The sequence below is a fragment of the Malaya genurostris genome, chromosome 1 (assembly GCF_030247185.1).
Source record: "Malaya genurostris strain Urasoe2022 chromosome 1, Malgen_1.1, whole genome shotgun sequence".
Taxonomy (NCBI): domain Eukaryota; kingdom Metazoa; phylum Arthropoda; class Insecta; order Diptera; family Culicidae; genus Malaya; species Malaya genurostris.
The window spans coordinates 67,285,668-67,429,846 of record NC_080570.1 but is presented as its reverse complement, the minus strand read 5'-3'; the positions used below and the strand labels follow the sequence as shown (position 1 = coordinate 67,429,846).

General features: G+C 36.5%; 2 protein-coding genes across 4 annotated transcripts in view; one reads left to right on the top strand and one right to left on the bottom strand.

Annotated features, from left to right (window-relative positions):
* The first annotated feature begins 28,625 nt into the window (after positions 1-28,625).
* Positions 28,626-131,168, top strand: LOC131440358 (beta-alanyl-bioamine nonribosomal peptide synthetase ebony). Of its 3 annotated transcripts, none has more exons than XM_058611608.1 (7): positions 28,626-29,187; positions 110,274-110,501; positions 128,011-128,472; positions 128,635-129,693; positions 129,753-130,146; positions 130,214-130,477; positions 130,545-131,168. In XM_058611608.1, the coding sequence occupies exons 2-7, from the start codon at positions 110,372-110,374 to the stop codon at positions 130,876-130,878; spliced, it is 2,643 nt and encodes an 880-aa protein (XP_058467591.1). In that variant the 5' UTR covers positions 28,626-29,187; positions 110,274-110,371; the 3' UTR covers positions 130,879-131,168. The 3 variants fall into 3 exon arrangements, with proteins under 3 accessions (XP_058467591.1, XP_058467589.1, XP_058467590.1); XM_058611606.1 differs by having other exon boundaries at positions 110,271-110,501; XM_058611607.1 differs by lacking the exon at positions 28,626-29,187 and adding an exon at positions 36,048-36,405 and having other exon boundaries at positions 110,271-110,501.
* A 10,866-nt stretch (positions 131,169-142,034) lies between these two features.
* LOC131440357 (negative elongation factor A) overlaps positions 142,035-144,179 on the bottom strand; it is an 11,761-nt gene continuing 9,616 nt past the window's right edge. The window contains exons 3-5 of the mRNA XM_058611605.1: positions 143,300-143,472; positions 143,075-143,230; positions 142,035-142,983 (exon numbers count right to left, since the gene is read on the bottom strand). Coding sequence (XP_058467588.1) covers positions 142,780-142,983; positions 143,075-143,230; positions 143,300-143,472 — 533 coding nt within the window. The 3' untranslated portion in view covers positions 142,035-142,779. The remainder of the gene's footprint in view (positions 142,984-143,074; positions 143,231-143,299; positions 143,473-144,179) is intronic.

Sequence of the window (144,179 nt, the reverse complement as noted above, 5' to 3'; positions counted from 1 at the left end):
TGTGTGAATATGTTTAGAGCTGAAACATGAAGACAAATCGTTTGCATAATACAAAGCATCACTCGAACAACATTTTGTAATTTTTTCGTGGAAAAATATTGAGAAATAAACCGGTGAAGGAGTATTTTTGAAGACGCTCCAAAGAAATCATGATTTGCGGTGTCCACTGTATCTCAGCGCAGACTAATCAGAAATCAACAAATCAAAGCAAAATAGCTGTAGTAGATTTTTCTACACCCCAACGTTTTTGTTTGTTTTTTTTTGTGGTTGTTTAAAGTCAAAGCTACGATTTTCACGAAAAAATCCGCCATTTTGTCGCTGTAAAACCGCCCCAAAGTAACAAAAAACGAAAAGGAAACGTTGTGTAAAATTAAAAAAAAAAACATGATGAAGTAGTTTTCGAATGACGGATTGGACACGGACTTTCAAATCCTGCTTTCGAGAAAAAAAAGCTTCGCGTTTAAAGTTTATTGTCTATAAAATCGAAAGAAACAAATTATTTTTCTGGGAAGCGGGAAAGGTCACGCGCGTGAGCACTTTCAAAAAATTACTCTTTTTCTTTGTAATTTGTTATAATGAAACATTTCAAAAATGTTTTGTCAAATTTTCTAATCAATCGAAGCAGAACTGTTGGACCTATGAACCGAGCTTTTGCTTCTTCGCAGTATGAGATAAGCAAAGATGGAGGCCCATAACTTCCAGAGTTTGGTTCCGATAGGCTTAAAAATTTCACAGAATATTCTTGAAATATTTTACTATAAGAACATTTAAATAAAAATAATAACTATTCTTCAAACTTGTTAGACTACCCGCCCCAAGGAGTCGGAATTATAATCAAAAATCATAAGTTTTTCAGCTTCACAAAGCCTGAGCACACATCCCCGTTGAAACTATTCGAAAACTAGTCCATTTCATGTCAAACCGTTTGAGGACATGCGTTGAAGCTCGAGGAAGTCATACAAAATATTGAAATTTCATTTATTTTTCATATTAACAGCTTCATAATTTCTGATTTTTTAAAGATTAACGAACAACAAAAGAAGTTCACATTTGCATATGGTTATAATAAAGTATCACCCTCTAATTTGAATCGTTGAATTACATATTCCTGCATTAACATTAGGAAGAAATACCTTCAAATTCGATGGTGTATGAAGGCTGGTTTAAGTCACTGCACACAGATATAAAATCACTAACTTAGAACTTAGGCCAATGTAAAAAAACGATTAATAAGGCTGGTATCGTCTCTAACACACTAATGAACAAAACGGGCCTAATACTGGTACCTACTTCTAATCAAGCGATCGTAGTCATCTCTCTGGTAGCAAGTGACCAATCATCACACAAGTATCATCACTGTCGAAAACAATAATATAATTGAGGAAGCAACTTATTTTGTACTTTACCTAAAACATTTTCTAGAATTATATTGAATTGATAATTGAAACTGAAGACAATTTTGTACTTATTATGTATAGTACGAATCTTAAAGTGAGAGTGTATTACTAGCTTCAAAAAGATGATAAACGACTTAAGATTTAAAAGAGAAATCAACATATTCCAAACAAAGTCGAATTAAAATAACATACAAAGAGTGCTAAATAATTGGTCCACATTTCAATTTGTTCAAATTTGTCGACATTATTCTTAATGGTTAGTGCTGACACGTTTTGTTCCCATAGATCTACTCAATAAATGAACTGAATTATTTAGCAGATGTATTCCAGTTCCTGTATTTATAACACGCAAAGAAATGGATAATATTTAAAATAACACTGTTAGTATATTTGTTAAACTTAATTTCTGATGATTTTCAACGTTGAATTTCTTCAACATCAACAGTGTTCTCTGTTTGATTTGAATCAAAATTTGGCAGATTTTATTGTTGAAATAAACTAACTGAACTTAATGTCTGTCAACCAAAGTGGAGTTAATGTTTTCGGCAATGTCTATGTTGATTTAATCCTGTTAAACCTTCACATCAAGAAAAAAATAGATTTTGACCGACCTGATGAAGCACTAAATCATCGGATACATGGGGTGGGTAATGTCAGAGACATAACTGGATGTCGTGAATACGAAAACAACTGACGTGTTCCTTAACACTTCCGAATATCAATTAGTTGATCAATTGTATGAAATTATATGTAGAATTTGAATCGATGCACCTAAACTAAACTACAGATTAGTTACATTTAACATTCTGAAACACAAATATTATGAAATAACCAGTATAGTTCTTTATAATAAAATAATGATGGCTCTGAAAAGAACCTTTTATGAAAGCGTTTGTAATGAGTTGAATTCGAATTCCGATGGATGCCGCTGACTTCCGTCATCTAATTCCAGGCTGAACTGTTGTACGTGGGTGCGATACTGATATGGTTTATGTAGGTGTAGCGTTTACAACCGATTATAATCTTCCAATAAAGAAAACATTAATTCGCTGGGTTGATTTATTAAACGAAACTATCAATATGCTATATCGATTCGTTTCTAGCATTCAGAAGGGTGAAATTGCGTAATTCTCTAGAACATTAAACTCTGGAACATTTTTCGCAAAAACAAATAAGGCTTCACTTGATCTCGATTACTGTGAATTTCACACAGCGAAAAGTGCACAAATCTAACCAAACTGTTCTAGATTTGCACTAAACTGGGGATATTTACCTTCGATTTGCGAACAACAAATCCTAACAGTTCTTTAGAAAAATTTAGAGCCATTAGAACGGCTGATTTTGTGTAATGCTCTCCACCATTGTTTTTTCACCAGGTCAAATGACTGGCAGCTGTCACGTCGGAAGCGAAACTAGCTTTGCAAACGACACAAAATACATCTGCTCGCAGTGGCGATAGAATCCAAACTGATCCAAATTTTGTTAAGAGCTTTCTTTTTACGTAATTTCGTTTGTAGCTTTTTCACTAATGGGCGGTCCTAACGGCTATAAAAATAGCCGCATACAGAATTTTAATGTCGTTTATTTCATTTCGGATTTGCATAATTTATTGAAAGAAACTATCAATATGCTGTAGGGATTCGTATCTAGCATTCAGAAGGACCAAATTGAGGAACTCACTACGATATTCAACACTTTTCGGAACATTTTTCTCGAACGATTTGTTGTACAGCAGCAGATATTTTGTTCTCTTCCTCAGAACGCGTTCTGATTGGCTGATGACATGGGTCAAATGAGACAGGTTTTGCAATAGTGTACTATTGAAATACTTCAATGCTTTTGCTATACACGTTAAGGTTGAAAAATTTCGATTCCATTGGTAGTTAGATTATATAAATCCTTTCACAGATCACTGAGCTATGAGCTTTAAAAATACGAGCAAGGCAAACGCACCTTATGGATTATCCCCTTTGATACTCGTTTATACCAAACATTCTAGAAAAGTTTTGAATTATTTAAGATTATGTCACACAACTGAAAATTTTATCATAAAATTGTGATCATATTTCCGATGGCGTGTAGCAAAAATTATGCTGATTCGTTAGATACAACAAGAGATATTCACGATCAAAAACTTATCTCTCTCTCAGAGGGTAAATTTTGAAAAGGCACCCTATAGTAAAGTAAGTCGTATTCACGACAAAAAACTAAGACAGATGCTTTTAATAAATTTCGCATGGACGGTATTTTTTTACGGAACATTAGTCAAGGTGGATGAAACATGCTTGTAGGCGTAGTTGGTTCATTGTTTTGCCATCACGTTTGGAGTTCGATTGATAGATATCTGCTGACTCGTGGGTTACTATGAATGATGCTGCATGGGTAGTTCCATCAGTGCGAGTGAAGGTAAACATATGTAAAATCTTCAGGTCTTCACAATGATATGTGACTAATTCAATCGTCTCGCATTAAATATCTGATTTTTTGAGCTTGAATACGAATATGAGTGTGTAGCTACTGAATGTTTAATCCTAATGTTAACAGCCCCATCTAATCTATGCAAGTGGGGGACCATAAAAACTACTGCCGGTAAAATATTTTCTGCATTCTCATAGTTACGGTAAATCATCAGTTTTATTGGCCACTGTTAGTTCGAAAACAATAAACACAATTCTTCCTTCAACCTGCAGGAAGTATTCGATATTTCTTATACCGTTATTTTACCTTGAGCTCCACTACCGCCTGATATTACTTAATTGATACGTTATGATGAGCAAAAAACCATCATAATTTTTTCATAGCAATCTGCGTGCAAATCCCCTACCAGTTTATTCATTTTCAAGAGTTGGCTTTGAGCGAATCGCTAGGTCATGCAATCAATCGGTGAACCAAACTATCCATCTGAGATTTGGAATGAGATGAACAGATAGATCTGGGATTTGGAATCAGATGATCAGATAGTAGTAGTAGAATTTTGTTTTTAATGATAGTTAAAATGTCTCCTAGAGCTGCCATCACTTTAAATAATTTAAATGATCGAAATGAAAGCAGGTAAAAATACTGATAAAGTTCTGTCCAGTTAGAACCTGGAATCAGTGATTGTGTTGCAGCGGTAAGGAAAGTGACTGCTGCAAAAATTCCTTAACGGCGGTTTGTTTACCTTTGCGCTTTTCCTTTCTGTGTTATAAATTTCACGGTGTGTCGTGCAGTGAATGAAAAGTTATTCCAGAAGGAAGCCGAGAAGAGAGAAAAAATTCTGCACACTAACTTTGATAATCCAACGTGGTCCACAAAAAAATCGACCAATCGACCGTGTATGATGTGCTCAAACGTTTCAGGGAGAGCAGGGATCGAATGCCTCAAGGTAAGCATCGTAGTAGGACATATGACCGCAAGCTGAACCAGAAGGTGCTAAGAAACGTCAGAGCAAACCCTGGATTATCCGATAATGAAATTGCATGAAAACACGCTGCTGCTCGCAATACCGTACTAAGAATTCGTTTGCGAGCAGGGTAGCGTTCTTATCGAGCCAGCAAGCAACCAAAAACAAAACGTTGAAGGAAAGTTTCGTCACCAAAACTCGAGCTCGGAAATTGTACCAGCAAGTTTGGATGAAGTACCAAGGATGCCTGCTCATATACGATTAAACCTTGCGAAGTTTTATTTTGCTTTTATGGACAAATTTGCCAAAAAAAACTGATGATATATGCCTTGCCAGATATGCAGCTGCGCGGCAAAGACCAAAATGTTCGTGACGAATAAGACGATGGACTAGAAGATGTACAAAGAATAATGCCTGAAAATCCGCGTACTACCTTTCATCAAAGCCCATAAAGGTCCTGTGAAGTTTTGGCTAGATTTGACGAATTGCCACTACAGTCGAGAAGTCATCCAGTGGTACCGCGATAATAACCCGATGACTCGAGATTATTTTGGCAGTAATGAAGCGGAAGCTTGAGAAAAGTGGTAAAACGGCTCGGGACGCGACTCAGATAATCAAAATGTTTCAAGGAAGTTAACTCCGAAGGCGTGCATTGTTTGGAATGGATGAATGGACATAACTTCATATTAATAGAAAAGACCACCACCTTGACATTTGGTTTTGGTAGACTGGAACTAAAAATCTAACTTTTTAATTTGAATAAATACGGTTTTTGTGTGACAATGTTTTAGATAAATCCGAATCTAATAACTTTGCTTTATACCCCTTGCAGTGAGATGGTACCTTTTTTATCGATCCAGACGTTTTCTGCATCAATATTCGTTTGTCTCTCAAACATTGTGACTAGAAAGACTGGTAATTGATTGCTTTATTGAAATAAACAGGATAATTTTAATGAATATACAATTTTTTTTTAATATTTGAGTGATATGAAAATTTCGAAATTCGGATTAGTGTATTCATAGATACAGCAGAATTTCTAATATAATCCCAAGTAGCACGTTAAGTCGCTGTCCTGTATTTTTCTACAGATAGTGCAATTTATCAAGTTAGTTTCTATCACTATTGTAGTAACTGTTGTGTTATGGAAAAAGCGCAATTTTTCTGTGTTGTGCAACATATCTTTAAGTTCTTCCGTTGTCACGAACATTTATTCACAATTATTGTGCGACTGATACAAAAACTCATGTATCGACCCCATTGCAAATGCAGGAATTAAATCAGCGAAAAAATACTACTACGTAATGTAAACAAGAATTTAATTAATTTCTATCGAATAAGTTTCACATTTGATTTTCAATACAACTGCTCGTAACACAAACATTTAAAAATATTCTGCACATAAATTAGTGATAATACTACATATTGCAGAATTGATTTTTTATGTTTCAGTTAATAGAAAATCGACAACGAACTGCATTTTTATGGTGAAACATGTCTTCGTACGCCTGAAATTTTCAAGCGCCTTTGAATGTACGTGTTTTGATGATTACACATAAATTTCTATGAAAATAGCAATCTATTCTTTTCAATGACTATGATCGAGTTGGCGTTTGAAATATGTATAAGAAGGCTATCAAACATTTATACACCTTTTCAGACGATTTTAATCATATTGATGTTTGTTTTTTTCTTGAAATGAATTTTTCTTCAATATTTTCCAATATGGCATCGAGGGTAACAGTGTGTTGAAAAGCAGTGTGTTGTTCACCCATTGTAATGATTTATTTTACCTAAATAAAAGGAAATAGAAACATGGTTATATTGAAAAGATAAGTTTTTGTTTTTATTTTTATCAATATAGTTGTTTTGATTTTAATCAAACAGGTTGACTCAAACAACAATACAATTTAGTCATTCATCTTAGTGAACCCGACATTTGTGATATGCACTGTAGGTATTATTTTGGTGAGGCCATGTGCTGTTGTTGCAATAACAAGTTACTCAAGCGGTGATATATAACTATGAGAGTAACTATGATGAACTTAACTTTTCGTTCAATATCTTTGAAAAGTGATGCCAGGTCTGATCATTTTTTTCACGAGATGAAAACCGAATACAAATTATCTGATTTTTGTTTTCATTGCGTATGTAATGCTGTATTTCTGAAACTTTTATGATAATATTCACATGTCGGCAAGTTTTGCGTTCATTATAAGCAGATAAATCTGGTACAACTTATTTGTAAGTTCCGAATTGTTTTTCTAAAAATGAAGAAAACTGCACACACTGACCGAAAATTTCATGAGGCAGCCAAGACTATGCGGACTAGGCAGCAAAATAGTTTTCACTGCGAGGTTTTCCACTCGGCTTATCATTTTTTGATTTGCGGAGAGCATAATTTCACTATTTTTTTTTTCACAAGAGATATACAGCCATTTTGGCATATATTGAATCCGTTACAAATATGACAGCCATTTGGAAAATTGTTGATAAGTTGAACTATTGTTTTAGTTACTTCGTTTTTACATGACGATGTGGAAATTTTTGCAGAACTTCTATAACAACTAGTGTAACGTGGGCAAGTTAATGATTTGCTGCACAATTGATTTAGATGTACTTAAAATTGTTCTTTAGTGATTTTTTCGGTAATATTGTAAAACTTAACAGTGCTAAGTTGCACAACTGATTTTAATATATTTAAAAAATTTTCTAAACAAACGCAAACAATTCTAAAACAATTGTAGAACCTCTTGAAATTTAAATAAGTTACATTTGCTACTTGGGAAGGTTTGACCCGTTACAGTCGAACAACTACGTTGCCCAAAAGGTACCGCGCTAAAAACAAATCCAGCCAAAATACTATGCCGAAGAGTAGTTCCTTCAATCTTTCAATCACTCAGACACAATTGTAATAAGAATTGTGTTTGATTGGTTTTACGATAAGGTATCTAAATTTGAAACCATATCTAGTTTTTGACATAAAAGTTGGTATAACTCAGAAAGTAATCATCAGATCCCAAAAAAAACAATAGCGTACATACTTCCAGGAAGATCTTTCATTTTAACTAGTTTGGCCAAAATCAGTCCAGCCATCTCTGAGATCGATCACTCTTTATTTTGCAAACACATACTGTTATTTGCTTAGTTCATCGAGTTGAATCGATTGGTATTTGTACGTTCGGACTAACCAAACAAAATTATTCTGGGTGCTCCATCTTTTAGGTTGATATGAAAATATTGAAAAAAACGATTGGAAAAACGATCGATTTCTATAAGTGATGTGTTTTTATTCAGTTTAGTTCCTTTCAATTTTTTTGGACCAGTTTTTCAAAAGAATATCAATAAAGTGGTCAATTAGCAATTCAGAATGACTTCTTTTTTATGCGTTTGCATTACCTCGTTTTCGTAGTAAAACGAGTAATGGCTCTGCTAAAGGCTCTAAAACAATCAATCTTATGCATTCGCTGAATTACTCTCCCAGTGCTTCATTGTAATTATTTAGTCCGAGTCTTATCATGACTGCCTCAAGGTGGCTAAAATTTTCACTGTGCTTAAATCTGGCGAGCGATGTGATTATATCAATGATCGTCCTATATCTACTTTGTTCGTCTTCAACAAAATATTTGGAAAATTTTCTAGTCGCTAAACTTATCGAATTCTTCTATAAATTCCAGTTGGTACCTTATTTGTAGACCATAAAAAAGCTTTTAACATATTAGATCACAGCATACTTTTGTACAAACTCGATGGGAGCGGGTCATTTCGTCGAATGCCATTTTGCCGAAAGTCGTTTCACCGAATCGGTCATTTCACTGAAAGTTGTTTCGACGAAAGGGTCATTCCACCGAAAGGATCAGTTCGACGAAAGGGTCATTTTGCCGAAAGGATCATTTTGCCGAAAGGGACATTTTGCCGAAAGGATAATTTCGAATACATCACATTACACTGTGCTACAATACTGTTTTGGCGCCATATTGTTGGCACAGCTTACTAAAATTGTTTGATTTGGGACACGTATCGTTGTTATCTAATCTATTCTGAATAAAACTAGACAAATTTCATTTAAAAATAATAAAAATTATCAACGTAACAACGCTTTTCCCAAAAACAAACGACTGTTGGAGCTTAGCTTCCGGTTCGCTGGCGCCTCGACAACCCCGGGTTGGTCTACGTCACGAACTACTCGGCTAATCCCCGGTGATGGATTTAGCCTACACCGACGGAAAAGTTCCCAGACAATGGAAGTTTCCCCGGGACCGACGATCCATACCGGAGTTACGTCGCAATCTACTTATCTAATCCCCGTCGATGGATCTAGACTACACCGACGGAGAGCTCCCCGACGAAAGAGTTTCTCGTGTTTTGCCACACGGGACACTCGAATGAGTGCCGAAGTCGATGCTGTGATTTCGGTTGGAGCGTGGCCTCCGGTTCACTGGTGCTCCGACGACTCGACTTCGGTGCTGTGGCTTCTACTCGGCTAGTCCCCGACGAAGGATCTAGCCTACACCGGCGAAGAATTCCCCGGCGATGGAAGTTCTCCCGTAACCGTCGCTTCCGATACCTGTGAACGGATCGATCGGCAGGATACCTGGGTCGCTCCAATGATTCCTGTTGGAGGATAGCTTCTGGTACACTGGCGCCCGACGATCCATATCGGAGCTACGTCGCAATCTAATCGTCTAATCCCCGGCGAAGGATTTAGACTACTCAGACCGAAAGTTCCCCGACAATGGAAAAACTCCCGAACCGACGCTTGTTCGCTGGTCCCTCTTTAGCGGCCGGCGATTGCGACTGCCTGTTGTTCTGCGCTCCAATTCCGCTTCAAGATGCCCGCGATCTAGGAGGTCGCGGTCGACACTGCGTTCCAGTTCTCCTCACTGTGGCACATCCTCTGGACTAGGTTCTCTGGTGTAGTTTCTCGCCCACATACATCAAGTAGACCATTCCTTTGTGTCGCAAAGCGGAGACAGGCAAACAGGACGTGTTCTGCCGTCTCAAGCTCGTTTGGGCAGCCAGTACAAGCAGGAGATGCCGCGTGGCCGAAGCTGTGGAGGTACCAACTAAAACAACCGTAACCTGTGAGGAAATGCGTCAGGCCAAAGTTTACTTCGCCGTGGGGTTTGTCGATCCATACGGAGACTCTTGGAATGAGCCGATGTGGGTTGTGTATGTATGTGTGTGCAAGGATGGCTTTTATCGTATCAAAGAATGCTCACTCGCAACTCTTCCACGATTAAATCAGTGCCATCAAAGAGAATCGGAAATCATCGCAACAACAAAAAAACCGGCATGGTACATTTAACATAGAATAGACACTAGTGCGAGAGCGAATTTCTCTCGGTGAACCTTCTGAGAATCAACGGCTAGCACGCTGCTGTGGGGATTCTCTCTGAAGCAACAAACGGTCGCTTATTCTCGTTTCGCGATCCGATTCTGTATGGGCAGTGGATAATTGCGATAGAATCATTTTACTATTGCCGCTTATTCTAACTATGTGCTAATAGCCTTTGTATAATTTGTGTCTATGAAAATGTATGTGAATGCTCCACACAAGGATTTTTAAATATTGCAACCTAGTATGAGAATCATCAAGTCGAATCATCGATTCGATTTTCTGCGATAATTGTCAACTTGCGATTCTCTCTTGGTAAATTCTACACAGCGGCGATCATTATCAGACTGAAATTTTCTTTAAGGGCCATGAAATACTCAGAGTATGAAGTGGAGCGAAGAAATGTAGAAAAATTCTCTCGAGGTTCATGCATTGAGAGACTCGAATTCTTGTAGCATCTTCTACCGGATTGAAAATGTTGTATACAATATAGATAAAAATCGAGCAGCTTCTGTCAAATTTTCAGCAATCACCAACACTGTGTGTGTGTATGTATGTACACCATTTATCGATTTTTTCACGCGCAGTTGTCGTTTGAAAGCTCCTGTTTTGCCATTGATCAAATTCGAAGATCAAATGGCTGTGACTTCTGGTTCCGGAGATATGATGGTATAAGTGACGTAACCGACAAAACACGTTGTTTTTTACCGCTCTAATATGTATAAGGGTGCCAATATTTTGGGATCACCTTCGTAAAGAGATAGTGCTCAAGCACCTCGAAAAATGTCCCCATGAAAAATTCGAGCTAAATCGGATATGGCTAAAAATCACCACAGAGGAGTAAATCAAATTTCCGAAATAAAAAAAAAATAAATGCCGAATGTCTTAGAATTACATGAAAGGTTGAGATTTTATGTCATCTCGGAAATTTTTTTTAAATCGGCTTTCTGGGACATAAAAAAATCGAGATTTCCGGAATCGAAAAAAAGAAAAGTGATTTAAGAATTATAGATCAATATTTTAATGCGAATTGGAGAAAGAGTGGATGAAAGTGTGTAAGAAGGATGACGCAAGTGTTGCACAGGATTGCATGGGTAGCGTCAAGTCCAAGGTGCGAACATTTAGTTTTGAAGATGCGGTTACTTTGCAAAAACATAGTTTATATGTGTTTATTTATTCCCTAAGAGTATCGGAGTATTGTTTATGCCTATTGCATTTCTTTCGAGTACAATATCTAGTCAACAGAGAACGGTCGTATTTCGGGCTGCCTGATTGTGTGTGATTTTCAACCGTTTTAAATTAAGAATTCAAACTCCCTTAAATCTTAAATATTAGGCGGATAACCCATTACATGAAGATAATTAAAATTGAAAAATATTTAAGAAGCTTCAGAATGTCCCCCACGGTGCCATGCATAGCCCTTCACCTTATAAGGGTTCGATTCATAAATGATCCAAGATGAAAATTAGCATTAGCATTAGAGACCGCCCGTGTGTTGCTACTCCGTTATTGATCTGGACCAATTGAGATTGCAAAATGATTTTTTGAAGTAACATGTTTGGGAATAACACATTGTTTCACACTGTGCAAACTGTATTGAACCATGCATGCTGATTAACACCGACGCCGGCCACGTCCGAATGCAGATCTACTTGGGAGGGAAAGGATTGTTAGTTCGATGCATGTTGCTACTAGGAACCGAGGAATCCTCTGCATTCCCACATGCATCACAGGAGAGGATACTTTGTTAGTAAATGTTTTAATAATGTTATCATGTGTTTATTGCTCTGGGTAGCCGGCTACCAATAATGTTTTAAAGTATTATGGTTTATGTGTTACTTTGTGCTGGCAATATAATGCACGAAACAGTCAATCTCCGAAATTGACAAAACTCCGGACAGCCGGCTGTCGAGTATGCAGTCACTCGTTTATGCATCTACCTTTCGCGGTTTTTTTAGTCATACAAAAACACACATGCGGATTGATAAAAAAAAAGTATCATCTCACGGCTAGGTGGATTAAGCACGTTTTTATAAATGAAACTACGTGATACTAAATAAACGAGCGAATAGGATTTAGACAAAAAAGTTGATTCATTGCATTGAAATATTCTAAACATTCATAAAATCATTTTAAATCACCAAACAAAGGTCAACAGATTTCACACGCGTCTTGGTTCTTTATTATTTCCGCTTTATTATTTTAATTATTTATTAAAATTATTAATTGATTATATTAGTTGATCTGGGCAGCCGGCTACCGAGAAAAATATTAATTTACTGTTTGAAATATTAATATTAAGTGTTTTTTACTATGTATTCAATATACCGATATATGTTATCTCTGTTATAACCTTTGTAATATAAACGGATTTGCGCAATGGTTTTTTATTCATTCGTTTTATAATCCTGAAAGACAATCAATAACATGGAAGAAGAAATCATTCCTAATAAAACTTTTCTCCGAAGCTAGACGGAAATTGATAGGTTGAATAAAGAGATGATTTAGTAAAATAGAGTAATCAGAAGTAAAACATTGAAAATATCTGATAACTGAAAGGAAAAAGAAACTCCTGCAATTGTCGCCTTTTACGACATGGAAGCAGGAACCCAGTGGATCTATTCTTGGTTTCTTTTTTTCCGCCGAATTCCACACGGCATCTAGGCTGGTACAGTCCGGAGAGAGCTAATAGGTACTATCAATCTCCTAGTGGACCCCAGCCCCTATAAATGATCCAAGATGAAAATGTCCACAATGTCAAAATCTCTATAATCGGAACAGATTATGACTTACGATAAAGCTGCTCACAGTACTTCACAGAATTCGAGATATGAGTTTTCTAATTTCAGACAGACAGACGTCAGTCTTAGATATAAATTGATAGGTTTTGGTTCGTGAGATCATCGACTTAGCTCTCAACTCGTTGAAGCAGAAAATTATAATGCCAATTTATTAATTTATTAAAGTGCTACGGATGAATATACTGTATATTAAGTACAGCACTGCCACAGAACACGCTCTGCAAATTAGAACGTTCTAATCGTAATAAATTCGTTTCATAACATTAGATCGAACAGCATTCAAACAATACAAAAATTGCCGAAAATATAAACACAATCGTAACAATCACAGACCGTACATTCCTGATACTTCACCGACAATAATTACCACGGTAATTTTGACGGTAGAGCACAGGAACCAACAAAACAAAGAACGAACCGATCCTCAACTTCGCCTACCGTGACGGATCCATAATATTGAATGCTTTTCCTATTCAAGCCTCGAATAGAACGCGCACAACTTATTCCTAGCGATTCACGATTAGCTGCATTTTTTATCCACCCAAGTAACCATCCAATGAGATTCGCAAAGTTCACTGATTGCCGCGCGTGGCCCAGCCAGGCTCGTTATGAATCGCAATATAATATGTGCTCAGCCATCTCGGCACAACCAAAAGCTACTTGTATTTACCATCTTACACCAAGTGTGTGAAACGAAGCCTCAAGAATAGTACGTGTCTTGTAGTTGTCAGGACTAGTTCCCTTACCGGTCTTCACTAGCTCTCGGATATGCACAGATTGCACCTCGTCTCTTGATCCGATTGATGAACGATGATTGAATTTGTATAGAGTCTTGTTTCGTTTTTCATTCTGTTAACCAATTTACTCAAGCACGAAAATGATGCCAACGGACGGCCTCTCTTGAGCAGTCGAGAGGTTGTTGCTCATTGTTTCAACTATTCTCATCTGCTGACTTAACCCGAGTTGTTGGAGGTACTAGCTACACAGTCTATTAGCATAATTTTTTCGCCTTCTGTATTTCTCACATCGAAAAATTAATACAAAATTTGAGTCTGTTTTTTTATTCCCAAATATTATTTTAATGTTTGAGCTCGGCAGCAGGTTAGCGTACATGAGCTGTGTTATCAGGACGGAATGTATGATCATGTGTTGTGGGTGTTGACTCGTCTATGATTTTATCCACCGTTGATTTGAGCTTCAGCAGGTAAACCCATTTTCGTGTTACCGGTTGTATATTTGAGAGATTTTGGAAATGCACATCATATTAATGTTTTTAGACAACTATGTGGGATAATTTGAGGAAACTGTAAATGGGGGAAAAATATTGGAGTGTCAAAAGTTGCGAGTGCGTCTCGGATTTGCATATTAAGAAATCTTTGCTGGGTGAAGATTGTTCAATTTATCTCAAAGGGCACTTTCGGTATATCCTATACGAGAATGATGAGCATTGCAGGTATAGTGATTTGCCATTGCTATCTTGCTTAACCCGTGGCTTAAGGTGAAATGTAACGGAATGCGCGAATCGCGGTTTTGATCAATTATTGAAAAACTAGACCGATTTTCAAAAAATCAAAACACTTAAATTTTCGAAATCAAATTTATCACAACTAAGTATTCTTAGAATTTTGAAATGTTTTGCCGTAGATGGTTTTTGAAATGTATAAACGGTTACTGTTGCGTTCCACGGGGATGGTTTTAGAACTGAAAAGTAGTGTTTGAAGCAGAATTTCACAAAGAATCTGAAAATGTAACTCAAAATCATAAAATTTAAGCCAAAACAACCGAAATTTGAAAAAGTTTACATGAACTTTTCCACATTTCACCGCATTTTTTTATTGCTTGTGCGCTGCTGTTTCGCATTGAGGTGGTGTGAGAAATGCACGGTGGACTCAGTGGCATTATATCGTGAGCAAAAATTACATATCAAATAATGACGCGAATTTATACAGCATTAGGGTTTGTGTTGAAATGAAAACAAGTTGAATGCAATAAAATGGGCATTGTAAGAAATCATTTATTTTCTAAGTAACTGTCATTTATAACGCTAAAAATGTCTAACTCTGTTGAGCTCAATGCATTGATGTTGCTGAAGCAATAATGCTTGGCTGTATAATATCTTATAATAGGTATTATTTTAGATTGTAGCAATTTTTATAGCAAAACTAAAACTTAAATCTTGACAGGCTACTGAATGAAATGAATACAAACCAAGTATTATCATTCATGTAGAATATTTGAAAATATAACTTTCATATAATCTGTGATACAAACAATGTTGCCTGGAAAACTACCGGCAAAGATGTCGAAAATAATGCTCTCTAGACTTCAATCGTTCTTTTGAAGAAGAATCCATGCTTGCTACTAAACTTAAGCATATACATCGTTGGCAAATTAGTTAATACATATACATATAACCTCATGTTAGTTATTCATAATTACTCATGATTCATAGCTCTAGTGTAGGAGTAATCACTAACAATAACGATTGAATTAGCATGTCCAATCTTTTTCACAAGCCAACATAACAAGAGGTAAGCCCACTGCGCTTAATCACTGAAAGAAGTTCTGGTTTCTATGTGTCGGTTTTTCTTGTTATGCTTTGTGCGACGGTTCGTTCAACTGAAGCGGATAAAATTTTGAGCGCATTTTATGACTCTTTGTCCATCTTAAGGAGTGTATCGAAAAGTAGTTAGCAACATTGATTATTGAATAAAAAAGCGAAAAAAAAACATATTTTGACATCAGTTTTCGATATATTGTAGAAAAATTACATTTTTGAACATTTCACTGATTATATTGAAGAAAATCCTAGTTTCTGTGAAACGCTCGCACTTTGGACTTGACATTCTTCATTAAATTTTGCACAGTTACTTTTGTGATTTTCCTGGTGGCAGCCGTCCAGTTTTTTTTAACTCCTGCATGTTTTGGGACACTGTACCTTCCTTTCGAAAATGCCGCTTGACAATTGCCCAATACCTTTCAATTGGCCGAAGATCCGGGCAGTTCGGTGGGTTGATGTCCTTTTCCACGAATTGTACATTTTTTTAAACACTGTAGAACGGAGTTGGCGTAGTGGGCTGAAGCCAAATCCGGCCAGAAGAGAGGAGGAGCCTTATGCTTTCTGTACAGTGGCTGCATTCTCTTCTTCAAACATTATTCCTCGTACACCTTGGCGTTAATTGTGCCCTTCGTGAAGAAAATCGACGACCGCAAACCACAGGTACAAATTGCTTGCCAGACCAACACCTTCTGCCCAAACTTTTCCATCGCCACCGTGGTATCAGCGTCGTCCAGGTCCTGGTACACCGATTTCGTATAATATTGCGGTCCGGGCAGCGCTCGAGAGTCTTCCTTGGTGTAGGTTTCGTCGTCGACCAGGATGCATTCGTCTTTATTCTGTAGAATCCGGTTACACAGTTTTCGCGCTCTTGTTTTGGCCTGAACTTGCTGTACCAGGGACTTTTGATGTGGAACACATCTTTATTAGGGGTGCAAATCACAAACTACACGTAGAAATGTGGTCAGGTTTTAAACACTTATAGCTCAGTCTGTTTTGTATCAATTATTAATATTATTTCATCATTTGATAGGAAATATTTCTACGTATTGATTTGAATGTTCATAGCCATGTATTTTGAATTGTATATCATTGAAATGTTGATTAATAGCTAGCAGTGTCCTATTTTGTCTGCAAAAAATCTCCAGCATACCGGATTTCCCTGCCATAGTCGACGGCTTTGAAGGAGTAAGCGATGTATCAAAGAGAGAGCATCGCTCTGATTGGTCAATCGATGCAAAAGCGAAGCTGTTGGAAGCACGCGAATCTATAAATAGAAGCGAAATTAAAGCTAACGTTTCAGTTCTATTCCTAGCATGCTAGAGGTAGGTTGTTGCTAGACAGCAAGACAAAAACGTGCCATAAAACGATTTGAAGCTTTAGGGGCTGATGCCAGTTGTTAGCGTAAAACCGTGTCGCTCGCTGTGCGTATTACATTTCTCTTCATGCTCTCTCGTAAATGTGTAAAATGACTCTCGATGTGACCGAATGGCCAAGAAAGTTTTGATATTTTCGGTTACAAGTTTGACTACATCACATAAAATCCAATAAAGCTACCGCTTGTTTGGCAGCCTTGATGAGCCGATTTTATTTCTCTCTCATATTTCGTTACGTTACCAGGGAACTAAAATGACGCCGACATAGAAATCGACTTACCTCCACAAAAATAACTTTCACTTAATTTTCATCGCGACAACATATATGTTTTTATGCACTAATCGCATCTAAACTAAATTATCTAGATATTGTCAGGATAGATTTTTGATCCATGCTTTTGAAGGCGAGATTTTCAATGAACAAGTTGAAAGTTGCCGTTTTCAGCTATGCAACTCTTCCTTTAGAAAAAAGACTTTCCCGACCGCTAAAGTCAAACAATCATTCTGAAATTTTCACAGAATAATCTAAACTAAATCTTTTAGAGATTGTCTGTTGGGTTTTTTGATATTCGTCACCGTTTCTGAGAAAATCAGATTTGAAGCGTGAAAATAGCCCTTTAAAACGTCCTAAAACACACTGGCCTCAGCCCTTAATTGGTATGCTCTGATCTTATGTCATACAAGCTCGGAATTCCATGTTATGTCGTTTCCCCATGAGAAATTGACAACTACCCCTGGATAAATTTTGAGTGCTTAAGATTAATTTCTAATTTATATAAGATGAACTCGATTGATAATGAGAAATAGTTTATCGCTTCAACCGAAATCGCAGAATGGTAGAGAAACTTAACGCTAAAAAACTGCTTGCATAAAAAACTTGAACACAAGTTTGGCGAAGAGAAACTTAATTATCGAAATCGCAAGTATGTACAAAGATATAATTGCATGCATTTGGGATAATGGTGTAATTTCGTCGGTCATAAAACAAATGCAAATCAAGACAAATGATGTTTGGTATTGGTTCGGATTGATTGAACTTTTTGATTGTAGATCATTAGAAATGTTGGTTGCCTTGTTCCACATCAACGGCTCGAAGAACCCCATGGGGCTGATCCTTGTAGTTTTTCGGCACCTTCTGTTTCTTGTACGTTTTCAGGGAGTTCCGAACTTTGATCCGTTGAATCATCCCGATGCTGGTGTTGAACTGCATGGCCAAATCCCGCGTCGACGCCGATGGGTTTTTCCTGATGTATTCAACCACTTTTAAGTTCCGGCCGGGCTGACTGGGACCCGTTTTCCTACCGGATCGGGGCAAATCCTTCATGAAAAGGGTCTTACCGAACGTCTCGATGATATTTGTGACACTGGTGTGGTGCACTTTCACCTGTTTCGCAATTTCGTTGTACGTGACACCACTTTCTGAGCACCAAGTGTGCAGAATTTTCTTTCGCGTTTCCGGATCAATTCGACTCATCATTGAAACGATAAACCGTACCGAAACCAATCGATTGCGCAGCTGTTATTGACATGTAAACAAACATGTGACCGCAAAACACGCTGCAAAAATAAAACCATTTCAGAATAATAACTGTTTGAATGTTGCTAACTACTTATCGATACACTTCTTAGTTGCCATGCGGCTGAAACTTTTTCTCGAGGAATATTAAGGTATATTCTATGCCACCCTTTTTAGCGAGTTTATCGGCTTCTTCCTTTCCCCGGTATTGAACAATGTGCAAGTACCCACACAAATGTCATAATATTGATATTATACTTGAACGCAGGTGATCAGGAATATGTTGAACGATTTTTCTCATAGATAAATCAAAAGTTATGTTGGGATAACTTTTCTTTACGTTTCGTCTTAGACTCGTCAGTGCAGAGCAGTTCAAATTGATCTGCTTAGTACCAACATAAACAGTTCAACTTGAATCGCTAAGCAGACGTAAAGTTAATGCTACACTTTTCAACTTGGCACCGAAGTGTCATGTCTTTCCTGATGGTATGTTGGGGTTGTTTAGATAGTTCGATCTGTTTTCACCTACTTCTTGTGTTGTCAGAGTTGATAAAGCTAAGTATTCATGGTGGCATGCTTTTGGAATGTACTTCTAAATTCCGCAATGTTTTGTGTTTGTCGATTATTAGAGGATTCACGATTTCACTTCGAATAAGTAAACGAATGCAAGCTCGTAGAACCGTTCAGAGATAGGAAGCACTCTTGCTAATATTTCTAGACTCTAAAACAAACTACAATACGAGAGAAACACCAAAACGCGTGCTCTTACTCGAAACCTCGACTGCTTCTGAAAATTTGAAGTCTTTAACGCATCGAATTTCGATTTGTCGAATACAAAACGCCGGAGAGAACCGTGGCAACCCTGATAATTTTGTCGAACCGTATCTGTTCGATCATCGGCCTGATTATCGGACCGATTGAGCACGATATGGGACCAATCCTAGTGCTTCGATCGAGCCGTCATCGAACAATTCTGCGCCATTTGCATCAATCGTGTCAATCTAAGAGCAATCGAAACGTATCGACGCATCGGACCGACGTGAGCCCGATGTAGGACTATATAACTTCGGGTAATCATCGTGTTACTTTTTTTAAGTTTCCTGTTTGTTTTTCAAGAGTTTCTTTAGTATATTAAAACAAAGATACAAGAAATAATATATTCCTCTTTTTGTTTCGATTATTATTACTTTCTGACCCTATGGTAGGGGATCGAACCCATGCGGGCTGCGTGAAAAGCATCGACTTACCAATCACGATACGCATCGATACGTGCTGGTATGGAAGAAGAAAACACCACCGCCTAGCATACAGCTTGCTTTGTTCAATTTTGTATAGCGTGCGTTATTGCCACATTTCAATCTATATTAACTTGACATAACTGTTTACAAATTGAAAAAGTTATGGCTATCTTGACAAAATCTTCTAGTAATGTTTTTGAAAATATAAGTAATATGAGAAAGACATCATTAAACCACTGAGTTGATAAAAAAAGGTTTTTTTTACAAAGAATAGTTATCTTGTCGGTGAGTTTTCATTCATTTGACTTCTCAATCTGTTTTACCTTTTTTTATATGTATAAAAAATAGGTATAGAATTCGCTCAAACTTTAGAAAAATTTTCCGAGGCCCGGAAGGCCGAATGTCATATACCAATCGATTCAGGTCGACGAACTGAGCAAATGTCCATGTGTTTGTGTGTATGTGTGTGTATGTGTGTATGTGTGTATGTGTGTGTGTGTCTGCATGTGTGTTGTCAACTAAGAGGTCGAGATCTCAGAGATGGCTGGACCGATTTTGATCAAACTAGTTGCATATGAAAGGTCTCCCCGTCACCCCGTCACGTTATTGAATGGTTTTGAGATCGAATGTTCACTTTTTGAGTTATGCGAAGTTTTATGTCAAAATTTTCAGTTTTTTGACAGTATCTGTCACAGTTGATCTTGAAAACAGAATATGTTTCCAGACTTAGATTTCGCACGGTAATAGCTATCCAACAAGCCATAGATTGTCAAAATCTGTCCATTTTCAACGCAGATATCGACATTTTTGTGTAAGCGACTTTTCCCCCTATTCCAGCAGTAGGAGTTTTGTGCATTGTATGACAAAGCAATGCTTGGGAGCAACGTGAAGCACGATTTTTATACTGTTTCATACAATTGTTTCTAAGTACCAAAAAGACTGTCTACAGTATCCCTTTTCATGACATGCCTCGAACCGATTTCAGCACGGTTCGTTTTTGGCAACACAATCGTTCGAATATGACATATGTAAACCAGAATTTTCGAGTTGAAAGCAACTCCATAATTATATTGATTTAAACTACCTACAGCAATAAATGCTGGAAGCACATAACACCCATATACCATTCGAATCAGTTCGTCGAGATCAGCAAATGCGTGTGTGACAAATAATTTCACTTCATAGTTTCGAAAATGACTCAACCGTTTTCTACAAACTCAGATTCATATGAAAAGTCGTATGCTCCCAAAGCAGGTTTCTGAATTATGTTTGGATCCGACTTCTGGTTCCGGAACTACAGGATGATATGTGAAACGAAATTAAAATAGTGTAACTCATTTTTCTCGTAGATGGTTGAACCGATCTAAGATTCAAATGAAATTTAAGAATCATCTAAGATTCAAATGAAAAGTTTTAAGATCCTATAAAACATCTTGCTTTTCAGTCAAATCCAGTTTTCGGTTTCGGGGATACAGTCGATAACCAAATAAACTTATTTCAGTTTTAGTGGTATTCAGTTCGGAAGGTACACAACAGTTTAATTTGCACTACTATTTCTCAAAAATGTCTACACTGATTTTCAAACATTTTGAATCGAATGTGAACTATACAGCTCCTCAGGTAAATTTACCTGACTTCGGTTAAACCAACTTTCGAATTCCGGTTCCAGTATCGAATCGTTTCCCAAAGCTCAATCGTTTGCTTAAAAGAATGCCAAATCAAATTTCAAAAACGAAAATTCAAATGAAAAGATTTATGGTCCCATACAAAATTAATGAATTTTATCCGATTCTGACTTCCGATTCTGGAATTAAAGGGTGATGAGTTTTTAAAATTCAAACCGATATAAAAGATGACAATCCCGAAAAGCTTTAAAACTGGACTCCAAACTATTGCAATTTATTCGTCATATTAACGTATGGTCATACGAATCGGTTTGTGTTATGCTGGTTCCTGGCTCTGGAAGTACCGTAAATAATGACGAAAAACTCTAAGGTGGAATTTATTTCGACATCTCATGGAATGTTCATTCGATTGTCACACGTTTAGATTCAAATTTGTTCCGATTTGCAAGTTTCGACACTACAGGGTAATGAGTGATAAAAATCTCAAATTGCCGCTTGAAAGACGGTCACTAAAATAATATCATGAGAACTAAGACACAGAAGAATATTCATGCAAAAAACATGCGGATTGATTAAAAAAAAAGGTATCATCTTACTGCTAGGTGGATTACGCACGTTTTTCGTTCAGTCGTTGCTATTTGATATTTTTTATTCATCGATATAAAATCATTTCTACGTCTTCTGGTTGAATAGAAGGGCATGGGTTTGCAATCTAACCGGAAGGGTTAAAACTCGTTAAGAATGATGAAAATTCGGATGCCTCAAATTACCGTGGGAAAGCCGCACTAAGCATCGTACTCACCAATAACGCATTGAACCGACCCAGAAACAATTTCTCTTATATGCACTTTGTAAATTAAACTGGACAGTAATTCCTCTACCATCATATGAATCACGTTGAATGCACTTAACACTAATATACAAACACTTAAAGAACGTCGTAATCTTTCAATGCTTTTTTCATTAATGATATTATTTCTCAATGCGTACAATCATCTTTACTACTATCGCAATTTGATTTTCATGTACCTGTCCGCCAATTACGAACAAGGAAATTATTTTTAGAGAGACACAATAGAACAAATCAGGCAAAAAAATCAAATAATGCGTCATCTTGACCTGACTATGTCAAAAAATCAAATCAAAACCCAACTTTATCGAAAAAATAATGCGTAGTATAAGTAAACATTGTAAATATTTGTATGTAGTCTACATTTGCTTGGCAAAATAAATATATAAGTAAATAAATATTCAAATTACTCGAGCTCATAGTTTTGGAAGAATTACATCCCTGAAACTCAACACGGATTTATCGATAATCAAATTCAAGGGATCTTACTGTTTTACACGTCTTCATTATCTCATTATTATAAGAACGCATACATGGTGACGCTATCTATGCTGATTGCTCCGCACCCTTCATTGCAAAAAAAACATCAAATAACAGTTACTAGGTTACTACAGTTGTTAATAACAAGAGACTGCCCTACAACATTTTCTGCTTTAGAGTCCATCAAGGTTGTCACTTAGGGTCAAATATAGTTTTACTCTACCTCAACGATCTCCAAATTTGACCAAAATGCCCTAAACTATCTACCGCGAATGATTTCAAGCTATGTTATCAAGTTAAAACTCGAGAAGACAAGTGAAAACTCTAGAAGACACATTTTCACAAACTCAGTGAACTGGTATCATGACAATAGGATGGTTTTAAATACTTCAGTGTTTCATTTCGCCGTTTGCTAGAAAAATCTCGCTTATTGACTACGACTATAATATTTTGCGAAATTTATTAAAACATGAGTCTTCCGTGAAGAATCTGTTCGATTCGTTTTACACAATCTAACATGTAGGGATCCAGCTAATCTTGCTAGTAACAAAGAACGCTGTTAGCATATAGATCCGAGTCTGCTATCTGTTTGTAACAGTATCCTTAAAGTTGTGCTAACGTTGATTTATTTCAAATACCTATTGATTATGTTCGATCTCTATATGTAATAATTCCATTTGTTTGATAATGAAATATTATCTGTATTTATTTGAATATAAGATATTCGCATTATTTAGAAGTGGACTATATGTTGGTAAAAAATCGAGGAGGCTATATGTCTGGTGAACATAGAGATCAGATCAGTTTCGCCATCAGTGGGCTTATTCGTGCTCCAAAGGAAATATAAAAATGATAAATGTTTGTGATGTCAGACTGTATCAAATCTGGATTTTGGGTTTGTTTGCTGTGTAGAGAAGCATCGGACAAAAAGTACATGAACGGCATTTCGTTCAAGCGAACTATATTCCTAGATGTTTTCCGCACATTTTCAGATTAAATTTAATGACTGTTAAACGAAACGGAGAAGTTTTTTGAATTCACGAGTCCAGTACTAAAAGATTTCAAGATACAGTTTGATCATGTTATGATGAGCTGAGCTGAGCTGAAGTAGATCGCCCGTAGTTGCACTTCGTGATTGACCGAATGAGTGAAAATGTACAATGAACCAAGAAAATGAAGCTTGGGAGAAGCAAAGCATTTCCATTGTACATACCCACTCACTTCTAACATTTTATTAAATGATCAATAACGACACTGGCTACGACCAAAAGCTCTGCTACTGAGAGAAATTATGTTAGTCCGATACTCGTTGTTTCTAGAGACCGCGGGTACCACTGTATCTCCACGGGATAGGAGATTTGTTAGTAGGGAGGGAAAGAGATCCGTATATGTTTTGGTAAACAATGTGATCTCAAAAAACCCTGATTTTCGATACTCAGAAGAAATGAGTAAAAATTTCTGAAGTGAAGCCCCCCCATTTTTCACGAGGTAACCGGTTTTACAATAAGTGTTATTGTTTTGTAGTATTAGTATCTACGAACATGTTCGTGAAATATTTCGTCGATATTCGAATTTTTTATACTATTTTTAGTTACATTTACTTTTATATACCTTTTCATTGTAATGCTTCCTGAAACTCAAGTTCTCTTCCGAATTATACGAAACTTTGCAAATCATAGAACTTTTACACCTTCCATAGAAACCCGACAACACCGACAATGACATGCAGACGGCGCTTCGATCGGCTAACAGGTTAACATCGTAGAATTTTGGGGCGGTAAATTCTCAGTTTCCGCCGCTTGAGCATCTTTAGATTCGCGGATCAACATTATTCAAGAAAATAGTACTCTCACTACTAAACACACACTTGACACACCTGCACTATCACTAAAATAACTGTTTCAACCAAATTTTTAACTATACGTATAAAACAACACATTGCAGCACCAGGACACTGCATCGCACTCTCAGTGATGCCAACTCTCCTCCCAGTTTGATCATGTTAGTATGGTGGGAGACAAACTGACAAAATGTAAATAAATGAAATTTTAGAAGTAGAAACAAGCAAAAAACGTGCTTTATCCACCTAGTAGTGAGATGATACCTTTTTTTTATCAATCCACATGTGTTTTTTGCATGAATATTTTTCGGTGTTTCAGTTTTCATGACATTATTCTAATGTCCGTCGTTTTAAGTGCCCAGATTAAGATTTTTATCACTCATTACTCTGTAATGTCGAAACTGCAAATCGGATCGAATTTAAATCTAAAAATGTAACAATCGATTACACATTACTTGATATGTCGAAGTAATTTCCACTTTAGAGTTTAGGGTAATTTAAGGTACTTCCAGATCCGGTATTCAGGAACCAGCATAACCCAAACCGATTCGTATGGCCATATGACGAATAAATTGCAATATGTTTGAGTCCAGCTTTAAAGCTTTTCGGGATTGTCATCTTCTATATCGTTTTGAATTTTAAAAATTCATCATCCTACAATTCCAGAATCGGTAGTCAGAATTGGATTTATTTTAATTTGAAGTTTTGCTTCAGAAATTCGATTTGGCTTTTTTTAAGAAAACGATTGAGCTTTGAGAAACGATTCGATACTGGAACCGGAATTCGAAATTCGGTGTAGCCGAAGTCAGACAAATGCACCTGAGTAGCTGTATAGTTTACATTTGTTTCAAAATGTTTGAAAATCAATGTAGACATCTTTGAGGAATCGTAGTGCGAATTAAATTTTTGGGTGCCTTCCGAAACCTGATTAATTTATGTGAAATAGACATTTTTATCATTTTATCACCCTGTATCTCCGAAACCGGAAGTTAGATATGAATGAATATCAAGATGTTTTATATAATCTTAAAACTTTTCAATTGAATCTTAGATGATTCTTAGATTTCATTTGAATCTTAGATCGGTTCAGCCATCTACGAGAAAAATGAGTTACACAGTTTTAATTTCGTTTCACATATCATTCTGTAGTTCCGGAATCAGAGGTCAGAATCAAACATAATTCAGGAACCTTGTTTGGGAAGTATACGACTTTTCATATGAATCTGAAAAAAATCGAGTGAAATTATTTGTCACACACGCATTTGCTGATCTCGAGGAACTGATTTGAATGGTATATGGCTGTTATGTTCTTCCAGCATTTATTGCTGTAAGTAGTTTAAATCAATATGATTATGGAATTGCTTTCAATTCGAAAACGCTGCCATCATCTGGTTTACATATGGCATATTCGAAAGATTATGTTGCCAAAAACGAATCGTGCTAAAATAGGTCCGAGGCAAAATATCATGCTGTACACAGTCTTTTGGGTACTTAGAAACAAATGTATATAACAGTATAAAAAATTGTGTTTTATGTTGCTCACAAGCATTTCTTTGCCAGACATCTTCTAACATACTACTGGAATAGGGAAAAAAGTCGCTAACACAAAAACTTCGATATCTCCGTTAAAAATGGACGGATTTTAACAATCTATGGCTTGTTGGAAAGATATTACCATGCGGAATCTAAGTCTGAAAATTAATCTGTTTTCAAGGTCAATTGAGACAGATACTGTTTTTTTGACATAAAATTTTGACATAAAACTTCGTATAACTCAAAAAGTAAACATCAGATCTCAAAACCATTCAATAGCGTTGAGGGTGACGGGGAGACCTTTCATTTGCGACTAGTTTGATCAAAACCGGTCCAGCCATCTCTGAGATCTCGACCTCTTAGTTGACAACACACATACAGACACACACACATACATACACACACACGGACATTTGCTCAGTTCGTCGAGCTGAATCGATTGGTATATGATATTCGGCCCTCCGGGCCTCGGAAAATTTTTCTAAAGTTTAAGCGAATTCTATATCTATTTTTTATATTTATATAAAAAAGGTAAAACCATTTTTAATCCACCTGATGCTTTTCTCATATTAGTTATAATTTTGTCAAGTTTCTTTTTTGAAACTTGAATAAATTCAAAACTTTCTTCGGTATAATCTACCTTTTCAATTTGTAAACAGTTATGTCAAGTTATTAAAGATTCAAATGTGGCAACCCTGCACGCTATACAAAATTGAACAAAGCACGCTGTATGCTAGGCGGGTGCGTTTTCCTGTTCTTCCGTAGCAGCACGTATGTACCGATTTTTCATCATTTTGTATGACAGCTTGAAAGTTTTGATACTCATTGCCCTATAATTTCGGAACCGGAAGTTGGATCTGAATGAAATTGAAATTGCACAGTATCTTTTAAGACAATAAGAGCTTTAATTTGAATCATGATTTGTGAAATCGTTTTAACCGTTGCAGATAAATCAAAGTGAGTTCCGTTTTTCGAGCTTTTCTTCACTATTACCGGTGCGTTTGGAAGCGAAAACTGGGCACTGGTATTCCCAAAGTAGATTTATATATCCACCAAATAACAAGGTCTGCCAACTAGATGAATTTACCAGTAAATTTTTTATAAACGTGCATTTCGTTTAGCCTTCGCTCATGAATTTGAAAATTTTTACTAATCGCACTGTAATACCGGAATCGGAAGTCGGATCTGGATCAATTTTTCGAAGACTTTTTGAACAATCCCAAGACCTTTCATTTACATCTTAGTTTGTAAAAATCCATTGAGAAATTTCCGAGAAAATCGAATGCGCTTTTTCTCATAGTTTTGCACATATTGCCTTGTAATTCCGGAATCGGATGTCGGATCGGAATAAAATTCAATAGCGATCTATGGGACCATAAGACCTTTCGTTTGAATCTAAGTTTGTGAAAATCGGTCACGCTGTTATCTGTCCGTCGCGATGTCAGCAAGGCTACTTTTGTGGCTGATCTCCTCCAGTCAAGAATAGACTGCTCCGAGCTCTTACAGCATTTACAAATTGATATCCATCGCCGTAATCTTAGAAACTATTCTTTTCTTAGGATCCCCTATGCTAGAACTAATTATGGGTATAACGAGCCTTTGCATGTGCCGAACCACTTCAACCACTGTTCCAATTCATTCGACTTTAATCTTTCACGAAACGTTGCCAAGAAATTGTTCCTAGGGTTACTATCTAATTAGTTTTAGTTTTAGTTAGTTTGAAAATACTGTGTTTAAGTGAATTGTATCATTTGGATGATTGTAATCTGTTGATGCAAAAGATGAGGAGGTTTTATGCCTGTTGGAGAGCAAGTTTGACAGAAACTAACTCCACCGGGCTTTTCCCTCCTCCAAATAAACAAATAAACAAATAAACGCCATCTCTGAGAAAAGTGAGTGACTTTTATTTTCATTATTTTAGTGCATATCATCCTGTAATTCTGTAACCGGAAGTCGGATCGAGATAAAATTCAATAGTGATCTATGGGACCATGAGACTTTTCATTTGAATCTGAGTTTGTGAAAATCGGTTCACCCATCTCTGAGAAAATCGAGTGACATTATTTGTCACATACATACACACACATACATACAACGACAGTTCGTCGAGCTAAGTCGAATGGTATATGACATTCGACCCTCCGAGCCTCGGTTCAAAAGTCGGTTTGTATAGCCTTTCTATATGAGATAGGCAGAAACACATCCACGTTTTGCCTTTCTCTATAGAAAGATATTAGAATTGCTGCAAAACCGACTTTTGAACGGAGCCTCGGAGACCCATAGTGTTATATTCCATTCGACTCAGTTCGACGAGATCGGAAAATGTATGTGTGTGCACTTTTCGAAGAATTTTTTTTAACTTGTTTCTACTTCCAAAATTTTATTTATCTACATTTTGTCAGTTTGTCTCCCTCATAACAGGATCAAACTGTCTGTTGAAGCCTTTTAGTAAAAAATCATCCATACACAATTTTCGTATTGAATTCCATCTCGTACTCTACTCGGGAGGTTGACGCGATCGGTTTCCTATGCAGACAGAATAAATATTCCTCTCTGTGTGAAGTGCAGTTCTAGCATCACCTGCACGAGTCAATGGCTAGCTGCAATATACTCACTCTCCGCAAAGCCACCGCAACCGAGACAGAGATGTTTGACCGAACGTGGTTTGGCTTAGAAGGAAAACACACCTCCTCGCTGGACGCGTGCCACCGCGTTGCTCCCGCGCATTGATAATTCACCGTAGCTGCGGTTCGGGCAGCTCTAGTGAAGCTAGTCCAATATAAAAGCAAAAGAACATCGTTCCACCTCAATTAGTTTGTTTTTCCGATTCCGCTGAGAAGCACGCGTTTCTAGTCTTACGCCTCCGCCCATTTGGCTCAAAACAACAAACACCACCCAATAGACGGTGACTTGCAACGTTCAACGTGATTGGAGTGTTGTTCACAATCGAGGCCCCCGCTGTCGATTGGTTAGCGTTATCCCTGGAAGTGAATCCCAGTCGAAGAGCTGTAGTGCGAAGTGTGTGTAAACATTCCAGCTAACAGAGAAAAGGCGTGATCTGTGGATTGAGTGAAAATATTCTGTTACCTTTTTTTGTGTGAAAAAAGTTAAAAAGTTTAAGTGAAAAAAAATCATTATAAAGTAATAAAAACAAGATTGCTCCTGAACAACGCTTTCCTATACCAGCTGAAAACATTGTGGATAGTGACAACTTGTGCGAGTTTCTCCCGGTGCTCAGCGCGGAGACAGCAAAAGTAAGCTTTTTTATTAGTTCTAATCTGATTAATTCAAGTGACAATACATGATGTGATTGTTGATGTGGGTATAATTTTTACGAGTAGTAATGAAACGCGAATGTACTTTGAACTGGTAAAAAATGTTAAGTAGTTTCTAATGATTCTCATCAGCAACACTTGATAGCAGAAAATGCTTCACAGTCCGAGGGCACGTATGAATCAGTCATATAAAGATAGACACATTAAAAGGACGCGCCGAAACAGCCTTGCGAAACAAAAGTTGCTTGCGGCGAAATATGTGAACGAGCCAAGCGTGGAACGAAGATTGTTTACTTGCGTCTATCGGAGTAGTTTTTGTTCAATCAGAAAACCATGGCATGAAGTCGTTATTCGTTTTTTGTTGGCTCAAGGTCTGATATATTTGGGTGTACAAGTAGAATTTGGCAGAGACAATCTGAAACCGTTTACTAATTCAAACGAGTGGCGATTCGAAGACATGAATGTATGACTGGTTTTACGCTAATACTATGAGCAATAAAACAAGTACTAAATAAAGAATTTCATTCTAACAATACCTACCCGAAGTTTTACAATTTGCATACCTACACAGATGAGCTTATGTCGAATCAGCTTTTTATTTGGACTTCTATTTCTTCAACTACCGAATAAATACAGAAATTTCGTTAATTCGTTTAACTAAAACAACTGTACGAAAACAACCGTTATAGTTTGAAACACTTGAATATCAATGAATTCATTCGAACATTTGAATGCTAATATACCTAACAATGCGATCAGATCTTCGTTGGACTTCATAATGGGTAGGAAACACTTGTGGAACATTCGTCCATTGTACATTATGGTGCTAAATGTGAAAAAGACTAACTCATTCTATCACATCGATAAATCATATTGGAGAATTTTGACTGTTCCTTCTTTCAAATGGTAGCAAAATTGTTCGTGCCTAATAACGAAATATAACGAAGGCTTCACGATCTTCCCAATAAGTCATCTTTTTCAACGAACTCTGTAAACTTCCCTACTGAACTAAGTAGTGTTTCTGTTAACCGAAATCTGTAATCACATTCACCGAAACTACTGTACTTTTTCTCGAAATCAGTTGTCAGTAAAATAATTGGTCACGGTTTAAACTAATGATTCGAAATGTACAAATATTTTCCTTCGACATAAATGGAATAACTCAGAACATGGAGGATCATGCTGAGCACCAAGTTAATTTGAATGAACATTTTCAAAGCGTAGACGCAGACTAGTAATTTATATTCTCTTAAAAGACACATTCTAGTAAAGTATTCTCTTGTACGTCATTTTTATCCTTTAGTCGATCATGTGAAACAACGCTTTTCTTCTTTAAACGTTACATCGGAAAAATAATATTGTATTGTATCTATCGCTCAGGATCCAGAAACAATTTTTGTGCAATGTAGTGGAATGCGCGCGTCAGGTTTTTGATCAATTATTCAGATACTAGACAGAATTTCGAAAAACTAAAAACGCTTAAGTTTTCGCAACTAAATTTATCACAACTGAGTATTCTAGAATTTTGAAATTATGTGATTGGTTTTTAATATATATAAACGGTTACTGTTCCGCTCCACAGAGATGATTTTAGATCTGAAAAATAGTGTTCGAAGCTAAATTTCACAAAGAATCTGAAAAGGCAACTTGAAATTATGAAACTTTAGTAAAAATTTGAAAAAAAAATCAAGTGAATGGTATGATGGTGTGACAAAAGCACAGTGAGTTCGGTGGCGTTATATCGTGAGCAAAAATTTCATATAAAAAAATTACACGAATTCATGCATTGAGTTTTGTGATGAAATAACAACGAGTTGAGTACAATAAAATGGATATCATAAGAAATCGTTCATTTTCTAAGGTAACTGACGTTTATAACGCAAGTAATGTGCAACTATGTTCAGCTCAATGCATTGATGTTGCTTAATTGTGTGAAATCATATAAAAGATATTACTGCCGATTGTAGCAACAATAAAAATTTTACCTATACAGGCTACTGAATGAAATGAATATAAACCAAGTATTATCGTTCATTTAGAACATTGAAACTTATACCATTCATATGACCTGGTGCCAGAATCACAATTCAAAAATATAAACCCTCTATAAAATTGTATTTATTTGGTGTATTTTCGTTGTCTAGTGTATGCTCAGTAATTTCTTATTTGAACACTTTTTTTAATCGAATATAAAAATTTTTTAATCGATTGGTACTGGTAGAGATACCGAAAATATTTGAATGTTTTTAATCGTTCTTTAGAAGGAGAATCTATGCTTGCTGCTAAACTCAAGCATATACATTGTCAGTATGTTAGTCAATACAAATACATGCAAAGCAAAGTCTTGGCATTACATTCCTTTCGTGGAATTTGGCCTTTCTGTTTCAACAGACTTCGCAGCCGATTCTTAGTGTACAGAATCATTGCATGGCTAGTACTATGGATTCTACTGACACTAAGAATCCTTCCAGGTCGGGGCTCGAACATACCACAGCTGGCTTGTAAGATCAGCGTCCTATGCATTGAACCGACAACCCGGGACATACAAATACATGTAACCTCATGTTAATAAATTATAAATACTAATGATTCATAGTACTAGTGCATTACTAACAAAATTGTGTAATATTCACAAATTCACTACAAGTCAATCAGAGTTCGTTTGGTAGGCCCACTGCGCTCAATCACTGAAAATGTTCCTGGTTTGTATGTGTTGGTTTTGCTTGTTATGCTTTGTGCAACAATTCTTTCAACTCAAGCGGTCAAAATTTTGCCCGCATTTTTTAGGACTACATTTCACCTTAAGGGGAGAGGGGGGGGGGGGTGATTTATTTTTTATTTTTTAAATTTTTGGTAATTGTTCAAAGTGAAAACTACGATTTTTCACGAAAAAATTCGCCATTTTGTAGCCGTTGAACCTCCCCAAAGTAACAAATAACGAAAAGGAACGACGTTGGGGTCTGGTTTTTTATATGTAGAAAGTGTGTGTAAAATTTGACAAAAATTGGTTAGTAGTTTTTAAATGACGACGGACACGGACTTTCAAAACCTATTTTCGAGAAACGCGTTTAAAGTTTTTTGTCTATAAAATCAATGGAAACAATTCATTACTCAAGGGAGCCCGTAGAGTCTAACATTTTCAAAAAATTATATTTTTCGTTTATAATCTGTTAAAATGAAACATTTCAAGAATATTTTTTCAAGTATTTAAGTCGATCGAAGCAGAGCAATTCCAGAAATGCTTAGCAGATCATCAGACTCGACCTTCTCGGATTTGGATAAAACTTTGAACATGGCTTCAGTATGGCAAACCATAAGTTTTGAACCGATTGAGAGGTCAATCCGACTCACGACTGATTTTTATAAAGGGCGTATGTATTTTTGCATTTCACAAAAATTGCCTTTTTTAAATCGTTGTAACTCGTAAACCGTTAAATGTTTAAAATAAAAAATTATCAAAAAAAATTAGAACCATGCTCTTTTTTATCTAACTTTTTCGGATTATTTTGTAATTATCGAGAAAAAAAATCAAATTTTTTTTTCAGTGTATATTTTTTTTAGAGTGCCCAACTTCTTCCCTACAACTTCTTCCTGAACACCATTTTTGTACAATTAACGGTTTCCAAGTTACAACGATTTGAAAAAGGCAATTTTTGTGAAATGCAAAAATACATACGCCCTTTTTAAAACTCAGTCGTGAGTCGGATTGACCTCTCAATCGGTTCAAAACTTATCGTTTGCCATACTGAAGCCATGTGCAAAGTTTCATCCCAATCGGAGAAGGTCGATTCTGATTTTATCACTTTTTCGTCTACTCATTCCTGGAGTTGCTCAGCAGAAATCTTGGGCCTGTGCGCCGAGCTCTTACTTCTTCGCAGTATGAGATAAGCAACGATAAAAGCCCATAACTTGCTAAGTTTTGTTCCGACAGGCTTGAAAATTTCACATAATATTCTTAAAATGTTTTACTATGAGAAAATATAAAGAAAATAATAAATGATTTTTCAAAACTGTTAGACCCCATGGGAGCGAGCCATTTCGCCAAGAACTAAAACGAGCAGAACAAATTGGCTTAGGTGGCACGATCCCCTAATTAGGAATTTTTGTATGAACCAAATGTTTGATTGTGACACATGGGCTGAAAAGCCTCGGGCCGAACAAAGAGAACATGATTTTTTTGGTTCAAAATTAACTTTATTAATCAAAGTAATCTTTATCAAGAGCAACGCAAGTATTCAGTGACAGCGATAACCTCTTCATTCGTGCGAAATTTCTTACCGGCGAGCATTTTTTCAGGTCTGCGAACAGCCAGTAATCGCTGGGAGCCAAATTTGGCGAATACGGTGGAGTTGGGAGCAATTCGAAGTTAAATTCATGTAGTTTTGCCATTGTTTTGATTGACTTGTGACACGGTGCGTTGTCTTGATGAAGCAAAATTTTTTTCTTTTCCATATGCGGTCGTTTCTTTGCAATTTCAGCCTTTAAACGCTCCAATAACGCTATTCACTATTAATGGTATTTCCTTTCTCGAAATAGTCGATAAGTATTACACTCCGCATATCCCAAAATACCGTGGCCATGACCTTTTCAGGAGACTGTTATGCTTACGGGCGCTTTGGACGAGGCTCACCAGTTGCTGTTCACTCATATGACGATCGTTTCGATTCCGGAGTGATGTGATGAATCCATGTTTCATCCATTGTCGCATATCGAAGCAAAAATTCCGGTTTGTTACGTTTAAACATGAATGAATGGCCAAACACTGCTGAGATTCAGCAACACGTTCCAGTTTTTGGTCAAAAGTAAACAACCGCGGCAACCACTTTGAACAGAGATTTCTCATAGTCGAATGCTCAGGCAATATAAAGCCAACACGTTCATTTGATATCTTTACGGTGTTAGCTAACTAACGCAATTTCACGTTTCGATCATTCAAAACGATTTTGTGCATTTTTTATGTTTTCTGGTGTTACCGCCTCATTCGGACGTCCACTGCGATCTGCATCATCGGTGTCTCTATGACCACGTTTGAAGTCAACAAACCAACGTTTTATTGTTGATTTTGATAGAACGGCGTGTTGAGTAGCTTCAACATTGTCCCGGGCAACTGTGCATAGGGCACTGGTCTTACAAACCAGTTGTCGTATGTTCGAGCCCTGACCTGGAAGGATTCCTAGTGTCAGTAGAATCGTAGCACCAGCCATGCAATGGTTCTTTGCTTTGAGTAATTTCAACATTCAGGCTACAATTCCCAATCTAATCTAATCGTAGTTAAGTTGAATATTCAATCATACAGATTTTTCAACCTTTTTCCTATAGATTTCCGCTGGCAAGATAGTATAAATCAATTGTCAGCACTCACTTTGAACGGAAACGACAACTAGTCAAGTCTTAATTGGAACAATAATCGAAAGAGCAGATTTTTTCCCTTCCCCAACACTGTGACTAATTCTGGACAAGCACCGAATCGGTTAGAACTACCCTTTCGATGTCAGAATTAACATGCTGCTCAATGACCGTTTAAAAAAACCGGGCATAAATTGTTCTTTACCTCGATCAACAAGTGGTCGCAATACGGTAGGTATTGCATCAGCTATTCATAAAAATGCTTAAGGGCCGAGAAAACTTGACCTTGTTATGCAGAAAATGTAACAATGGAGCGTTCTAGTGTCGGTAAAATATATAGCACGAAAGGTATAAATATGTTATAAGATCACCCGATAGTCACAAAACATATGCCGTTCTTCTACTGCACTGCGCCATTTCCGTCGTATGTCACAACAAGTAGTTATTCTGAAATGTTTCCAAAACCCCCGACAATCTATCACAACAGGAAATATTCATCAATAGAAATTCCCCACAACGGAAACTTATACACACAATGTAACATCAGTCCAAACAGACACTGCTTGCGGGCTGTGCATGTTAACTAGCATTTCAATTATCCAATTACTTCCAACTGTAATGATAATCAGTACAAATTATGCAACTAATCTGCTCCAGCCAGAAGCTGAAAACAATCGCTGGCAAGCAAGAACAAATCGGTCTAACGGTTTACAAACTTGGCCCTATGAGCCGGTATGCAACGGAGGGGACAATGTGTTGACGCCCCTGATGACGTCAACGAATGGCTTAGAAGGCTCCACTCCATGAGTAGGCCCTAAATCAAACGAAATATTTCGTGTTTTATGGTTGGCATCAACACCTTCAACAAGAAACTATCATCATTCATCATCGCTAAAGCCAGAGTGTAATAACAATAAAACTTTTTTGTTGGATTTATAAGGAAGCAGTGCTTCTTCAAGATGCATCGATCAATCAATTACGTGTTTGTCCGATTACGACATGGAATAAACGATTAAATCTCCTTTTCAGTAGCTGATTCTCTGCTCCAATCAATTAACCTAATATCATTTTTTGTTGCTCAAAAATAAACTCGTTCAGACTTGGATAGTTCAGCGCGCATCTGCGATGGAATAAACTGGCAATGTAAACTGATTCAACTATAGAGCTCCTAGAAACAGACAACAGGAACAGCATAAATCAAACAAACGATTTACTCAATTTGAGAAACACCGTTGACACCTAGTACCATCTATTCCAGAATATGATGTTTTTCTATAAAATCAGGTACCTTATTCTATTGTATCCAACAATATACTCAGTTAAGGTAATTTCCCTAATCGTATCGTGCCGACCGATGCACATAACTGTTCACCGGCATTGCCAAGCAGGGATTTGCATTATCACTCGGATTGAGAGATCATCTTCCTCGAACAGAAATGCGGAGGAATGCTGTGCATTCGTCTTACTACATCGGCGAGGTTTCATTGAAGTGACGGGCGCGAGTTCGAGCAGACGTATGAATTCTCTTCTACCGAGGCATGTTAGTAAGCACCGACATTTTACTTCAATTTATTCGCCGCAAAATCTGTAACTGACTGAATAGATCATTTGCTCGGAGGTCAATGAAGTGATTTCGCCGAATATGACAAGTGTTTTGATGGTACATACGGAGATCCGAGCGTGTCTTGTCGGAAAGTGAGTTTCGACTACGAAGAAACAGTGCTTATGCGAGTGTGTTGTTGGTGCGAGACCAGTTCGTATTGCGTATTACACATACCAATTGAGCTTTGTGAACATCTGACCAGTCAGTGTTTTCATGCCAGCGAATGTCGCTCTAGTATTCATTAATTGGTAAGAATCAGACGAAGCCTAGTGACCTACCCGTATAGAATGGAATAATGATACTGTTTCAGACGGACTGCATTAACTTGCATTCAAGAAAGTGGACACAAGATTCCATTCTACTGTTACCCGTAGTTAAGTGTTTTGAATGTCAAATTGTATATTTAAATACACTCTACAGGTCTTTTTTACGATTTTTTATGTGATATTTTATTCGGCTTTTCTGCGCGGGTCTCCGAAGTTACGGGGTTTTCGATTTTCTAGTCAACTCTGACACCGAAAACTTTCGATTTTTTTCAAAAAAATATTATAAAATAAATTATATTATTTTTTCAAAAAAATATCAAAAAAATATTATAATTTATTACACCAGATCTGGATGTTTCATGCATTTCTAAGACATTAGGGCATATTCAGGAGTGTTCTAGTTCTAGATGCATAATTTATGTCAGTTTTAAAATTTAAATCTAGAAATTATAACAAAATAAACTGGCAGCCCCAGCAGTGTTTTATCTGTGTTTCAAATATAGAAAAAATAGAACGGCAATGTATACCAGTTTTAAATTTGACAGTAGAACTGGTCGAATAAATAAAACTAAAACGGATTGCTGGGGATACGTTTGTTTCAGTTTCATTTACATTATAGACCACCCATATGAATCTTGCAGCTGCTGAATTTGCTCTTAGACATACAAAAATATTTCTTTAGTTTTGCGGGTTTTTTTAACGACGAATTTCTGAAGTTACGTGTTTTTTACGCAGTACGTATAACCCGCGTAAAACAGACCTCAATGTAATTGTATCATTTTGGACATTCCAACAGTTTCAATGTTTTTATAAACTGAAATAGAACCACACTGAAAAGACGAGACTGGCGCGGGGCGATATTCATACCATCGAAAGTTTTGGTTCGATGGAATTTTTTTCCGCGGACAATCGTAGCACGGTGGATAAACTATTATCGAACCATGACTTGCCCGCCCATTTGACCGGTCTCCGGAAGGAGACGTTCCCGAACAGCAATATACATTGTTTCCAGAGCCTACTAATTACTCATGAACTGCAAAGTAAACTGAAGGGGAATAATTGAGTGGGAAAACAAAAACACCCAACATGGTGCGAATAGGGCATCAATAATTCATAGGTTCAGTCGTATGAGAAATCTCGTGTAATTGCTCCGCAGTACTTCGGCTATAACGAATCGCAATTTTGCTTATTCGACCGGACAGAATTGCACTCCCATTCAGCGAACCTAGCCGCTAGTTGTATTTATTGATGAGAGTGCGTCAACAAATAACAGATAGTGGAAAGGAGGAAGCACCGTAATCTATCGTGAATCTTCAGCTGATTAGTTTCTCGGTTTCGATTAAAAAATTATTCTTCCCCGGTATATCACGATTCAAAGACTACACTCGAAAAAATGCAGCAGACAAAAATGATCACCAAAAATTCATTTTAAATCGAACATTGTTGAAATGCTCAGCGAATAATTAAACACGTATAAGCTATAAGCCGTTCAATTTGAACTGCTCTGCACTGATGAGTCAAAGACGAAACGTAAAAAATAATAAAAACGGTTATGTGCCCTAGCACAAAATTTGGCTAACCCCTAATTGACGTATAAGCTAATTTAAGCCAAACTTTGACATATAAACCATGTTCTGTTCACCTTGAACTTAACGCAACACTTGCAACATCTTTCTTACACATTTTTATCATCTCCTTCTTCAAATGCTTGTCGTATTTGAAGACCTTCACTGTTTTCTGGAGCTCACATCTCGTAATCGCCCAGAACTTTTCTATTGAGCGAAGTTCTGGTGAGTTTAGCGGATTCGTAACAAAAGCATAATTGTTGGCTTCGTATCACTCGTTTCGCATAACAGCTTAATGCCAAATTCAGCCAACATAGGATGTGTCTCCTTCGTGGGACCGGAAAAGGGGCAACAGAAGGTGCTTCTGGAGGCATTCCACGATACACAGTAGGTGGTACCGATCGTTATGTACGGCTTCCTGAATTTTCTGTACCAACAGACCGCACGTGATAAAGCTTGCTTCATTTAGAATTGGAACAAACTTTTGCTCATATTGTGGCGCTCCTGGTGGACGGATTTGGAAGTTCTTGACGCCCACGTCTCGGGAATTTTGTCAGCTTCACGTATGATTTTTGACATTCCGCAAATCGACTGTACTTTGTAAACAATCAACATGGAAGCCGAAAGAAGGGAAAAAATTGTGCACAGTTATTTGGAAAATTCATTGCATCTAGGCTAGCTAAACAGCTGAAATTGCCCAGAAATACCGTATGGCGCGTTATCAAGCGGTATAAGGAAACATTGACGACGATTCGGAAGCCTCAAGCCAATCGTCGGAGTGGAACTGTCGACAGGAAACTGCGTGGTAAGATTTTGAAGACGATTAAGTGGAATCCTAATCTGTCGGACCGTGATTCGGCCAGAAAATTCGGTGCTGCCCATAGTACCGTGAGGAGAACTCGACTCTGGGAAGGAATCAAGTCGTATCGAGCTAGCAAACAGCCAAATCAGACCATAAAATAGAATAGTGTGGTCAACATTCGTGCTCGGAAACTATATGACCAGTTCGACGGGTGTCTTCTGATGGACGATGAAACCTATGCTGACTTCGAGCAAATCCCAGGTCAAAAATTTTACTTGGCAACGACTCGGGAGGATGTTCCAGCCAAATTTAAATTTGTTTTTGCCGACAAATTTGCAAGAAAATTTATGATTTGACAGGGCATTTGCAGCTGTGGCAAAAAAACGAAAGTTTTCGTTACAAATAAGACAATGACATCGAAACTATACCAAAAAGAGTGTCTCCAAAAACGAATTTTGCCGTTCATTCGATCCCACGACCATCCCGTAATGTTTTGGCCAGATTTGGCAAGCTGCCATTACAGCAAAGTCGTTCAAAAATGGTATGCAGAGAAAGGGGTCCAGTTTGTTCCGAAAAACCTAAAACCCACACAACTGCCCCCAGTTCCGCCCTATTGAGAAATACTGGGCAATCATGAAGAGGAGACTCAAGGCAAAGGGAAAGGTTGTCAAAGACATCAATCAGATGACGACCTGATGGAATAAGATAGCTAAAACGATGGACGAAGAAGGTGTGCGCCGCCTAATGAGCCGTGTTACAGGAAAAATTCGAGAATTCCTTCGAAACCGTGACGAATAATTTTATCCGTATTTTTTCTTAAAAGTATGAAGAAAACGCTACATTTGTATAAAAAAAAGATCTTAAATTCAATAATAAATAACTTAAATACAGGCAATTGTCTTTGTTTCAATTCTATCTGAAGCAAGCTTTACTACAATAAGTACTTCTTAGCAAATTTGTTCCTCCGGATCATTCGGTGGAATTTGCCGCCGGAAAAATCCAGGCCGAAGATTTGTATTTGGTGTCCGCTACAATGTACGACTCGTCATCCGTTACAATGCATTTCGGCCTCGCCAACTGCTCTTGGTACAGCTTCCCAAGGAATTTGGCCACTGTGTTCTTTAAATCGGTTCGATTTGGCATCTCTCTTACCTTGAAGACATGAGGTCCAGTCTAGTTCGAGCAGACGGACGAATTGACCTTCTTGGCCACGTCCCGAATCGAAAGGTTTGGATTGTGATTGAAGTAATTCTTTATCTTCCTTGAGTTAACGGAACTGAATTTCTTCGTTTTTTCCGTTTCAAGGTCGCCGCAAAGTCGTCTATGGTAGGTCTCCTAGAACAATTATACCACATTAGTTACAGTCGAATTGTCAATTTCAAACTATTTCGCGATCCACTTGTGGAAATGATCTGGATTTTCCACGATCGCGTGTAGAAACACTTCTTGTTTAGAAACCATTTGATACCAACTTGACAGACACATGCAAACATTGAACTCTAAGCTAGTTTTACGCTAAATATCAAACTTTCAAGAAAATGTCACACCCAAAGCAAAGCCTTGGTATTACATTCCTGTAGTGGAATTTGACCATCTGTTTCAACATACTTCGCAGTCGATTCAGAGTGTACAGAACCAGTCACACCCAATGATGACATTTCACTAGAGTGATACACCAGCGTGTAAGTTTCATGCTTACGTTGAGGATGCACCTAGACGAACACCGCACAGCAAGGAATGTGCTTTTCTCCTCAGTGTGGAATAGACAGACTTTAAGTGTGCGCTCCTATTTAAAGAAGCTGGTACGAGTGAACCACATTCTTCTCGTAAGAATCGCTCTCACGGGCTTTCGCTTAAATACACCCGAGTTTGCACTGTTTTTGTGATCATTATTATTAAATTTTTCTGGGTGTTCATCAGATCTGGACGTTTCATGCATTTCTAAGATATTTTTCCATAAAAAAAAATTTCTTCAGTTTGGAGTTTTTTTTACGCGGATTTCCGAAGTTACGCGTTTTTTTTTACGCGAATTTCCGAAGTTACGCGGATTTCCGAAGTTATGCGGTTTTTTTGCGCGGTTTTTTATGCGGTACGTATCCCCCGCGTAAGAAGAGACCCCAGTGTACCTAAACCTCGACCGGAATCCGACGAGTATTGTTCGGGTTCTGGTATAAAAAAAGATATATTTGTCGGGTTTGCATCAGGTACGAGTGCCGATTTTCTCAGTTTCAACGGGTTCGGATTAAAAAAAGTGGTCGGGTTTCGAGTTTTTTTAATGTTTCGGAGCATTTTTCAGGGTTTGGGCAGGGTACGGGTAAAAGTTCGGGTTTGAAAAAATGCTTACCCGAACATCTATAACACAGTGTGATATAAACAGGTGGTGCAGATCACGTGGATTGCTTGCATTTGTAACCAAAACTTTGAGAATAGTTCGTACATGAAAAATAAACATACTTTGATTCAATGCCAACTAGTTCGAATGGTGTGACGAAAGCAAACACGTGGTTTTGAATTTTACTTGGCGTACTGAAGCAAAGTTAATTTCACTAACACAAAAGTGTTAGGTTTGCCTCATCTGTTTCTACCTCATTGTCTATAACTCGTCGTTCTTTCAAAGTGTGCTAAGTAATAACTCACCACCCTTGTCAGAATCGTACTTGAGCGGCTTGCCTAATTATCATCTGGATATTCCACGCATATTTTTTAGCCAGCAAGACATCCTCCGTAAGATGTTAACTATCGATGGTTCAAAAGGTGCAGGGCCTGACGGTTTACCACCTGTTTTCATCAAAAACTGTGCAACTGCAGAGTTGCAGTTTTATGATCACAATATTTAGTTATATGTTCCCATCATTTAATTTAATTGATTGGGTGCAAATCACGTCTTCGAAAAAAATATCAAGCTTTTTGCAGTCTTTTTGTACTACCTTTTAAAGACTACTCTCGTTGAACAAATATCGGATATCAGAGAAAGGGGTCCAGTTTGTTCCGAAAAACCTAAAACCCACACAACTGCCCCCAGTTCCGCCCTATTGAGAAATACTGGGCAATCATGAAGAGGAGACTCAAGGCAAAGGGAAAGGTTGTCAAAGACATCAATCAGATGACGACCTGATGGAATAAGATAGCTAAAACGATGGACGAAGAAGGTGTGCGCCGCCTAATGAGCCGTGTTACAGGAAAAATTCGAGAATTCCTTCGAAACCGTGACGAATAATTTTATCCGTATTTTTTCTTAAAAGTATGAAGAAAACGCTACATTTGTATAAAAAAAAGATCTTAAATTCAATAATAAATAACTTAAATACAGGCAATTGTCTTTGTTTCAATTCTATCTGAAGCAAGCTTTACTACAATAAGTACTTCTTAGCAAATTTGTTCCTCCGGATCATTCGGTGGAATTTGCCGCCGGAAAAATCCAGGCCGAAGATTTGTATTTGGTGTCCGCTACAATGTACGACTCGTCATCCGTTACAATGCATTTCGGCCTCGCCAACTGCTCTTGGTACAGCTTCCCAAGGAATTTGGCCACTGTGTTCTTTAAATCGGTTCGATTTGGCATCTCTCTTACCTTGAAGACATGAGGTCCAGTCTAGTTCGAGCAGACGGACGAATTGACCTTCTTGGCCACGTCCCGAATCGAAAGGTTTGGATTGTGATTGAAGTAATTCTTTATCTTCCTTGAGTTAACGGAACTGAATTTCTTCGTTTTTTCCGTTTCAAGGTCGCCGCAAAGTCGTCTATGGTAGGTCTCCTAGAACAATTATACCACATTAGTTACAGTCGAATTGTCAATTTCAAACTATTTCGCGATCCACTTGTGGAAATGATCTGGATTTTCCACGATCGCGTGTAGAAACACTTCTTGTTTAGAAACCATTTGATACCAACTTGACAGACACATGCAAACATTGAACTCTAAGCTAGTTTTACGCTAAATATCAAACTTTCAAGAAAATGTCACACCCAAAGCAAAGCCTTGGTATTACATTCCTGTAGTGGAATTTGACCATCTGTTTCAACATACTTCGCAGTCGATTCAGAGTGTACAGAACCAGTCACACCCAATGATGACATTTCACTAGAGTGATACACCAGCGTGTAAGTTTCATGCTTACGTTGAGGATGCACCTAGACGAACACCGCACAGCAAGGAATGTGCTTTTCTCCTCAGTGTGGAATAGACAGACTTTAAGTGTGCGCTCCTATTTAAAGAAGCTGGTACGAGTGAACCACATTCTTCTCGTAAGAATCGCTCTCACGGGCTTTCGCTTAAATACACCCGAGTTTGCACTGTTTTTGTGATCATTATTATTAAATTTTTCTGGGTGTTCATCAGATCTGGACGTTTCATGCATTTCTAAGATATTTTTCCATAAAAAAAAATTTCTTCAGTTTGGAGTTTTTTTTACGCGGATTTCCGAAGTTACGCGTTTTTTTTTACGCGAATTTCCGAAGTTACGCGGATTTCCGAAGTTATGCGGTTTTTTTGCGCGGTTTTTTATGCGGTACGTATCCCCCGCGTAAGAAGAGACCCCAGTGTACCTAAACCTCGACCGGAATCCGACGAGTATTGTTCGGGTTCTGGTATAAAAAAAGATATATTTGTCGGGTTTGCATCAGGTACGAGTGCCGATTTTCTCAGTTTCAACGGGTTCGGATTAAAAAAAGTGGTCGGGTTTCGAGTTTTTTTAATGTTTCGGAGCATTTTTCAGGGTTTGGGCAGGGTACGGGTAAAAGTTCGGGTTTGAAAAAATGCTTACCCGAACATCTATAACACAGTGTGATATAAACAGGTGGTGCAGATCACGTGGATTGCTTGCATTTGTAACCAAAACTTTGAGAATAGTTCGTACATGAAAAATAAACATACTTTGATTCAATGCCAACTAGTTCGAATGGTGTGACGAAAGCAAACACGTGGTTTTGAATTTTACTTGGCGTACTGAAGCAAAGTTAATTTCACTAACACAAAAGTGTTAGGTTTGCCTCATCTGTTTCTACCTCATTGTCTATAACTCGTCGTTCTTTCAAAGTGTGCTAAGTAATAACTCACCACCCTTGTCAGAATCGTACTTGAGCGGCTTGCCTAATTATCATCTGGATATTCCACGCATATTTTTTAGCCAGCAAGACATCCTCCGTAAGATGTTAACTATCGATGGTTCAAAAGGTGCAGGGCCTGACGGTTTACCACCTGTTTTCATCAAAAACTGTGCAACTGCAGAGTTGCAGTTTTATGATCACAATATTTAGTTATATGTTCCCATCATTTAATTTAATTGATTGGGTGCAAATCACGTCTTCGAAAAAAATATCAAGCTTTTTGCAGTCTTTTTGTACTACCTTTTAAAGACTACTCTCGTTGAACAAATATCGGATATCTTGCAAGTAAACTCAGAAAGATAAATGGGACATAATTAATTTCGTTATTAAACCAAACAGTAGAAACAGGTTTAAAATGCAGCATAGGCCCGCGACGATACTTCTCATAGCGACGAAAAAATACTGCATGAAGATAGGATTAGTGAACCACCGTAAATCGAATATCCCACTGTACGGTGACACTGACAGCGCTTTAAGTGAGACACGGGTGTACTTTTTCCATTAGCTACTGTCATAAATAAAATAAAACTAGATTCCCCAGTGTGATAGTACTGTAGTTGAGCATCCCGTGACACCAAAAGCGCCGTTTGGTGTAGAATGGGTGCGTAAATGCTCCTAAAATGCATTTACAAAGCTGCCTGCGAATTTAACACAACCACAGTAGCTAATGGAAAAAAAGTACACCCGTTTCTCACTTGAAGCGCTGTCAGTGGGAAATCTATGTTTCTTTGATTTATGCTACTGTAAAGCAAAGTCTTGGCATTACATTCCTTTGGTGGAATTTGGCCTTTCTGTGTCAACAGACTTCGCAGCCGAGTCTTAGTGTACAGAATCATTGCATGGCTAGTACTATGGATCCTACTGACACTAAGACACTGAGACACTATGCTACTGTGGTTGTGTTAAATTCGCAGGCAACTTTGTACATGCATTTTAGGAGCATTTACGCACCCATTCTACACCAGACGGCGCTTTTGGTGTCACGGGTTGCTCAACTACAGTACTATCACACTAGGGAATCTAGTTTTATTTTATTTATGGAACCACTCAACCAATCAAACTACAATAGGTGGTAAAGGAAATGTAATCTTGCAAAGAACATTTCTATTGATTTCATTCACATGACAAGTCGTTATTTCTTCGTTTATTTATTCCATTTGACAATAAAAGTCTTAAGAAATCTGAGGAGAGCTGAGAGCAGAGATAAAAGTTGTCATGCGTAGGGATGTCGTAATATCGATCGATTAAACGAGTAATCGATTAATAACCCAGATAATCGAGTAATATTTAATCGATTAGCCTAAAACTAATATTCGATTATTGAGCTAATCGAATAATTTAAAAAATCCTACACTAAAAGTCGAATGAATAATCGAGTAATCGATTATTAACCCAGATAATCGAATAAATTTCAATCGATTAGTTTCAAAATTATACTCGATTATTAAATAATCGAGTAATTCGAAATATCCGACATCCCTAGTCATGCGTTTTCAATGAAAAAATACAATCTCAGCATCATCAGCAGTTAAAACAAACGAACAGAGACTTCAAATGTCTCTGTTCGTCTCACTGCAGCAAAAGATGACTCTCTCCCTGACTTTCTGACCAACGGCTCTCATTTCCCTACGACAAGACGAAACCGAATTACCAATATATTACGATTCTCATTCTTTCTTTGATATATTAAAAAGCTATCAACATATGATAAAAATCAAGTTACTGTACACCAGAACTTCTTTGCCAATTTGAAAAACAATACAGATACGAGCATCCACAATAAAAATCACTGTGAATCGATATCTGTCATTCTCAATGTCGAAGCATTGGTTGAATATCGATATTGCATACTTTTCACATAATGCCGAAAACAAATAAGTGGGAAAACGAAAAAAGGAACACGATTTTGAAGCTGCTTATCGATGACAGAAAATACGTCTCGCAGCTATCAACATATGATAAAAATCAAGTTACTGTACACCAGAACTTCTTTGCCAATTTGAAAAACAATACAGATACGAGCATCTACAATAAAAATCACTGTGAATCGATATCTGTCATTCTCAATGTCGAAGCATTGGTTGAATATCGATATTGCATACTTTTCACATAATGCCGAAAACAAATAAGTGGGAAAACGAAAAAAGGAACACGATTTTGAAGCTGCTTATCGATGACAGAAAATACGTCTCGTTCTCACAATTATCAAGCGACGCATTCATTTTTCATCATTTTCGATTTATGTGACTGGTGACGAAAAGTAGATTTATTGAAGAACCCTAAACGCAAGGAATCGAGGGTTAATCCAGGTGAATAATTGACATCGACGGCCAAATGAATACGGTCGGATGGTCATGCTGTGAGTGTGTGGTGGAACCTAACCGGTGTGATCTACTACGACCTTTTGAAAGCTGATGAAACTATCAAATACAATTGCAAAGAAATCGGCCAAAGTATGAAGTTAGACAGGAAAAAGATGAGTTTGTTTCACGAAAATGAATCATCGCACAAGTCGAAATCAATTGTTCCAAATACTGTCTCTCTTCAATTTTTACGAATATACGAACAATATCCCTAAATAGTGTGAATGTCTTACAAACAAAACGGTGTGGTACTTTAATTGCACAGTTTTCAACACGAACAACAGTACACAAATTATTTACACAAGGTTGAATGTGTTTACTGTCGCTTTTAACATACCAAAACAGATTTTGTCATCCCAGGTCGTCATGACGGCATAAATTTTTCCCTTTGCCGGAAGTGTTAGGTCGGAGGTTTTACCCAGTTATGATTCATTATAATTCAATATTGTTTTCAACCGTCGTGCTGCTATTGCTCAATAAACTAAACTTTTGAAGAAACTGTTTTGCTTCGCCGATTGCAGAATGCTTTTATAGTACGAAGGAGTATCAAATTTAAAATTATCTCCTTCATTTAGATGTTTATTTGTTAAAACAATTAATCTGGCAAAACGTAGTCTTATGTGAATTTTGTTTGAGAAATTTAACTAACTGACCCAGGACAATTTTATGAAACCAATAAATGTCACGAAACTGAGATAAATGTCACGAAAATCGACAAATCGACATAAAAATCAGGTCCGAAACTGACTTGAATTTCTGTTCCATGCCGTTGAAACTAGGTTTGACATTAGTTAAACAATCAGCAATCAGCATGGATTTCAATAAGATGCAGTACAAAAAAAAAACAGCACACCCAACCATCTCTGTTTCCAAGGAAATCTGCAATGTATTTAATCAATGCTCTTACTGCCCATAAAAAAAAAACAACAAGACTACTCAGTGGTTTGAGTGATTTATATAAATCAAATTAACACATATACATTTACATTGTCTGATTCACGTTTGCCAATCATTGCACAGTTGGGAAAAAATTGACCAAAAACACAATGATTTTTGGAGGTATGAAATAAATTGGGGTAAAACGGGATCTCATTGTGTGTGGTCGCTGCAGTTTTCTACGGTATATGTACCAACTATTGATAGGTCGTTCTTATTAGAAGAAATCTATTTCTAGAACTTATGAAAATGCCAGCAGTATCTTTTGATTAGTCGAACTCAATTTTTCATAGTTTCAAAATAAGACTTCGAAGCAAAGTCAGAAAAAAGATATTTCACCGTTTTTTTCACCGTTCATAGATGCAACTAGCATTAATTATCATTTGTATGATGAGCTAAAACTGAAGGATATTCTATGGTTTCTTACCCAGGGAAAAAAGATAAAGTAAAACGCCAACGAAAAACAAACCTAGAGAAAAGATAGACGGATGAAACAGCGAAAAGGCGAAAATTCGGGATGAAACCAGTGGTAATGCTTTGTGAGCTTCAAACGTGACGTACAAAGTATCATACACTTTTCCAGCACTATTTAATCGGTTCACGAAAAGAAACAAATGGCTTGCATTAGATCAAGCTAGATCACTGCAAAACGGGTGTGAAAAACATTGTTTTGTTTGATTACACATTCATTTAAGCTTAGGACAGGTACAGGTTACTCATATTTTCATAAATAGGGTAACAGTGGTATTTTGGCCACTTCATATATTTTGGCCCACCTAACAAACTATAAGGATTCAAACGATCTTAGGTAACCCATGTTGCATCAGTTTGAAGCTAATCACATTAAATTACCTATTGCGGAAGGATTTTTCAAAGATATTAAAACATTTGGTGGATATTTTTACAAAGTGGGCCAAAATAAAATCGATCATAAAGCGGGCCAAAATACCTCTGTTACCCTATCGCTAGAGGATTCTTTCAAAATAACTTATTTTAAACTTGAATAAAAGCTAGTAATATTTGAGAATAAACTTACATAACCTTTCCAATTGGTAAACAGTTATAAGTGAAATTTGAAAGATTTTTTTTTCCTTTTTTGCATCATCGCTCTGAATGACGATAAACACACTTTATCCTGTAACTCCGGAACTGGAAGTCGGATCTAGATGAAATTCAATCGCAGCCTATGGAACCAATAAAATCTTTCATTTAAGCCTAACTTTGTCGAAATCGGTTAGACGAATCTGACAAAATCAAGAAAGTTCCGTATTGATCACTATTTCCGGAACAGGGAGCCACCCGAATTTTCGTTTTTCTTTACTGCATCATCACTTTAAATGACGGTTTTCTACTTTTAAAACACTTCACCCTGTAACTCCGGAATGTCAAAAGTGTTCTATGGGAGATTACGACCTTTCATATGAATCTAAGTTAGTGAAAATATATCTCTGAGAAAATCAAATGCATATTTGTGTCACATACACACATAGACATTTTGCGACGAACTGATTCGAATTGTATTTGACAATTGGCCCTCCGGGTCTCGGTTCAAAAGTCTGTTTTCACTGTGATTACATAACAATAATCACAACTGATTTTATCACAAGTGATCTAAGCCAACATAAAATTTCATCGTTGCGTTATCACAACTGCTCTGATCACTAAGTGATTTCAATTTTTGTAAGATCATAATCATGTCAAGTCGAGATCATTAAAGATCAAAATTCTAAAAAAAATCACTACTGATTCGATCGGAAATGATTGAGTCGGAAATCAAGCAAAATTGCCCAGAGGGGCCCAAACAAGCGAAACTAAAAAATTCGAAGGTCGAATGATAAAACGTCGAATGACAAAAAGTCGAAATATGAAAAGTTCATCAAAAGGTCGAATATAACAAAAAGTTGAAGTAACGGATAGTCAAGATACCAAAAGATAGTCGAGATACCAAAAAGTCGAATACGACGAAAGGTCGAATACTGAAGAAGGGTGAACGTTGAGAAAGTCGGTAGTGGAAACACTGTCATGAAAAACCAAAAGAAATGGTAATATAAAATTATGCGGCGGAGCCGCATTTACGATGGCAAGGAACCGTGGCTGCAATAAGCCGTCAAGGTCTCCGCCAGTCCGAGTCAGAAACGGCGGACTCTCGCACACAAACCTGTGATCCACTCGTTTGCCCGGTTTACTTAAACATAGTTTGTTTGCCTTTTAGGATCTCAAAACTGTGATCAACACGTTTGCCCGGATTATTGACTCCTGTGTTAATTGTAACATAAAATAATATCTTAATGAAGTTGATGAAGATCGTTCTTGAGCACACAAAGTAGAGAATGACGGAAAGCAGAACTTTCGTGAAACAAAGCGAATATAGTTATTGTAACTGATAGTAGTAGTAATAGCAGTTGTATACGAAGGAAATATTTTCAGTTGTGTAGCATTATTGAGGAAATTTTCCTATAGTGATTTATGTTTTAGCAATCGAAGATTGACACCGCTTTTTTCAACAAATAATCGTGAAATGCAATTATTTTACTTCTTTATAAAATTAGAGGGTTTAAGACGTTCGAGACCGCCTCGGCTTAACTCTTAAGCTGTGTTCAACTCTGGAGATCAATTTGGTTTAACAGTTGATATTCAGCAAATATGTGTAGCAGTCATCTAGAATTCGTCCTTCCGTCGTATTCGACTTTTAATGTGGAACACATTTTTGTTTTCTATATAGGCGTGCAAACTAGAAACTCAAGAAAAATACACGTAGAAATGTGGTCAGGTTTTGAACAATTACAGCTCAGTCAATTTTGCATAAATTATTAATATTATGTCACCATTTGATTGGAAATATTTCTACGTATTGATTTGAATGTTCATAGCCATCTATTTTTAATTGTATATCATTAAAATGTTGATTAATAGCTAGCAGTGTCCTATTTTGTCTGCAAAAAATCTCCGGCATACCGGATTTCCCTGCCATAGTCGAAGGTTTCGAAGGAGTAAGCGATATATCAAAGGGAATGCAGCGCTTTGATTGGTCAATCGATGCAAAAGCGAAGCTGTTGGAAGCACACGAAGCTATAAATATAAGCAAAATTATAGCTAACGTTTCAGTCCAATGAGTAGCATGCTAGGGGTAGGTTGTTGCTAGACAGCAAGACAAAAAGTGCCATAAAACGATTTGAAGCTTTAATTGGTATGCTTGTGTCATGCAAGTTCGGATGAAATTCCATGTTATGTCGATTCGCCTGAGAAATTGACAACTACCCCAGGGTAAATTTGGAGTGCATTAGATTAATTTCCAATTTGTATAAGATGATTGATAATAAGAAACTCGCTTCAACCGAAATCGCAGAATGGTTGTAATGGTAGAGAAACGCTATAAAAAAAACTGCTTGCATACAAAACTTGAACACAAGTTTGGCGAAGAGAAGCTTAAATATCGATATCCGTATCGTGTACAAACATATAATTGCATACATTTGGGCTATTGGTTTAATTTTGTCGGCTACAAAACAAATACAAATCACGACAAATAAAGTCTATATTCTGGGTTCGCGTGTTCGGTTTTGGTTCCTAATAAAGTTCAATCTAAGCAGACTCTCAAGCAAACAAGCCAAGTAGTCTAGCACCTTCATAGTATTCGCTCTTAGTACTGAGCAAGTTTTTATGTATAGAATTATCAGTCGGTGTTGAACAGTCGTTCGCACCGCACGCGTATAGCTCTTGGCTCCTGGAATTTTTTTCTGGCTACCTAGAGTTTCATTGATTCAAGGCTTCAGTCTTTTTCAAGGCTACCTGAATCACTAACTAAGTGACTAAGTGATACAAAGAGTGATATTAGAGTGACTAAGTGATACAAAGAGTGATATTAGAGTGACTAAGAAATTAATCAGCCTTTTTTAAGGCTAGCTAGGAGTCTAATCGAAGACTAATTTAGCCTAGTTAATTTAATTTAAAATTTCATTAATTTCAAAAATGCCTGCGTCCAACCGGAAAGGCAACAAGCCTAAGGCTAAAAATAATTCAATACGGAATAAATCACAATCCGTTATTCAACATTTTTCTAATAACATTCACGATCTTATAGAATCTGAATGTAAAAATAAAAGACAACGGACGGATTTCCCTTCCGTTGATCCTATGCCGTCTAACAATATTTACGAGATTCTTCCTGAATCCGATTGTAGCGACATAGAAGAAAATTCTTCAAAAATTCCCAAAATGGACGCTTGTCGTTCTGGGAAGAAACATCAATCTATGCCACCAGTGACGGTGATGATTTCCGACTTCAAAGCATTCCGTACTGAGCTTTCTACTTTTCTCCCGGAAGTAAAAGTCTCATTTCAAATCGGACGAAGAGGAGAATGTCGAGTCTTGGTGGATGGATTGGAAGATTACGAACGTCTTATTCGATATTTGTCCGAAAAACTTCATAAATTTTATTCATATGATATAAAATCAGACAGACCCTTCAAGGCTGTCTTGAAAGGATTATCAAATGATCAAAGTATTGATGAAATTAAAAATGAACTAAAAGAATTGCTTGGTTTTGCCCCTTCCCAAGTAATACTTATGAAAAAAAGAGCGAATGGTACTTCTAAACCACGCTCTGGAATTTCCCATGAACTTTACCTAATACACTTCAATCGAAGTGATGTAAACAATTTGAAAACTTTAGAAAAAGTACGTTTCATTTCCCACATTAAAATTCATTGGGAACATTATAAACGGCATAATCGTATTGCTAACTTAACGCAATGTCGTCGTTGCCAAGGCTTCGGTCATGGAACCAAAAATTGTCATATGGATATACGGTGTTTGAATTGTGGTAAATCGCATTCGAAAGACGTTTGTCCAATGAATGAAACCACTGATAAATTTTCATGTTCAAATTGCAATGGAAATCATAAATCCAATTATTTGAAATGTCCTGTCAGGGAAAAAATTTTAAACGCTCGTTCGCTTAGACAACAAGTCAAATCAACGACCTTAAATTTACAGAATATACCTGAAAATTCTTCTAAGGCACCTGCCAATTCGTCTTCTAACGAAAACAATTTATTGACAGGTAGATCGACCTCGTCATCATCTTCTTCTAATGTCAGTTATGCTGGTATATTAGATAGAAATCTATCTCCTATTTCTTCTAATGTAAATAATCAAAACACAGGACCGCCTTGCAGTTCTTCTTCTAACGAAAACAATTTATTAATAGGTAGACCGGCCAAATCATCTTCTTCTAATGGCAGTCTACCTACAAATATTCCTTCAATGCCATTCGCTTCTTTAAATGAAGTCGATTTAGGCGATATAACTGAAAATAAAATGATCTACCTACAAGATCAACTTTTTCAAATGATCATCCAAATGAATTCGACTTCATCACTTTTTGAAGCATTTCAAATCGGATGGAAATTTGCAAATAATATTATAATGAATTTAAAATTTAACAGTGATGTTAAATAATTATTTGAATATTTTAAATTGGAATGCTCGATCTTTGAAATCGAGTGAAGATGAATTTTATAATTTTCTCAAAGTTCACAAAATTCATATTGCCATTGTGACAGAAACTTTTCTTAAACCAAATGTAAAATTGAAAAGTAATCCACATTATGTGGTTCATCGATTTGACAGGTTTACTGGAATTGGTGGTGGAGTTGCCATTTTTGTCCAACGGCAAATTAAACATCGAATTTTACCTTCTTTCAATACTAAAGTTATTGAAAGCTTGGGAATCGAAGTTGAAACCATTCATGGAATTTATTTCATCGCTGGAGCATATTTGCCATTCCAATGCACCGGCGAACAATTAAATTTCTTTAAAGGCGATTTGCAAAAACTTACAAGATATCGATCGAAATTTTTCGTAATAGGGGACTTAAATGCTAAGCATGTCCAGTGGAATTGTAGGCAAAATAACAGTAATGGTAAAATACTTCATAATCAACTCTCAGCTGGTTACTTTACAGTTCTTCATCCCAGTAATCCTACTTGTTTCTCTTCCGTGAAAAACCCGTCTACAATTGATCTGGTTCTAACAGATCAAAGTCACATTTGTAGTGAACCGATTACTCATGCTGATTTTGACTCAGATCATCTTCCTGTAACATTCAGACTTTCCAACGAAGCTATAATTAATCCAATTAGTTCTATTTTCAACTATCATAGAGCTAATTGGTTGGATTACAGATCTCACATTGAAAATCATGTGGATCATGAAACTATTTTAGAAAATTCTGCGGACATCGACACAGCAATTGATAATTTGAATCATTATATTATCGAAGCTAGAAATCTTTCAGTTCCCAAAGCTCAAACTAAATTAAATTCTCCTATCATCGATGACAATCTTCAACTGCTCATTCGGTTGAAGAATGTTCGTCGACGACAATATCAACGTTCTCGTGATCCTGCTATGAAAAACATAGTTAAGGATTTACAAAAAGAAATTAAACATAGATTTACTCTTTTGCGAAATGAAAATTTCGCTAAAGAAGTTGAACAAATTAAACCATATTCTAAACCTTTCTGGAAACTTTCTAAGGTTCTTAAGAAACCTCAGAAACCAATTCCTGCTCTCAAGGAAGGAAATCAAATACTTCTTACAAATGGTGAAAAAGCTCAAAAACTTGCTCAGCAGTTCGAGAGTGTCCACAATTTTAATTTAAACGTTGTGAGTCCTATTGAAAATGAAGTCTCACTGAAGTATGATCATATTTCAACCCAAGTGTTATCACACGATGACATTATTGAGACGAATTTTGATGAAATTAAATCAATTATTAGGAAACTCAAAAACATGAAGGCTCCTGGTAATGATGGAATTTTTAATATTCTTATTAAAAATCTTCCCGATGTTGCCTTGAGACTCCTGGTTAAAATTTTCAACAAGTGTTTTTCATTAGCTTACTTCCCAAAAAGATGGAAAAACGCTAAAGTAATTCCTATCCTAAAACCTGATAAAAACCCAGCAGAAACATCAAGTTATCGCCCAATTAGTTTACTTTCTTCTATCAGTAAACTTTTTGAAAAAATTATCTTGTTAAGAATGATGACTCATATAAATGAGAATTCAATTTTTTTACCAGAGCAGTTTGGATTTCGTCATGAACATTCAACTACTCATCAACTTGTCAGAGTAACGAACATGATAAAATCAAATAAATCTTCTGGGTTATCCACTGGAGTTGCTTTTCTAGACATAGAAAAAGCATTCGACAGTGTTTGGCACAAAGGTTTAATAGCAAAAATGTCTGATTTCCAGTTTCCTATTTATTTGATCAAAATGATTCAAAATTATTTAACTGATCGTACTCTTCAGGTTAGCTATCAGAATTGTAAATCTGAATTGCTACCCGTACGAGCCGGTGTTCCGCAGGGTTCGAGTGTAGCTCCAATCTTGTATAATATTTTCACTTCTGATCTTCCAAATCTACCCGTTGGTTGTCAGAAATCGCTATTCTGTGACGACACAAGTCTGTTAGCCACAGGTAGAAATCTAAGAGTGATCTGCAGTCGCCTACAAAGAAGTTTAAATATTTTCAGTGATTATCTGTCAAAATGGAAAATTAAACCAAATGCAGCAAAAACGCAATTAATTATCTTTCCTCACAAGCCAAGAGCTTCTTTTCTAAAACCAAACAATAATCACATTCTCAAATTGAATGGCTTGGAATTGACATGGTCTGATCAAGCTAAATACTTAGGTTTAACGTATGACAAAAAACTCACTTTCAAGGATCACATTGAAGCAATCCAAGCGAAGTGTAATAAATATATTAAATGTTTATATCCTCTTATAAACAGAAATTCTAAGCTCTGTCTAAAAAACAAATTGTTAATTTATAAACAAATTTTCAGACCAGCCATGCTTTATGCGGTACCAATTTGGTCAAGCTGTTGCTCCACCAGGAAGAAAACGCTTCAAAGGATTCAGAATAAAATTCTGAAAATGATTCTGAAGCGTCCTCCCTGGTTTAGTACAAATGAGTTACACAGACTCACAAATATAGAACCATTAGATGTAATGTCACATAATATTATAAGCAAATTCCGACAAAAATCGATGCAATCTTCAATTGAATCGATTCGCTCTCTGTATTAGTTAGTAAGTTAGTATATAAGTTCCTTTTCCCCATTACACAATACAAGTAGGTTTAGAATTTTCCCTACACAAAAATCTCAGAATTGCGGAAGCAAATGATGTCTTCATGGTAATAACCAAATCATATATATATATATATATATATATATATATATATATATATATATATATATATATATATATATATATATATATATATATATAACAGGGCTGAAAAGTCACCACTTGTGGCTGAACACCCAATTTAAATCTTAATAATTTAATTTTAACTCATATTCCAATAAATAGTTATTAAAAAAAAAAAAAAAAAAAAAAAAATGTATAGAATTATGAAGGAGTAAAATATTAAAAATGAAAACTGAAGGAGGAGTATTCTGTAATTGATATTTCAGCTACCTGGTTTGTCTTTTATCTATTATCTTGAACCAATTCGAATGTTTGAATGAACCTCATTTGAAGGCCGCTCTCACACTATTGAAAGAGATATTTTGTTACTTCAAGAGATCAACTGACGGTGGTTAAACTGATCTTTGATTTGAAGAGAATCGATTGAAAAACTAAATGCTGCCCATTCGGTAAGTCAGTGAACGTTGTGTGTGTGTCAGAGTGTGAAGTTTACTGCAGTAGAGAGATCGTCAGCGTGTTTCACATTCGGTTTCAATTGAATTGCATGAAGTTTTACTGTACTGGTTATTCTATTATTTCTTGCATTTTACCTTTCGTTATATTCGACGTTTTATTATTAGGCTTTTCTCCGTATTTGACCATTTGACGCATCCGGCCTTTTATTCCTTTCTAGTCGCCATTTTTTTAATAGCGATTCGTCACCAGTACTATCTTTTTCCATCAGTTTAAATCTCATTGCCAACTTAAATTGTGTATGTATGTATTGTAAAGGAACACGTATCTAGTGGGTTACGTCAATCGAGCCCACTAATTTTTCTACTGAACAGGTTGTCTTGATGCTTGGTTTAGTATTTAGTAGATCACCTAGGGAGCTTTCTGGTGGAATGCAAATGTGAAATGGGAAAACGAATTAGTTAGTCTCAGCAGGATATGGGTTCTCTGGTGAGTCGAGTACAAAATTGAAATAAATGATTTCGCTTGAACGATCTTGTTAAGATTTGGAAAAATGTGTAATAAAATTTATCGCAGTTTCATACTTCGTACTGCCACAATTTCAGGAGCTTTGCTTTTTCTAATTACGATTACTAGATATTATACAGTGTTTCAAATGTGATTGTATTGTTTTACTAAACTTTCCCTTCTTCAACATACAAATTTGAAAATATCTATTCTTAATTTCTATGGAGAACTCTTTCTTTTCTATTTCTTCTAGCTTCTAAGAATAGTTTTATCTGACAAAGTTCGTTTTCTTTTCTTATGTTATTCGTATTTTGAATGATAAACCTGTTTTAATCCACCTAGTGATGTAATGATGCCTTTCTCATGTATAATATTGTGGTATTCTATTCAAAAAATTTTTCTTCGATTTTTGAAAGAAACCAAGAGATTGTTTGTGCATTAACTAGTATAACATACAGAATAAAACAGTGCTTTGATTGCGTAGGTCATCCTTAAGAAAACGAAGTGGGTTCACTTTTATATGCACTTCCGGCACCGGAACCCGAGAACCGGTATAATCAAAGTCAGTTCGTACGGCCACCAATTAACATGACATACAAACTCTAATAATACGCACTCTAAATTACGATTTAAATGTTTGTCGCATCCGAAAATATGCAGTAATTTTTGGTAGGACCTTTCAATTGACCCTAAGATTGGGAATGACGGTATAGAGTCCAGTTTATAACATTTTTTACGGTTTTTGTTCCGCCAGTTTAAGTGACAGTGCACAATATTGAACAACTCCGGAACCGGAAGTCGGATCCGGATGAAATTCAGGAATTCCGTATGGGATCACGAGACCTTTCATTTAAATCTAAGTCTATCAAAATCGGTTCAGCCATCTCCGAGAAAACCGAGTGAGATTATTTAACATTATTTGATTCTCTTATTTGAATATATGTATTGTGGTGAAAGGGGGTTTTCAAAATAATTTTTCATTGCGATATACGTTCATTTGTTTTTGTTCTATAATGGTTCAATCGGTCGATATATTCAGAAATACTTGCTGATCGTAATAGCAAAAGTGGAAAATTTACAAATGAAGAATGTGGCAGATGTCCTGGCAGCCGACTTTCTGGTGTTTTACAAATTCCGAAAGATTATCATTTGTTGCACCATACTTTATATTGAGATCGTATTGTTTACCAAGACATATCCCAGACATTCTCCCATTCCTATTAATACATATCCTATCCTATAATACTCTTCCTCAGTAGCACAGCCTTTGGTCGTGGCCGATGTTGTTATTGGTCATTTAATGAAAAAAATTTTAAGTGAGTTGGTATGTACAGTGAAAATCATTTGATTCTCCCAAACAAAATTTTGTCTGGTTCATTGTGCATTCTCGCTCACTCGGTCAATCACGAAGTGCAACTACGGGCGATCTACGTCAGCTTAGCTCAGCTCAGTAGAGTGGATGTGATAGCAAACGTGGTTAAATAATCCTGCCTCTAGAGAGAACATTAAACAAAATATATCATTCCATAAATATTATGATAATTGTATTGTTTACAGTTTTCCATAGTAATCCAGATACGCCTTGACTAACATTACCTTGTCTTCCTAAATTATATTATGCAGTTTTGGCACGCTTATGGCTTAAAGTCTGAATTCTATTAAGCAACGCTAATTTATGACACAACCAATAAAAAATCACCACTGCCAGGATGATTGACAGTGATACATGCTACTCGTTGCTTGAGATCTGCAATTATTCTGTCGCAACTGTTCAGACGCACATGGCCATTCGGATGAACCACTGACCGTTCTTGAGCAGGCATACGAATTATGCGCTCACTTTGGCGTCAAAACAATTTATACCGTATTTCTGTGCAATGGTTTCGTATCAAACCGGTTCAGGATCTACTTTTCACAATCGCGACCGGCACAGTCGCTGTCATAAATCTTGGTCATCAACGAACGAAGGTCAATCTTAACGACGAGTACAGGTCTATTCCGAATTCCGAACCGAAATTGCTGTTACAGGTTTGAGACATTAAAATTCTGCTCGATGTACAGCCAAGTTAGTACAGATTGATACGATACTTGCAGTGTGTTATTATTGAGTGTACTTCTTTTAGCTCGCGCAGCCTTCGCATTTAGCAGGATTTATTGGCAATGTTTGGGCGACCTTATACATAATTTTCAAGAGATGGAAAATGAACTGCTTGCTTGACGCCAAATCAATAACTTCAAAGTGGTTCTGTAGGAAATATTTATAGTATTTTAAGCCTCGTTCAAAACAAGTATCAATAACTTGTAGCGTTGTGTTGTGTTGTACTAGTTCCACTAGTAGACTAGCTCACTTCACTTATTAACGAATTGTTCTGAAACTAAAACCCAAATAAAAATAAAATAGGGTTTCAGAAAGCGAAATTTTTAACACTGGTTTTATTCAATCTCGGTTATTCCATTTTTTCAAGAATCACGGAAGAATTGTTCTGAATCCTACTAGAAAACAGCTAGCACCAATGCCAAGCAACAACGTCAGCTACGAATGATTAAATAGTGCTTGGCCTATAATCAAGAACATAAAATTTTTTTAAGACCTTCTTGCGCAGCAAATGTGACTGCCAAGTGAACAAAAATCTGTCGACAGAAGCACGCATTCGACTGGCAAAAAAATGCATTTCCATCAATGACATAACATATTGCTATACTTGCTTTAGTTCATCTGATGGATTGTTTTGAGAAAGGCACTTCGACCTTGCACCACTCGTTCTGAAGGGAGCATGTTTCTTCCGAGTTACTTGGGATGGTTTTCGCCATTCCTTTGTCCAGTCATCAATCATTCGTCACGTCAGAGATGACTGTGATCTAACTAGACTCAAGTGAAATATGTCTATTATTTTTGTACACTACCTCCGGTATTTCCGGAACTGGATCCTGAAACGAATACAAAAAGTTTCTGCGACCATAACAAGGACAATAAATTTGAAGTTTGACATTTTTGACGTTTTGCCTTTCTCTATACAATCGGAAGTCTGGAGACCTCTAGTATTATATATCATCCTACTCAGCTCGACGAGATAGGCCTGTGTGTGTATGTGGCTATGTGTCACACACTAGGGTTCGATTTATAGTGAGTTTTGGAACATGGTTTGTCACTTAAAAAGAATCGTCATATTAAGCTGAGTAACCATCATTGAGACATCAAATAACTCAGATCAACCGTTATAGTACATTAAAAAAAAGTCACATCATATTACGACCACTAGCAGCAGTGGTGCTAGATATATTAAGGAATGAGACATTGTTCGGATCTTGTGTCGGTTTTCCCTTATTGCGCATTTTAGAGCATTTAACTTTCAGTTTTGCTCGCCAAAAAGCGATATTCTGTCCACTGTCACTGCAACAGTTTGATTGCACAAACTTTTTAAAACCTGCTAAAAAATTTAACCTGGCATCCCTGATGTGAGCGGCAAACGGTATTAGTACTGCTATTAGTGTGTGAGAAGAAAGTTCCTATTTGTATTTTTAGCTCTAGAGTCTAAAAATTCATAACATTGACAATAATAACTCTACAAATGTTGAATTGTTTTTTTTTTAAGAATATCTTCTCTTTCTTAATAAATTTCGTACGACAATAATACATGCGCTATTTTTTCGTGAAAAGTTATGCGCTGATTTTTTTGTAAAAAGTTTTTTTTTGCAATAAATCAATTCTTCCATACTAACTTTAAACTTTCTTCCACACAAACTTTAAACCTCGGGCGCGAAAATAAAATTCCACCGATCGAGCTAAACCTTTGCAAAGTTCTTATGGGTCCCAAAAGGAACACGAAAAGTTTAGTGTAGCAAGAAAATAAACCTTTTCATCTTTTTAACATACAACCTTGTCTCATACTAGTGTGAACATTTCAAATATTTTTCTCACTACCAAATTTTCACGGAGATGGCTGAACCGATTTCAACAAGCTCAGACATACATGTTATTATTCGGTCATTGATAAAGTTTGAAGATCAAATGTCTATCATTTCTGTCTCCGAAGAAATTATGGTATAGGTGACATAACCAACAAAACGTCTGTTTTTTCCGCTCAATTTTCTCAGAGGTAACTGAGTCAAGGTCAAGGTTTATGTAGCAATAGCGGAGAAAAGATTATATTCCTAAGATTGTAAAAAAACCTCAATAGCAACTATCAAGTCATTGATCAAGTCCAAAGCTCGAATGGCTTTCATTAACGATTCCGGTGATATAATAATATAGGTGACATAAACGACAATGCTCATCAAGCTCAATTTTCTCGGATATAAATGAACCGATTTCAATAATTTGAGGCTCGTTCGAGACTAATATTGCGTTGTGTGGATCGAGTTCGAAGATCATATGACTTCCACTTCAAGTTTCGAAGACATAATAAAGTTCAAATGTATTATATTTAGTTTGAGAGATGTTGCCAAATATGAGACGCAAGTGCTAAAGAATGCTTTTGTGGAATACCCGAATCAATCAAAATGAATCTGTGTCAAAAATGAGCCGAAATTCATGTCCCAAATTATTTTAATAATGCTTTATCTACTTAGTTGTAAGATGATATCTCTTTTTTCAATCCACATCAGTGTATGTATTTGAAGACATTTACAATTTATATTTAGTTACAAAAATGTGTGAGTTCGAAGATAATGTAGAATTGCCAATACATGTTTTAACACGACACAGTCGAACAATTATGTTGCCAAAACGGAACCGTGCTAAAAACAAATCAAACCAAAATACTACGCTGAAGAGTACTGTATTCAATATTTCATTCATTCAAAAACGATTATACTAAAAATTGCATCTATTTTTTTTTTAATGTGGAACACATTTTTGTTTTCTATATAGGGGTGCAAACTAGAAACCCAAGAAAAATACACGTAGAAATGTGGTCAGGTTTTGAACAATTACAGCTCAGTCAATTTTGTATCAATTCTTAATATTATGTCACCATTCGATTGGAAATATTTCTACGTATTGATTTGAATGTTCATAGCCATGTATTTTTAATTGTATATCATTGAAATGTTGGTTAATAGCTAGCAGTGTCCTATTTTGTCTGCAAAAAATCTCCGGCAGACCGGATTTCCCTGCCATAGTCGACGGTTTTGAAGGAGTAAGCGATATATCAAAGGGAAAGCAGCGCTCTGATTGGTCAAACGATGCAAAAGCGAAGCTGTTAGAAGCACGCGATGCTATAAATAGAAGCAAAATTATAGCTAACGTTTCAGTCCTACACGTAGCTTGCTAGAGGTAGGTTGTTGCTAGACAGCAAGACAGAAAGTGCCATAAAACGATTTGAAGCTCTAATTGCTATGCCCTGATCTTGTGTCATGAAGGATTGGATGAAATCCAATGTTATGTCGTTTCGCCTGAGAAATTGACAACTACCCCAGGGTAAATTTTGAGTGCATAAGACTAATTCCTTATTTATATAAGATGAACTCCATTGATAATGAGAAATAGCTTATCGCTTCAACCGAAATCGATGAATGGTAGTAATGGTAGAGAAACGCTATAAAAATAATTACTTGCATACAAAACTTGAACACAAGCTTGGCGAAAAGAAGCTTAAATATCGATATCTGTATCGCAATCATGTACAAACATATAATTGCATACATTTCGTCGGCTAAAAAAATACAAATCATGACAAATAGTCTATATTCTAGGTTCGCGTGTTCGGTGTTGGTTCATAATAAAGACTAAGCAGACTCCTCGTGCATTTGCGGATTCAAAAGTGTGACGATTAATTGAAAATGTCGATCATTAGAAATTTTGGTTGTCTTGTTCCACATCAATGGCTCGAACAACCCCTTGGGGCTGATCCTTGTAGTTTTTCAAGCATTATTTCATCATGATCCGTTCAAAACTCTTACTATTGGGATAAGACGGAAAAATCGACGGATTTGGATATCTCCGTGAACAGTTGACGGATTTTACAATCTATGGCTTTTTTACTTGATATTACAGGTATCTAAATTAGAAACCATATTCAGTTTTCAAGGTCAATTGTTACAGATATTGTCAAAAAACGTACATTCTATATTAAAATTATTTATTTGAACACTCACATAAACAAAGTCGCTTTCCGATATCGACTAACTGATTCGAATGGTATATGACATTTTGTCTTCCAGGCCTCGGTTGCATATATTTTCTTTGTGGTGACTTTCCCAACACTTTCAAAATTTTTGTTTTGCACTAATCTCGTTGTAATTCCCGAAAGTTGAATCTGAATATAATTCAAGAAGTTTCTATTGAATTCCAAGCTCTTTCATTTATGTTTACACACTTAATTCCTTTGTTCGGTAATATTTTTGACGAGAAATTTCGGTAATCTATAGAAATGATCGATTTTTCGGTACAATAATGATGCAAATTTTTACCGCACGATCAGTTTTACGTAAATTTTCATTACAGAATTTTGTAAATAGATATACGAGGTCTGTTCAAAAAGTTCCCGGAATTTTTTAATTGCGCGCGTCTGGAGAGTCCGGTGGTCAAATTATTTTTATTGTGTTGGTACATGTGTCCCTAATGTATGATGAAATTTTCAGTTATATTCATTGTTTACATTCTGTCTTGTAGCGGCTGGTGTAGACGTGTTTTTTTGAGCTCGGCGATTTTTGTTAGTTTAAACAATGGAAGAATTGAAGAATTTGTATTAAATTTTGCGTGAAAAATGAAATAAAGTGTAGCCAAGTGTGCGAAATGTTACAGAGAGCCTACGATGAGTCTGCTATGAAAAAAACAAGTGTTTACGAGTGGTATAAGCGTTTCCAAGATGGCCGCGAAGACGTTGAAGACGACGAACGCTCCGGTCGACCCAGCACGTCAATAATCGATGAAAATGTGGGAAAAGTGGAAAAAATGATTATGGATGATCGCCGAATCACTATTAGAGAAGTTGCTGATGAAGTTGGCATATCAGTTGGCTCATGCCATCATATTTTTTCAAATGTTTTGGGCATGAAACGAGTGGCAGCAAAATTCGTTCCAAAACTGCTGAATTTTGATCTAAAAAAACAAACGCATTACCATCGCTCAGGAGCTGTTAAACGACGTCAACGACGATCCAAATTTACTTGAAAGGGTCATAACTGGTGATGAAACATGGGTGTACGGTTATGATGTCGAAACAAAAGCACAATCGTCCACGTGGAAGCACCCAATGTCACCAAGACAAAAATCGCCGAACTCAAAAAAACACGTCTACACCAGCCGCTACAAGACAGAATGTAAACAATGAATACAGCTGAAAATTTCACCATACATTAGGGACATATGTACCAACACAATAAAAAAAAAATTTGACCACCGGACTCTCCAGACGCGCGCAATTGAAAAATTCCGGGAACTTTTTGAACAGACCTCGTACAATTCATACCGTAAATCTGAATAGTCGATGAGTACGGTAAAAACCATACTGCCCGTATGGTTAAATTATCTTCCAATAACCAAACTTCTGTGAAAACTGATTGTCGTGAAACTAACTGTCAAACAGTTATTAAAAATTTCAGTAAAAGTCTTTTTATTAACTAAAGGAAAAAAAACTTGAAGAGTTCATTGAATGGATTGAGGTACTGGTGCTAAAGTTTTTAAAACATTAGAACCACTAAAAGCTTTTAGTTTACTTATAGACAGAACATAATTTTGTATCACTTGTCCACTTGCTGCCTACACAAATGGTTCGAGGGTAATTTCTGGTGGACTCGATGGATTGTACAGTGTTTTGGAAGGCGCTCATATTTCCGGTCAGCCGGAACATTTGACCCTTTTTTTCGTGGAATAAATCCATAGCCACAACAGGTTGGAATTTTCTTCATTCGTTTTTATGAATTTTTTGTGGTTAAAATCCATAATTTTAACCAAAAGAAAACAAACAAACAAAAAATTACCGAACAATCAATTAGATCCACTTGGTTTACAGTTTACGGGAGTTGTTTGACAGTTCAGCAATTACCGAACGATCGGTAATTTAATTACCAAACTGATTACCGAACGTTCAGCTGTTGGAAATTCGGTAGAAAATTATCGAATTTTGCGAAGTTTTCTAAGTGGGTAAGCTTGTCAAAATCCTTTAAGCCATCTTTGAATAAATGAAGTGAGTACCATTTTGAAATGATTGACACCTGTTCCCCGTACCGAAAATCGTTTGGCTATCACCTAGCAAGCCATACAAATTGTAACAGTTTTTAGCACAGTTTCAAAGAGGTTATTAAAGATTGTACTTGAAAAAAATTCAACAGACAAATATAATCATCAAAACACCATTTTATATCGGATATTTTGTAAGCATTCAGGGACTGAATAAATACCTATTTTCTATGTTTTTTCAAAGTTGATTCATTAAACCTTTTCTATTTAGCTAAATTTTCGAAAACTTGCGCCATTTTTTTAGTCACTTTTATTCACTGTTTCTTCAAATCCTTGTCGTTTTTCCCTGTTTTCTTAAGGTTAGCTTTCATAATCGCCCGGATTTTTTTCTATCCAGCGAAGTTTTGGCGTGTTTGGCGGATTTGCTATCTTTGATGCAAAAACAACAACATTGACTTCGTATCACTCCAGCACCGGTTTCCGTAATGGCACGATGCCAATTCCAGCCAAAATCAAAAATTAACTTTCTGGAGGCATTCTTATTTATATATTTGGCCGTTGGTGGTGCCGCTCGTTATGTACGGCTCGGAGGAATTACTACACTTACGGATCTCCTGCCACACGAAGTACTTCTTGATCAATTTGTCGGCATCCTTCTTCCTTCAATCTCTATGATATGATGACACCTTTCATATGAATCTAAATTATGTTTGGGCAAATTCTAAAATATCATTTGAGTTCTATTATTGAGTTTTTGACCTCATTTTCCGGTACTTCCGGAACCAATCATTCGGTAATGGTCTATTTGAAGTGAGTATATTCAGTCATCCAGTACATTCAGTAGTCCCGGGTTGGTGGTTCAATACATAGGACGCTGGTCTTACAAGCCAATTGTCGTATGTTCGAGCCTCGACTTGGAAGGATTCTTAGTGTCAGTAGGATCCATAGTACTAGCCATGCAATGATTCTGTACACTAAGAATCGGCTGCGAAGTCTGTTGAAACAGAAAGGCCAAATTCCACAAAAGGAATGTAATGCCAGGACTTTGCTATATTCAGTCATCAACTAACGAGATCTGTAAAATACAAAAAAAAATATCAGTTTAAAGGTATTCGTATATTTTTACATTTTCATATATTATACACGTTCCTGATTTCTAAATTTATAATTTTGTTTTTGCAGGTCAGGTCCGCAAAAATTCAAGAAATTTCTATGTGATCGTAAGACCTTCCATTTGATTCTAAGTTTAAAAAAATTGATCCTGTCATTTCCGAGAAAATTGTGGTTTAATTTCGGCGAACTGTCTCTAAATATATATTGAGCTCTGTTCGAAATTCGGCCATCAAAGTAATTGTATAGCATTTTCTTTATGAGAAAATTAAATAAAAAATTATACTAAAAACTTTCTTTTGTCCGTACCCGATTTTTCAAGTCATTTTTTTCGAAAACGAAATTAAACAAAAGGTCAAAATCGGCTGAATAATTTGATTTGTTAGGAGGATTCACAAAATACTCAACTTTTAGTTGCACGATACCTGCAAAAAATATCATTACTACACAATTATATATCCACAGTAAATATCCGAAAATATTCCGACCATCGGGAAGTTTTGGCAACTATAAAACTCGATGTAAGCTGTAAAAACTTCATGACATTGTGTTCATGAGTATGATCATTTATCATTTATCTGTGAGTTCCTCATTCATTTGGCTTTTTCAACATATGTTTCCACTCAGTCATTGTAACACTGAACTTAGTTATGGTGAGTTTACGACAAACCAACTAAAAAATTAATAACTCGGTGATAAATAGATAACCTACTAATTGAAATAGCTTGGAGTCAAATTTAGAAGAATTTTTTGAAATATAAAACACATTTTTCCATGTAACTCCGGAACAGGAAAACGAATCCGGATAAAATTAAATAGCAACACATGGGAACATAAGACATTGAATTTGAATTAAAGTTTGTGAGAATCGGTTTGGCGATCGCTGACAAAAATTAATGAGTTCCGTTTATGACCACTGGAATGCCGGTATAGCCCGAGTTGATTCGTTGTGAAATAGTTTTTTTCCAAATTTAGAAGAAATTTTCCCATTTTTGCCTCGGCGCTCTAAACGACGGTTTGAAATTTTAAACAACTTCACCACGTTACTCCGGAAGCGAAAGTTTAAATTCAATTGTAATGTATTGGACTATGCGACGTTTCATTTGAACCTGTTTATGAAAATCGGTTACTGGCCACACGAATCGACTTCGGCTTGCGGGTTCCAAGTACCCGGTTCCGGAAGTACAGGAACTAGTAATTTAAAATACCAAAACGAAACTCACTCATTTTCTCAGCGACAACAAAACAGATTTTTACTAGTTTTGGTTCAAAAGAAAAGACTTATAGTCCCCTTATTATATCAGTATATTACTTGAGGTTCCGGCAGTGCATGATGAAAAAGCAGTAGAAAAGCTAAAAGTAAAGCTGCAGGAGCTAGCTAATATCGTAAATATGTCAAAAGGAAGTGCATTCACAATTTTGCACGAGCACTTGAATATGAAAAAATCACCTAGTGGTGTGATATTGCCTTTCTCTTTCTTCAAAACAGTCTCATGAAAACATTTCTCGGTTGATTTTTCAATGGGGCGTATAAGCAAGTGACAGTTTCTCTTTAATCACTCTCTCTTTCGATTATTGTGATGTGATTGAAAAGATTTTTTTATATCACTACTCTGTTTGAAAGTCGAACGTTTCGGGTATCATTTCATGCAAAGAGTTGAGTGATAAACGTGGGAACCGCTTGGTAATTAATAGAAGAGAAAGTAAACAAAGAGAAACTGTCACTTGCTAATACGCCCTTTTGAAAAATTAACCGAGATTTTTTATCTTATTATTATATCATTTCTGACACTAATTTTTTAATTCAGGTTGATTCGAGTTGTTCACAATAGCATGCTCCAGTGTTTATGTCACATACTCCTTCTTAATCCACTAAGTGGAATTTTCATAGATCTTGAAAAATCACACATGAAATTTCCGAAATCGAAAAAAAAATGTATGCCAAAAGTCTATGAATTGCATGAATCGTCGAGATTTAGTGTCATCTCAAAAAAAATTCGGTTTTGGAAATTTCATGAAACGTTCATACATAGGTACTCGAATTGAAATTAGGATTGTACTCACATCCACTTCGCCAGATATAGCCTCCAGCGACTATTTTCTGTTCTCAGATTAAAAGAAGAAGCTTACTGAAATGATATTTGCATAGTGCGATGAGGTCTTCGCTGGAACAGATGTGTATTTAGGCTGATAAGAATTCATGGTATAAAAATTGTGTAGAAATTTCGGAACAATTGTTTTTCCTTTCTAGGAAAATACATCGATGAATATAATCGAAAAGTAGGAGAAATGTGTTGTATTCTTTGTCAGATCAAGAACTTTTTGACAAGTTAGTTGCTAATTGTGGTGTGAGTATAACGATTGAACATTTATCGAAATCGTCAGCAATAAATTAACAGTTGGAGTAGTAGTACGACATCTAAACATTTTTCGAATTATGTTGTAAAACTTAAGCCGTGGTCCTGTCAGGGCACAGTTAACATTAACATTAAAGTACTGCAAATAGCAATGGTCCTTGAAAGCTTCCCAGTGAGGTTCCTGATGGAGTACCTGACTCAAATGGCTAGACGTCGGTCGCATAGGTATGACTCAATTCAGCGAAGTACGTTCAATCCGAATCCAAGTTTGTCTAGTTAGTTAGTAGAAGCGATAGCATGATCAATTCAATCGGAAGGCTGCTGGAAGATCCGTGTAAATAACGTCTATTTGATAACCATCGGACATCGCATTTGTAACATAAATCGTAAGCGATAGAGAATTTATAGAAGTAGAACGATTTGGCACGAACCCATGATAAACCTCGACAATATATTGCTTAAAACGGTTGATAATGGCGCTGAGACACGTGATCCTATGATCGTTATCGACAAGATTTGTGAACTGGAAACATAAAACAGAACTTTCAAAGCTCAGGAAAGATTGTTAGAGATATCATCTTACACTAGTTTTTTCTAGGTGAAATTTATCGAGATACTCGAATGTGGATATAGATCGACATAACGGTATCTGGTTTAATTATAACTTATCCAAGCTAATTGAAATGTTCCAATCGGAAAACTCTTGTATAGCTTTCGATCGCTCTAGATTAGACCTCTGACCGCAGAGCAACGTTAGATGTTCTTATTAAAGTTTTAAATATTTTATCTTGCAGAAATTTCCGCTTCCACGTAGCCATGCTAAACTCTTACAAAGGTTTACAATTCAATTAGTACTACTTTACAACAAGCTACATTTTAATAGAACATGTAAATTAGCGTAATTGACGGAAAACTTCAGCATAGGCTGTATACCTTACACTCCGAGAATTACTTATGTTTTGCATGCAAAACATAATAACGAATTAAAAATACAATATTCTACATGTTTAAGCATCGATAAGAATCCGATGTAATTAGTCAATTATACGCAGCAGTTTCAATCAGCCACAACGGCCCGAAGTATGGTCCAGCGTGATGATGTTAAACTTGCAGTTGGCTGCTGCTGTTTCGTTTGTTGACCGGCGATGAATCTATCTGTCTCCCTCCATCTTCCGTGCTAGCATAGTATACCGCAGACTGAATCATGTGCTCAATCACAGAACAATCCAATCTAATCTCATTTTCTAATTAATATTCTACTTCCTCATTACCCTATACCCGGCATCGCAAACAGCAAAAATTCGTTAGTCAATTATTTACTGTGCTGTCACGCGCAGATCTGTCGTTCGAAGGTAATATTTGGATTCCGTTGTATGTTTTAATTATTGCCATAAAATGATTGGAGCGGTGAGATTCCTGTCGGAAATTAATCCGATGCAATAATAAACTAATAAACAACATTTTCGACTAGCGCCCATCGGAGAAGGAAGGTGGCGGTTGCACACGTTAGCTAATGTTCCGTGTTCATCGTTGAGGTTCTAACATCAACCGATCCGATTGGTCGCACGAATGCCGCACGGCAGCGCCTTTTGTCTAACCTCCTGCACACCTCCACTGGCAAACTATGTACATACTACCATTCACAGCACCTTCGATCTCTGCAGGCAGGGCGCGATTTCATTTTCATTGAGTTTTCCTTCACCCCGAGCGAGGCGCCCATCGGTGTCAGTGGTTTTCTCCGGGTGAACGGTAATGACGGAGTGCCATGCTTCGTTGCCTTTCCGGAGGGGGGGGGGGGCTTTGGGATTGGTTGGTTGCAGAAACAAAATCAACGCGTTTTTGCTGTTCTCGGTCGTATGGCCAAGTTGACCTGGTTTGAATTTTGCAGTGAATAATAGCATTGCAAGCTTCAAGTAGCATGACCAGAGATAAAAATCAAATTTTGCACGATTTTCCATCTGTTTTTTCGATTTGTTTGATTTGACCAAAATCAGTTGAATTCGCAGTAAATCTATTTTGAAAACCTTGTTTTAATTAACCTGGTCATGCCATGTTTCTATTTTTCTCTCACATACATTACAGCGGAATTCATCAAATTTAAATTAGAGAAAATCGATTCAGTCGTTGATGAGAAAATGGAGGGACTCGTTTTTGAAGGCTTTAGTTATTATTTCCGGTACTTCCCGAACCGGAGACTGGAGACCGGTAAAGTGGAATTCGGTTCGTTTCACCTAGAGACACTGTTATAATCAGAGACGCGCGAAGAGGAAGCCAAAAGGAACCAAACGAACAAAGTAAATAAACATTGGAGAGTTAAAAAAAAAGTATTGCTATCAAAGCTACAACAATAAGCAAAGGAATTTAATTAATGGAATCTCAATGAAACGATTTTGTTCAATAAAGGTCCAATAAATTTGAATTAATTGTTTTGGTAATCAAGTAACAAGGATCAAGGAACGTGTATACTAAACCGAAAACCTGTTTGAAATTATTTCCATAGTGGTACGCTTCAACTAGGATTGATACTGACCATAGCTTGAGAGTTAATAAAACGTTTTCTTCATTGTGATTTGAAATCCTCGATATCGATATGAAATCAGCTTGACATACGCGACCTACATTTCATTCGAGGCAGACCCGTACCCAGGATTTAGTCCCTTAGATAAAATAGTAATGTTACTAAATATTGCTTATGCACATAATTTTCGGTGCGCCTTTTACCGGCGTTTTTACCACACACTTTAAACTTTTCTGAAACTATCATTACTAAGTGTTTAAATGAAATTTGTTACTGTGACCGCGAGAAGGTTATTGTATTAAAATTCTCAACGTTTACTTGCATGCCATTTCAGTCGCATATGTCTAAAACCTTCTAAATATCCATTTCTAGAGCACAAAAATCCACAAGACTTGTGAAAGATTTTGAGAAGTGGTCCGAGATAGGCCCCTTACTTCGCTCTGTGGAGAATGGAAAACATCTTCTAAACTTACTTTGGTTATCCAGATTTCTGTATCAGGTTCCGGAAGTAGCAGTCCAAAATTCCGAAACGAAACTCACATCGATTTCTCAGAAATGACTTGAGATCCGGGAACAGATAATAGTTAGGAGGATAATAGGAGGTCAAATCAGGTAAACAAGTACCCTAGGAAGTACAATAGGAACCCTGAACCGTTTATTTTAACCATGGTAGCGATGCTCATGTGCTTCATGCAAGGCCCCTCCAGAGCGATTTTCTATTATTAATCGCTCCATTAGTGCACGCTGATACTTGCATTGAGGTAGTCCTTCAAAAGTATACAATGACAATCCCAGAAAACCGGTATCACGATCTTTCCGACCCATTTAGTCTTCCTTCCAGGCACTCGTGCCGCTTCGAAACACGACTTCAGTCCATGGACGGGTAATCATTTTGTTCTCTGGCGTATAATAATGGATCCAGCCAAACATGTACTCGAAGTGCACTTGCGTTCATCTTTTCAGTCCTTAATAGGTATGTGCGGGACCCAGCGTAAGGATCACTTTCTCATATGCAGAATCTTTCTCAACTATGGTAAGCTAGTGCACTTTCTCTTCCCGGTCATCCAGTACAATTTAGTGTCTTTTTATTATTGTCGTTTATTTTGCTCCGAATTTAACTCCCATTTTATTTAGTTTTGGCACTGTTCGGTTTATATCAAACATTTTTTGGTCAATGTTTCTGATTCCGGGAGAGGCCAGGCCGCCTTCCTCTGGGTAGGGTAAAGTGTTATAATATGCCCTTAAGAAAAAATTTAGATATTTCCAAGTGTATTGATACATTTTCCTCGAGAATGTAAGTATTTCATTGCAATACGGATGAGGAACATAATTTTCAATGACTCCAATAGAAAAGATGAGAATTGATAGATACAAACACATTTTCCAAAACGGCCACATTCTTAGTTTTTTTCGCTCGCCTCAGACATAATGCCCCAGCAGCCGTAAAATATGTCTCACAACAAATCAGTAGTATGACACACAACAAAAGACATTTTATCCCACAACAATGATGCATTATGCTTCTTCAAATGTCCATAAAGTTATTGTTTTGAGATAATCAGTATGTCAGAGAAATGGCGGATAAAACATCTATTTAGTCGAAGTAAAACCTTACATCGAAAACCTGCCAAATGAAATTTTTAGTTTTTTCTTACTTTACTGCAAACGACAACCACCAAACTTGCATAGCAGAAAGATCCTACCAAAAGATAGTGTTAGTGATAAAACTTTGGTTCAGAAAAGTCTTCAATGCTTAAGAAAGGAAAGGGGGCATTTTGGCTATCAGGGGCGCTTTATAAGACTTTCCCCTACGTGCATGATTCGAGAGATCATACCGATAGGAAACTTACTGCCATTTCTTCTGTGACAAAAACACCTGTATTACAAGTGAACAAAATGTGTTCTTCACAGTAAACGGATTTTTAACCTACTTCTTATAAACACAAACATCTCGTGATTGTTTTCTGTAATGCTCAAATTCTCGTAAACTGGAGTAGCTCCTGGAACCAACATTACTTTTCTTCCTCGGAAACGTGAATATGAATTTGAAGTTTGAAACGTAAAATAAGGAGTGTATCGAAAATAAACTATCCACATACATTTGTGTTGTACACATGTATTTGTAATGGTTTTTTATGCTCAGATCGCAGCATGGTGTGCGTTTGGCTGTCAGCTTTCGATTTTTTACTTGTTTGTGCGGTTGAAATTCTGCGTTTTCAAAATGTCGCGTATTGAAAAGGAAGTGGAAATTAAGGTTCAGGACACATGGCTAAGTGATAAGGGTATTACTATGCGAAAATTGGCGAAGCGGTTTGGAATTCATCATGCCAGTGTTCAAAACATAATTAATAAGTTTGGGGAACCTTAACTGGACCAGAAAGTTGTATCTCTAATCATGAAGAACAAATCAATGTCAATACGTGATTTTGCCAAAACAACAGAAACGAGTGTCGGAATGGTCCAGCGTATCAAGAGGCGAAATCACCTAAATACCTACAAGAAGCAGAAAATCTCGGAACAAAGTGTAAAACAGATGAAGCAAGCAGCAACAAGGGCCCGGAAATTGTATTCGCGTCTTTTGCAGGGTCCGGATGCATGCGTTTTGATGGACGATGAGACTTATGTAAAAGAGGATTAAAAAACCCTTCCAGGTCCACAATACTTTACTGTCGTCGTTGGGGAGAATGTGAGCGATGCGGGCAGGTCGATTCAAGTGGAGAAACTCGGTTGAAAGGTATGGTTTGAAGTTAACCATTTTTTACACTACCGGAACTATAAATGCAGAAATCTATCAATCTGAGTGTTTCCAGAAGAGATTGCTGCCTTTATATAAGAAGCATAGTACACCTCCACTGTTTTGGCTGGATTTGGCGTCGGCTCACTATGCCAAAACCACTCTCAACTATAAAATATCTCGGAAAAGGATATACATTTCGTTGAGAAAAATATCAATCCACCAAATTGGCCTCAGCTTCGACCCATCGAACGTTACTGGGCAATCGTGAAGAGGGTCTTCAAGCAAACTGGTAATGCAGCTGGAAACATGCAAGAGTTCAAAAAAATTGGGGCACAAGCGTCCAAAAAATGCGATGCAACACTTGTCTGGAACATGATGAAAAGCGTTCGTTCAAAAGTTCGAAAACTCGTGAAGAAATAACTTAAATTTCATCCGGTTTTCTTTATGCTCAAGTTTAACCTCCTACAATAAAGGATCAATTTTTAGTTTGAATAAAATATCGTTTTTTATCATAATTTGAAAGAAAAATTTGTGGATAGCTTAATTTCGATACACTCCTTATGATGAAATTATTAACTCTTTTTCCTACGCTACACAATTTAAAAATTTCTGTTAATTCGTTGGAATGAAATTTATAAAATCCCACGCATTTATCTCTAAAGTTTGTGTTCTAACGATATCGAAAAAAATGAACAACAGTTAATGTTCCATCCGAACGATTTTTGGAAAATTTAGCAGTTTACTTCATTTTAATTTATTTTATTTTATTTCTTCTATAAAACCAAACCAAATACTAACACGAATTCAAGTTTTTAAAGTCGAAATTAGTTGGAATCGTTTGAAGTTTATCAAATCAGCCAGGTTGCCGAAGCAAGGGATGTCGTAATATCGATCGATTAATCGAGTATTCGATTAATAACTCAGATAATCGAGTTATATTTAATCGATTAGTTTGAAACTAATATTCGATTATTGAGCTAATCGAATTATTCGAAAAATCCCATAATAATAATCGAATAATTAATCGAGTAATCGATTAGTATCTCTGATAATCGATTAAACTTTGATAGATTAGTTTGAAAATTTAACTCGATTATTGAATAATCGAGTAATTCGAAAAATCCGACATCTCTAGCCGAAGTAAATAAGAAAAAGATTGTGCAGTGGCCAGGACTCCACTTTGACGGCATTTCCTTTCGTGCGGCTCTGATTATAACAAGGTTTCTAGTTGCGATAAAATTTCATTTTCAATCGAACACAAAAAAAATATTTTATGAACATACATCTACTTTTATGCACATGTATGGAGTAGGGAATTAAGCGTTAAAGTTACTTTACAATTATATACGTTTCAATATACATAATTTAAATGCAAAACTATGCGTTAATTTAAAGACAGGGGAGACCGGGGCTAGTTGACCGGACTTTGCTTACGGAACTTCTGTACACATTCTGGATAAACTTTTTATCTTGAAAATACAACTTTTGAGCATAAATCTGTTTTTTTTCATTAGTGAATAAAAATTCAGGGAAATAGATATTAACAATCTAATGCGGAGAAAACAATTGGCCTGCCAACCCCAATGCCGTGGTAGTTTGATCGAGTTTGATAAAACATGTGAAACATATCAAATGTATCAATTGCAAAGATTATTAGTGGAAAAAAGTTAGCGTGCAAGATTATGCATTTTCTGTAATAAAAACTCCGATTCTCACTTTTTAGTCGAACTATTTTAGATTTAATTTTGGCAGCATTAGCGAACTTTTTACCGCTCTCGCTGCTATCTTTTTGTTCGCCTTTGACTTAATTTTTATCATCCTCCAATGCTGCTTTACTGGCAAATCAGTCGAAATCAATCGCCGTTTACGACGCTGACGCTCCTTCGAATCAGTTTGTGTACTCGCCGTCTTCAAAGATTGCAGCAGATTCTATGCGGATTGACGTGCTTTGTTTGGAATCTGTCTGTGACAAATCCTTTCCGGAGATTCAAATGCTAAGAGTTTGGATGGCATTTGAGTTTTGACATCAAATATTGGAACAATCTTTTTAATTAACAACTTCCAATGAATCTAATCTCTTATTTCTATTTGTTAATCGTTATAAGTTAGTTTTATAACTTATTTTTCGTGTACATTTTTCCTTATAATCATCAATGTTAGCATAACATTCAATTTCGTTAAAAAAGTGAACATTTTACGAATATCAAACAACAAAATCCCGCCAACCCCAATGAGAGGCTTTCGAGAACAATCACGTTTACAAAAAAATATAAGTAAGGTTATACCAGGGATGCCATGTCACTTTTTCAAAAATCTGTCTCTGACTCAAAAATTGATCTGGATTTGTCTGGGTCTACTATATACAAGGAAATTTTATACCGGGCTTTTCCGTGAGCAAAAAAAATAAAAAGGTCTCACCACCTATCGTCTAGAGGCTAAAAACATAAATATCTAGTCAGATCAGACAAAAACAAGTAAAATTTGTAAAATCTGATAAAAGATCTGATTAGTTTGAGTGTCTGACGAAGTGTCTAGCAAACTGGCAACGCTGGGTTGTACTGGAAACATTTCCCTCTTCAGTTGTACCATATTTTTGAGAATAATAATTACACATATCACTTCACAAAAATCCAAACGCCACCAGAACCAACTGCATAAATTAGCAAAACTATAGAATCATATAGTAAAATTTGAACTTCTTTCGCCTGTTAAAAATGGGCATTGGTTGAATTGATTGAAAGATATATCTTTAACTTTGTATAATTCTGAGTTTTTTTTACCACTAACATCCAGCAACTCCTCTTACCATACAATCCGTACAATCATATCGATGAAACCTGTAAGATGCGGAAAAAAAATGCAGAAATCTTGATCGTGAAACGGCATAACGCACCATATTCGTCATCTAACACTCGATGTGGATAGACGAATAACCTACTACGACTAATTTCGATTTTGTTTTATTTTTTATTCGCAGTTGTCTACCTACCCAAGCTATGGGTAAAAACCGCCATAGATCCGAGAAGGATCCAAAGGATGCTAAGCGTCTGAAGCCAAGTGATGTACAGGTAAAAGACCGTTTGCTGAGTAAAAACCAATATGCTGATCTGCCAGTAGATGTCGAAGAGGAACTGCAGAAGAAGGAAAAAATGCCGCCTTTCTACCTGAAGGGCTTCCCACCAACTCTACGCTCGGATTTCAACACACTGATCAGCAAAGGACTACAGGCAACATTCCGTTTATGTACTGAAGGCTACAAAATAACTGTTCCGGCTTTGAACCACTACAAAGAAGTGGAATGCTATCTGAAGCAGACAAAAGCGGAATACTTCACACACGATATTGCCGCCAACAAACCTATGAAGGTTGTACTTCGAGGACTACCCGACATGATGGAAGCCGAACTAAAGCAGGCACTGTCGGAGGCTGGACTAAAGCCTTTGATGGTGTTTAAAATGAAGCGACATAATACGGACAAAAAGTTTAGAGATCAACTGTACATGATTCATCTGGAGAAGGGCTCCATCACCATGAGTCAACTGAAAACGATTAAATCGTTTTTTCACATAATCATCGAATGGCAAAAGTATAAACCGGTACATCGGGATGTCACACAGTGCACGAACTGTTTGAACTACGGCCATGGAGCGAGGAATTGTCACATGAAAAGTCGGTGCGGGAAATGTGCCGAACCACACAATACCAACGATTGCCTACTAGATGATATCGCTGTAAAATGTGTGAACTGTGATGGCGACCATCCATCTACTAGCAAATCGTGTCCCAAACGTGCTGAGTTCACAAAAATTCGACAACAGGCGTCCCGCAAACAATCAACGCGCAAGAATGTTCCACAGAAGGATGAAGTTAATTTCCCACGGCTCCTACCGAAGAGGGATATTCCGAATTTGCCGCCACTTCCTCGTAGCAATCCAAAAGATTCAGCCGCTGGATCACAAAAAGAATCTTCCTCAAAAATCCCTCCTGGATGGGGCAATAATCAACCACAAGCAAAGGATGACTCTGGTGATTTACTTTCTGCTGAACAACTGATCGTCATTTTTGAAACAATGACAACAAAACTACGAAACTGCAGAACGCGGTTAGATCAAATCAACGCCTTAGGCAAATTCATCATCGAATATGCAATATAATGAGTTGGTTATAGTAAATTGGAATGCTTGCTCACTCAGGAGCAAAACAGCTGAATTGTCCGACTTTCTTCAAGAGAAGAATGCCGATATTGCTATTTTAACTGAAACTCATCTTAAACCTGAAATTTCTATTTTTATTTCCAATTACAGGATTCACAGGCTCGACAGGGCAACTACCAGAGGAGGGGGAGTTGCCATTGCCATTAAACGATCCATTCAGCACAGGCTTCTGTCAGCCTTTAAATTGCAACTCATAGAAGCCATCGGAATTGAGATTACAACGACGATGGGACCCATCATCATCATTGCAGCGTACTGCCCCAAACAAACCAATCTTCGAGATGGTACGTGTGCATCATTGAAGCGAGATCTGGCTATGCTCACTCGACGACAGAACAAATTCATCATTGCTGGGGACCTGAACGCACGGCATGAGCTGTGGGGAAACAGAAGACAGAATCGAAACGGATTCGTACTTGCCGAAGATTACGAAGCTGGACAATACAACATCTTCGCTCCGGATCAACCAACGCGACTTTCCAGATCGGGAGTTCATTCCATTTTGGATATATTCATCAGCAACATCGCCATAGACAGCTCTCCGGTTGTCTTCTACGAGCTCTCTTCTGACCACTTTCCAGTAATATTGACGTTGGGATCTTCACCAGAAACAGTGCCTATTCAACCTCGGAGGAACTATTATCGCACCGATTGGGTCCAATTTCAACATATCGCCGACCAACTTATTAATATCGATTTGCCACTTGATTCCCCGATGGAAATCGATGCGGCCCTATCTTCCTTCCAGCATTCAATCACAGTCGCTCGTGATAGGACGGTTCCAGTACAACATATGCCGAGTTCCTCTCTTCAAATCGACAGTGTCACCAAGAAACTCATCCGACTTCGGAATATCTACCAGAGGCAGTATCAACGAACTGGCATCCTAGATAGGAAGACTACTTATAACAACTTAACTAGGATAATCCAGGAAAGGATATCTGAGCTTCGCAACAGGAACTTCCAGCAAAAGCTTCGAGAAATTCTCCCACATTCAAAGCCCTTCTGGTCCTTAACGAAGGTGCTTAAGAAAAAACCGAAGCCTATTCCTCCTCTGATGTCACCCCAGGACGCAGCTGAAGGAATACCTTTAATCACACCAGTAGAGAAGGCAAATGCGCTAGGCCAGCAGTTTGTGTGTTCTCACAATTTAGGACTTAACATTGTTAGTCCATATGAAAGAGCCGTTGCTGATAGCGTAGCTGAGGTTAACCAATCAGACAGCTTGGTTCCTGAGGAAAGTAGAGTCACTGCGAATGAGCTGATGGCTTTTGTGAAAAAATCCAAGACAAAAACAGACAGGTCTGGACGCTTTAACGGAATATTTTACAAGCTGGAAAATTGTAATCAATGCAGCAAAAACTCAGGTCATCTTGTTTCCACAGTCAAGATCTCCAAAACTTGTTCCATCAGACGAATGCAGAATACGATTCGGTGATGAGGTCATTCAATGGTCCGATGAAGTTATCTATCTAGGACTCACCTTTGACAGACATCTGATATTCAGGTCACATGTTGACAAAATCGTTCAAAAATGCAGCATACTCATTAGGTCTCTGTATCCGCTGATTTGTAGAACATCTAAACTATGCCTGAAGAATCAGATGGCTGTCTATAAACAAATCATCTACCCCGCAATTGAATACGCAGTCCCTGTTTGGCGGGGTTGTGCACGAACACACAAACTTAGGCTTCAACGCATTCAAAGTAAGATCTTAAAGATGATTCTAAATCTACCCCCTTGGACAAGGACTAGTGAAGTACATGAGATTGCCTCACTGGATATACTAGAACAAAAATTCGAACAATACTGCACGAAATTTGAAGAGAGATGCTCAATCTCTGAAATACAAATAATTCAAAATTTGTACGTATTAGGTTAGGGATAGTTATAAGTAGGTAGACATTTTATAAATAATTAAAATAAATATTATGATTAAACATGACTATGTAAAACAAGAGTAACTAAAACACCTAATATTAATAACGAATCGTATGAACAACAAAGATGAAAGGCCAAAGGGTCAAAACACTTGTACTGTAAAATGTTGATGTAATACACAAAAATAAGATTAATAAACAGATATTTATGCAAAAAAAAAAATGGCATAACGCACCACGCCACGCTATTTTGCGGTGATTTTGTTTTGATCCATCATCCGTTTCGTCCGGTGGCGGTCGTCAAGGTTCCGCATTCGAAGGCTGTATTTCATTTTCAAGCCACTTGGCACGCTTTCCATCATCGAATTAGTTACCGTACCGGCTGTTTTATAGTGAAACGAAGAAGAAAAATACAAAAAGTTGATTAAGTGTTAAATGTAATGTTATAACATGATTGACAACTAGCGGCAAATCACAAAAAAAAATCGAACCGTACCGACACCCTCGTGAGAAAATGACAAACGTATAAATATTTATTAGTCACGTTGAATGGAGATCTCGGGTAATTTGCATAACAAATATTTAATATTTATGTTCTAGTTGCAAATGAAAGCGTCGATGATCTGCTTAGTGTTCTGGTAAACGACGCCGGCTCTGTTTAGTTTTGCTTTATGGCTATTTTTCAAATAGTTTTCGAAAATCATAAAGAATGCCAACAATGGGAGGGATTCTTAAACAGAAATATACGTCTAGTGCCAGCAACGATCCAATTCTGGAATGCAGCATCTACTGTATATAAATAAAATGGGTTAAAAATTTATCATAACTGGTCTGGGACTCCCCCATCGATGGGTCATGATGGGGTTTTTTATATCCTCAGAATGCTTACCACGACTAGAACGTGAGTAAATAGATACTTTCCTAGAAATATTTGTTTCCAGCCACAATTCAGTGTCGTCTGTGTTCTACCGTTAGACATCGTTAATCACGATCTCGATTAATTGGTTACCATCATCAGTTTAGGAAAAATAAGTTCACTCGCTGGGAAAACTAAAAGTTGATATTTTGAATAAAATATTATTCATTCTGAAAATGGAAAGGCCATATTTTCTGTGAGATAAGCTGGTTAACTGAGTCAGTGCTCCTTTAGTTTAATCGTCGAGATAACCAGTCACGTATCAAGAAGGGGGGGGGGAGATGCCCGGGGCCTTCTGACAACAAAAGCTGAAACGAGAAAAAAGTTTGTGAAATATTATGGGCCTGTTGATCCTGTAGATTACACCGTGAGATAGATATTTTGAGAGTTACGCGATGCCCACTGTCGATAAAGCACGCAGCGGCAGGCCGATACGTTACATGCTATGCTTTTAAGTAAATTATAAACGTTACAAGCGTAACTTGCGTTACTTTATTGTTACTTGCGTTAGTTGTAATTGCTTTAGATGCGTTACTTTGTTGTAAGTTAAAGGTGTTACGATGCGTTACTTTTTTGTGAACTATTAGTGTTACGAAGGGTCTCTGTTTTGTAAACTATAGGCGTTATGGAGTAAACTATAGACGTTATGGAGCATAACGAAGCGTTACTTTTTTGTAAGTTAAAGACGTTACTAAGCGTTACATGGTTTACTTTTTAGTAAGTTATAAGCTTTACATGCGATACTTTTTTGTATGTTATAAGAGTTACGTAGCGTTACATGCGTTTCTTTTATGTGAAAGCGTTACATGTGTTACTTTTTAGTAAGTTACAGGACTTACGAAGTGTTACATGCGTAATTTTTTGTAAGTTACATGCGTTACTTTTAAGTAAGTTTTAGGAGTTACGGAGCGTTAAAAAGCGTTACTGTTTTTGTAAGTTAAAGAAGTTACGAAGTGTTACATGCGTTATTTTTTAGTAAGTTATAGGTGTTATAAAGCGTTATATGCGTTACCTTTTTGTAGGTCATAGGCGTTACGAAGCATTACCCGCGTTACTTTTTAGTATGATATAGATGTTGTGGAGCGTTACAAAGCATTACTTTTTCTAAAGTTACAAAACGCATTTAGTTTGAGGTACATATCCTCACTTATACGGTGCAATCTGGCTCGAAATGCTTCAACCTCGAAATCGAAAGTGTCAAAATGGTTGAGCCGAGAAAGACTAGTCACATTTTGACGCAGGAAACAATCAGACATGAGCAAATATGGTGTGTAGATAAAATTTGGTGGCCTTATTGATACCTTAACAACTGTTTCGTACATGAAAAATATCATTTTATCTTAAAATTACTGACTTTGTCAAAGGAATATGGGAAATGATGAAAAAAATATGTGAAATCAAAAGCAATTGTTTTTGAGTTAAGAACAAAATTTAAAAAAATGCCGGGTGAACTCTGTAGGCGTATTCAAATCTGTAGGCATTTGTCCAAATCATTCGATGGTTCGGAATCTTCGCTCATCTTATTTGCTGCCGACAAACACGTACCCAAAAGGAGGCCCAAAATAAGACACCTTAATAGATTGTATAAAACATGCTATTTACTCATTTACTTTCTATACATATTATAAAACATAAAAAAAAGATTTTGGCTTTGTTTAGGAAACGAAAAGACGAAGAAAACTAAGCAAACAAAACATAACGAGATTATGAGTGTAGTGCTCCTTTGGATTGCACCGTGAAATTGTGGTTTCGAGAGTTTCGTGGAGTTTCGAGCCCGCAGCGGTAGAGGCTCCGAGCGCTTACAAGGGACAGTGTCAGCATTATATGAAATGGTGCTGGAAAGGTGCACAGGCTAACAGATGTCACAAGGATTAGTTCTGAGTGCACTCACCATAATTTAAGTAAAATTCTGCAGATGAAAAAGATTTTTGATGGATGCCGCGGATGCATACTCAGGACTAAAAAGACGAACGCGAGCGCACTCCGGAAGCATGTTTGGCTATGCTGATGCAGATTCTGTTAGACTTTTAGTGTAGGTTAGTAATTGTTGGTGAAACCTGTATCCCAATTGCACAGGTTGGACGTCAGTTGTATTAGTGTGCATTATTGGAGCGATTGAATGGCAACATAAGAACAACGCTACCATCTACGATTTAGGGTCCCAATTATTACCATATCCATTTTATTTACCCAATATGCTCTTTTTAGTTCCAAAATATTACGAATTCGATGATAGTTTCATTTTGAAGGTTTCGACCACTACTTCCGGAGCCGTCGAAGTAAGTTTGTAAGACTATCAACTAATATGACTTATAAATTGGAGTAAGGAGTTCAGAAGACTTTCTGTTCCGTTGGACCACTCATTGTCATGCTATTCGCGAATTATCTTTGCAGTTATTTCTAAAAATATATCGCTTTATCGCTAATCCTTGTGGATTGTGGTGGTCTCAAATAAAGAGGGTTTAATACATGTGTAATCGAAACAACATCCAGATTATTTTTGTTCCTGCGAAAACTTATGCAGTTTTTTGTATTCATCACATGTAACACTCAAGACTTTAATGTTGTGTATTTTCTCTGGAATGTTTGTATTGATTGCACTAGTACGCAGTGTTTTAGAACATGGAGTTACAATTAGAGCCTTGTATCACAATTTTCACATTGATTGGATCGATCTACGAAGACTATCTTGACTGAATCACTACGTTACGAGAATCGCTGTGCTCTCATCAACCAACAAGCTCTGTAAAATAGATGGATATTTCTTCAGCGGTTCTTCGTTTCCGATTTGTTAGAAATGTCGCATAACAGATGCTAATTTACTTAAAGTGTTAATTATTTGAAAATTCTTTTCAGTTAATAATTACTTTTGAATCTACACTTACGCTTCTAAGAAACAAGAGGTACTAAATGCACACCAAGAATTAGATACACAAAAAAGTTAGATGTATTAGTGACTATTTTGTTGATACGCACTCGAAAATAGTGTTGGAATTCATAAAATCAGTAAAATTTCGCGAAAAACAACAATAAATCAACGACTCATACCGAGTCTAGTGACTCTGTTCACCCCATTTTTGCCCCACCGTTTTAGTTCAATTTTGCGAAGTTAAAACACAAACAAAAGTTACACAGTAAAATATTATGAAATTTACAAGTGACCCAAATCCACATATGACACAAACAATAAGAACGTAATCCGTGAAATGACTGAATTTTACAAGAATGATTTAAATCTACGTCAAACATACCCCGCCTATCAAGCAAACGTGTAAATTTACATGTTTTAGCACCTAAAAATATGTCAAGATGCATTTAATATAAGTAAGAATAACTGTAAAATTTAGTCATTTTTGACGCTCATATATGTCGGTCTCAGAAGACGTAAATTTACACGATTTTTTCTAGGTGTGTATTATAAAACAATCTCCGATTATGATTTGTGACTGAGAAGATATTCTACAACACAACAACTCTTGATGCTCGGGCTCAAGCCTTAGAGCCGATGGTATGTTACATTAAGTCTTCAAACTATTGCGAGTGGTCCTTTTCGCCCCGGTATCCCTTAATATAGAATTTCCATGTAAATGTATGTCTAAACATTAATTTTACAATAAATTCCGATAAATTTTACACCCCAATACAATCAATATTTCATTATACATTTAAACTCAAATTGAAATTTAAATATTCTCTTCCAATACAGAATATAGGAATAGTTATTATTTATTATTAAATCACACACTTAAAAAAACCCTGAGATTTCACATCTTATTAGATGCACATAAATGGAGCGTTGCAGGTTCCCGCAAATTTACATCGAAAAACATTTAATATTATGTCTAAGACTCCATGACATGAAATTCATTGAAATAGCAAGCAACCGTCGCGACTTGAACCGAGAATTATTGGATCTCAAGTACGTCTGTTAATCGACTGAGCCACAGAAGCATGTATCTGCGTGGCTGGTAAAAGGTGCATTTATATTCATACAGTCGAACCTGCTAGCAGAACGCAAGTTACAGTCGAAACCAGTAAAATTCAAGCTCATCTAACATTAAGTCATTACATTACATCGTATGAGATATTAAGTCACCTGTAAAATTCCAATTTTTTTGGAGTGCACCTTAAAATTCGTCATGTAATTTCTTTGAAAACGTTTAAAAACAAACCTGAAAAACATGGATGTTCTTCAAAACTGAAAAAAATACATTTTCATTTTGTCGTTCAAGGTCGTTACGTGCCAAGTAGAGATAAAAACAAACCCGACGGGTTCGGGTCAGGTTCGGTCTGAAAAAAAAGGTTTTTCGTGATCGGGCCGGTTTCATTATTCATCGGGTACGAGTTTACTTTTTTGGGATAGACGAAAATCGAACACAAACTAAAACACGTCCAAGTACAATAACTGTCAAAAACTGACTGCACGGAACCAATGACCCGCGATCCCATTTCAACCAGAATATTAGTTGATTTTCTGAATTCGATTGGTTAAAATTTGGTACAACTAATCGATTGTTGTTTTAACTAAACTGTCATTTTTGTTTTTCGATTAGCAGAAACGATGGTTGAAAAAATTAGTTTGAAAAAAAATGCTGTAAATTAGTGAGGACACATACCTTTCAATTTCAACAAATATTTTAGTTGAAATATCTGGTGTTGTTATTGAAACAAAATTCTGTTAGTTGAAAAATAAATCGGTTTTATTTGTTTTAGACATGAGTATGGAAAGTGAAAAAATGAGTATTGAAAGATGATGCCTTCAAACGGTTGAACTTAAGTTATGCACTGATAATTTTAGTCAATTTATATGAGCTTGGGTGCATCAACCGCTGGGAATTGGAATTTTGCGACGCATTTCAAACGCGCCATTCCATTGCAGCGCGTTCTGTGTGTTTGAAACCCTTCGCTCCTGTTACTTTTATAAATTAAATTCATGTCAAAAAGCGTTTTATTGCTAATGCATGAACATCATCATCGGTATCAAAAAGCTGGAAGTAAAACAGTCTGCTGGAAGTAAATCAATGATCGAATTTGAAGCAAAAAATTTTTGTGCTTACCTGAAAGATTACGAGATTAACATTTTCATTAACATTTTCTAAATTGATCATTCATTAACATTTTCTAATTTGTCACCAAATCTTTCTCATCTTAAACAAGGTTAACTGTATCGCAACACCGCTGTTAGATAAACACTTGTTATCATAAATTTCTCAAATCGAATGAACACAATTTCACCAAACGCTTTAACCATCGATGTTGTTTTCATTGACATTTTGAAGCGACGCGAACAGATTTCAACTAATAAAGTTGTTGATTTTGCATTGCGATTATTGTTTTGCTTGCAACTGTCTCCGGCATTTGACAGCATTCAACACAACATATTTTTCAACTACTTGAATATATGCAAATCAAAAACCATATTGGTTGAATCAAAAAGAAATTAGTTAAATCAACTATCACAAAAATCAAAAACTGCGATATTCAAAATGGTCGAAATTGTCAATATAAGTGAGGGTCATGACTCATGAGTACCAATATAAAACCACCCAAAGATAAAAAAAATCAAGATACATATATTCCAAAATTAAAAATTCATGATACTTTTTAAACAAAGATCGTAAATTTTCAAGTGTTTCTGTATTAAATTTTATCATTAAATATGACAATCATTTGAAGCGATGAAAAAACTGCTATAAAACTGCCATCTGGCTAGAGCATGTTTTCATCTATCATTCTAGAACTAGATGCCAAATTATTTTACAAAGTCGATCCTTATCCGGTCTCCTTCCTTGTCTATTTTGGCACCTAGTGTTTGCGAACGTTTCAATTTTAGCCATCTGATATCGGCTGTTTGTTTTGAGTTACTACTGGAAGCCACTTGATAAAGAAGAAATCATAGCTGCTATCTACTAGCAAAAACACGTTGTATCACTAGGCGACCTTCTTGACGTACCTTGATTAAGATTACTGATCGACATGGAAGTGCAACTTCTCCGCTGTGTATGACAGCGAACCTCGTGGGTCCAGTTCACCTTGCAATGTGAAGTCTGCGTTGACACCAACCTGAATGAAATGAACAGTGTTCTTCAGACATGAACGTTGATTGAACCCGTTCTCCAATAATGACTAATGCCGTTTTTTTTTGCTAACAACTGTAAAGGTGCCACGCGATAGAAACATTCAAGTCGCACGTTCAAAAAAAAATAAAACACAATCATTAAGTACAAGTTAACATCTGTCAATGTCATTCTTGTCGACCGGTTATATCACATTCGTTTATTATAATCTAGGCTAAACGGCAATGGTGAATATATAGTGAATTTTCATTTGCAATTACTATTTCATTTGATAGGAAATCTTCGGATTAATTTCCGATTCTCGTTTGAGTCACGACACCAGGTTTTTGCCTTTCTATTATAATGCTTTTTTGAATGGCTTTAATAGTGCTAGTGATTTGCAAATTTTATTATTCTTTTGCTATTTCTTTTAGTCACTGAAACAGGCCCGTTGTAGTATTGCTCCAAACAAATCTGAAATGCTTTCACTTTTTGTCTCTTCTATATATAATCGTGAAAGATTATGATTATGATAAAGCATTCATAGTAACAGATTTTAACACTTGGCAGCTTGTACTTCACATGTTGAACAATTTTTTTCGGAGCGGGCGAAACAGATTTTCGGATTCGATAAAAAAATAGCTGTCATGTTTCCCAGGATGTTATACACTCTTACCAACCGCTACTTCATTTTGGGTCAAAACCTACCATCAACATCAACTAAAGTACATCTCCGAAATTTTAGGTAACGAGTGATGACCTCAAAATTTAGGTAAATGTAAGTTTAGTCAAAGTGTTATGCCATAACAAAGCACGCTACCCATTTTATACGATCAAGTCAAAGTTTGAGTAGATAACGACCTAATTTTGGGTAGCTTATAGAAGAGCTCGACATTGAGTGATTTCTTCTAAAAAAAAATAGGTAAAAATGATTTTCAGTATAAAATTTTATCTGGATCTTATGCTCGATTTCGGTTGATCAATAGCATCGTTTATAACATGGCCGCCATAGACCAGAACTAGGGTTGAACCTTCGAAACTGTTCACAAAATTACTCCGAATTGTATACATGAGAAAAGAATGACTGAATTGTATACATTCAGTAATTCTTATGAAATCGTACAACCTGTCCGATATATTTCGTATCCGAATTCGTATTCCGGAGTTACGGGTTGATGAGAGTGAATGCATATGAAATATCTGGTTTTGCCAAGACATAAAAAGGCACAAGTTTCCAGAAAAATTCCTGTAATAAAATTTAAATCGGTTTCACATAATCCAATGATTCCATTTTTCACACTTACTCTGTAATACAGGTTATTTAAAAATATCATCTAATTCGATTGAGGTTCAGTATCTAGAAATGTTTATCGAAGCGTGTTTCTTTTAGTAACATGTTCTACCGCACAAAGCAATTCCAGTCTGGATATCAACGATTCCACTGGCAGCTGATAATTACACTTCCTGTTCAAACTTGACAATATAGCGACTACTTTACAGTGTCTGACTATTCTTACGGAACGCTTTGCATATTAAAGCAATTGTAATCGAATGTGTGTACTTGAGATTTTAAATAGATTTCAAATAAATTAATGGTGACTACATTCATATGTAGTCGTAGTAGTGCTATTTATCATTTGTTCTAACGGTTCTAACGGTAACGGTTTTTAATTATAAATTAACATCATAGTTATTAAGGCGCAACACACTTATCGGGTTTAAGTCATTGAATTGAGGAAAATCTTTCATGAGATTGATCTAATAAATTATTGAATTAAAAAATTTGATCCATGCAAACAGAAATTGTAAAAATGTGTTTGTGTATTCAGCCTATCCCAAGCCCTCTGGCTGCGGTTTACATAAAAAAAGATACTTTTCTGTGGCTTGTTTATGCATACAAATAATTTTAGTTTAGCTCAATAGAATTCCGATGGCCCATTTCGTGGACAAAGCCAATCGTGTTCCGAGGTCACCGTTCCATCGACCAGCCCCTCCTCAATGCAATGTTTTCATCAAACATTACGTTAACACTTGTTAAGACCAAAACTTTGTAAACAATTTGCTTTGACGACATACATGCAAAATACACATGCTTCGATTCAATGCCTACCAGCTTGAACGGTGTGACGAAAGCAAGCACGTGGTTTTAGTTTGAAGTAAAGGTAATTTCATTAACAAAAAAAGGTGTTTGCTCCATCTGTTTCTACCTCATTGGATAGAGATAAAACACGTGCCAATTGACAATTTTGAACAATTATAACGACGTACCGAAACAAAAGACTCGTGTCATAAATACAATACTTCTACAAGAAAAATTGACGAAAAACGCATGGTAAACTTCGAGGGTGTTTCGAACCGAAATTCCAATACTTTTCGGCTGCTGGAACCATTAACCAGAAGAGATATCAAGCACACCTCGTTATGCCACTGTTCACACTTTGCCCTCTGTCCTTCACATCCTATAACGCAACATTTCAACATTAATTATCGGTGGCGTGGCGACTAATAAATAGGGTAACAGAGGTATTTTGGCCCGCTTTAGGATCGATTTTATTTTGGCCCACTTTGTAAAAATATCCACCAAATGTTTTAATATCTTTGAAAAATCCTTCCGCAATAGGTAATTTAATGTGATTAGCTTCAAACTGATGCAACATGGGTTACCTAAGATCGATTGAATCCATATAGTTTGTTAGGTGGGCCAAAATATATGAAGTGGCCGAAATACCTCTGTTACCCTATAACACTTCCCGTGCATATCTGCAAATATGGCCAGTTTATAATCCATCCATCCTATGCACAAAAAAGTAAATGTTAACCAAATGAATTACGATTGCTCTACTCTTTGCAAATCGCTTACAAGTGAAACAAAAGCGGCAGCTTCCAAAGCAAAGTCCTGGCATTACATTCCTTTTGTGGAACTTGGCCTTTCTGTTTCAACAGACTTCGCAGCCGATTCTTAGTGTACAGAATCATTGCATGGCTAGTACTATGGATCCTACTGACACTAAGAATCCTTCCAGGTCGGGGCAGCTTCCGCTTGTAGTAATAATTCTTTATCTAACGATTTCATTAGAATGATAATAGTATTCAGTTCTCATCAGAATTACCATATTTACAGATTTTTCTGTAAAACCACAGATTTGATGAAAAGCAGTTCCAAGTTTTAAATTTACTTCCGCGTGAAAAAAAAAGAACTTGAATGTAGACAATCCTGCGGAACCGGCCGATGCAATTTACTTTTACCCTTGGCATCTTAGAGCTTAAGCAGTGTGCCTTAATATTATACTATATTATTGAATAAAAAAAAAAAATCCTGCGGAACCGGTAATACTTTTCATTACTGAACAAATTGACAGCAGAAAATGTTACAAAATCAGGAAAACTCAACTTGCTCTGATTCGGGAGAAACTTTGCACACAGCTTCAGTAGGACAAACAATTTGTTTTGCACGGATGGAAAGGTCATTTTTTAGACTGACTCTTAGAAAAAGCGAAAAGCTCTTCATATCGTTGTAACTCGGAAACTGTTATTTGTAGAAGAATGGTGTCGAAAAGAAGTGGTAGCAAATGGATTTACACCGAAAAAAAATCAAACTCTTTTCTCATATTCAATACTCATCGAATAACATACATAAATTATGAATAAATAAATCGAAAAAATATAATTATGGTTGTACCAATCCACGTATTTTCTATTTTATATGATTGGAATTTTGATTAAAAGTGAGCAGTGTTTGTTTACTCGATAAAAATCTGCGCATTATGCTGCCATACTGGATTTCTCTAACGGAGACGATAATTTCGAGGGATACAAATCAAGGGGAACAGAGTCTTTGTTCTTGGTTCGAATATTCACCCGAAAACTAAACGCTTTGCGTTGCTTATAAGAATCGATCTAATGAGACTCTCGTTCAATTGCACATTGGAAATAAAATGGTATGAAGATTAATTGAACTGTTTGATTGAAAATATCGATCATTTGACATTTGGGTTGCATTGTTCCACATTGTTGAAATTTGGGTTGCATATTTCCATAGCTCGAGCACTTGGATTCTCTATAGAAAGGTAATAGAACTGTTGGAGAGACCGACTTTGGATCGGAGCTGCGGGGACCCCTAATGTTATATACCATTCGACTCAGCGCGACGAAATGTCTATTTATTTGTTATTTTTTTGCGGTTCCTGGAATATAATGGTATAAGTGACGTAACCAACAAAACACTTTTTTTTTCTCCGCACATTTTTTTTCCGAGATGGCTGCACCGTTTTTAACAAGCTTAGGAAGCTACTTTTGCGATATGAATAACGCTACAGTACAACGACTTTGAAAAAAAAAAACAGTACATTTCGCAGTACGCGTTTTCTCTTACAATAGTGAATAAAGAATAATTTGTTTTAATGATCTCAACAGTTCTTTATTATTTCTTTTTTGAGGTAATTTTTCTTTCCTCAATCGGATATTTTCGACGATGACTTTGATTTAGTGTATTCTATTTTTTGCCTTTCTCTATAGAAAGGTATTAGAATTGCTGGAAAAACCGACTTTCGAACGGAGCCTCGGAGACCCATAGTGTTATATACCATTCGACTCAGCTCGACGAGATCGGAAAATGTCTGTGTGTGTGTGTGTGTGTGTGTATGTGTGTGTGTGTATGTGTGTGTGTATGTGTGTGCACTTTTCGAAGATATTTGAACGCGCTCAATTTTCTCAGAGATGGCTCAACCGATTTTAACAAACTTGGGCTCGTTTGAAAGCTACTATCGGGGCATTGATCAAGTTCGAAGATAAAATGGCTGTGACTTTTGGTTCCGGAGATATGATTGTATAAGTGACGTAACCCACAAAAAGCGTTGTATTTGAACGCGCTCAATTTTCTCAGAGATGGCTGAACCGATTTGAACAAACTTGGACTCGTTTGAAAGCTACTGGCGGGCCATTGATCAAGTTCGAAGATCAAATGGCTGTGACTTTTGGTTCCGGAGATATGATTGTATAAGTGACGTAACCGACAGAAAGCGTTGTATTTGAACGCGCTCAATTTTCTCAGAGATGGCTGATCCGATTTTAACAAACTTGGGCTCGTTTGAAAGCTACTGTCGGGCCGTTGATCAAGTTCGAAGATCAAATGGTTGTGACTTTTGGTTCCAGATATATGATGGTATAAGTGACGTAACCGACAAAACACGTTGATTTTTACCGCTCTTGTATATATAAGGGTGCCAAAATTTTGGGATCAACTCTATTTTCGTAAAGTTCTAGTGCTCAACAGTTTAAGCACTCCGAAAAAAGCCTTCATGCAAAATTTGACCTAAATTGGACATGCTTAAGGGGTGCTGCCCGGTGGTAAAGGTTTGACAATTATCGATCTTGAAAAAGCACCATAGGGGGGAGTACATGAAATTTCCAAAATCGAAAATTTTTTTTGATGCCAAAACTCTTAAAACTGCATAAAACATCGAAATTTAGTGTCATCTCAAAAAAATTTTTTTTTGAAAAAATCAACTTTCTGGGACTTAGAAAAATTTTCATATTTTTTCTAAGTCCTAAAAAGTCGATTTTTTCAAAAAAAATTTTTTTCGAGATGACACTAAATCTCGACGTTTCATGCAATTCTAAGCCTTTTGGCATCAAAAATTTTTTTTCGATTTCGAAAATTTCATGTACTCCCCCCTATGGTGATTTTTCAAGATATATTAAAATTTCACTAAGTGGACTAAGAAGGCTTTTTGCCTTTCTCTATAGAAAGGTATTAGAATTGCTGGAAAAACCGACTTTCGAACGGAGCCTCGGAGACCCATAGTGTTATATACCATTCGACTCAGCTCGACGAGATCGGAAAATGTCTGTGTGTGTGTGTGTGTGTGTATGTGTGTGTGTGTGTATGTGTGTGTGTATGTGTGTGCACTTTTCGAAGATATTTGAACGCGCTCAATTTTCTCAGAGATGGCTCAACCGATTTTAACAAACTTGGGCTCGTTTGAAAGCTACTATCGGGGCATTGATCAAGTTCGAAGATAAAATGGCTGTGACTTTTGGTTCCGGAGATATGATTGTATAAGTGACGTAACCCACAAAAAGCGTTGTATTTGAACGCGCTCAATTTTCTCAGAGATGGCTGAACCGATTTGAACAAACTTGGACTCGTTTGAAAGCTACTGGCGGGCCATTGATCAAGTTCGAAGATCAAATGGCTGTGACTTTTGGTTCCGGAGATATGATTGTATAAGTGACGTAACCGACAGAAAGCGTTGTATTTGAACGCGCTCAATTTTCTCAGAGATGGCTGATCCGATTTTAACAAACTTGGGCTCGTTTGAAAGCTACTGTCGGGCCGTTGATCAAGTTCGAAGATCAAATGGTTGTGACTTTTGGTTCCAGATATATGATGGTATAAGTGACGTAACCGACAAAACACGTTGATTTTTACCGCTCTTGTATATATAAGGGTGCCAAAATTTTGGGATCAACTCTATTTTCGTAAAGTTCTAGTGCTCAAAAGTTTAAGCACTCCGAAAAAAGCCTTCATGCAAAATTTGACCTAAATTGGACATGCTTAAGGGGTGCTGCCCGGTGGTAAAGGTTTGACAATTATCGATCTTGAAAAAGCACCATAGGGGGGAGTACATGAAATTTCCAAAATCGAAAATTTTTTTTGATGCCAAAACTCTTAAAACTGCATAAAACATCGAAATTTAGTGTCATCTCAAAAAAATTTTTTTTTGAAAAAATCAACTTTCTGGGACTTAGAAAAATTTTCATATTTTTTCTAAGTCCTAAAAAGTCGATTTTTTCAAAAAAAATTTTTTTCGAGATGACACTAAATCTCGACGTTTCATGCAATTCTAAGCCTTTTGGCATCAAAAATTTTTTTTCGATTTCGAAAATTTCATGTACTCCCCCCTATGGTGATTTTTCAAGATATATTAAAATTTCACTAAGTGGACTAAGAAGGCTTTTTGCCTTTCTCTATAGAAAGGTATTAGAATTGCTGGAAAAACCGACTTTCGAACGGAGCCTCGGAGACCCATAGTGTTATATACCATTCGACTCAGCTCGACGAGATCGGAAAATGTCTGTGTGTGTGTGTGTGTGTGTATGTGTGTGTGTGTGTATGTGTGTGTGTATGTGTGTGCACTTTTCGAAGATATTTGAACGCGCTCAATTTTCTCAGAGATGGCTCAACCGATTTTAACAAACTTGGGCTCGTTTGAAAGCTACTATCGGGGCATTGATCAAGTTCGAAGATAAAATGGCTGTGACTTTTGGTTCCGGAGATATGATTGTATAAGTGACGTAACCCACAAAAAGCGTTGTATTTGAACGCGCTCAATTTTCTCAGAGATGGCTGAACCGATTTGAACAAACTTGGACTCGTTTGAAAGCTACTGGCGGGCCATTGATCAAGTTCGAAGATCAAATGGCTGTGACTTTTGGTTCCGGAGATATGATTGTATAAGTGACGTAACCGACAGAAAGCGTTGTATTTGAACGCGCTCAATTTTCTCAGAGATGGCTGATCCGATTTTAACAAACTTGGGCTCGTTTGAAAGCTACTGTCGGGCCGTTGATCAAGTTCGAAGATCAAATGGTTGTGACTTTTGGTTCCAGATATATGATGGTATAAGTGACGTAACCGACAAAACACGTTGATTTTTACCGCTCTTGTATATATAAGGGTGCCAAAATTTTGGGATCAACTCTATTTTCGTAAAGTTCTAGTGCTCAAAAGTTTAAGCACTCCGAAAAAAGCCTTCATGCAAAATTTGACCTAAATTGGACATGCTTAAGGGGTGCTGCCCGGTGGTAAAGGTTTGACAATTATCGATCTTGAAAAAGCACCATAGGGGGGAGTACATGAAATTTCCAAAATCGAAAATTTTTTTTGATGCCAAAACTCTTAAAACTGCATAAAACATCGAAATTTAGTGTCATCTCAAAAAAATTTTTTTTTGAAAAAATCAACTTTCTGGGACTTAGAAAAATTTTCATATTTTTTCTAAGTCCTAAAAAGTCGATTTTTTCAAAAAAAATTTTTTTCGAGATGACACTAAATCTCGACGTTTCATGCAATTCTAAGCCTTTTGGCATCAAAATTTTTTTTTCGATTTCGAAAATTTCATGTACTCCCCCCTATGGTGATTTTTCAAGATATATTAAAATTTCACTAAGTGGACTAAGAAGGCTTTTTGCCTTTCTCTATAGAAAGGTATTAGAATTGCTGGAAAAACCGACTTTCGAACGGAGCCTCGGAGACCCATAGTGTTATATACCATTCGACTCAGCTCGACGAGATCGGAAAATGTCTGTGTGTGTGTGTGTGTGTGTGTATGTGTGTGTGTGTGTATGTGTGTGTGTATGTGTGTGCACTTTTCGAAGATATTTGAACGCGCTCAATTTTCTCAGAGATGGCTCAACCGATTTTAACAAACTTGGGCTCGTTTGAAAGCTACTATCGGGGCATTGATCAAGTTCGAAGATAAAATGGCTGTGACTTTTGGTTCCGGAGATATGATTGTATAAGTGACGTAACCCACAAAAAGCGTTGTATTTGAACGCGCTCAATTTTCTCAGAGATGGCTGAACCGATTTGAACAAACTTGGACTCGTTTGAAAGCTACTGGCGGGCCATTGATCAAGTTCGAAGATCAAATGGCTGTGACTTTTGGTTCCGGAGATATGATTGTATAAGTGACGTAACCGACAGAAAGCGTTGTATTTGAACGCGCTCAATTTTCTCAGAGATGGCTGATCCGATTTTAACAAACTTGGGCTCGTTTGAAAGCTACTGTCGGGCCGTTGATCAAGTTCGAAGATCAAATGGTTGTGACTTTTGGTTCCAGATATATGATGGTATAAGTGACGTAACCGACAAAACACGTTGATTTTTACCGCTCTTGTATATATAAGGGTGCCAAAATTTTGGGATCAACTCTATTTTCGTAAAGTTCTAGTGCTCAAAAGTTTAAGCACTCCGAAAAAAGCCTTCATGCAAAATTTGACCTAAATTGGACATGCTTAAGGGGTGCTGCCCGGTGGTAAAGGTTTGACAATTATCGATCTTGAAAAAGCACCATAGGGGGGAGTACATGAAATTTCCAAAATCGAAAATTTTTTTTGATGCCAAAACTCTTAAAACTGCATAAAACATCGAAATTTAGTGTCATCTCAAAAAAATTTTTTTTTGAAAAAATCAACTTTCTGGGACTTAGAAAAATTTTCATATTTTTTCTAAGTCCTAAAAAGTCGATTTTTTCAAAAAAAATTTTTTTCGAGATGACACTAAATCTCGACGTTTCATGCAATTCTAAGCCTTTTGGCATCAAAAATTTTTTTTCGATTTCGAAAATTTCATGTACTCCCCCCTATGGTGATTTTTCAAGATATATTAAAATTTCACTAAGTGGACTAAGAAGGCTTTTTGCCTTTCTCTATAGAAAGGTATTAGAATTGCTGGAAAAACCGACTTTCGAACGGAGCCTCGGAGACCCATAGTGTTATATACCATTCGACTCAGCTCGACGAGATCGGAAAATGTCTGTGTGTGTGTGTGTGTGTGTGTGTGTGTATGTGTGTGTGTGTGTGTATGTGTGTGTGTATGTGTGTGCACTTTTCGAAGATATTTGAACGCGCTCAATTTTCTCAGAGATGGCTCAACCGATTTTAACAAACTTGGGCTCGTTTGAAAGCTACTATCGGGGCATTGATCAAGTTCGAAGATAAAATGGCTGTGACTTTTGGTTCCGGAGATATGATTGTATAAGTGACGTAACCCACAAAAAGCGTTGTATTTGAACGCGCTCAATTTTCTCAGAGATGGCTGAACCGATTTGAACAAACTTGGACTCGTTTGAAAGCTACTGGCGGGCCATTGATCAAGTTCGAAGATCAAATGGCTGTGACTTTTGGTTCCGGAGATATGATTGTATAAGTGACGTAACCGACAGAAAGCGTTGTATTTGAACGCGCTCAATTTTCTCAGAGATGGCTGATCCGATTTTAACAAACTTGGGCTCGTTTGAAAGCTACTGTCGGGCCGTTGATCAAGTTCGAAGATCAAATGGTTGTGACTTTTGGTTCCAGATATATGATGGTATAAGTGACGTAACCGACAAAACACGTTGATTTTTACCGCTCTTGTATATATAAGGGTGCCAAAATTTTGGGATCAACTCTATTTTCGTAAAGTTCTAGTGCTCAAAAGTTTAAGCACTCCGAAAAAAGCCTTCATGCAAAATTTGACCTAAATTGGACATGCTTAAGGGGTGCTGCCCGGTGGTAAAGGTTTGACAATTATCGATCTTGAAAAAGCACCATAGGGGGGAGTACATGAAATTTCCAAAATCGAAAATTTTTTTTGATGCCAAAACTCTTAAAACTGCATAAAACATCGAAATTTAGTGTCATCTCAAAAAAATTTTTTTTTGAAAAAATCAACTTTCTGGGACTTAGAAAAATTTTCATATTTTTTCTAAGTCCTAAAAAGTCGATTTTTTCAAAAAAAATTTTTTTCGAGATGACACTAAATCTCGACGTTTCATGCAATTCTAAGCCTTTTGGCATCAAAAATTTTTTTTCGATTTCGAAAATTTCATGTACTCCCCCCTATGGTGATTTTTCAAGATATATTAAAATTTCACTAAGTGGACTAAGAAGGCTTTTTGCCTTTCTCTATAGAAAGGTATTAGAATTGCTGGAAAAACCGACTTTCGAACGGAGCCTCGGAGACCCATAGTGTTATATACCATTCGACTCAGCTCGACGAGATCGGAAAATGTCTGTGTGTGTGTGTGTATGTGTGTGTGTATGTGTGTGCACTTTTCGAAGATATTTGAACGCGCTCAATTTTCTCAGAGATGGCTCAACCGATTTTAACAAACTTGGGCTCGTTTGAAAGCTACTATCGGGGCATTGATCAAGTTCGAAGATAAAATGGCTGTGACTTTTGGTTCCGGAGATATGATTGTATAAGTGACGTAACCGACAAAAAGCGTTGTATTTGAACGCGCTCAATTTTCTCAGAGATGGCTGAACCGATTTGAACAAACTTGGACTCGTTTGAAAGCTACTGGCGGGCCATTGATCAAGTTCGAAGATCAAATGGCTGTGACTTTTGGTTCCGGAGATATGATTGTATAAGTGACGTAACCGACAAAAAGCGTTGTATTTGAACGCGCTCAATTTTCTCAGAGATGGCTGATCCGATTTTAACAAACTTGAACTCGTTTGAAAGCTACTGGCGGGCCATTGATCAAGTTCGAAGATCAAATGGCTGTGACTTTTGGTTCCGGAGATATGATTGTATAAGTGACGTAACCGACAAAAATCGTGCTATTTGAACGCGCTCAATTTTCTCAGAGATGGCTGAACCGATTTGAACAAACTTGGACTCGTTTGAAAGCTACTGTCGGACCATTGATCAAGTTCGAAGATCAAATGGCTGTGAGTTTTGGTTCCGGAGATATGATTGTATAAGTGACGTAACCGACAAAAAGCGTTGTATTTGAACGCGCTCAATTTTCTCAGAGATGGCTGATCCGATTTTAACAAACTTGGACTCGTTTGAAAGCTACTGGCGGGCCATTGATCAAGTTCGAAGATCAAATGGCTGTGATTTTTGGTTCCGGAGATATGATTGTATAAGTGACGTAACCGACAAAAATCGTGCTATTTGAACGCGCTCAATTTTCTCAGAGATGGCTGAACCGATTTTAACAATTTTGGGCTCGTTTGAAAGCTACTGTCGAACCATTGATCAAGTTCGAAGATCAAATAGCTGTGAGTTTTGGTTCCGGAGATATGATTGTATAAGTGACGTAACCGACAAAAAGCGTTGTATTTGAACGCGCTCAATTTTCTCAGAGATGGCTGATCCGATTTTAACAAACTTGGGCTCGTTTGAAAGCTACTGTCGGGCCGTTGATCAAGTTCGAAGATCAAATGGTTGTGACTTTTGGTTCCAGATATATGATGGTATAAGTGACGTAACCGACAAAACACGTTGATTTTTACCGCTCTTATATATATAAGGGTGCCAAAATTTTGGGATCAACTCTATTTTCGTAAAGTTCTAGTGCTCAAAAGTTTAAGCACCTCGAAAAAAGCCTTCATGCAAAATTTGACCTAAATCGGACATGCTTAAGGGGTGCTGCCCGGTGGTAAAGGTTTGACAATTATCGATCTTGAAAAAGCACCATAGGGGGGAGTACATGAAATTTCCAAAATCGAAAAATTTTTTTGATGCCAAAACTCTTAAAACTGCATAAAACATCAAAATTTAGTGTCATCTCAAAAAAAAAATTTTTTTGAAAAAATCAACTTTCTGGGACTTAGAAAAATTTTCATATTTTTTTCTAAGTCCCAAAAAGTCGATTTTTTCAAAAACAATTTTTTTTCGAGATGACACTAAATCTCGACGTTTCATGCAATTCTAAGCCTTTTGGCATCAAAAATTTTTTTTCGATTTCGAAAATTTCATGTACTCCCCCCTATGGTGATTTTTCAAGATATATTAAAATTTCACTAAGTGGACTAAGAAGGCTTTTTGCCTTTCTCTATAGAAAGGTATTAGAATTGCTGGAAAAACCGACTTTCGAACGGAGCCTCGGAGACCCATAGTGTTATATACCATTCGACTCAGTTCGTCGAGATCGTTTTAGATTAGCATCACTGATTACAAATAGGCAACGCAATTGTCAAGCACTAATTTGGAAAAATGATGCTGACTGTGTGACATAAACACTGAAGCATGCTTTTGTGAACTACTCGAATCAATCTGCATCAATTGTTGTCAAAATTAGTGTCCAAAATTATTTAATAAAAGTATAAAACATATTTTCATGAGACTGTTATGAAAGAAGAGAAAGGCATTATCACACCACTAGGTGGATTAAGAAAGGTTTTGTTAATAATTTTGTTTATAAAAGTTTTTTTTATTCAAGCCAATTCGCGTACAAGCTTTACGTGGCCGGTTGAGCCATGTTTTTATTAGATAAAATAATTTTCTTACCATTGGATCTCGTTGTCACCCTTTTTCTAGGGGGAGAGGAGCTTCCATTTTTATCTTGCGATAATTGAGATGCACTTTGTTCGAGGCTCGTCTCGTCATCCATTGCCGCATCGATGGTATCGTTGTTGGTTCCCGTTTTTTCTTCCTTTTCCCTGTAATTCGCAGTCTTGGGCTCATTGTTAGTTGCTGTAGACGCGCCTTGTTGTACATTAGTTGCAGTTGCTGGTTGGTTTGATGGTGAAACAGAACACAGATAAAAATATTTTGTAAATTAACATCTATTTTCATGCACATATTTGGAGCAGGTAATTAAACATAAAATTACTTTACAATTCTGTACGTTTCAATACAATTTAATCGCAAAATAAGCGTTAATTGAAAGATACAGTTATATTCATTGAAAATCTTATGCAATTCAATTTAGTTTTGCATCGATGAAGGTTTTCAATCAAAATTTCGATTCAACCCATGTCTATTCCATGTTACTTAGATTTACATCTCGTGTAAATTTCATTATTTCTTTCTGTGAAGTACTGCGCTCACTAGTTTTCGTTTTTGAGCGGTAGTGCTTGTTTTTGTTTGAAAATGTCCTTTTTGCAGTTTCAGTTCAAGGTTTGCCGTAGTGTGCAGGTTGTTCACAAAACTAACCTGTAACCAGTTGATTTTCATACGTAATCAGCGTTTTACACGAATTACTTTACGTAGTTGCATACGTACCACTCGCACACCATTCCGGATACCCGGAAAAAAATTCCGCCATACTTCTCTTTCGATGGAAAGAACTTCACCGTACTGCGACATACTTTCCCGAACAAACCCATCGCTGGTCTGCGGGAGAAGGTCATGCACGCGTACTTCTATGGCATTGTCCACCATGTACACAGGGATTTTATATTTAACATTGTCATGATCAACACTGTGCACCCCGTTATTAACCGAAGCAAATGCAATTGCATCTCTTTCACGTTTGAACATAATGTTCACACAGTTAGACGCCTTGTTGAATTGAATCTCATTTACATCATTAACGTTTAGATGCGTTCGTTCCTTAAGCAAGATTTCAATTTCGGTTGCTGCTGGTCTAACTTTGCAGCGCTTGAAATCAATACAAATTGAATTTGGTCTTGTAGGCCAAGTTTCAGGCTTTGTTAAACCGTTTTTGCCCATTTCGTACACTCTATTGTTCACTACACTGTATTGTCTTTGTTTCTATCGTCTCGACCGTAAGCAATTTTCGACTGTGTCGGATGAGATGCAAGCACGAACTGTATTTTCAGTGTTGATCATCAAATATCTGCACATGATTAATTCATTTCACTTAATTTGTGGTTTGTCCGTTGAATGAGGATAATTTTGTTTTGTTTGAAATCAACAAAATTCCCGATGATTTATTTTCTGTATTTTCAAATCAGATGATTTATTTTCATAATCTCAATAGTTTTTATTATATATCTTTTTTAAGATATTTTTTAGTACAATATAAATTTAAAAAAAAAACACTAAATAACCATCAAACATATTTTCACAAAAAATAAAGTTATTTTGTTCGAGAATCGGATATTTTTGACTATGATTTTGATTTAGTGTATTCTCTCTTTTTGATGGTGACAATTTTCTTTTGTTTTAAATCAACCAAATTTAGTTAAATTGTTGTTACGCACTCTGAAATTATGTTCGTTACGTGTTGTCACTGATTTTTCCGACGTTTCGTATTGCGGCAAATAGAAATTCGATCCGTTAAAAATATTAAATTCTGTAATAATTTTCTGATATGAAACATACAGTACATTTAAGGGTGAAAAACAGTACGCATTATTTGGGTCAAAAATATAGTACAATACTGTAAAATACAGTACGGATTCGAGCGTTAGACATGAATCAAGTTCAAAGATCAAGTGGCTGTCACATTCGATTCCGACGATATAATGGTATAAGTGACGCAACCGACAAACCGCATTTTTTCTCTCCGCTCAATTTGCTAAGAGATGGCTAAACTGATTTCAACACTTCTAGGCTACTTCGACTTCGCAGATCATATTGCATATTCTTTCGGTACGGAAGATATATTCGTGTAAATAAATTAGTGAAGAGGTGGCGATTAGTGCGCACCTAAGCTTTTTGGAGTATTACAAATAAAATATTACTTTTTTCAAGATCCTAAACATGTCTATGGAAAGTCGAAACCTTGTTTTGCAATATCTTCAAAGGAACGATAACACTTACGTTGTTACTTACGAGCATGAAAGCCACAAAATGGTCTTGTTTTAGTGGGGAAACGCATGAATAATGCGCACAATGAATTTTCCGTAATATTCAAATACTCGAATTTTCCGTAAAACTCGGAACGCTCTATGATAACTTGATGATTCTAGAGTAGAAGTAAATATAAAGATTTTTTTTCTAAAGACAGAATTTTTATTTACGTCTGTCGTATTGATATGAAATTAAAATGGAAGGTGAAATGTAGCCAAATGAAGTTAATAGGGCCAAATCTCAATGTGTGTTGCATGTAAACAGTAGTAAACATTAACAGATGAGTCAAAGCCGAAACGTAAAAACATGAAATAAATCATGTGCACTTTGCACAAACTGGTTACCCACGAGGTATCAAACCCCCAAATGATTAAAAAGAATTCACAGTGAGATACGCAATTATATGTAACGCGCACTAATACCCGTCTTACCCTTATTTACCATCTCCATGATTAAAATTTTGATTAATAGCTTCTAGTGCTGTTTCGTCTGCTAAAAATCTAACACACAATCTGCCCCAAGTAGCACACGTTATTACACTTTGATGACAGTAACTTATACGAAACAAATTGATGGAACAAGTTGAATATATAGCAACATGTATTATAAACTGCTATTTAACCTGAAAAGCGTAAGAGGCGGAGCTTGGGCGACTTACTGAGAATTACTAAACAAGTTCTCAGCAACGAACATTTGATTTGAACCAGCCCGCACATCAGTTATAATCAAACAGAAAAATTACGTTTGTCTGGTTACAATTTGTTGAAGTTTTTCCATTCAACTACTGAACTACACTACTAAAGTAATTTTCTTATCGCGAATATGTGATCCATACCCAGTAAATTCAAACATCGGACGGATCATGCTCGAAAGCTTATGGTAACGTCTCGAACAAGAGTTATGTTTACATTGTATATCGCTAGTGCAAAAAACTGAAGAGATACCAAAGCAAGGAGCTAAAGCTTTCAGCTTTCTATCGGTCCGATAATCGGGTCCGACGCGGCTCGACAAAATTCACTGGGTAGTGGAACGGGCCCCAGTAAATTCCGCTCGGTATGGCTCATTTCGGTAATGAGTATTATTTTTTGTAACTTTCAAAAGGGTCTATCGCATGATATGCCCTAATTACATGGAAGTACCAATTTCAATTGAACCGTATTAAAAAATGTTACTGTAAGATTTTAGAGTGTGGTTTATGAATGTCAATCGCTCATTTTTCATAAGTTTTACTTGGGAAGGGACAAAACCAAACAATTGTAAAATGATTGGTAATTCCAAAAGTACTTTGACCAAAACAACCTTGAAACGTCTGTTGGATTTTACATAATGAAAAATGATAGAGTTTCTCCACCGAATACTGAAGAAGGCGTTTGGAATCTTCCTATCAATCCACCTAGACTCCTCAACGTCTCATTTTATTTCCGGATGAATCTTAGAAAACTCGGTACGGTCTGCTTTGAAGTCGGATATCATCACAGTCACTATAGTCATAGACTGTTGTTTTTTCCTATCATAGAACGACAATTCGATTCGAATCTCGCAAATGTTTTTAGAAGGCATTGATTTGAAAGAAAAAAAAAGGCGGGTGGGTAATGTCAGAGACATAACTGGATGTCGTGAATACGAAAAAACTGGCACGCTCCCATTACTTTTCCGAATATCAGTTAGTTGATTGATTGTATGAATTGTGCAAGCTTTCTCCTTTTTCACTAATAGAGTTTGAGGCGATGCACCTACATTAAAGTACAGATTAGTTACATTAAACAGCTACTATTCTACAACTATATAATCCAAACTTGAAACAATTCCTTTTTAATTTGCTGTAGTTTATTTTTATTGAGGCTATGAAGTTCGAAGATATCAGATTCTTCTCGAAATTTCAGTACGAGACAATTGCAATGGCCTGGTCGGAAATGTATCGACGATCTTCGGTATGCAAGAGTAATTTTAATAATAATAATGATAATAATAATAATAATAATAATAATACAGATTAATCTGTATATATGGCAACCCTGTTTCGCATGACATGTTTTCACACGACCCCATACTAGTATATAGATGTGTTCAACATCATCACTTTCGCATTGCTGTTCGTAATTGAATGTGTTAGTGACGGTACAAATTATTTTAATTTCCATTTTGATGAATCTTTTGGTAGGAAATATTGAGATCTGAGATGGTTCTCGTGTGTGTCTTGTTTCGGTAACAGTTGCTCAGAAAATGGTAGGAAAGCGACAAAATTCAACTAGGGTAGCGGCTCCCTATTTCATCTGAGCTCCTATTTCCATCTCATCCCCTCACCTCATTACTTTGGACATGAATAATATTTTACAACCTACCTGAACCAAACTGTGAAATATTTTAAAATGATTATAAAAGCTATTGTCACACTTTCCTATTGAAAGAAATGGTTTTAAGTTCTTCGGTGATCGTTTTTTTTTTTTCATTTAAAATAAACTCACTTTTCAATTTAGGACACATTTTCGTCTCAAGATTTACAGTTTGTCATGTTTCTGAATATCTTCTAATCGATTCGTCTCAAAACATGATCACTATTTCGCACAAATACACTACTATTGAATGCTGGATGACTTCATAATTAGTAATGTTCGCTTGCCACTTGTTTAATTAACGATTTAAAACTTCAAAAATTACCCGACAAGCAATAAAAGTCTAGTTCACTTGATTGCACTTTGTTTTCATCTCATTTGGTTTCGCGAAGTTGCCAAGTTTTCTCATAATGTTACAAAAAATAAATTGCTTTTCTTCTTCAATTTATAATCAAAAAGTATGTTTTTGGTATTCGTCGCATTAGTTTAATTATATTATTGATATTATTACTTCAATAAAACTGTTTCGGCTTCGAATATTACCAGAAAAAGCGTGTGAAATACTAATGAAATAACCATTGTGGCAAATCTAGTAGCACTGGTTCCTTTCCGCTATATGTCAACATAACGCTGTGAGGTGTGTGTGTTTCATCGGCTGTGCACAGAGATGCCAGATATTTTCATAGAAAATATGTATTACTTTGCATAGAAAGTCTATATCGGCTCTATCTGTTTTCACTAATAAAATGATGTTAATCATAATCAATTAGATGCATACAAGATTTCCTTTTTAAAATTGGGATTTGTCCGTTGGATAATAAACTTTTAAAGAATCACTGCAATCAAATACTATTAGATACTCAGAGAGAAAAGTCTAATCATGAACCTGTACAAATCTGTATTAAATTTAGGAAATCTGTATAAATCTGTACATTGATTTATATCAGTATGCAAACGCAAAAATCTATACAATACAGATAAATCTGTATAAATGGCATCTCTGGCTCTGCGCTTTGTTTTATGAAGGGCTAATGCCTAAATAGTAACAATTCCGTTTTTGGTTTTATTTAAAGTTCACCAAATTAACTTTGCAATAAAATTTTAAATTTAAAACGAAAGGTAACGGAAACGACCGAAAAAATTTTAAACGTTGAAATGATTTCAAACTGGGTTTAAATATATCGTGTGTTGTCTCATAGTTGGCATTAGGCCGTTTTTAAGAAGAATTCTGACATTTTGAACCTGAGAGTGTAATAGTGGAATATTTTGTTTTGATTGTTGTCGCCATTGCTAATTTATAGGATGAATAAAGGATCAACGATAGGATGGATAAAAATCCATTGAGATGGAATTAGGAGCAGAGTATTAAACACATCATAAGTGTTTTTATAACATGGACTCCCAGCGGTTATAAATAATTATTTGCACAACCTTTTGTCAGAGAAACGCATGCATTTTTCACATGGCGATTTGGCAACATTCAGAATTAGCTACATGGGTCTCCCGCAAGGCTCATGCCTCAGTCCGCTTCTCCATAATTTTTACGTGAATGACATTGACAGCTGTCTTGTAACCCCATGTACACTAGGACAATTGGCAGATGATGGCGTGGTTTCAGTTACTGGACCCAAAGCTATTGATCTGCATAAACCATTGCAAGATACCTTAGATAACTTGTCCGTTTGGGCTGTTCATCTTGGTATCGAATTCTCTGCGGAGAAAACAGAGTTAGTCGTCTTTTCAAGAAAGCATGATCCCGCGCAGCTTCAGCTCCATATGATGGGAAGAATGATCCAACAGGTTTTAACTTTTAAATACCTCGGGGTGTGGTTCGATTCCAAATGCACGTGGGGAGGACACATTAGGTATCTGATAACGAAATGCCAACAAAGAGTAAATTTTCTTCGAACAATAACAGGATCTTGGTGGGGTGCTCATCCGCAAGATCTAATAAAATTGTATCAAACAACGATACTTTCAGTGATGGAATATGGATGCGTTTGTTTTCGTTCCGCTGCAAACTCTCATATTATCAAACTTGAGCGAATTCAGTACCGTTGTTTGCGAATTGCCTTAGGCTGCATGCATTCGACACATACAATGAGTCTTGAAGTTCTGGCGGGAGTTCTTCCATTAAAAGATCGATTTTGGGAGCTTTCATCACGCCTGCTAATAAGATGTGAGGTGCTTAATCCCATGGTAATTAATAATTTCGATCGACTAGTCGAGCTTCGATCTCAAACAAAATTCATGACAGTATATTTTAATCACATGTTACAGGAAATCAATCCTTCAAGATATATTCCTATCCGTGACAGCCTCCTAAATGTCCCTGACTCAACTTTATTTTTCGACACATCCATGCAGCGCGAAGTGCGTGGAATCCCGGATCATCTACGCTCGGTGGAAATCCCAAAAATATTTTCAAGTAAGTTCAGGCATATTGACTCTGAGAAAATGTTTTACATGGATGGATCGCGAATTGAAGAAGCGACAGGGTTTGGTATGTTCAACAATAATGTTTCGGCCTCATTTAGGCTTCAAGAACCTGCATCTGTTTATATAGCAGAGCTAGCAGCAGTTCATTATAGTTTGAGTGTAATCGTCACTTTATCTCCAAACCATTATTTCCTCTTCACAGATAGTCTGAGTGCAATTGAAGCCATTCGCTCAAACATGACTGGCAAGACTGAACCGTTTTTCCTGGGCAAAATAAAACAGTGCCTGAACGACATATTGAACAATAATTATCTAATCACTATAGTCTGGGTCCCGGCTCATTGCTCCATTCCTGGCAATGAAAGAGCCGATATTTTAGCCAAACGTGGTGCTATTGAGGGTGAAATTTATGAGAGACCGATTGCTTTCAACGAATTCTATAGCTCGTCTCGCCAAAGAACACTTGCCAGCTGGCAAGGTTCTTGGGATAAAGATGATCTGGGTCGGTGGATGCACTCAATTATTCCGAAAATTTCGACAAAGGCATGGTTCAGGGGACTGGATGTGAGTAGGGATTTCATTCGTGTGATGTCCAGACTCATGTCCAATCACTACACGTTAGATGCACATCTCCTTCGAATTGGGCTCTCCGAGACTAATCATTGTGCTTGTGGCGAAGGTTATCGGGATATTGATCATGTCGTTTGGACATGCGTGGAGTATCGTGATGTCAGATCTCAACTGATAAATTCTTTGCGTTATTAGAATTTTATGTAAAAGTGATGCTACGGCGAAGAAAAACTTATGTAAACTGCCTTAAGAAATAAACGTATTTATGGGGAAAAGAAATAAGTGTTTTTAGCTGTTTTAAAAATATTAGTTAAATTTTCAAGAAATGTGAATCAATTCTCAACGTTAAGAAAGCCGAATGAAGCTGTAATATTAAATAGTCAGAGCGATTTTAGTGGCTAACTCGGGGCTAACTTAAAAGTGCTTTGAATGGGCCTTGCTGGACTTTTTGGCTGCCTTTCTACCGGTTTTCGGTGCCATCGTGCTGACAGTGTCTCGTTCTCACATCACATTTCATTTTATACCTGCTACTGGCAGCGGTGTACGGACAGCCCCTTTTCCTGTTCGCAGAACGGGAAACAGTGAGACGACAGGTCCTTGATGTTGGTCTCGTGTGTCTTGTTTCGGGAACAGTTGCTCAGCGAATGGTAGGAAAAATGAACCACTCAACTTTTATATGGATGCTCTTGTATAGATGCAGACATCTCGCGTTCTGATTGGCTGGTGCTGTCATAGGTTAAATCAAACAGGTTTTTCAATAGTGTTCTATTGACAAACTTCAATGTTGTTGCCATATACGTTCAAGTTGAAAATTTTCGATTCTATTGGTAGTTAGATTATATAAATCCTTCCACAGACCACTGAGTTATGAGCTTTCAAAATACGAGAAAGGCAAATGCGGCTTATTGATTATCCCCTTTGATACTCGCTTATACCAAACATTTCAGAAAAGTTTAATTTTGAACTATTTGAGTTTATGTCACACAACTGAAAATTTTATCATAAAATTGTGATCATATTTCCCATGGCATGCCGCAAGAATTATGTTGATTCGTTTGATACAACAGGAGATATTCACGATCAAAAAATTATCACTCTCTCAGAGGGTAAATTTTGAAAGTATTCACGACAAAAGAAGGGAAAGAGCCTTGATTTTTGCTAAATTCTCGATCAGTCAAATTAAGTACCAGATAAACATTCTGAAAGCCCTGCTCCTCACTACAAGAAAATTAAGCTAATTATTAGCAAAATTGGTTCTAGAAATTTTAAAAACAAACGACTTAAATTAAACTATGTAGTCATTTCGAATATTTCTGCCGCAAAAGAAAAATGTAAATTTTATTTCGGAATGTACACAAAGATATGCACATACCAATCGGTACCAATTGAAAAATTACCCACCCATGCAATTATCGAGTTAACTACATAATTCGAACGGCGAATGCGCAAATTCCAATGAATGGAACCGCCAGCTTTACCGAACACTCGTAGATAGAGCTAATTCCTTATGGAACTGAAAACTTTAATTTTGTTTGGTATTTATCTTTACAAGCCGGTTTAAATATCAACTACAGACACAATGTTTTCGATTGTAAGTTATCATCGTCGATAAACTTCTTCACGGATTGTTTACGGCGTGTAGCTGTTTGTTAAGGGTTTTAATTGGATTACTCAGCGATTGATGAAGGTATGACTATATTTCCTTATGGTTCCAATTACTCGTGGTCGTAACGTTGCGCAATGTGGATTGATGCTCGTTAGGGTAAAATAAGATTGGTAACAAGCAGCGCAATCAAACAAATTTTGAAAAGCCTGCTATGCTATGTGGAATTTGACCTTCTGTTTTGAAGCATTTCGTCGACGGTTTCTTTTTATCCTCTAGGAAACGGACCAATATATTGATATTTGTTTAACAAGAACGCTGATTGGGCAACGCAAGTTTTTTTTTAATACTAACATCAAACCGCAATCACAGGTAGTTAGGAGGCTCTCTAACCTTTGACCATAAATGCAAACAACTTCACATCCTCGAATAAGCGAAGCGAATTAGTGACAAAAAACGACACGTTTAACGAACGTTGCGCTCGTGACGCTTGACACTTTATCGACAGAGTAGGGCCAAATAGGAGCTTGAAGGCACTTGAGGTATAAAAACATCCAATCACAACCCGTTCTGGAATCATTGATTGATGGGTATGATATTCAGCAGGGTTCCGATCGTTGAATATGTTGACGTACAGGTGATTATAGTTTCGCAACATCTAACGCCCGATATTAATTGCCTACCTATATGAATAAATGGTAGAACGATAATCTCTAGAGCGGATCTAATTGATTCCACTGCATGGTGGTCATTACTCTGAACCTGATGATCGATCTTGACTGGTTTGTCGTCCGCGATCTGAGGTAATGTCGAGAACTAGTGTAAATTGCACTTTTAATTCTCTTACCCAGTGGCATTTAAATGCCACCGTGAATTGGCAGCATAAATGAATATTTTTTCATATTCAATTATAAAACACCTCAAGCGTACGTACATTCCAGCGTAAACTAATTATTCCAATGGAATCCATCCCTACTCAATCAGTCATTTTTTTAGAAATTTCACCACTCATTTAAAAGTACAATTACTACATAAACTTGAGTTAGTCGGTCGAGTCGAATAAACGTTTGCGTAAAATTCAGCCTAGTTTTTTTTTATTGTTCTTCAAATTAATATTCACGAAAACATAAGGGTCGCAATGATGGACTCGCGATGAGTTTTTATATGTACTAACCAAACCGTGAACCATGGCACGAAGTTGCTGATACTGTCCTGATGAAATTTGATAAAAGTTAACTTCGCTGTGAACGAACATTTGGACCTGACGATGAAACGCAGCAGACAATGTGAGTTTAATTTTAAAGTTTTTCGAAACCGTTCTCGAGGGGTTTTTTTCGCCTCGAACAGTCATCGGGCGCGGTTCGCTTTTACGAGCGCTCCGCTAGTAATAATTTATTTATTTTATTTTTCGCACGCGTAGTCAAACATTGCGCGCGGGCTTTTTGTAGCCTATGTGTATAGATAACTTAGATAACATTTATATATTTAGCAAAACAGTACTGGCCCTAAGCTGCTGTTCTTTTTGCATTCAAATACCCTTAAAACTCTTTACGGAGCTCAATGAATACGTGGAATGTTAACAATTAATCTCAATTAATCAGTAGCTAATGCTTATACATTATTCATCGCCAATCGGTTGTAAGCGCTCGGCTTAAAAAAATATCGATTAATATTTCAACATATTTATGGCACTCGTATATCTTATTTCCATCTGTGCGATATACCAATTGACGCATCTAGTAAATCTCAAACTTGTTTCTCGTTTTCCAGCAGGCGACGCCCCATCGCGAGCAACGATTTAAAGTAAGCAGAATCCGGACTGCACCGAAAGACTACATTAACTGAAAAAGGAATCCGGCTCCGATTGCATTATGGGTACTCTGCCACAGCTGGCCATCGTCAAAGGACAGCAGCGTAGTTTGATTCCTGCTTTACTGCATCGGACTATCGAGGCCAATGTGGATCGCTTTTGTGGAACTAACACCGCGCTTATATTCAATGGTTAGTACAATGTTGCATTTATTAGTATAATTGGCATTCACAGGACGACACCAGGTACTCATGAGCGCAGTTGCACTCGCGCATCAGTGCCATTTTTTGAGTTAGCTCGGCGATTGAAGCATATTCTTCGGTGAATAACCATAATTGGATAAAGTCGTTGAACAGAACAAAAAAACCAACAATCAACTCTATTCTAACTACACTTCCAGGAATTAATGACACAAGTTCATGAGATTTACCGATTTTTCAGGTCTAAACAGATTTTTGTGTCTTTCTCAATAGAGTACATAACTAAGTTTTCCCGGATAGAACCGATTCAACCAATGCCCATTTCTGCACTGTAAGGCATTTGAAAAAAGCAAAATCTTGGCATTAAATTCCTTTTGTGGAATTTGACCTTTCTGTTTCAACAGACTTCGCAGCCGATTCTTAGCGTACAGAATCATTGCATGGCTAGTACTATGGATCCTACTGACACTAAGAATGTTGCAATATACATTTCATCCGTGGCAGCGGACAATTTGTCATTCTTGGCAATATGTGTTTGTGAATCGCTATCAGCACAAACAAAATACGGCGAGAGGATATCTCACCACAAGAAGTAAGAAGTGACGCAGAAAGCAAGCGGGGAACGCAAGCTTTCTGCGCACAATAAACAACAAGACAATAGTAGCTATCTCTCTATGTGTGGATACGATACGCACTGCTGCTGAACAATACCATATGATCGACAGTGGCCGATCATTGTAGTATAGTTAAACATCGCTTGAGTAATATGTATTATATTAAGAACTAGGCTAAGCTTGTAAATAAAGTTACCTCAATTTAACCTGAAGTGAAGTACTCTGCTTTATTTTGTTCTATACCCTTCAACAAAGAATCCTTCCAGGTCGGGTCTCGAACATACGACAACTGGCTTGTAAACCAGCGTCCTATGCATTGAACCGCCAACCCGGGGCATTTGAAGTGTGTTCATAAACTGGGTGACACAATCAAGAATTTCATTTTAGTGTGCTATCAAGTGAGGTGTATAGGCAGCCATCGACAGAGCTAAAATTTTTAAATGTGGTAGGGTAGGCTGTCATTGTCATTCAGTGAATTCAGGAAGGCAATAGTTAAATATTCACTATTATTGTTGTAGCATTCGGAGTTGTATTGTTCTATCTTATTGTTATATTTTCAGGTCCGTTGTTAGCTTAGTGACAGATGATGATTTCATTTATGAGAGCGTTTTAATTGTGTTTTCTCCAGTTTCCGAAGTACTGAGGTTACTTGAGTCGGTGTGTAGAAAGTACCTTTTTCCTTGAGTGTACTTTCCTTTTATGGAATTTGCTCTTTCTGTTTCAACGGACTTCGCAGCCGATTCATAGCGTAAAGAAACATTGCATTACTAGTACTACATATGTTCATGCTCCTCATAGTGCATATTGTTCTTATCTATTAGTTTTATTGATTTGAAGCAAACAAGGATGGCTTTTATCGTATCAAAGAACGCTCACCAGCAACTCTTCACACGATTGAATCAGTGCCATCAAATAGAGACCGATATCATCGCAACAACAAAAACCCGACATGGCTCATTTAACATAGAATAGACACCAGTGCGAGAGCGAATTTCTCTCGATGACATCTCTGAGAATCGAAGGTTAGCACGCTGTTGTGGGGATCCTCTCTGAAGCAACAAACGGTCGCTTATTCTCGTTTCGTGATCCGATTCTATACAGGCGATTGATAATTGCGATAGAATCATTTTACTATTGCCGCTTATTCTAACTATGTGTATATAATCTTTGTATAAGTTGTGTCTATGAAAATGTATGTGAATGCTGTCATTGTGGTTATGTTTCGATTATATCTCGCCTGAAATACACGCAGTCCATCTTTAGCATGTATGAAGTAAGGTTATATTATAATGTTCACATCGATCGAATCGAAAGGATACGAAAGTCAAAGGTGTTTCGCCCTATTTGATCTTCGAAGACTACCTTAACTGAATCGTCTTCAATTATCACGTTACGAGAATCACTCCCATCAACCAACACACTCTGTAAAATAGATGAATATTACTCAAGTATACAAAAACGGTTATGTGCCCTATGCACAAAAATTGGTTGAAATTGAGGGTTGAAAGTAGAAAAACATTTTTTTCTTTTTTAACACATAGAATATATGAATATTCACTTATGCGACTAATTATTTCCTATGCAAATTCGGAGATTCTTTTTAGTTGATTAATTACTTTAGAATCTGCACTCACGCTCAGAAGTGCTTTAGAGGTACTAAAGGCGCACCGAGAATTAGACATATAAAGAAGTAAGTTGTTTTATTTTTGATCTGGGCCTGGGTACGGACCTGGGCAGAACCGATTTTTACAAATTTAGATTCAAATGAAAGGTCTTTCGGACCCATAGCATGCTATTCAATTTTACTCGGATCGAACTTCCGATTCGAGAAATGTGAAAAAAATAAGTTCAATCGAATATTATTAAAATAAAAAGAAATTTATGGCCTCTGACTGTCAGCATATCCCTTCTCATTCGTTTTACTTTTGTTTCCGAAGCCCAGAATTCATAGTCAATTGAATAACCCTACCCAGTCAGTTTGTTTGCTCAGTTTGCAGTGCCAAGTACCTGTTTCATTGTCTTCCTTGTCTTCACTGTGGGTAGTGAGCAAGTGCGAATGAATAAGCATTAACATCAAATCGATAACACAAAACTCTCTCCGACCAAAATGATAAATAGAGGGTGGCGGTTTTCATTTAAGTGTTCAATTATCACCAGCAAGTTGAAATCGACATTTTCGACTGTTTGAAATATATTGAGATGTGTCTCGAATTATTAAACATGAAAACCGAAAGAGAGAACAATTAATTTATGTTTATTTTGTAATTGATATTTCAGTTATCATGACTACTTTACCTTCATCCATTATCTTGGATCAATTCGAATGTTTACATGAACCTCACTCGAAGGTCGCTCTCTCATTCAATTGTAGAAGGTATTTTGTTACTTCAAGAGATAAACTGACGGTGGTTAAACTGACCTTCGGTAGAAAGAGAAACAAATGAAGGACGGGATGATGCCCATTCGGTGCGACAACGAAGGTTGTGTGTTAGAATGTGAAGTTTACTCGATACAGGAATACAGATATGCTCTCTTATATTACCGATAATTTAATATTCATACAGATAAATACCGATTTTTAGTTTTTGTGTTTGGTTCCATACGATTAAACCAGGTGGCGCGACCTTCTTATCTTTAATCGCAAAACCAGTCCTCACTATAGAGATTTTTCGAGATAGATATTGTACAGATTAATTTTTTCACCAAATACATATTTTTGAAAAAAACATAGTTGGCAGCTCTGCTGGTCGCAACCATCATCAGCTATCATAATTGAAACTATAATTGTTTCAGTTGTTAAAACTTTGAATAATACTGTTCCTTGTAAGGGAAATAGGTGGTATTTACCTGAAAAAACATATTTTTACTAGAAGAAGTATTATAAATTATGATGTATAATATCATGCGAATTAAAAAATATGTTTGAATCGAAATGGGTTTTTACCCTTGACGCAATATATTCACTTAGCGTGTTTTTTATGATTTCCTAACAACATATTTGCGTTTTCTGTCAAATATGGCACATTTCAGGGCCGTTTCACATTATTTCTCTTCTTTTCTCTGTTCATGAGCATTCATAAAACATTCGAAATTTAATGAAATCTGTAAAATCATATTCTCTGGTACTCACCGTAATTATTTTCTTGCAAATCTGAGGAAAAAATACCCAAATTCTGTGAATTTAATGATAAAAAATCTTGAAACCAAAAATTTACCTGGTCGTCACAAAAATGAGGTTATTATTTTCTTTTGAAGAAATCAAATATTGTTGATGAAATTTGGATGGAAGTCGCAGGAATTACTCACTTTATTTACAATAAAAAATGTAAATAAATACTTTTCGATAAAACACGAGTGGCGCAAGTTGTACACTGGCCCAAGGTATCCGATTCTCTCCTACGGTTATTTTTTTTATTCAATAATCCTACGGTTATTTCAGAATTGCCTCTTTTTTCCTTCGATTGAACGTGAAAAGCAATGATTTGTTTAAGTCTTGTCTACACGTAGAACCGCCTTGAGCAAAAGTGACAAAAACAAAATCTCAAGTCAGCGTCTGGCGGCAAAGCGGAGAGTGAAAATAGACTTGCGATGCGACATGTAGTGATTGCTGGCGGAGGGTTTGCCAAAGAAATATGGCAATAATTGAACGGCGTAGCGCCCGAGCACAGCGAAGTATGCTCGGATCTTCTGTTCAATCAGACTGTATCTTCATTTGTTTTACATGCATGGTAGTTTAATTGGCAAACCGATTTCCTCGGATAGGAGCAATCTACAGGTTCAAGTCCCATCCCTGTGGTATCTTTTTCGCAGTTTTCATTACATAGTTGTATTCGTATCAGGGCCGCTTTTACATAGGGGCAGTGGGGGCAAGTGCCCCCGGGCCTACGGTCCTAAGGGGCCCCGGACAGAATCAACCGAGCAAAAAAAAGACAGTTAGCTAGGGGCACTTCAAAAAATCTGGCCCCCGGGCCCATTAGCACGTAAAAGCTGATTCGCATGTCATTTTTTTCAATCTGTTTTCCTCGTTAGATACTGATCGAATCTAGTCATCTAGTTTGTTAGTTAATAGCGTGATTTATACATGTGTCGAATGGCAACATTTCAAAGAATCTCATAGTAATATAGGCGCTACTAAGAAATACATCATAACACCAAGAAGTGAATTAAATCTTTGCGGCAATATGAATCAACATACCTGATTGCTGATTTTAACTAATCTAATTACTGCTGTCGGTGATTAATCACCTGCACGACCTGCGCATCGTGTTTTCAATAGATTTCCAATAAACCGAATCCGATTATCAATAAAAGCGGCAATTCAGATCCGTCTTCCGGCGCTGCATCCTAATCACACCGCTAGTATAAACTGTATTATTTTATTGCTTAGAATGCCAGTCGCGTGTCCAGTTAGTAGTTGATTATTCACACAGCAGCGCCCACGGTCAGCAACGATTTATGAGTTCTTGCGAAAGTTGCCGGCACGCACTTTGCGCAAGTATTCACCACCTGTCAAGCCACCAGTGGGTGCAAATATCGGAATAGATGGAAGCAGCAGCAATCCAAATCTTAGGGTGGTTGTAATGCCAAAGCGTCGAAAACCGCTTTGAAACCGCTTTTTTGCTGATTACTATACATATAGAATGTCATATATGTTAGGTTTAACTGCATATTCACTAATGACAGCGTGTCATTTAATGAATAAACCACGTCATTATTTTTCACCGATCACCCCAGCTAGTCAATCGTAACCGTGAGATTACTCAAGACAAGGTGTCCGAGCAATCTGTCATTACGTTAGTAATAATTCAAACCGATGGACACGTATTACGAAAAAGTTCGTCATTATGGAAGATCAGGTTTTCTCAAATCATCTATTAAATCACAGATCTCACAACTCCTACCCCAACTACACAGATTCTAACACATTAGAATAAATAATTACAAAACTTTGCACAACTATTGGTAAATATTCCGACAATCAGACAACATATTTTTGTTTAGGTTTGATAAAAAAAATTAAAGATTTCATGTTGTAACCCTGACGGTGTAGCATTTTATAATCGAGATTTTTCAACATTTTGATTATTCCTAGTTAAGAAAACAAACGTCGAACTAAAATTTTGGATGCTTCACAAAGTTACACACTCTTTGGAATCCGTCTCACTTACCCATTTCTTTTCTATTTCATTTCGATATATTAAACGTCGGTTACCTACACTTGTAAGTGATTAAACAAAAACAAAGTGAACCGTGTAACGTTGTAATGTTTCATTTTCGCTGCCCTTGAACTAACGGCGTTACCATGGTGGCGGTTGTTGACTTCATGGTTGAGTGGATTTACTGAAAAATGTTGTTAATGAGGTTCGTCGCTTGTGCTGCTCAAGCGTTCAGCTCCAATTAATGCATGCCATTAGGTGCGGTTTTTTATAGGGCAGAGTTTAATAACGTAAAAATCGATTTTCATCTCAACTCTACAATATTATTGTCAATACAAGGAATACAATTTTTTTAATTGATCCAATTAAAATGATGATGTTCTTCGTCGTTCAAGAACTTCAAACAGGTCTTAAAGATTCACATCGCTTTATAGTGCTTTGTGTAATACTTGCTGTCTTACAGTAACCTTCTTCTGACATATTTCATGGGAGACTGAAGCTTTAGCTTTAGCTTTAACTAAATAAATAAACAAATAAAAAAAATCAAATTACTCTGGCAGGAAGGAATGAGAGAGCAGTTAGGTAACGCAATGAAAATGCAACCTTTCAGGTTTGGAACTCAGTTTCGGACCTTAGTTACGATTTTGTTTCAGATTTACAAGTTCAAAATCCTAATTTTTAATTCCTGATTCTGGAACTGGTTTTACTTTCTCAATTTATGCTCGGCATTCAAATCCAGATGAGTGATTTAGGATTTCAATCGCAGAATTCATGAACAACATTCAGGACATGAATTTTCCATCTGGGTTGTGAATCTAAATGTTTGATCCGAACCTGAATTTTAGCATTGATTTGTTAACCAGAAATTATTGCCTGAATTCGGTCTCAGAATCCATTACCAAAATTCAGAACCTGCTTGCCAGAACTAAATACGGACCATGGATTCTGAAACTAGATTCATTTGTTTTATTACGGCTCAAAACTCATGTTTAGAATTCAATGCTAGAACTGAATCCGGAACCTGAATTCTGCAAATGAGCAGAAAAGACTCAACAGCCGTCAATATTGGATAAATTCCGCGATTCGGTTCTGTTTACCACAATTAAAATATTCACAAACGATTATGCGAAGCTTACCTCTACTTTCTAAATCTGGATAAATTTGCATACCTAATAGAGTACCTGTAATTAGAGTGACGACAGCTGTTCGTTTGGAATGACAGCTTCCAGTTCCAAACGAGCAAACGACCTGTCAATTACAATGTTAAGTCAACGACACTGCCAACATTTCGGATTGAATGTTTTGAATTATTGCCAACATTACGGATAAGAAGTGGTCACTCTAGTTACAGGCACTCTATTTTGGTAGAATATATTTGTGACCAATATGTCGTACTTTAGTATAAGTGCATCGTCAGGGCCGCCGAGAAGAAAGGGGGAATCTCCTGGATGTCGGATCTGAATGAAAAACAAGCAGTTTTTATGGGACCTTGAGACCTTTTATTTGAATGTTAGATGGACGAAATCGGTTCAGCCAGGTACTAGCAAAATGAGTGACATTATTTTAATTTTTTACATCCACGCAAAATCAGCCACCCGAAAATTTTATTTTTTCATTTAACTATATTTTTTCGGTAAAAGAACTCGAAAATATTCGATACGTTTTTTTTATTATTGTTAGTTTATTGTTAGCAACATTTCAGTTAATATCACGGTGTAAAAATGAATTCAAAAATCAAAAACTATTTGTGCGTCGAGATTCTTCTTCCCGTCTTGAGAAGTTCGATTTTTTGCAAGCAAATTATTTTTTATGTGCACGGTGTAAATTTTTGTCTTTTATTATTATTTCGGGGGAAAATTGTTTTTCTGTAAAACATTAATATTCATGATTTTTTATATACAGACATCAAAAGTTTAATAAAAAAATTAGTTTTTACTTTTTGTTCTCGGAATCGCAATAATCCTTTTTTTCCCATGAGATTCCCTACTTTCGTTACAAAATATCTTCATCGTATGTGCTGTCTGACGAATAATCCAGTTTTTTGGCAAAACAGTTAAAATTCTCACTCTCTCGGATTTAGTTGCATCTTTTGCATGAAATTTTTGTTTCAATTCGGTAAGATAACCGACAGACAAATATGGTTCATTCTAACAAAGTAATCGATATTTTAAAATTTGAGAAATGCAATGTTACAATGTATGTAAATGTAAGTATTACTTCTGTATAGTCGCTGAATATAGACACATTGTCATCATTGTCATCAGTCTCAGAGAATTCATAATCTGTGATCACTATTGCATCAGCAGAATTTTCCCTCGCAGCTGAATAGTGAAAATTGCATCATTTCGTAACTTTTCCAAAACTGTATGTTATCACTATTTTAATACTCACGTAAATGCTTTGCCCCAATTTTAAACGCTTTCTACATACGGTGCACACAAAACATCATTTGCTTGAAAAAACTCGAATTTCTCAAGAAGGGAAGAAGAAACCCGACGCAACGAATGTTTTTGATTTTTGAATTCATTTTAACACCGCGATCTTAACTGAAACGTTGCTAACAATAAACTGATGAAGTTAGGATCTGTGGCGCGGCATGTATCAACAAGTTAAACCCGTACCCGGGCGAGTTGCGCTGCGGTACGCTCTGCGCGAGCGGGTCGTGATTGAAAAATTCACTGCTCCTAAAATATTTATCTTTTTACTCTGAAACTTTGCCAAGATTGAGTTAAACCCCTAAGCCTTCTTTTTTCAACAACAAAAAAAAATTAGGCCCAAGTTTGAAATTTTATTTATTAATTTTTAACTTTTTTCATTAAATAAACTATAAAGGTTGTTTCATGGAATCGCTTATTTAAAAGCTAAGGAAAAGACGCACATTTCATGTCTTAGGCGAATTTTTGTGTCTTTATTAGATTTTACAGTATAGGCCGTTGAAAAGGGCTTTTCTTTGTAACCACGAAACTTCAAAAAATCATATCTCGAGAATTCCACGCACATTGAAATTGTCGTGTCGAATATTTTCGAGTTCTTTATCGAAAAAAAATAGTTAGAAAAAAAAAATTTTTGGGTTCCCCATCCTGTAGTTCCGGAACCAGAAGTAGGATCCAAATGACATTCAGAAACCTTATATGGGAGCGTAGGGCTGTTCATATGAGTCTAAGTTTGTAGAAATCAGTTAAGCCATCTCCGAGAAAAATTAACACGTTGACTGCCACGACCATTCTCATACGACCAGAATATACGAGTTATCTCGTAGGTTGGCAGTCAACGTGTTAATGAAATTGTTTTTCACACACATATTTGCTTATCTCTATGAACTTCTTCGAATGATAAAGACTTTCCCAGAAAGTATGGACGCACTTTGATTTCGCTGTAAATAATTCACAAGTGTTAGATATTCAAATTTTATTCGATATACTGATAATATTAGACTACAACAACAGAATATTATTCTCAACATTTGCTACTTAGCCATTGTAGACTAGCTGGCGCTCCTTCTTTCGAACGTTCCTCATTAAATTCCGTACAGACTTCTTGGCGACAGGTTTCGGCACTTTTTTCCAATCTTTTCCGAACTGTTGAATGGTTTCGGCTGCCGAGACATGTTTCCTAAGATGTGCCTTCGTTAATGCCCAAAATTCCTCAATTGGTCGAAGTTGTGGGCAATTTGGTGGATTCATGTTTTTTGAGGCGAAAGTGACATTTTTGGTAGTATACTATTCTACCGTTGATTTCGAGTAGTGGCAAGAAGCAAGATCTGGCCAGAAGACAACAGTATCCGTGTGGTTTGAAATCATGGGTAGAAGTCGTTTTTGTAAACATTCCTTGATGTATATTTCGCTGTTCATTGAAGCAGTAGTGATGAAGGGTTTCGAAATTTTTCCGCAGCTACAAATTGCTTGCCAGACCATAGTTTTTTACCAAATTTTTCGACTTCAATCGATGTCTCGGACTGGTTTAACACTTACCCTTCTCGCACCGTATAATATTGTGGTCCCGGTAAGGATTTGTAATCGAGTTTCACGTAGGTTTCGTCGTCCATGATTATGCAGTTCAAATTTCCAGCAAGAATCGTATTGTACAGCTTTCGAACCCTCGGCCTGATCGATGCTTCTTGTTTCGGACTACGTTTTGGTTGTTTCTGCTTCTTATAGGTTCCAAGATTCAAACGTTCTTTAGCACAAAAAACATGTGACTTCGAAGTGCCCACTTTTTGGGCCACACTGAAACCTTCTTCTTTTTCTCGAACGCCTTCAGTATATGTTTATCCAACTGAGGGTTAGCAGGACCTTTTTTCGACCCGTTTTCGGTTCATCCTCAAAGGTGTTATCCTCACCGAACTTCCTGATTGCATTTCGCACGGCTTTTTCACTTACTCGTTTCATTTTTGCTATCTTTCTCAGTGACATTCTGTGCACCATTTAAACACAATTTTTCGACGTTGTTCTGCTGAACATTTCGAAACCAACTAATGAAAACGAATAAACAACTGCACAAGTGGTTAGAGAAGAGTGCAAATAACAGGACGCAGCCATAAAATTTGACAGATTCTGAACCATTGCGAAATGGCAGCGGATTTTGGTTGCATCCATACTTTCTGGGACAGTCTTTATAAGAGTGTAAGAAGTTGTGTGCTTCCAGCAATTATTGTAGTATAAATCAATATAAACATGAAATTATTTTGAATTTAAAAATATTGCCATCTTTCTAATACATATGTCATATTCGAAAAATTATTTTGCCAAAAACAAACCGAGCTAAAATGAAAATTTTAAAATATTGTAAGAAACAATTGGAATAAAATAGTTTTAATTCACTTAGTGGTGTTATGATACCTTTCTCATATGTAATACTGTGGTATTCTATTCAGAATGTTTCACTTCGATTTTTTAAAGAAATCAAGGGATTGTTTGTTCATTAACTAGTATAACATAGAGAATGAAACAGTTCTCTGATCGGTTGAGCCATCCATTAAAAAACGAAGTGTACTTCCAGCACCGGAGCCCGAGAACCGATATAATCGAAGTCGGTTCGTAAGGCCACCAACTAACATGACGTACAAACTCTACCAGTTGTTATTCAAATTTTGAAGATTTTATACGAATAGAATGGTTTTAATTATACATATATGTTAGAAAGGTTATGCAATTACTTGAAAAAATCAACTAGTAAAAATTGGTCTGGAGGGTCAAGTATCATATACCATTCGACTCAGTTCATCGAGCTGAGCAATGTGTGTGTGTGTGTGTGTCAAATAAGTTTTTAGTCTGAGTCAAATAATCTCACTAGGTTTTCTCGAAGATGGCTTATCCGATTTTGACAAACTTAGATTCAAGAAGAGAAAGGCATCATTACACCACTAGGTGGGTTAAAACAGGTTTTTATATTTCCGAGCCTATCAGCCAATTCGATTTTAATTATTTGCCTATTATCTCGCCAGGAACGACCGAAATTAACTCGGCGCCTAATTCGTATTACTGGTTTTGCGTTAGTTGATTTTAATAACAAAATTTCCGAAATAACTATTAAATTAGTTAAAATTGAGAATTTACTTTTCTGAAAAAAAATTATTTTTTGAGAATGTGTTTAGTTGGCGAGTATCGTGGACACAAACCAGCAATATTTCAATCCAACACGAAATTCTCATTGACATCTAATTTTTCGTCTAAAATCTAAAAAATTTTCTCTATTTATCTTTCACCATCATTGCTGAAGGACAGCACAGAAAAAAAAAACAAAAATGAAATTGGTTTTATTAACAAATTTATTAGCCAAAAACTCATGAGGAGTGTCAAAGCAAAACAATCCATTAAGAAGCTAAAAAGGACAGTCTTGTTGAAACTGCTTGCAAATTGTTTTGATATTTTTCGCATGTGTTACAATATACCCATATATAAATTTCTAAACCGATATGTAAAAATTACGTAAACTCTTAGTGGAAAGTGTATTTATTCAAAATTGGTGCGCATTTGAAGCGATTATGCGTAATATTGTTTTTACGTGGAACAGTGAAGTGAGTTTCGAATGTTGCACTCTAATTGTATATGTCAAATGAAGTTTTTAGTATCTTCCAACCTTCTGAGCTACCCAGATCGGTGTACTACTTGTATTCGGTTTTTGTTTTCCGAATTCTCGAAGTTTTCAGTGAGAGGGTCGTATTCGCGAAGTCGAATGAAGAAAACAGCGATTTAGAAGAAAAAAATTAAAAAGAAGTTTATGTTTCGTTTATGTCTTTTTCTCCAATACAACATCGTATTTTTTTTTTATTTTTTTTTTAAATAACTATTTATTGGAATATGAGTTAAAATTAAATTATTAAGATTTAAATTGGGTGTTCAGCCACAAGTGGTGACTTTTCAGCCCTGTTATATATATGATTTGGTTATTACCATGAAGACATCATTTGCTTCTGCAATTCTGAGATTTTTGTGTAGGGAAAATTCTAAACCTACTTGTATTGTGTAATGGAGAAAAGGAACTTATATACTAACTTACTAACTAATACAGAGAGCGAATCGATTCAATTGAAGATTGCATCGATTTTTGTCGGAATTTGCTTATAATATTATGTGACATTACATCTAATGGTTCTATATTTGTGAGTCTGTGTAACTCATTTGTACTAAACCAGGGAGGACGCTTCAGAATCATTTTCAGAATTTTATTCTGAATCCTTTGAAGCGTTTTCTTCCTGGTGGAACAACAGCTTGACCAAATTGGTACCGCATAAAGCATGGCTGGTCTGAAAATTTGTTTATAAATTAACAATTTGTTTTTTAGACAGAGCTTAGAATTTCTGTTTATAAGAGGATATAAACATTTAATATATTTATTACACTTTGCCTGGATTCCTTCAATGTGATCCTTGAAAGTGAGTTTTTTTGTCATACGTTAAACCTAAGTATTTAGCTTGATCAGACCATGTCAATTCCAAGCCATTCAGTTTGAGAATGTGATTATTGTTTGGTTTAAGAAAAGAAGCTCTTGGCTTGTGAGGAAAGATAATTAATTGCGTTTTTGCTGCATTTGGTTTAATTTTCCATTTTGACAGATAATCACTGAAAATATTTAAACTTCTTTGTAGGCGACTGCAGATCACTCTTAGATTTCTACCTGTGGCTAACAGACTTGTGTCGTCACAGAATAGCGATTTCTGACAACCAACGGGTAGATTTGGAAGATCAGAAGTGAAAATATTATACAAGATTAGAGATACACTCGAACCCTGCGGAACACCGGCTCGTACGGGTAGCAATTCAGATTTACAATTCTGATATGCAATTCAGATTTACAATTCTGAGTACAATCAGTTAAATAATTTTGAATCATTTTGATCAAATAAATAGGAAACTGGAAATCAGACATTTTTGCTATTAAACCTTTGTGCCAAACACTGTCGAATGCTTTTTCTATGTCTAGAAGAGCAACTCCAGTGGATAACCCAGAAGATTTATTTGATTTTATCATGTTCGTTACTCTGACAAGTTGATGAGTAGTTGAATGTTCATGACGAAATCCAAACTGCTCTGGTAAAAAAATTGAATTCTCATTTATATGAGTCATCATTCTCAACAAAATAATTTTTTCAAAAAGTTTACTGATAGATGAAAGTAAGCTAATTGGGCGATAACTTGATGTTTCTGCTGGGTTTTTATCAGGTTTCAGGATAGGAATTACTTTAGCGTTTTTCCATCTTTTTGGGAAGTAAGCTAATGAAAAACACTTGTTGAAAATTTTAACCAGGAGTCTCAAGGCAACATCGGGAAGATTTTTAATAAGAATATTAAAAATTCCATCATTACCAGGAGCCTTCATGTTTTTGAGTTTCCTAATAATTGATTTAATTTCATCAAAATTCGTCTCAATAATGTCATCTTGTAATAACACTTGGGTTGAAATATGATCATATTTCAGTGAGATTTCATTTTCAAAAGGACTCACAACGTTCAAATTAAAATTGTGGACACTCTCGAACTGCTGAGCAAGTTTTTGAGCTTTTTCACCATTTGTAAGAAGTATTTGATTTCCTTCCTTGAGAGCAGGAATTGGTTTCTGAGGTTTCTTAAAAACCTTAGAAAGTTTCCAGAAAGGTTTAGAATATGGTTTAATTTGTTCAACTTCTTTAGCGAAATTTTCATTTCGCAAAAGAGTAAATCTATGTTTAATTTCTTTTTGTAAATCCTTAACTATATTTTTCATAGCAGGATCACGAGAACGTTGATATTGTCGTCGACGAACATTCTTCAACCGAATGAGCAGTTGAAGATTGTCATCGATGATAGGAGAATTTAATTTAGTTTGAGCTTTGGGAACTGAAAGCTTCGATAATATAATGATTCAAGTTATCTATTGCTGTGTCGATGTCCGCAGAATTTTCTAAAATAGTTTCATGATCCACATGATTTTCAATGTGAGATCTGTAATCCAACCAATTGGCTCTATGATAGTTGAAAATAGAACTAATTGGATTACATATAGCTTCGTTGGAAAGTCTGAATGTTACTGGAAGATGATCTGAGTCAAAGTCAGCATGTGTAATTGGTTCACTACAAATGTGACTTTGATCTGTTAGAACCAGATCAATTGTAGACGGGTTTTTCACGGAATAGAAACAAGTCGGATTACTGGGATGAAGAACTGTAAAGTAACCAGCTGAGAGTTGATTATGAAGTATTTTACCATTACTGTTATTTTGCCTACAATTCCACTGGACATGCTTAGCATTTAAGTCCCCTATTACGAAAAATTTCGATCGATATCTTGTAAGTTTTTGCAAATCGTCTTTAAAGAAATTTAATTGTTCGCCGGTGCATTGGAATGGCAAATATGCTCCAGCGATGAAATAAATTCCATGAATGGTTTCAACTTCGATTCCCAAGCTTTCAATAACTTTAGTATTGAAAGAAGGTAAAATTCGATGTTTAATTTGCCGTTGGACAAAAATGGCAACTCCACCACCCATTCCAGTAAGCCTGTCAAATCGATGAACCACATAATGTGGATTACTTTTCAATTTGACATTTGGTTTAAGAAAAGTTTCTGTCACAATGGCAATATGAATTTTGTGAACTTTGAGAAAATTATAAAATTCATCTTCACTCGATTTCAAAGATCGAGCATTCCAATTTAAAATATTCAAATAATTATTTAACATCACTGTTAAATTTTAAATTCATTATAATATTATTTGCAAATTTCCATCCGATTTGAAATGCTTCAAAAAGTGATGAAGTCGAATTCATTTGGATGATCATTTTAAAAAGTTGATCTTGTAGGTAGATCATTTTATTTTCAGTTATATCGCCTAAATCGACTTCATTTAAAGAAGCGAATGGCATTGAAGGAATATTTGTAGGTAGACTGCCATTAGAAGAAGATGATTTGGCCGGTCTACCTATTAATAAATTCTTTTCGTTAGAAGTAGAACTGCAAGGCGGTCCTGTGTTTTGATTATTTACATTAGAAGAAATAGGTGATAGATTTCTACCTAATATACCAGCATAACTGACATTAGAAGAAGATGATGACGAGGTCGATCTACCTGTCAATAAATTGTTTTCGTTAGAAGACGAATTGGCAGGCGTACCTGTTTTTTGTTTCGAAGAAATCAGTGCCTTAGAAGAATTAGGTGTGGCATTTGTAACGGTTTTTTGATTTTCAGGTATGTTCTGTAAATTTAAGGTCGTTGATTTGACTTGTTGTCGAAGCGAACGAGCATTTAAAATTTTTTCGCTGACAGGATATTTCAAATAATTGGATTTATGATTTCCATTGCAATTTGAACATGAAAATTTATCAGTGGTTTCATTCATTGGACAAACGTCTTTCGAATGCGATTTACCACAATTCAAACACCGTATATCCATATGACAATTTTTGGTTCCATGACCGAAGCCTTGGCAACGACGACATTGCGTTAAGTTTGCAATACGATTATGTCGTTTATAATGTTCCCAATGAATTTTAATGTGGGAAATGAAACGTACTTTTTCTAAAGTTTTCAAATTGTTTACATCACTTCGATTAAAGTGTATTAGGTAAAGTTCATGGGAAATTCCAGAGCGTGGTTTAGAAGTACCGTTCGCTCTTTTTTTCATAAGTATTACTTGGGAAGGGGCAAAACCAAGCAATTCTTTTAGTTCATTTTTAATTTCATCAATACTTTGATCATTTGATAATCCTTTCAAGACAGCCTTGAAGGGTCTGTCTGATTTTATATCATATGAATAAAATTTATGAAGTTTCTCGGTCAAATATCGAATAAGACGTTCGTAATCTTCCAATCCATCCACCAAGACTCGACATTCTCCTCTTCGTCCGATTTGAAATGAGACTTTTACTTCCGGGAGAAAAGTAGAAAGCTCAGTACGGAATGCTTTGAAGTCGGAAATCATCACCGTCACTGGTGGCATAGATTGATGTTTCTTCCCAGAACGACAAGCGTCCATTTTGGGAATTTTTGAAGAATTTTCTTCTATGTCGCTACAATCGGATTCAGGAAGAATCTCGTAAATATTGTTAGACGGCATAGGATCAACGGAAGGGAAATCCGTCCATTGTCTTTTATTTTTACATTCAGATTCTATAAGATCGTGAATGTTATTAGAAAAATGTTGAATAACGGATTGTGATTTATTCCGTATTGAATTATTTTTAGCCTTAGGCTTGTTGCCTTTTCGGTTGGACGCAGGCATTTTTGAAATTAATGAAATTTTAAATTAAATTAACTAGGCTAAATTAGTCTTTGATTAGACTACTAGCTAGCCTTAAAAAAGGCTGATTAATTTCTTAGTCACTCTAATATCACTCTTTGTATCACTTAGTCACTCTAATATCACTCTTTGTATCACTTAGTCACTTAGTTAGTGATTCAGGTAGCCTTGAAAAAGACTGAAGCCTTGAATCAATGAAACTCTAGGTAGCCAGAAAAAAAATTCCAGAAGCCAAGAGCTATACGCGTGCGGTGCGAACGACTGTTCAACACCGACAACATCGTATTTATACCTGCCAATATACTGCGACTGAAAAATTCTTTTCGACAGTAGTGTGCCATCTAGAGGCTAGTGGTCATTACGGTGTTAACATTTTTTCGGTGACAGTGCGCCATATAGCTGCAAATTGCAGAAGCCAATTCAACCATTTATGTAGGTTGAAACAACGTTTTATTTCAACTAAAGAATTTGTAGAATGGAAATGAAGTGTACATTAGCTATGAAATGACAGCACGTTTTATTGGTAAATTCAACTAAAAAAATAGCCATTTCAACAAATATTTTATTATTATTCAGGAAATGAGAATTTAAAAAATCTAAATTTTACTTTTACTTTTTTTTAGTTATCTGAAAAAATAACAAACTAAAATCAGAAAATCAACTAATTTTATCGCCCAAATGCTGATTTCGGTCTTTCCGTGCGGCAATGACAATCTCGATAATTTAAAGTCTTCCCGAAACCGAAATTCCCGGTAAATGTCAGACTCCTTTCTATTGAGGAATGCAAGCACTCATAGATATTTCTCAAAAGTTTATGTACAGAAAGAGATGGTAACAGTATGTAACATTTTTTGCTCAGTTCGATATGCAATGCACTAATAAGGTAGCGAATATAACAAACAGATTATTTTAATTTAACAGACCATATAGTTTGACCTAATACATTATAAATTTATTTGTTTTATACTAGACATTATACAATAACGCTCACGAAAACTTACTTTCTTCGTTACAGATGACAACCACGGTCAAATTAGAACCAACTACAACGTACTGAATTCAACGGCCAACCGGCTAGCAGCAGCCGCCATTGATGAAATCTCTAGAAATGGCAAACCGAAACCGAACGGAGATGGTGACTACATCATAGCAGTTTGTATGCATCCCACCGATCGTTTGGTAACCACACTGCTAGCTATCTGGAAAGCGGGAGCTGCGTATCTACCGTTGGATCCAACTTTTCCTCCCAATCGAATCGAACATATTTTGAAGGAATCGCAACCGGCGTTGGTTATTTACGAAGATTTTGATAACATTTCCGTGTTCGGTGCAATACCGGCGGTGCCCTACACCGCATTACGTCAAAAAGCCAGTGACATGAGCAACGCCAATGTCCTACCGGAGCAGATGTTGGGAAAAGGGAACAATGAGTTAGCACTAGTGTTGTACACATCAGGAAGTACCGGTGTTCCAAAAGGTGATCATCAAACAGTCATTTTTTAGCAGTCAGAGAAGGCGATTTATTGCTGCTAGATCTCCACACTTAAAATTCATTCATTCATTCATTTCATTTTAATTACACCTTAAGTAACAAGATTAATCGCCACGTTTTTATTGTCTACATTTCATTCATGCTTAGGTGTGCGCCTGAACCACGCAACCATTCTCAACCGCTTGCAGTGGCAGTGGAACCGATTTCCCTACTCGGACACAGAGAAAATTGGCGTGTTCAAAACTGCTTTGACCTTCGTCGATTCTGTTACGGAAATTTGGGGACCACTTCTCAATGGTATGACCATCGTTGTGGTACCCAAAAAGATCACCAATAATCCGGAACGGTTGGTTGAACTACTGGAAGAGTACCGAATCGAACGACTTGTTCTGGTGCCCACTTTGCTTCGATCATTGCTCTTGTATTTACCCATGCAAAAGAAAAAACTGCTCTATAATCTGAAAATTTGGGTTTGCTCTGGTGAGCCGTTGCAAATTTCCTTGGCCAAAGAGTTCTTTAACTATTTTGAAGAAGGTGTACATCAGCTCTGCAACTTCTACGGATCGACGGAAGTGATGGGCGACGTAACTTACTTCGTTTGTGAATCGCGAAAGCAGCTCAGTAATTTTGAGAAAGTTCCTATAGGCTACCCACTGGACAACACTGTGATATATGTGTTAGATAGCAAATTTGAACCGGTTAAACCAGGTGACATTGGAGAATTGTTCGTATCCGGTTTGAATCTCGCACAAGGCTATGTAAACGGTCGCGATCCGGAACGATTCATCGACAATCCGATGGCGGTCGATTTGATGTACTCGAAATTATACAGAACCGGCGATTATGCGTCCGTAAGCAAAGGATGCATTTACTATGAAGGACGAACCGACTCTCAAATAAAAATCCGAGGCCACCGGGTGGACTTGTCTGAAGTTGAAAAGAATCTACTTTCTCTTTCTGGAGTCGACAAAGGAATAGTATTGTGCTACCATGCGGGAGAACTCGACCAGGCTCTGCTGGGATTTGTCACAGTACAAGATGGTTCTACTTTCCAGACTGGAATGCAGATTGAAGGAGTTCTCGAAGGCATGCTACCACATTACATGATACCACAGGTTATAATTATGGAGAGCATTCCACTACTCGTAAATGGAAAAATTGATAGACAAAGTTTGCTGAAAATGTACGAAAATACTAATAATAATGGTAAGTGCTAAAAAAAGAGTGTCTCGTGCTTTGAAACCTTCTAAATTCTTTTTTTTCAGATGACGCTATCATAGAAATCGAGTATGACTACAGTGGCGTACCGGAACATAAAATGTCCATGGCCAAGGATTTGTTTACCACCGTAGGGGAAGTGATTGGTCGTTCAACACGCACCAAAATCTCTCTGCAAAGCAATTTCTACGAACTGGGTGGAAACTCGCTGAACTCGGTTATCACCGTCACGCAACTGTGTCAGAAGGGTCACGCAATCAGTATTACCAGCTTCATTGGTGCGGATAACCTTGAAGAGGTATTGGATAAAATGTATAGCAACCAGCAGCACATTGCCGAGCAGGAAGAGAGCGGAAACAAGGCGCAAGAGTTTGAGTTTGAGTACAAAATGCACCTCATCGCTCAACCATTGGCCCACGAACACAAGGAAGATGCAATCAAGTAATCAAGTTGCATTGGAAACGAGCCTTCGATTGGGAACTCATTTGCTTTTTAACTTATTTTTCAGTATCTTGACGTACAGCTTCTACGAAAAGGCCGACCTGGAGCGATGGATCAAACCATTAATCAAGGAACAAGACTATCGGGACATTCTGGAGGACATATGGGATGTGTTGATTGAAAAACAACTTAGCTTTGTAATAAAGGACACCCATGGCAAATCTGTCGGAGTTTCGTTGAACTTTGACGCTTACGACGAGCCAGAGCCGGAAATTGTCAATAACCTAGTGATCATTTTCGAGTTTCTCGAATTCGTAGAGAAACCCATAAGGTATTCAGCATCATTATGATTTGACAATATTTCTTAGTCTCCATGATTGACTCAATCCGTGTTTCAGAGAAGGGATGCTACCACAAGGAATTAACCAAATACTGCACTCGTTCATGATGGGCACGTGTGCCGATCTGAGTGCTCAGGAAAATATTGAGGCTATGCACTTCATGGAGAGTGAGGTTTTGAAAATCGCCAATCGACGGAACTTTGCTGGAATTCTGACAACGAATACTAGCCCGCTAACACAGCAGCTCGGTTCTAATGTGTACAAGTACGAAACCATGCTAGACTACCAGATTAACCAGTGGGTGTACGCAGACGGTTCGCGGCCTTTCGGTAAGGCCCCCAACGATCAGCGAGTTATTGTGCACTGGAAAGACACTCGAAAGCACCAATGAGTAGAGACAGTTAGGGTTCTGTATTTAATATTTATCGGCTGCTTTATGCAATTATTTATAGCTAGGGAAGATGCATGCAACAGTGCAATAGAAAAAATTGTCGAAAAATAATCATTAACGAAAGCATTCTGAAAGTGCGCTGAATTTTCTCCAAGAATTTGAATACAAACTAGTTGTTGCAAAATTCAGGCAAAAGTGATATAGTTTTAAGATTTCGTACAAAGTATGAAGCCGAGCAATATCAAAACGCGATTGATGCTAATAATCAATAAAGCAATTTGTTTAGTCTACAGTTGTATTTTATTATTTGAAAATGAATCTATAGTTCCCTGGCATAATCGAAAAATAAGAGATGTTCGCTCTATATATTTCAAAAATGTGACGTCTGCTGAACTGTCATTTCCCACGCGCTTTCACATAAATTAATACATTTTCTAGCTCATGGCCAGAGGAAACGCTTTTTTATACCTTTAAACTGATAATGTACAGTATTGGACCGAATAAATTCCACAAGTGATTTTTTCAGTTACCTCCGTGATTTCATACAGTTTCTTCACAGATACAATACCGCTTTCTAAGGACTAAATGGAGACCTTTAAGTGAAAAATGAAATAGCAAAAAATATGGAATATTTGAAATCATAGTTGTTCAGAGATGTTCAAAACAAATATAATTCGTTATTTTTAAGCCTGGCCAGAAAAATACTAAATATTTCTGATTACTGTATTAGTTTGTATTTGCTTCTCACGTCTTTTGTAGAGTAGTCGATATTTGTTGGTAACGTTGGATTTATTCAGTTTTGCATCCAAGGCCACTTTGCAACTTTGATTCGAGATCCACGAAAAAAATGTTTGAGCTTTACGAACTGTATGCTTCAGATCGTTGTCTTGTTGCAACAAGAAGCAATTTTCGAGCACAATCGTCAGTAAAGACGGTTCCAATTTTTCAGAGAGAATGTCTATGTACTTGTCTGCATTCATACTCCCATCGCAAAGCAAAGTCTTGGCATTACAGTTCTTTTATAGATTTTGACCTTTCTGTTTCAACAGACTTTGCAACCGATTCTCAGCGCTCAGAATCATTGCATGGCATGGGGTACACAGTGACAATGTTAAATATATGACAATGTTAAATATAAAATGACATGACAATGTTAAATATAAAATCCCTGTGTACTTGGTGGACAATGCCATAGAAGAACGCGTGCATGACCTTGACCGGCAGACCAGCGATGGGTATGTTCGGAAAGTAGGTCGCAGTACGGTGAAGTTCTTTCCATCGAAAGGGAAGTATGGTGGAATTTTTTCCCGGGTATCCGGAATGGCGTGCGAGTGGTACGTATGCAACTACGTAAAGCGATTCCATCTTACATCATTTGTGATCAAGACAGGATGTACCGGATGTACCATGTAAAACGTTGATTACGTATGAAAATCAATTGGTTACATGTCAGTTTTGTGAACAACCTGCACACTACGGCAAACCTTGCACTGAAACTGCGAAAACAAACAAAAATAAGGACAACCGCTCAAACCCGGAAACTAGTGAATGCAGTGCTCCTGTTTCAAAAACACCACCATCTAACCAACTATCAACTGCAATCAATGTACAAAGCGCATCTACAGCAACTGCAAATGAACCCAAGACTGCGATCAAAGGAAACGGAAACCACTCACAACTCCAACGATGTAGCTATGGATGATATGAGCAACGGACAAAATGACCTCCAATCTTCGCTAGAAGGACATGGAAGCTCCTCTCCCCCTAGAAGAAGAGTGACAACGAGATCCAACAATAAAAAAATAATATTATGTAACAAAAACATGGGTAAATCGGACACGTAAAGCTATACGCAAGTTGGCCTGAATAAAAACTGTTATAAAAAACCGCTTACGTTCGGGATGAAAGAAACCAAGTACAGTATTGTGTAGTGAACAATAGAACGACCTCGAAAATGAGTGAACCAAAAGAACAAAAGCTACCGCCGACATGAAAGAATACAAGTGTTGACTTCAGGCAGTGCAAAATTCGACCTTCGGTACGAGAACTTGAAGGTTTGCTTGAGGAGCAAATGCATCTTGACATTAAACCTGTGCATTTACTTCAATGCAATGTGGAGCACGAAAACATCAAGTACAACATTCCAGTATATATGGAAGATAGTGCTATAGAAGTGCGTGTGCATGATCTTCCCTCAAGCGTCATCGATTCTCATATTCGTAAAACTATGTCCCAATACGGAGAGATTCTCTCTATCGAAAAAGAAAAAGGGAAGGACTTTTCCCCGGTATTCTAAATGGCGTACGTTCGCTACGCATGCGCTATACCTTCTTATGTAGCTTTCGGTCTATACCTTCTTATGTAGCTTTCGGTAAGGATACAACAATCCCGTGCAAATCACTTGTTACCTATGACAATCAGATGGCCACATGTCAATATTGCCAAAAAGCTGTTCACTACGGTAAGCCATGCGATAAACTGGCCAAGGAGACAACCACACCAAAGGACAGCGGTGCTTCCTTCACACCAACCCCAAGCAACCCCAGTACACCTGTGACAGTCACCAACAACAGAGAAGTATCCCTTTCAACGAAACCATCCAACGTAACCCCTATAGAACAAAGTACACCAGCTGCAGTTAACAGCTTACCATCCAACCAACCAGCATCTGCAAACAATGTACAACAAGGCGCATCTACAGCAACTAGCAACGAAATCAACAACAATACCACGGCAATGGATGACGAGACAAACCACGAACAAACTGCCCCTTAATCCTCGCAGGAGGAAAATGGAAGCTCCTCTCCCCCTAGAAAAAGTGTGACAACGAGATCCAATACAAAAAAATTTTTCAGCTAAAAACTCAGCTCAATCGGCCACGTAAAGGTTATACGCAAATAGACCTAAATAAAAAATATCTTTTATAATATATATATATATATATATATATATATATATATATATATATATATATATATATATATATATATATATATATATATATATATATATATATATATATATATATATATATATATATATATATATATATACTTATGTACTTTATTTCATCAGTAAGTGTTTAACACCAAGCCTAAAAAAGTTACGCGAAGCACCAAGCCTCAAAAAAAGTTGGAACGGTAACTTTGAGCTACCATAGCTCAGTTGTTACTTGACCAATGTCGATAAATTTTTCACCCTCGAATTTTGTGAAGTTTGTAGATTATTTTAAGTATATCATTATTGGCAATCTTTTAGGAAAAACTAATGAAATGAAATTTTTTCGAGCTCAAAACGTGCCCTATCTGCATTTATGCGACACCTGCATCGCGAATCGGATATTGAGAACTTCAACTTTACCGAGTCATAACTTTGTTGTTAGTCAACCGATCTTCAAAATTTGTTCACAATTGGAAAGGTAATACTTCCAGAAATAAAATGCACTGAAAAAACCGAAAAATAGGGTTATCTACCCAAAGTTATAATGAAAACTGTAGATAGATGACCTAAGAAAAGATGAGACTTTTTACTATGATCGTAAATATCTCGAAATTCAAAGCGATGGCCTATATATTTTTATACATCATTCGATTGCTAGTGATACAAGCTACGATTTTCGCTCAATTAACATTCCTACACAATCAGAAGAAAACATTGAGCAATCAATGAATTTATAAATATATATGCATTTTTAATTTTTTTCACATGTTTGTATATAACTCGAAAATTAAAGCGATGACATGTAAATTTTTTTGATTCAAAATATTGGAATCATTACCAGAAACAATGTATTGATGATCAAAATTATATATCCGTTCAAAGAATCTCAAGAAATTTGGTACAAATACAGAGAATTTGTGTTATTGGGAAAATTTTGCCAAACAACATGAAATCAAAACTTTTAAATTTTATGACATATATTTTTTTATTATTTTAGTTGGAAATTTATTATAAACAAAATTTACAAAAAAAAACTGAAACTTGGATTTCACTGAAAATTTTAAAATTTTTAGTAAATAACCTAAAAGTCTTAAAATATTTTTATATTGGACAAACGATCTAAACAATTTTTATGCACAACACAAACGCATTTGATAACTACTAAAATTCTGGTTTTGTTGTAGGTTTGCCGTAGAATCTCAAAAAATAGATAAAAGTTCGGAAATTTTAAAATTTCCGAGTTAAATTGCATTGCACAGTGGTCCGGATCCACAATTTAGGGGGACAAAAACATTTGTGGCTTAACCTTATACTTTAAAGCTATGATGTCTTCAAAACAAATGATCAGTGAAGATAAACCATATGTCGATGTACATGGTATTAGGGTGGCTTTTATTATTAAGGTGATCCAAAACTTATTTTCCGGATGTATTGAGATAGAGGACTGCATTTTTCGGCAAAACTGTAGATACTCTTATATCGAGCAGCTTTGCTGAGGACACCATAATAGTATCTGCAACGGTTTTATTGTTACAACTATTTTTAAAGAGCAACTTAGGGTGTTCCTAAAAAAATCAGATTTTTTGCTCTAGCATTTATATTTTTCTCTTTTCGTATAGGTATCTTTGAACATCTTTTAGAGTTTGTTAAAACCAATTTTTTAATGACTGGCGTGTTCAGGTAGCGTTTTCTGAACCGAAGTTATGAGCAAAACTAGTTCAAAAACAGGTTATTTTTAAACTGCTATATCTAACATTGAGGAAAACGAAAAAAATCCGTTTCTTGTATTTGACAAAAAATATTTTCGAGCATGTTTATAAAAAAAGGCGGAGGAGATATTTTTTAAAAATTTTTTAAATTATGTTCATACATTGGATTTTTTCATTGAAAAATATTCGTATCAGTCATTTATTAGCTATATAAGGTATTTTTGTCTTCTAAAGTGTCAAATTAATTCAAGTGCATATTCGGGAAGAAATCGTTCTGCATTCTTCGGGGAATGCAGAATGGTGTCGCTTTTGTAAAATCTCTAACGCCTCTCGGTGGTTGGAGGTTCTATCAACCGTGCATTTTGGCACCTGCAGATCGTTCAGCATCCTTTCGGGGATGCAGGACGACTTATTTCTTTATGTTTTGTGCTGTTTTCCCACCTCACCCAATTCTCAATTCCCTTCCATGTTCCTTTTATCCTTCCCTTCCCATCAGGAAGTTGATGAGAAGCTACGCAAGGCACGAATCTCCAAATAACTAGGGGAACATGCCACTTCAGCCAATTAGTTCTGATAACAGGGTTTCATTCAGTAAAAAGCATTCAAACGTAGAGGTTGTTTTTCGAGACGAAGACAACTTTAAGCTGCAAATAAATTGGTTGGTTGGTGCTAATCGCAAAGGCTGCTGCAAAGCCAATATTCGGGGCGATTCCAGTTTCACAAGTACCTGAAATAGTGGAATTCACTTCACTGAGAAAGATGGCCTAACCGATCTGTTTCAATTTGTAGGTTACACTAGTTCATGCACTAGCTTTCATGTTTTTCAAAAATCAAACAAAACTGTTTGAAGAATACATTTTTATATGAGAATAAGAGAGATATTAGAAAGGCATCATTACACAACTAGGTGGAAAAAAACAAGTTTTACTTAATTTCGTATGATTTTTGTGCTAAATTCAGAATTCTACTTTTTCTAAATTGTTTACTAATAGAAAATTCAAATAATTTTCGAATTCTATACATTCCAAAATAATTCTAAGTTTGTGATATTTAAATTCTAATATTCTATCGATTATAATTGATGTCGTTTAGGATAGCGGAAAATTTAAGATATATTTTTTAGTTCTTAATTGCTAGTAAAACAAAAATCAAGCAATATTTTTTTTTAAATTTTAGTTGGTTTCTTTGGCCATGGGTTAGTATATGGAATTCGTATAAATTTACGTTCTATTTCTTTTTGTACAAAGCCATTGAAATAATTTAAAATTTTCGTGTTGTCACAAAATTTATTTTATTAATAGAAACAAATTCTACGTCTCTTTGAAACAGATGTAATCAAAACGGATCCTAATATTTTCACTTTGATTTGCAGAAACGTTGGAATGCAATATATATCAGAAATTTTGAAATTTCCGATCTTCTACCGATTTTCTGAGATTTTACGGAAAACCTAAAACAAAAAAACCTAATTTTAATAGTTAACAATTCCGTTTGGGTTGTGCATAAAAATTGTTTAGATCTTTTGTCCAATACAAAAACATTATTATTTTTAGAGTTTAGGTGTATTTACCAAAATTTTTAGGTTTTTTAGTGAAATCCAAGTTTCAGTTTTTTTTGTAAATTTTGTTCATAATAAATTTTCAACTAAAATAATAAAAAAATATATGTCATAAAATTTCAAAGTTTTGATTTGTTTTTTTTTTTGGCAAAATTTTCCCAATAATAGAAATTCTCTCACTAATAGTACTGTTGTTGTACCGTTGAATTCCACTATGTTATATCACGTCATTACACTCTCACAAAGTCACTATTTTCACAGTCACTATTTTTCCGAAAGTGTATCAAACGTTATAATACAGATACGTATTTCGGAATGCTATTTGCATCCTTCTTCAGTGTATCGGTTTTATAAGTTTATAATAAACTTATAAAACCGATACACTGAAGAAGGATGCAAATAGCATTCCGAAATACGTATCTGTATTATAACGTTTGATACACTTTCGGAAAAATAGTGACTGTGAAAATAGTGACTTTGTGAGAGTGTAATGACGTGATATAACATAGTGGAATTCAACGGTACAACAACAGTACTATTAGTGACAACATTCTACTAACAGCTCAAACAGAAATTTAGAAATTCTCTGTATTTGTACCAAATTTCTTGAGATTCTTTGAACGGATATATAATTTTGATCATCAATACATTGTTTCTGGTAATGATTCCAATATTCTGAATCAAAAAAATTTACATGTCATCGCTTTAATTTTTGAGTTATATACAAACATGTGAAAAAAATTAAAAAATTCATATATATTTATAAATTCATCGATTGTTTAATGTTTTCTTTTGATTGTGCGGGAAAGGTAGTTGAGCGAAAATTGTAGCTGGTATCACTAGCAATCGAATGATGTATAAAAATATATAGGTCATCGCTTTGAATTTCGAGATATTTACGATCATTGTAAAAAGTCTCATCTTTTCTTAGGTCATCCATCTACAGTTTTCATTATAACTTTGGGTAGACAACCCTATTTTTAGTTTTTTTCAGTGCATTGTATTTGTGGAAGTAGTACCTTTCCAATGGTGAACAAATTTTGAAGATCGGTTGACTAACAACAAAGTTATGACTCGGTAAAGTAGAAGTATTCAATATTTTCTATGCGACGATTATGCCAAAGGAAAGAAAATTGGAAAGCAGATAGGGCATATTGGGCTCGTGAAAAAAACTTGGAACGGGAAAAATCAAATTTTCATTGGTTTTCCTTTGCCAATCGTCAGCTACAAAGTTTTGGAATCAATCTACGAACTTCACAAAATTCGAGGGTGTAAAATTTATTGAGATTCGTTGAAAAACAGCTGAGCTATGACAGCTCAAAGTTACCGTTCCAACTTTTTTTGAGGCTTGGTATTTGGAGTGTTAAAAAATGTTATACATTGATTCACTTGTTAAGACTAACACCGAACTGGTTCACTTCTTAAATCGAACTGACTATCTTGTCCTGTCTGAATGTTCGTTAGACCTGAGTACCTAGCCTTAAACTATTGTATCAGCGGTTATCCTGTCCAAACATGTCGGATCGTCGATGCGGCGTGGTGGTTTCGGCTGATGCAATTACTAATGGTTCCTGGATGATGCAACCACGGTGGCCGGATGTCTGCTGCGATGTCAGCGGTTCAATAATTGGTAACAGGGTGGTTGACATCTCTACGCGTTGTATACACTGGCGTCTTACTGCTGGCGCGTACTTTGCTGAGGTCTGTGCGTACGGCCAATATACTATTCGGGTTCGTCCATAACTGTATATATATATATATATATATATATATATATATATATATATATATATATATATATATATATATATATATATATATATATATATATATATATATATATATAAATATATATATATATATATATATATATATATATATATATATATATATATATATATATATATATATATATATATATATATATATATATATATATATATATATATATATAGCACATAATGATTTCTTGTTTTAATTGATTTTAATGCTTCGTGGGATGAGACATTAACAAACTAAATAAATTCTAAGCTATAATTGTAGGAAGTTTTTACTTTCTTATTTTAAGAATCACTGGATATTAAGAAAAATTTCCCAATATCGTTCATATTGTCACTTAATATTGTTTCAAACATAAACAATCGTTGTCCTAGTTACGACGCATCTAGCGATCAGACGTTTGTTGTTTTGCTTCAAAAGACTGGAACTGACAGTGAACTGAGCTCACCGAGGTTTCATCAGATCAAACGACCTTTTTCCAGAAAGCAATAGGTTTATCCGCATATTTTTTTGTATTGCAGTCGTTTTATTTTGTTTCGCCCTCTGATAAAAAAAATCAACGCGCAACAAATTCATTTTTGGATTCTTGTTCCTGCAATCGTCGTCGCTCTGTTGTAACATTCAGAAATAAGCTTAAGCTTGTTATTTTCGAATCTCTAAAACTGTGAACCATTTCGCGGTTAATTTTAACTTTTGTTTAAAATCTGACACTTGAGTGGTTATATTGTGTCGAGCAGTTGAATTCAACTAAAACTGCGGCCCATTTCAAAATTTGACAAACGGAAAATTTTTTGGATTTATTTTCCACTGGCAATAGTTTCAACTAAAGAATTATTATTGGAATTTTCATTGCAAGATTTTTTTCAGTGTCATAAAATTACCATCGATCTGTCAAAAATAACCATGCTCTCGAGCAGGGTTATTTTTGACAACATCAAAATAACCACTCGAGTGTCAGATTTCCACCAAAAGTTAAAATTAACCACGAAATGGTTCACAGCCCAAGAACTTCTCATACTTCTCGGGTCCACGGTCTTAGGAGGCCACGGACCGGACCAATCGAGCAAAAAAAAAACATTTTGTTAGCTAGGGCGCATACAAAAAAATCTTGCCCGGGTCCATTAATATGTAAAAGCGGCGCTGTAAGGTACTGAAATTTCATACTATTATGAGTGATTGTGAGCGGGGTTGGAAATCGAACCCAGGTACGCTGCGTAACGAGTGATAACTTCAATATTTAGGTAAATGTAAGATTGCCCAATGTGTTGTCATTGCAACTTTGGCCATGCCCGCTACCTATTTTTTACGATCAAGTCAAAGTTGGAGTAGATAACGACCTTATTTTGAGTAGCTTAAATTGAACTGCTTAGTGCTAAACTCGGCAGTTCAATTTGAACCGCTAAGCAGACGTCAAGTTTCTGCTACTTACAGGACACCTTGTTTTGCAAAGGAGTGCAATGTCTTTTCTGATGTGCAGAACGAAAACTTGTTTTCTACCATTTCTGGCCGATGCAGGTTTGGTCATTTAGGGGTTAGCCAAATTTTGTGTTAGGGCTTCACGCCTGCTTAGTGGTTCAAATTGAACTGCCGAGTTTAGAACTAAGCAGTTTAATTTGAACTGCTCTGCACTGATGAGTCAAAGACGAAACGTAAAAATAATGATTATATTCACTTCCGATTTGAATATTTCAACAGATATGTAATTCTTATAGTTCTTTAGTTTTTTCACATTAGAAGAGCTGATCTTGCTTAATGTTGCCTATCGTTGTCAAATTTTCGTTGTAATTTGCTCCAATGCAAACGACCAGCAGCTGGATGACGCAATCACTCTTGTTTGAAGCGAAACTGGCTTTGCGAACGTCTCGCAGCAGAACTGCTTTCTGTGCGAAAAAATTCAATAATAAAGCTATTTTGGTGCTGTGATTATGTCATACGACTGAAAATGTTAACAAAGGTTGATGATCGTATTTCCGATGGCATGTAGCAAAAATTATGTTGATACGTTAGATACAAGAGATATTCACTTATCACTCTCTCAGAGGGTGAATTTTGAGAAGGCACCCTATAATAAAGTAGGTCGTATTCACGAAAAAATAAGTAAACTCGATTTCCAATGCACACAACTGTTGTAATTCGTGATTCATACATACAGGGTCCGGCACTCGAAGTGTAACCAACTTCAGACCTTCGAGCCTGGCGTCAAGGTAAATGCGACATATTATCGGGAAAGGAGGTTGCTTTGAAGCCGTGGGCAGACAAACATTTCGGTGGCAGACCATGGAAATTTCAGCAGGACTCGGCACCGTCTCACAAAGCTCGAGTGAACCAAGAATGGCTGAAAAACAACGTTCCGAACTTCATCACGTCCACACAATGGCTCTCGAATTCACCAGATGCGAATCCAATGCATTATTCTCTTTGGGCCATTTTGGAGAGCAAAGTCCGAACTAAAAGATACAGTCTCGAGGCGCTGAAAAAAATTATTGTCCGCGAGTGGGCCAAAATACACCTGCAAGGCACATTCGGGCAGCTTGCGATTCGTTTTTTGACCGTCTCAAGGCCATAGTCAAGGCAAAAGGTGGTCATATCGAGCAAAAGTGAATTGATTCTGAATTTTGTATTATTTTTACACATTTTGTACTTTGAATTAAGTAAAAGTAATTTTCCAAACTGAATTTATGGCCTTTTTAATTGGTTACACTTCGAGTGCCGGACCCTGTAGGAATGTGGGATTTTTCGTTTTACCCTATTATTCAATAATCGAGAATAACTTTCAAACTATTCGATTAAATTCATTCTGGGCTATTATTAAAACGTAAAGGTAGTGCTATCATTTGTTTAGTGGTTTATGTTGAACCGCAAGGTGGCATTAGCAGTTCAATATCAACTGCTAACGAATTGACGAGTCGAAGACGAAACGTAGAAAAAATCTGATGGATTTAATGAATAAAATTGATAGTTCTGCACAAATGAAGTTATTTGGAAACTAATCATCTGCTGTCCAATCACCCGAATTTAGGTTCTGATTTCCAAACTTGCCGACTGGAAAATTGAGAATAGAGAAAAATTGTTTGTTCGTTATTTTCATCTGATTCAAACAGTGTCATCATCAAATAGTAATTTTTCTCAATATAATTCAAAACACAATCTCATTACATTTTCATGCTCTGTATATGCAACTATTGGAATATACACATTTATGACAGTTCAGCCTATGCATGATAAAATAATGTTTGTTTATAATTATTAGTTTCTTTATAATAGTAATTACATTATTACTCAATATTTTACTAACATAAAACCTATTGTGTCGCGAATCTACAACTACGTACGCGTAATTTGCCGTTCTGTACTCTCTACAGATACAAAAAGCAGCATTTATCGTGTTCAGATATACTAAACCACAATTCTATCGTAAACGGCTAGCCTATTCTGAGACCGGTCAGGGCCAAAAAGCGTATTATCGTTAATCCTGAATTCGGAAACGGAACGAAACATAAACATTAGCTTCATTTGAATGCTAGAACGGTGTACTGTGTACTAGAAAACAACACGCCTGTCGAATTTTGCAGAAATGACATTTACTATTGCAACGCAATGACGTCTAACCGTTGCTATTATTGTTGTATCATAATATATTCGCTTCTGATTCAATTGTTTGTTTTTCGTCCATGTATTGTTTTTATACCATTCATATACTCTATAAGCACAGTACTAAATGTCCTTGACAGGATAGGTTTTATTTCATGAGATGAATGTATAATTTGCCCACATTTCACTTATATGTCATCTAAAATACTCGAGAATTCGCGACGTTTTTTTGTACGTCCCGTTTTTTACAATAAATTTCCATTCACACTTTTTCGCTCAATCTACTTTTTTCTTACTATCACGATTTTCACGCTATGCTAAACATTAAATAACTACTGAATTCTGCTGGGCAGTTGCTGGCCCACCTTGCGTTCCGCCAGTCGTGCTGGGACTCATTTCGTGCTGCTGAGATGGATCCAACTCGCGGTACTTTCGGAACGTTTTCCACTCGCCCGTGTTGTAGTCAAGCGTAATTAAAGATTCCACCAGCATCAACGCCTGCGTGTCGTCTGCCTGGAGGACTTTTTCCTGTGAATTGAAAGGATCGAAACATCAGATTAGTATTTGTTGAGGGCTTCAGGTGGCAATCACGTTGGTGAACGTGGTTTTCAAATATCACCTTGCTTTCGTTCAGTTTGATGGTGACAACATTCTCCGGATTAGGCCTTGGATTGTCCCGGTAGCCGGCCATGAAACCGAGTATAAGCGCTTTATCCAGACGGGTCACACGATTGGCCCGTTTGAACATATCGTGCGCTTCCATGACGTGCTTATTCTGCAAGTAAATCGAAAAACCTTTGCTTTAGCGTATCGGAAATGAGTAAGGAAATGTGCTTAAACTTACCGAAAGGGAAAGACCTTTCCGGGCACCTTGCTGCTGTGTTTGCTGTTGTCCCATTGTCACAGCGTTTTGCTGTTGGATTGTGACTGTAGTACCTTGCTGCTGTTGCTGTTGAGCTATCTGTGTCCGTTGGATCTGTATCTGCTGAGTTTGCTGCTGCTGACCAATGGTACGATCTGGAAGAATTTTTAAATGTATTTAATAAACATCATCATGCAGATCCCAATCATGAATAATTTAAATTATTTTAATTATTTATGCGTCGTATCAAAAGTAAATTTATCTCTTATATTTTAGGTATAAATATCACTGAAATGTTTCTTTGTGCTGGGTTCTCTTCGAGACCCTTTTCCAGAGAAAAGCAGCCACTTTACCATGCAGTGAGACTTGGAAAGTCTATTGGTTCACATATCGCGCTTTTTCTATAGATTGGTTGTTGCTGCCTTAGTTGTTCGACATTCGACTCAGTTCGACGAGATCGGAAAATGTCTGAGTGTGTGTGTGTACTTTTCGAAGATATTTTTTTTCTCAGAGATGGCTGAACCGATTTTAACAAACTTAGGCTCGTTTAAAAGCTTCTGTCGTTCTATTGATCAAGTTAAAAGATCAAATGGATGTAACTTCTGGTTCCGGAGGTATGATGGTATAAGTGACGTAACCGACAGAACACGTTGTTTTTTACCGCTCTAATATATATAAGGGGCCAATATTTTTGAATCACCTTTAATTTCGTAAAGGATAAGTTTAAAGCACCTCAAAAAAAATTCCCATGCAAAATTTGAGCTGAATTGAATATGGGTAAGGGGTGCTGCCCGGCGGTTAAGATTTGAAAATTTTCGAACTTGAAAATACCATCATAGTAGGGGAAGATGTTCGGTTGCCG

Bases quoted from the DNA above. Each gene is read 5' to 3' on its own strand.
- LOC131440358 (XM_058611608.1), top strand. From the start codon at position 110,372: ATGGGTACTCTGCCACAGCTGGCCATCGTCAAAGGACAGCAGCGTAGT. The intron at 128,473-128,634 runs GTGATCATCAAA...ATTCATGCTTAG, and splicing joins AAGTACCGGTGTTCCAAAAG to GTGTGCGCCTGAACCACGCA. The intron at 130,478-130,544 runs GTATTCAGCATC...TCCGTGTTTCAG, and splicing joins TTCGTAGAGAAACCCATAAG to AGAAGGGATGCTACCACAAG.